A 144,179-nucleotide genomic window follows, 5' to 3' on the forward strand; every position below is an offset into this window, starting at 1 on the left:
CAGCATTTTGTGTATGTACAAATATATGTATATGTATACATATTTTATATGTATGTATTTATTTATTATGTAATGAAAATAGTGCAAGAGATATAAAAGACAGAATGCATTTGGGTGAAATATCTTAGAAGAAAACAGTTGTTTCCAATAGGTTTCAAGATGGAATAGAAGGGAGAGGGTTGAACTGAGTCGTTTTCCCACTGCTTCATGGCACGGACTCATAAAAGGAGTCTGAGGGGCACTGAGGATTAACTTTGACCTTCCCATGGCTTCACAGAGTCCAGGTCAACCTGGAGAAACTGGGAGTGTTACTACACAGGGGAGAGCAATGCGATACAGCCCTGGTGTTCCGTCTGACATAGACAGCCGACAAGAGCCTTCCACAGTCATGTCGCTTCTCTTTCTATGTCAGGGTTAAGGTCATCTTTAGGGCACGGTGAGGAAATGTGGAGGCCAGGGCTGTCTGCACCACAGCTGGGCTGTGAGAAACAGGGGGTTTCAGTGTCTAGCCTCTGGATACCACACAGCCTAACCTTTACCTACCTGTCCTCACCCCAGTACACGACAAATATAAAATAAAATCAGACATTTCAGAGCAGTGGACTAGCTAGATCAAGGGTGGACATTCCTAAAATGCAGTAAGACCTTCAGAAAAAGGTAAGCAATAAAGGCAGAGCTTTGTTATTTAGCTATAGTCATGGTCTCCTATGTTTAGTTATTTTGGGGTGTGAGGGAGAACGGTTGGGGAGCCAATATGTAGAAACTGAATTTTAATTATTATTTTGGTACATGTGGGGCTGAAATATTGACCTATTTATAAACCCGCAAGTTACTGAGGACTGAGTTTGCAAATATAAGTAGTTTCATATCTACTATATCTTATTCATGTTATTTTCTTTAGTAATGGCTCACTCTCCTGGAATACAAGACAAAGCAATGAAGCTGACACTGGAAGGGAAGAAAAGAGAAGCAAATATTTTACTTAGGATTCTGGAGCTAGTGAACTCATCTAAGAGAACAGAAACCTAATTATCAAAATCACAGTTATGAAAATAGCATTAATAAAAGTTAGCATGGACCAAATGGTTATTCTGTGCTTTGTGTTGCCTTTACGCTTTGCATATGGTAGCTTGCCAATCTTTACTGCATACCTATGTGTCACTATGGTTATTATTATTATTATTATTATCATTTTGATACAACGAGAACACTGAGATGGTTTTTCATACTTCATGTGATTTTCCTACACTTACCCACAAAGTGACTGAAGAGTCTTAATGTGTTCATGGGGTTCAATAACAGCAAAGTGCTATGGCCCTTTTTACAATGAGGGGAACATGTTACTCATGGTGCCTGTGAGACCATTGGACTTCTCTGAGATTTTATAAATGTAGGTTCTTAGATTTACCATGCTATGCCAATCCAGAAGTCCTTTCATTGTAAATAATAGAGAAGGACTGATACTCCACATGGAGAAGGCAATGGCACCCCACTCCAGTACTCTTGCCTGGAAAATCCCATGGACGGAGGAGCCTGGAAGGCTGCAGTCCATGGGGTCGCTAAGAGTCGGACACAACTGAGCGACTTCCCTTTCACTTTTCACTTTCCTGCACTGGAGAAGGAAATGGCAACCCACTCCAATGTTCTTGCCTGGAGAATCCCAGGGACGGGGGAGCCTGGTGGGCTTCCATCAATGGGGTCGCACAGAGTCGGACACGACTGAAGCGACTTAGCAGCAGCAGCAGCAGATACTCCACAAACTGGTGCAGAGCCATGCCATGTATAGGACAAGAATACAGCTATCAGTAAGCCATAGTTTCAGGGACACTGGAAGGTTTGCTTATACTCAGAGATTTCCCTCCAGAGAAATGAGCTCAGGCTTTCCAATCAGACAAAGCTAGGATCAAATACTAATTTTATCATAGTTATTATGACCCTGAGCTGAAGTTTCTTACTTCATCCATGAGTTGTCGTGAAGATGAAACAAGGCAGTGAGTTTCAGTGCTTTAAATGTGAAGTCTATTCTGTTTTCCTTTGTCTTCCCCTTCTTTCTCTTTCCTATGATTTAACATGTTAGGGAGGTATTTTCATATTCTGAGTGATAAAAATATATGAAAGTCTTAGAAACTGCCCTCGAGGAACTCGCTATTGAATGTTATCTTTTGTGACCCAGTGAAAAAGGCAGAGGCTTCCTCAGTGGCTCAGATGGAAAAGAATCCACCTTCAATGTGGGAGGTCTGGGTTCTATCCCTGGGTTAGGAAGATCCTCTGGAGGAGAAAATGGCAACCCACTCCTGTATTCTTGCCTGGAAAACTCCTTTGGATAGAGGAGCCTGGAGGGCTACAGTTAATGGGGTCATGAAGAGTCGGACACAACGGAGTCACTAACACACACACACACAGAAAAGGCAATATGAACTCTGAAACACTTCTCAGTCATTTGGAGTATTTTTCCTGGCTAACAGTAGAAATAAAAACCTCAGGAACTGATACTAATATTTAGCCTATACAAAATAGCACTAATTTCACATTGTTTTAGGAAGGAGAAATTGCATTGTCGATGGAATTTATTATCTCTTGGTCTTCTCCTGTTTCTCACCATGTTCCTATAAAGTTTCTGATAGTTAAAGAAAATTGGGAATCTTAGAAACTGACTTTCATTTATAACCTGCTGATTCACCTAGATCAGGTTACTGGGAAGAAATCCAAGTTAGACCTCCTGACCTACCCGAAACAGCATGAAGTATGCCCTGCCACTAAATCCTGATTCCTGTGTACCTCACCCTGTCACTAAATATGATTTAGAGGAACCTTTAGAAAGTCAGGTATAGGATTTAGTGCTTTACATGTAAGTCACAGCTGCTGGACTGGCTTTTATAGTAACGTAAGTAAGTAATTTATTAAATGGTTCAGTCATTAGATATACCAGCCCCTGAAAACATTCTTGTGAGGGAGGCTACCTTGGGCAGTGAGAAGATTAGCATTTCTCAGCAGCAAGCATTTGTGACTTGATTAATGAAGCACAGGGCAGATGGATTTGTTTCCCTCTTTGTGCCTGCTCTCCTGACTTCCTTGCCCTTTCTTTGGTTGTCTTTTCCACCTGCTGTCACTGACATGGAAGAGATGCCAAAACAGCATTCCTTGACTTCAACACTCTTCACACCTTTTTCTCCCCTCTTCTTTCTCCAAGAGAGTTATTTCTTTCTCCTCCTCTGGAATTGGCAAAGGACACTATTCCGGTTTCTACACGACTGACAGGCCTTTTCACATGAAAAGAAATCACAGAATTATGAACAAGATCAGAAACACTCTCAATGACTTCTTTTACATAAGAAAAACAGTTATGTAGGAGATCATTTAAAAATTAATGCATTGCTTCTAATACAGCCTGCATTTTCCTTCAGAATTATCACCATCCCTATTGCTTCCGTTTTGCCTTTTAGGAAGATATAACTTGCTTCATTCACTGGTCATTTGATAAAATGTTTATGTTCCCATTTTCTTTCTAATGTTTTCAGGCACAAGAGACAGACACTGTCTGCTTTGTGAGCTTATTTCTCTTCAAAAAGATTTATATCATGCAGACTAATAACAAGTGTACTTTTCTTTAACAAAGCCTCCAACTTTGCTTCTGTTTGTTCTTCTTCCAGCTCAATTTCCCCTGATGCCTTCCAGTAAGTTGCCATCCTTTTTATCCACAGAAGTCTCCTAAGTGTGTCCTTTACTTTGATAAATCATATTTCTCACATCTTATAAAAAAAACTAATGCAACAGAATTTCCCATTTGTGTTTTTAGTATCTGCCAACAAATTTTTGTGATGACCCCCAAGCACTGGTTATTTTTAGGTCAAAAATAATGGCCAAGATATTTAAAGGCTAAAGACATGGCAAGATCTGTGGCCCTCCCAAGGGCATTCCTGGGCAAAATGAGGGACTGTGAGTGTGGAAAGTTAGGAGATCGGCAAAAAGCATGTAAAATATTGGATTTCAAAGTTAAGGAAGATGTTTCATGTGTATTTTTATAACTTTATAATTTTAAGTTTAAATTTTGGTACTGACTTTATCATTCTTGATTTGACTGTAAATCTTTTAATATATGCAAAACTTATAGGAACCATTAATTCAAAGAAATAAGTTATTTGATTGCAGCAATTATGCCAAAAATTTAGTTTCTTAGAAAATTTCTTATTTATTAGGTACATCTATGTGCCTCAAAGCATCTGCATTCAGGAGGTGTTCAATTGGTACTTGGCCAAAACCACAAATGGGATTTGTTTACATGGCTATAGACTCCAGAACAGGAGGAAAAGAAAATAGACCAAGTAAAGTAAAAGTCAAGTTTTCTCACTTAAAATTACCAATGGCCCACAGTTGTAAAAAGGGAAATGATCTAAAGTTGCAGAATGATCACTACAGTGTGTTGAATAAGAAAACCAGCACTGGAGTCAAAGTTTGTGGCTAAATTGCCAGTACTGTCTGATGTCTTCATCTGTAAATAATAAGACCGATCACTTTGTAAGGCTATTATAAAGGTTGAATCAAATAATGTATCTACATCTCCTGGAACAGTGGTTGATAATAGTAACCTCATTAACTATTATAACTAACTTTAAAAGCACTGATTACTTTCTCAAGGAATATTTTACATGTATAAACCTTAGAAACACAGGAAGAGTAAGTAATCACAGATAAGCAGAAGAGTAAGAAAAGATTAAGCTTTAAGAACAAAGCCTGGAATGAACTGAAAATCAGAAGAATGGAAGCAGCTTAGAGTTGTTGGGGCTCAGGCATTAAGAAGGAGAGGGCAGAACGAATTGAGAAAGTAGCATTGACATAGATACCCTATCATGTGAAAAATAGATAGCTGGTGGGAAGCTAATATGTTACACAGGGCACCCAGCCTGGTGCTCTGCAATGACCTAGAAGAGTGGGATGGGAGAGTGGGATGGGAGGAAGGCTCGAGAGAGAGGGAATATATATATAATGATTTGCACTGTCACATGGCAGAAATCAACACAACGTTTTAAAGCAATTATCCTCCAATCAAAAAAAAAAAAAAACAAAACAGAAGAAGAAGGGATAGACCATTTGATTGAGATAGGAGGATGTGGGGTTTAAGAAATTGTGGGAAAAAAAAAACAACAACAACCAAAAAACAGAATTCTCAACTCCTATTTCACTCGGCCTGCTCTATGAAGTAGAATTATTCTTAAACAAGAAAAGGCAAAATAAACATTTTTGAGAGGAGATGGAAATTCAAGATAGGCTGGAAGATTGGAAAAGAGCCCCTAGCTTGATTTTATGTTAATAAAATGTGCGGGTTCATTCAAGCTTGATATAAAATTTTTTATAATATATGTGATGCTCTCTCCTAGCATAACTTTGTGCTCACACAGCTATTCTTTACACAATATTTTGATTCACCTGGAATGTCTTTCCCTAATTTTTTATTTGGAAAATGCTGTTGTTTAAATAAGAATTTCCCAGCTTCCCTCAGCAGATCTAATCACTCCCTGGCCACCATCCAGTCCATGCCTGTTTCTTCTAGCATCTGTGAGAATGGATTGCAAAGATAAGTTATATGTCCTCCTGTCCCATTGTAATCTTCTTAAGAACACAGACTGTCAAACTTTGTATTCTAAGATCCAACCACAGTGTATGGCTCAGAGTCAGTATTAAGTAATGTTAATTTGACTTGATTTAACTTAAGAAAAGGAATGGCTGCAGGAGCTAAGACTCCATGAGAGAGGCTTTCAGGAACAGGATGGAATAATAACTGTCTTCAATAAATAACAGGTAATACATGCAAGAAGGAGTAACTTCAGAGGACAGAAGTGTGATTAACAGGGTAGAGTTAAAATGAAATAATTTTGACCCTGTATGAGGCTGAACTTCCTGTCAGAGTTTTCAATTGAAAAGGGTTATCTTGTATAGTACCAAATTCTCTACTAGGAAATATGCTTAAGGAAGAAACTGAGTAATCTATTTGAATCATGGTACAGTTATTTCTTGTAGAAGATTAAGACCGGATTTGGAAATCTTTAAGTTTCTTTATGTAATGCTAAGATTCAATGATCAGCTTCATATTCATTAATGTCTCCGTTGGAGAGTCAGATATTGCAATACATTTCTTCTTTCACAAAGACTCTGCTTATCTCAGCTGCCATCTTCTCCCAGATAATAATCTCTTCTACAAGTTTGTGAAACTTGTTCTTCACTGCAGGCCCTGCTTTTATTAACATTTCCCTCTAGGAAAAACAAAACAAAACAAAACATGCCACACCACAGGTACCCACCATGCAGACAAAGAAACTTGGCATCTTTGAAACTCTATTGCAAAGTTTCCCCTGCTTAGTTTTGTAGTTTTTCAGCTTAGCTGAAATTAAAAAAAACTAATATGTTTAGAAGACTATTAGTATAAACCTGAATAATCAAAAAGAGGCTCAGTTCTGTAGACAACAATAATAATAATTAAAGTTGGCTTCTTTAGTGTCTGGAATTCCAACTGGGACAAGCTCAAAGCTTTGGTTTATCATCACAAAAGAGCCACAGAGCCCTCAAGAGCCCTTTCTGGGATTCCAAAGAAAATCTACCAAGGCAGAAACTTTTTCTTCAAGTTTTTTTTATTAAAAACAAATAAAGGCAAACACAAACACATTCCAATACAGAAGCACTTCTGAAGAGCCACAAATCCACAAGGTTCCAAGCCTCTGGCTAGTCCAATCCGTTGCTGTAGAACTCTAGACATAATTTCAGCCAGCGTGGGTCTGCCCCATGCAATAATCAAAGAAGGTAACATCACCACAAAAATCAGGCTCTCGTCTACATTACCACCTACCTTTGTTTATGTCTGCAGAGTTTGTATTTTCTTCTTTTAAAAAAAAATATGTATTGTTTCTTGCATGTGTCTTGTTCGATTTTTGAAGTGAATATTTTCACTGTATCTTCAGCTCTGAACTAATAGCACATATTATACTTTGTTTATCGGTATGGTGGCAAGACAATTTCATGATCTGCCCGCAGCTTACAAACTGATCAGTGGGGTCTGTCTCCATGGTGCCGTGACTAATGAACATCTGGAATTGTTGGTTGTGCCTTTGTGAGGCTGAGCCGTGACTTGAACTAAAGCTACAATGTGAGCAGTCATTTGAACTTCCCTGCCACTTGCTGGATAAAAAGGCAAGGAGGAGAGGCTAATCTGCAGTATGAAGAAAATTTTTCATTCTGTTAGTGTGCACATCCCCTCATCTGATGTAATGATTTTTCCAATTTTACGCATCTAGTAATGTAGGACATTATTATAATTAATTGCTTGAGTTATGTATGTGCTGTATTCCAAGATTTCTTCTGTTTGTTGTAGTCTGGAGAATCCTCAGAGTAAAGTTTAAAGTAAATGGAGTGATACAGCATAATTAATGAGAACAGATTCTCTTTTAAAGCATTATGTGTGTCATTAAAAAAAAATGGTATAATACACTAACTTGAGATAATATTAAGACAAGCAAACATAGCTACATGTGTTTATTTGCGAGAAGTAGTATGAAGGAATTATTAATTACAATCATGATAGCTGACATGTATATTTACCATTTATGGCACTATTATGTACTCATAATTATGCTAACCCATTCAATTTATACATGAAGTAAGTTCCATTACAATCTCCATTTTATATACATAAATAAACTGAAGTCTGGAGAGATTAAGTAATTTGTTCAAAAATAACTGAAATGGACTGGAGGCTGGATGTTTGGGTACTATTTTTATATCCAGAACTTCCTAAAGAATGAGAGTAAGGATTCAGCTTGAGTTATACATATACATCTAGTAACAACTGCTAGGCTTCAGATATACCTGTCAAGCTATGAAACAAGCCTGATGGTAATACGGTTGTAAACCTCATGCATTGTTATAGTTCAGACATCCTAGTGGGTAGTATTGATGGGGTGGCTTTCTCAAAGACCAAATACAAGATCCAGAGTAAGATCCCTGGAAAAGATTCCCCTTGGGAGAAAGTCAGGCATGATGAACTTGACCCAGTGACTCATTTCAGTCACAGAAGAGTAGACATGTGTGTCTACCATGGCTGCTGATGTTGTTATTCAGTTGCTAAGTTGTGTCCAACTCTTTGTGACCTCGTGGGCTGCAGCACGTCAGGTTTCCTTGTCCTCTGCTATCTCCCGAAGTTTGCTTAAGTTTATGCTTATTGAATTGGTGATGTCATCCAGCCATCTCATCCTCTGCTGCCTCCTTCTCCTCCTGCCTTCAATCTTTCCTAGCATCAGGCTCTTTTCCAGTGAGTCAGCTCTTCACATCAGGTGGTCAAAGTATTAGAGCTTCAGCTTTAGCATCAGTCTTTCCAGTGAATATGCACAGTTGATTTCCTTTAGGATAGACTGGTTTCATTTACTTGCTGTCCAAAGGACTTAAGAGTCTTCTCCAGCTCTGCAATTCGAAAGCATCAATTCTTAAGCACACATCTTTTTTTATGATCCAACTCTTATATCTGTACATGACTACAGGAAAAACTGTAACTTTGACTATGTGGATCTTTGTTGGCAAAGTGATGTCTTTGCTTTTTAACATGTTGTCTAGGTTTGACATAGCTTTCCTTCCAAGAAGCAAGCATCTTCTAATTTCATGACTGCAGTCACTGTCTGCAGTGATTTTGGAGCCCAAGAAAAGAAAATCTGTCACTGTTTCTACTTTTTCTATTTCCCATGAAGTGATGAGACCAGATGTTATGATCTTAGTTTTTGAATGTTGAGTTTTAAGCCAGCTTTTTTACTCTCCTGTTTCACCCTCATCAAGAGGCTCTTTAGTTTCTTTAGTTTTGCTTTCTGCCATTAGGATGATATCTGTATATCTGAGGTTGTTGATATTTTTCCTGGCAATATTGATTCCAGCTTGTGACTCATCCAGCCTGGCATTTCACATGATGTATTCTGCATATAAGTTAAAAAACAGGGTGACAATATATAGCCTTATCATAATCCTTTCCCAATTTTGAACCAGTCAGTGGTTACATATAAGGTTCTAATTGTTGATTCTTGATCCACATACAGGTTTGTCAGGAGACAGGTAAGGTGGTCTGGTATTCCAGACTGATATTTCAACCTAAATAAAAGACAGAAAAGGCAGAAGAAGCAGAGACCAAATTGCCAACATTCTCTCAGTTCAGTTCAGTCACTCAGTTGTGTCCGACTCTTTACGGCCCCATGAACTGCAGTATGCCAGACCTCCCTGTCCATCACCAACTCCTGGAGTCCACCCAAACCCATGTCCATTGAGTCGGTGATGCCATCCAACCATCTCATCCTCTGTCATCCCCTTATCTTCCTGCCCTCAATCTTTCCCATCATCAGGGTCTTTTCAAATGAGACAGCCTTTCACATCAGGTGGCCAAAGTATTGGAGCTTCAGCTTCAACATCAGTCTTCCAATGAATATCCAGGACTGATCTCCTTTAGGATGGACTGGTTGGATCTCCTTGCAGTCCAAGGGACTCTCAAGAGTCTTCTCCAACACCACAGTTCAAAAGCATCAATTCTTCAGCACTCAGCTTTATAGTCCAACTCTCACAGCCATGCATGACCACTGGAAAAACCATAGCCTTTACTACACGGACCTTTGTTGACAAAGCAATGTCTCTGCTTTTTAATATGCCATTTAGGTTGGTCATAACTTTCCTTCCAAGGAGTAAGTGTCTTTTAATTTCATGGCTGCAGTCACCATCTGCAGTGATTTTGGAGCCCCCCAAAATAAAGTCAGCCACTGTTTCCACTGTTCCGTTGGATCATTGAAAAAAACAAGAGAGTTTCAGAAAAACATCTATTTCTGCTTTATTCACTATGCCAAAGCCTTTGACTGTGTAGATCACAATAAACTGTGGAAAATTCTGAAAGAGATGGGAATACCAGACCACCTGACCTGCCTCTTGAGAAACCTGTACGCAGGACAGGAAGCAACAGTTAGAACTGGACATGGAACAACAGACTGGTTCCAAATAGGAAAAGGAGTACATTAAGGCTATATATTGTCACCGTGCTTATTTAACTTATATGCAGAGTACATCATGAGAAACGTTGGGCTGGATGAAGCACAAGCTGGAATCAAGATTGCCGGGAGAAATATCAATAACCTCAGATATGCAGATGACACCACCCTTATGGCAGAAAGTGAAGAAGAACTAAAGAGCCTCTTGAAAGTGAAAGGGGAGAGTGAAAAGTTGGCTTAAAGCTCAACATTCAGAAAACTAAGGTCATGGCATCCAGTCCTCATGGCAAATAGATGGGGAAACAGTGGAAACAGTGGCTGACTTTATTTTTCTGGGCTCCAAAATCACTGCAAATGGTGATTGCAGCCATGAAATTAAAAGACGCTTACTCCTTGAAAGGAAAGTTATAACCAACCTAGACAGCATATTAAAAGGCAGAGACATTACTTTGACAACAAAGGTCTGTCTAGTCAAGGCTATGGTTTTTCCAGTGGTCATGCATGGCTGTGAGAGTTGGACTATAAAGAAAGCTGAGTGCTGAAGAATTGATGCTTTTGAACTGTGGTGTTGGAGAACTCTTGAGAGTCCCTTGGACTGCAAGGAGATCCAACCAGTCCATCCTAAAGGAGGTCGGTCCTGGGTGTTCATTGGAAGGACTGATGTTGAAGCTGAAGCTCCAATACTTTGGCCACCTGATGTGAAAAGCTGTCTCATTTGAAAAGACCCTGATGTTGGAAAAGATTGAGGGCAGGAGGAGAAGGGGACAACAGTGGATGAGATGGTTAGATGAAATCACCGACTCAATGGACATGAGTTTGAGTAGGCTCTAGGAGATGGACAGGGAGGACTGGCATGCTGCTGTTCATGGGGTTGCAAAGAGTTAGACATGACTGAGTGACTGAACTGAACTGAAAAGACACAAGTGTCCCAAATAATGCCATTTTGAACAACATTAAGGAGAAACAGAAAGGAGAAAGGACACTTTTCCCCAATTTGGCGCTTACTGCCAGGTGGGCTCTGAAGAAAACTGTAGCATCTGCAAAAGCAGGCAGGAAGAGTCTACCCACTGTAGCAGATGGAGAGCGTACAGTACTTGTTAGGTTCAGTGTTACAACAACTTTGATTTGATAGGGATGGAATTGCTGCAAACACACTCGGTAGTAATCGGCTGGGCTTCCCAGATGGCACTAGCAGTAAAGAACTTGCCTGCCAATGCAGGAGACACACGAGTCGCTGGTTCCATTCCTGGGTTGGGAGGATCCCCTGGAGGAGGGCATGGAAAGCCACTCCAGTATTCTTGCTTGGAGAATCCTATGAATAGAGGAGCCTGGCAGTTTACAGTCCATTGGGTCGCAAAGAGTTGTATGAAGCTGAAGCTACCTAGCACACACGCATGCAGTCATCAGTTAGAAAGAGCCTTGCTAAAAATTTGGAATTTCACATTTTAAGGAAAAAAAAAAAATTTTAATAAAATTAACCTGGAAACAAAATATCTAGTACATATATAACCTAAAGACAAAGGATTTCCTTTAAATTAAAAAATGTGATAAACACATTCCTTATATTCTTATTTTCCTGAGGACTGGTGAACACTTCATCACAGGCTTGTATAAATAGACTGAGAGGTATTTGGAAGCAACCAGTGTGATGGCACTTCTGTTGGATCATCAGGTCTACCACACTGAAGCTTCAAAAACTCATTATTACCACTGCCGGGGATTATCACACATTGAGAGAATGAATCGTGTTAATTTTAACACACATTAGATGGGGGTAGATATCAAAATGATGACATATCATTGCAGAACTCTGAGTCCCTTAAGAGGGGGAAGGCACACTGCCCTTGTACAACTATATAGATGGGGAACCTTTCCTGAAGCCCACCAGCTGACTGCCTTTATCTCTCATAGGCCAGGATTTCTTCTGGTCTAAAGAAGCCACTGTCAAGAGGAATGGGAATCAGTGATCCATGTAGACAAGCAGAATCTATCCTTGTTTTGACTCATGACCACAAGTAAGAAGGTAGATACCTGAATAAATGTGGTCTACTATTAGGGAGGGAGTCAAGCAAAAGTAACTGAAACATAAAACTAAATAATAATCAGATATAATTGTATTGAATTCCCAGGTGCATCCTTTATTACAGGGACAAGAAATGTTTACTGTGAGTGTGATCTCCCTGCACATTTCTATGAGACACTTGCTTGGTGAGCATGGATATAAACAAAAAGAAGTAAACAAATCTATTATTTAATGGCCTTGGATTAAGCTAGGTTGATATGCTGATCTCACAATGAGTACAGTATTGACAGTGTGATCTAAAGTCCATCAGTTACACTTGCCTACATTTATCTGATGTAGAGGTTTTCCTTGTGGCTCAGTCAGTAAAGAATCCGCCTGAAATGCAAGAGACCCGAGTTCTATCCCTGGCTTGGGAAGACTCCCTGGAGAAGGGAATGACAACCCACTCCAGTATTCTTGCCTGGAGAATTCCATGGACGGAGGAACCTGATGGGTTACAGTCCATGAGGTCGCAAAGAGTCAGACATGACTGAGCAACTAACACACACACAGACACATTCATGTGAATCCTAAAAATATCTCTGTCATTAGAAATGGAAATATTCCAGATTGAATAGCCAATTTCCATTTTCTTGGATTATCTTTGGATAGATGTTGCCAGCATATACATCTGACACCTCTTTCCTTTGTGTCCAGGAGTGACAAATTCCTCTTTCTGAAATGGTCACCCTTTTCTTAGGTATATTATCTTATTCTGATAGGTTACCCAAGACTTTTACTTCACCTGACATACTTTTTCTACATTCTGTTCATTTTATAGTTTAAGTTAGACAAATTTTTAAAAATTCAATTCCAAGCTCTTGGAGATCACCTAATTAGATCCCAAAATTTTACTGTAGCCTCTCCTTGATAGTAGACAACAGGAAAATACTTTAAAAACTTACAGAAACTATCATAATTGTGATTACGGCAGGCAGGGATTGATAAGATAGTTGAGAAGAGACAGGCGAGTCAGATAAAAGGCTCTTGTAATTCAAGCCATGAACCAGTGAGAGTTTTGAATAGGGACACAATAAGTCTTGCGTAATAAGAAGTAATTGGAAGTAAAAAGTCAGACACGACTGAGCGACTTCACTTTCACTTTTCACTTTCATGCATTGGAGAAGGAAATGGCAACCCACTCCAGTGTTCTTGCCTGGAGAATCCCAGGGATGGGGGAGCCTGGTGGGCTGCCGTCTATGGGGTCGCACAGAGTTGGACACAACTGAAGCAACTTAGCAGCAGCAGCAGCAGGGAAAAGAGGTTCTATTCTGTCCTTCATGTTAAAATGCCTACTGATCTGGTTCCACTTGTAAGGATTAAACAAAAGACCGAGATGGGTCCATTTCATTGAGGCTAAGAGTGGTTAATTGCTTTTATTCATTCATTACCTCCTTTGACAAATATTTGTTCACATAATATGCTGGGTACATTTCTTGCCTCAACTCACTAAGCTAGTGAATGACTGAATCACATCTACCCCTCTCAAAAACCTATGCTCTTTCCACTCTACCTTAAATTGAAATGGCATCTTAAAAAAAAAAAAAAAAACTAAAGTAGCAGAATAGACAAACAGTAAAATGCCTTACTGTTTAAAAGAATGATATTCTCACTAAACCACATGTAAATAATGTCTCATTTGCCATACGTTTATTTTACTCTCCTGCTGGCCAACACCACACTCCTTCAGATTAGAAAGTTTGGCTACACTACAGAATACACAGTAGAAGTCAAGCAACACCCAAGGCTCCATTAAGGTCATTATTCTTGTAAATTTCTTTTCCTCCCACAGGGACAGGGATATCAATTTTTCTATATGTTTTGAAGAGCTTAGCCACATGATTTTAATCATTTCTCCCAGGTGGCTCTCAGAACTTGCATGGTGGCCCTATATATTATCCAACCAAGGACAGGTTCCAGTGCGGTTTGATGAATGAGCAGGAGACCAAAATCAGAGGTCTGAAATTCTCTTCCCCAAGGAGTCATAGTTTTACCTTCTATTGCTTGGGGATTCTAGGGAACCTGAATAATGGGAAACAATATAACTTAAGGTTTTGAGCTAGACCACAATTTGAGATCATCTAATATCTTTTAGCAACTTTTTTTTTTTTTTTAAGAAATGTTCTGGTTTGGGTAAAATCTAAGCTATGTTTTCTTAAGTATCTTCCCCTTCAATTTTTAGATCTTCATATATTTTAATGGGAATTTAATCCCCTTAGTATTTATTTATAGTTAACTCATAAAATTGTATTTAGAAATGTATTTTCCAATTGGCTTTGTGAAAATTTTTATAAACTTCAGAATGAGTACACACACACACACACACACACACACACACAAGGATGCACACTCACATATTCTCTTGCCAGGAAAGAAAACAAAAAGAGAATACACAGCATCAAAAAGTTCAGGTTGGGTTCAGATCTCAAAAGCCACAGGTTCCGAATAATTCTAAACTTGGATGGTGGTTTCTTCCATCCAAGAATGTGTCCCACATGTTATTGAATGGTGCAACCACATTAACCACAAGTTTAACCTAGCTCTCTTGTACTTTTTAATTGACTTCAGCCCCAAACTTTCAAAGTGTAGACTTAATTGAACTTCTCTAAAATATTGCAATTAAATGACATTTTTTTTCATCAACCACTGGCATGCGAGGTAATGTCAATCATCTTTCCGTGGTACCAAAAAGTCTCTTTCTTTTCCTCTTCATTTCCAAGCAACAGAGCTATGCAATTTTATTCCGGAATAATATTCTCTTATCTTTTCTAATAGATCTTCCTATCAGCACACTTTTCAAATCTTTGATCACTACATATGTTACTCATCAAATATCTATTAAGTCCCTGTTAGAAATAAAATGCTTATTTTAACAAAAGTTAATTCTATAAATACATACAAATTGTCTACTGTCTGCCAGCAAAGATAATTCACTGAATGATATGAAAGCAATTTTAACGTCAGGGTTGAACATTTGTGTGTTCATAATACTGCATTTCCCTCTGTGGCCCTGATAATAGGCACTGTTAATCAATCAAGTACACCTTCCTGCTGATCTTGTGCTTGATCTCCTCAGAGTTCTAGAAAGCCACCACCTAACTACTGAGGTTGATACTGAAAATATAAATCTATCTCGTGTGTGTGTGCTTAGTCGATCAGTCATGTCTGACTCTTTACTACCCTATGAACTGAAGCCCACCAGGCTCCTGTGTCCTTGGGATTCTCCAGGCAAGAATACTGGAGTGGGTTGCCATTTCCTACTCTGGGGGATCTTCCCCAGCCAGGAATCAAACCTGTGTCTCCTGCATCTTTTGCATTGGGAGGCAGGTTCTTTTTACCACTGAGACACCCAAGAAGACCAATCAGTCTCATGCTACATAGAATTATTCTGAGTGATCTTCAACTCTGATCTCTGTGTACATTGCTGTAGTGTAGTGATAATAATCCACTGAGATTATTTGTACTGTCTGGATGTTTCCATCATATGCTTATTCCAGTCCATCTCTTTTGGACATGTCTTCTAAACACAGACCACAGTCGGTCAGTTCAGTTCAATAGCTCAGTTGTGTCTGACTCTTTGCAACAACACGGACTGTAGCACGCCAGGCTTCCCTGTCCATCACCAGCTCCCAGAGCTTACTCAAACTCATGCTCATCGAGTCACTGATGCCATCCAACCATCTCATCCTCTGTTATCCTGTCTCCTCCTGCCTTCAATCTCTCCCACCATCAGGGTCTTTTCAAATGAGTCAGTTCTTCGCATCAGCTAGCTAAAGTATTGGAGCTTCAGCTTCAGCATCAGTCTTTCCAATGAATATTCAGGGCTGATTTCCTTTATAATGGACTTGTTGGATCTCCTTGCAGTCCAAGGGGCTCTCAAATCTCTTCTCTAACACCACAGTTCAAAAGCATCAATTCTTTGGTGCTCAGCTTACTTTATAGTCCAACTCTCACATCCATATATGACTACTGGAAACACCAGAGCTTTGACAAGACGGACCTTTGTCAGCAAAGTAATGCCTCTGATTTTTAATATGCTGTCTAGGTTGGTCAAAGCTTTTCTTCCAAGAAGCAAGAGTCTTTTAATTTCATGGCTGCAGTCACCATCTGTAGTGACTTTGGAGCCTAAGAAAAAAAAGACTGTCACTGTTTCCATTGTTTCCCCATCTATTCCCATCTGATGGGACCAGATGCCATGATGTTAGTTTTCTGAATGTTGAGTTTTAAGCCAGCATTTTTACTTTCCTGTTTCACTTTCAACAAGAGGCTCTCTAGTTCCTCTTCACTTTCTGCCATAAGGGTGGTGTCCTCTGCATATCTGAGGTTATTGATATTTCTCCTGACAATCTTGATTCCAGCTTGTGCTTCATCCAGTCCAATATTTCACATGATGTACTCTGCATACAAGTTAAACAAGCAAGGTGATAATATACAGCCCTGATGCCAGTCTGTTGTTCCATGTCCAGTTCTAACTTTTGCTTTTTGGCATGCATACAAATTTCTCAGGAGGCAGGTAAGGTGGTCTGGTATTCCCATCTCTTTCAGAATTTTCCACAGTTTGTTGTGATCCACACAATCAAAGGCTTTGGCATAGTCAATAAAGCAGAAGTAGATATTTTTCTGGAACTCTCTTGCTTTTTCCATGATCCAATGGATGTTGGCAATTTGATCTCTGGTTCCTCGGTCTCTTTTAAATCCAGCTTGAACATCTGGAGGTTCACAGTTCACATACTCTTGAAGCCTGGCTTGGAGAATTTTGAGCATTACTTTGCTAGAGTGTGAGATGAGTGAAATTGTGTGGTAGTTTGAACATTCTTTGGCATTGCCTTTCTTTGGTATTGGAATGAAAACTGACCTTTTCCAGTCCTGTGGCCACTGCTGAGTTTTCCAAATTTGCTGGCATATTGAGTGCAGCACTTTCATAGCATCATCATTTAGGATTTGAAATAGCTCAGCTGGAATCCCATCACCTCTACTAGCTTTGTTTGTAGTGATGCTTCCTAAGGCCCACTTGACTTAGCATTGCAGGATGTCTGGTTCTAGGTGAGTGATCACATCATCATGTTTATCTGGGTCGTGAAGATCTTTTTTGTACAGTTCTTCTGTGTATTCTTGCCACCTCTTCTTAATGTCTTCTGCTTCTGTTAGGTCCATACCATTTCTGTCCTTTATTGGGCCTGTTGTTGCATGAAATGTTTCCTTGGTATCTCTAATTTTCTTGAAGAGAGGTCTAGACTTTCTCGTTCTGTTGTTTTCCTCTATTTCTTTGCATTGATTGCTGAGGAACTGCTTCATTTTGTACTCCAAGGCCAAATCTGCCTGCTATTCCAGGTATCATCTGACTTCCTACTTTTACATTCCAATCCCCTATAATGAAAAGGACATCTTTTTTGGGTGTTAGTTCTGGAAGGTCTTGTAGGTCTTTGTAGAACTGTTCAATTTACCTTCTTTAGCATTACTGGTCGGGGCATAGACTTGGATTACTGTGATATTGAATGGTTTGCCTTGGAAACGAACAGAGATCATTCTGTTGCTTTTGAAGTTGCACCCAAGTACTGCATTTCGGAGTCTTTTGTTAAGTATGAGGGCTACTCCATTTCTTCTAAGGGATCTTGCCCACAGTAGTAGATATAATGGTCATCTGAATTAAATTTGCCCCTTTCAGTCCATTTTAGTTCACTGATTCCTAAAATGTCTATGTTCACTCTTGCCATCTCCTGTTTGACCACTTCCAATTTACCTTGATTTATGGACCTAACATTCCAGGTTCCTTTGCAATATTCTTCTTTACAGCATCGGACTTTACTTCCATTACCAGTCACATCCACAACTGGGAGTTGTTTTTCCTTTAGCTCTGTCTCTTCATTCTTTCTAGAGTTATTTCTCTCCTCTTCTCCAGCAGTGTACTGGGCACCTACTGACCTGGGGAGTTTACCTTTCAGTGTTCTATCTTTTTGCCTTTTCTTACTGTTCATGGATTTCTCAAGGGAAGGATACTGAAGTGGCTTGCCATTCCCTTTAGCATGATTTGTCAGAACTCTCCACCATGACCCGTCTATCTTTGGTGGCCCTACACATTGCTCATAGTTTCATTGAGTTAGACAAGGCTGTGGTCCATGTGATCAGTTTGATTTGTTTTTTTGTGATTTTGGTTTTCATTCTCTCTGCCCTCTGAAGGATAAGGATAAGAGGCTTGTGGAAGCTTCCTGATGGAAGAGACTGAGGAGGTAACTTGGTCTTTTTTGATGGGTGGGGCCATGCTCAGTAAATCTTTAATCCAATTTTCTGTTGATGGGTGGAGCTGTGTTCCCTCCCTGTTGTTTGACCTGAAACCAAACTATGATGGAGGTAATAAAGATATTGGCGACCTCCTTCCAAAGGTCCCATGCATGCACTGCTGCACTCAGTGTTCCGACCCTGCAGCAGGCCATCACAAACCCACACCTCTGCCAGAGACTCCTGGACACTCACAGGCAAGTCTGGATCAGTTCTTGTAGGGTCACTGCTCCTTTCTCCTGGGCCCTGCTGGGCACAAGGTTTTGTTTGTGCCCTCCAAGAGTCTGTTTCTCCTTTCCTGTGTAAGTTCTGTAATCAAACCTCACTGGCCTCCAAAGTAAAATTCCCTGTGAGTTCTTAGTCCCTTTGCCAGATCCCCAGATTGGAAAATCTATTGTTCGTCCTAGAACTTTCTTAACAGTGTGAGAATTTATTTGGCATATTGTTCTGCAGTTTGTGGTTTGTCTGCTCAGTGGCTGTATGGTAGGGTTAATGGCAACCTCCTCCAAGAGGGCTTATGTCACACCCCCGTCTGTTGCACCCAGAGCCCCTGCCCTGTGGCAGGCCACTGTTGAACCTGCTGCTGATTTTTTTTTCTAAAATTTATTTTTCTCATTGTTAAGATTAGGAAAAGCAGAAACTGAAACAATATCTATCCAACAAAGTGAAAGTTGCTGCTGCTGCTGCTGCTAAGTCACTTCAGTCATGTCTGACTCTGCGCGACCCCAGAGACAGCAGCCCACCAGGTTCCCCCGTCCCTGGGATTCTCCAGGCAAGAACACTGGAGTGGGTTGCCATTTCCTTCTCCAATGCATGAAAGTGAAAAGTGAAAGTGAAGTCACTCAGCCGTGTCAGACTCTTAGTGACCCCATGGACTGCAGCCCACCAGGCTCCTCCATCCATGGGATTTTCCAGGCAAGAGTACTGGAGTGGGGTGCCATTGCCTTCTCCGAGTGAAAGTTGAAATCTGTCACATTTATATAAACAAGGAGAAACAGATGAATATGATATATTAGAGAGACAAAGCCATTAGGAGGCAGGAAATCAGGATCATGTATCCCTAATACTCCACCTAATGCCAACTCTCTACCTTTGCTGAACCACTTTTCTTTCACCCATCCATCAAAATAATATTCAGAAGCAATCTCTATGTGTCAGCCACTCTTCAAGGCCTTGGTTGACTCATCTGAAAATGAGGAACATATATTTCTTTCAGCTTAAGATGTAGACCAGATCAAGATTGTTATTGCAGTTCTGATTCTTGGCTTTTCTGAAGGGTTATTGTTTTGCCCTGATCTAGAACCAGCAATTTAAGTCAGTTAGGAAATTAGCCTTCATTATACTCCCAGGAACGATTTCCAGTGATGAGCTAAGAGAACATTCTGACTATTACAGTACCCAGTTCCTACTTTTTCTTTTTTCCTCTTCTATTTTCACATCTTTTCATGTTTGGATTTATTTCACTTCTCCTGTCTAACTTGGACAAAACTTCAGAAACACCATGTCCTCTCCAGTATTTTTCATCATTTTTTTCCCCCTCATCTCTAAATAATTTATCATCTTCATTGTTCAAATTAACAAATCCTTTCAGCTAAACAGGTTTTCATTGGATTATATTACACCTTCCAGGTACCAGTGATAGAAAAAAATAAAAGTCATAAAAAATCATATGTGCCCACAAGGCAAATTTCAGTGAATTAACAACTCCAAGATGATATCAAAGCTGAGTTACAATAAAATATATAGTTGAAGAATTATGACACTTCAGAATACAAGAGATATCATAGAATAAGTGGTCACTTCTTACAGTAATAAATAAAAAAGAATGAAAATAAATAAATAAAACATTTAGTTCAATAAAAGAGAATAGTAACAAAAAATACTAGTCTAGAAAATTTGAAAGAAAAATACACAGTAGATTGAAAAACATTAATGAATGAATTAGAATAAAGCATATAACATGTCTAAAGTTAAAACCCTAGAACTACTCTGTCCAATAAGGTACTCTAGCCACCATGTGGTTATTTAAATCAGCTAAAATCAAATACAATTAGATACATAACTTACTCAGTCTCACTAGCCACATTTTAAGTACTCAATTGTTGCATGCAACTAGTGGCTACAATATTGTACACTAGAAAATATGGAACATTTCCATTAATGCAGGAAGTTTTATGACAGTGCTGTTCTAAAATAAAAACAGTGTGAAAACTAGCACAAACATTAACTGTGTTCTGATCAATGCAATTAGAAAAAAAGAATAAACATTTTTGTTTCAGAAATGCAATTGTACTGCACTAAGATATAATGTCACAACTGAAAATTTCAAGACATTCACTCAGGAAACTATAAACAACAATAAGAGAATTCAGTAAATTGGCGAAGGATAATATCACTATAACAAAATCAATAGCCTTCTTATAGAAAAACAACTCTCAGTTGCAAAATATAATAAAAAGGAATCCGTTTTAAATGACAACAGAAAAGATGTAACACACTAAGAATAAGTTTGGCAAGAAATGTGTCAGAAGTATAAAAAGAAAGCTTAAAATATTATTAAAGAAGATAAGTAGAAATATATGTTCTATTCTTTGATAGGAAAACTTTAAATGTGTATAAAATGTCTACACATCCTCAAAGAAGTACCAAATGGAATATTCTTTTAACTACATTTTAAAATTTATTTTCAAAAATTAATCTAAATGATTCTACAGTTTTTATGGCAAAATAAATATGCAAAAATTGGCAAGTAATGTAAACTATAATGTAAAATTTTATTAATTAAAGTAGAATTCATACTGAAATGTCAATGCAAACATATCAACGTAATAGAACAGTAAGTATTGATGTAGACAGAAAATTTGCATTCAGATATCTAAAATACATAGATGGTATTCACCATCTGTGGTCAAAAATGAATCTCTGGGGGGAGAGATAGATTGGGAGTTTGAGATCGACACACACACACTGCTATATTTAAAATGGGTAACCAACAAGGCAGACATTACTTTCCCAACAAAGGTCCATCTAGTCAGGCTATGGATTTCCCAGTGGTCATGTATGGATGTGAGAATTGGACTGTGAAGAAAGCTGAGTGCCAAAGAATTGATACTTTTGAACTGTGGTGTTGGAGAAGACTCTTGAGAGTCCCTTGGACTGCAAGGAGATCCAACCAGTCCATTCTAAAGGAGATCAGTCCTGGGTGTTCTTTGTAAGGACTGATGCTGAGGCTGAAACTCCAATACTTTGGCCACTTTATGTGAAGAGTTGACTCATTAGAAAAGACTCTGATGCTGGGAGGGATTGGGGGCAGGAGGAGAAGGGGATGACAGAGGATGAGATGGCTGGATGGCATCACTGACTCGAAGGACATGAGTTTGAGTGAACTCCAGGAGTTGGTGATGGACAGGGAGGTCTGATGTGCTGTGATTCATGAGGCTGCAAAGAGTCAGACACGACTGAGCAACTGAACTGAACTGAACCAACAAGGATATCTGTGCTCAATATTCTGTAATAATCTAAATGGGAAAAAATTTTGAAAAAGAATAGATACATGTAATGTAGTTCAACTTCACTAGCAATACCAAATGTTGTCCACAGTAGTTCTTTCTATGTATTTAAAAAATTGGATAGCTTATACAATTCTTTTAGGACATTTTGTATTTTAGATAATATTCCTCAGTTGGATATGTGTGTTGTAACTTTTAGCATATTGTGCCTTTATAACTTTTAATGATTTTGAGCTAAAGGTCTTGTGTTTACTATGGTCTAATTGTATCCATCTCTTCTTTTGTAGTTAGCACATTTAATACTTTGCTTAGGAAAATTTTCCTTATCGTGATGTCAGAAAGACACTTTCCCTATATTTTCCTTAAAATTAAAAAAAAAAAGATCTGTTTAGTCAATCAGAAATTGATACTTGTGTATAGTTTGGAACAGTGTTCCAGTTTAATTCTTTCCATACATATAATCAGCTGGTATTTTATAGTCTCTCTTCTTCCCTGTGACTTGCAATGATGACTCTGATATATATTCTTTTTCATACATTAATGGGTCTATCTCTGGGCTCTTAATGCTATTTTGTTCATCACTTTTAATCTTATTCCAATTCATGATAATAAATCTTAGTATATGGTTAAACAACACCTCCCCAACATGATTCCTCTGTTTCAGATATGTCCTGACTATTCTTGGGCTCTTGAACTTCTTCATAAGTTTTAAAATCTGTATGTCCTTCACGGCTGAATTCTACCAAAAATTTAGAGAAGAGCTAAACACCTATCCTACTCAAACTCTTCCAGAAAATTGCAGAGGAAGGTAAACTGCCGAACTCATTTTTTGAGGCCACCATCACCCAAATACCAAAACCAGACAAAGATGCCACAAAAAAAGAAAACTACAGGCCAATATCACTGATGAACATAGATGCAAAAATCCTTAACAAAATTCTAGCAAACAGAATCCAACAACATATAAAAAGAGCATACATCATGACCAAGTGGGCTTTATCCCAGGGATGCAAAGATTCTTCAATATTCACAAATCAATCAATGTAATACACCACATTAACAGATTGAAAGATAAAAACCATATGATTATCTCAATAGATGCAGAGAAAGCCTTAACAAAATTCAACATCCATTTATGATTAAAACCCTCCAGAAAGCAGGCATAGAAGGAACATACCTCAATATAATAAAAGCCATATATGATAAACCCACAGCAAACATTATCCCCAATGGTGACAAATTGAAAGCATTTCCCCTAAAGTCAGGAACAAAACAAGGGTGCCCACTCTCACCACTACTATTCAACACAATTTTGGAAATTTTAGCTACAACAATCAGAGAAGAAAAAGAAATAAAAGGAATCCAGATTGGAAAAGAAGAAGTAAAACTCTCACTGTTTGTAGATGACATGTCCTCTACATAGAAAACCCTAAAGACTCTACCAGAAAATTACTAGAGCTAATCAAGAGATCCAACCAGTCCATCCTAAAGATCAGTCCTGAGAGTTCATTGGAGGGACTGATGTTGAAGCTGAAACTCCAATACTTTGGCCACCTGATATGGAGAGCTGACTCATTTGAAAAAGACCCTGATGATGGGAAATATTGAGGGCAGGAGGAGAAGGGGACAACAGAAGATGAGATGGTTGGATGGCATCAGCAACACAATGGACATGGGTTTGGGTGAACTCCAGGGAGGCTGCAGTTCATGGGCTCGCAAAGAGTCAGACACGACTGAGGAACTGAACTGAACTGAATCAATGAATATAGTAAAGTTGCAGGATATAAAATTAATACACAGAAATCCCTTACATTCTTATACACTAACAATGAGAAAACAAAAAGAGAAATTAAGGGAAAAAATCTCATTCACCATTGCAATGAAAAGAATAAAATACTTAGAAATAAATTTACCTAAAGAAACAAAGGAGTTTAGAAAGATGGTAATGATGACCCTATATGCTATGCTAAGTCACTTCAGTCGTGTCCAACTCTGTGCGACCCCATAGACGGCAGCCCACCAGGCTCCCCCATCCCTGGGATTCTCCAGGCAAGAACACTGGAGTGGGTTGCCATTTCCTTCTCCATATGATCCTATATACGAGACAGCAAAAGAAACCCAGATGTAAAGAACAGACTTTTGGACTCTGTGGGAGAAGGCGAGGGTGGAATGATTTGAGAGAACAGCATTGAAACATGTATATTATCATATGTGAAATAGATTGCCAGTCCAGGTTCGACGCATGAGACAGGGTACTCAGGGCTGGTACACTGGGATGACCCTGAGGGATGGGATGGGGAGGAGGTAGGAGGGGGGTTCAGGATGGGGAACACATGTACACCCATGGCTGATTCATGTCAGTGTATGGCAAAAACCACTACAATATTGTAAAGTAACTAGCCTCCAATTAAAATAAATTAATTAATTTTAAAAATTAAAAAAAATATATGTATATCAAATTCTTTAAAAAAATCCCATTTGGATTTTGATCATAACTGTGTTGACCATGTATATCAATTTGGGGAAAAGTTCTGTTTTTCAAGATGTTGAGTCTTTCTATCTATAAACAAGGCATAATTAGCTACTGATTTAAGTCTTCTTTAACACCTTAATTCTCACTTCTCTCTATTCCTTTTGCCCTTGCTAATTTCCACTTTTCAGTGAGAAAATCCATAATTACAAATTACATTTGTTATAATTAGTGCAGTCCCTATTTGCCAATAGGTTGGAAAGAACTTCAGAGTGTCTAGTCTACTGTATTGATTGAATAGAAAGTATAATTCTTATCTGAGATTAACTCAAAAATAACAATCACTTGTTAGTAAATTTTTCTTTTAAAATGAAGGGGGAAAATGTTCCATGGTTGTACCCAGGACTTAATGATTAAAAACAGAAGGGAAAAAAAAAAAACCATATCAGAACCTGAAACAAAAGAACTATAGAGGAGAAGGAAACCTTCTCAGAAAAACAAGTTCTTCAGTTTAATTTCCCAATTGATATAATAATTCTTTTGACAGCATACTGCAAATGACTTTCCAACATCTCCAAAAACATTTAATAATGATATTCAGTTTGAGTTCTAGAACTGTATCTAAGACATTATTTTAAAAAGAATTTGAACCATATTCCTTCCCCTGGTAAATTTATTAATGTAATCCAATTTTCCAAAATAAGTGAAAACACAATTGAACATTTGCCTGAACCTTCAGTATTACAATAATGATGACACCATATAGATACCATGTCAACATAGTATATCATTTAAAAATCAGAGCACAACTGCATCTTATTTAAAAATTGGAAGATGCTTTCACATTTTTAGAAGCTATGTTTCAAATCAATCAACGTATGAACAGTACCCTTGGGACAAGCGATAACTCTGAGACTATCCTTCTTAGAAAACACGACTTAGACCCTGAGAAGTATAAACAGAAATAAATCTCTAATTTGTAAATGACTTGCTACATTTTATATTAGGTGAGAAGAAATGGAAATCCTAATTAGAAGTGGCGTCTGTTTATTTAATACTCTACACGAAAGGGAATTTTGGAAATACATCTGGTGTATCCAGTGACTGTATTATAATCAGTATATCCTGACTCAGAAGAGAAATTTAAAGTACAGACTTGAAAGAATAATATGATCTCTATCCTATCAGCTAAACGTCTCAGGCTTACAAGCCTTCTCAAAGTGGTATGTCTGAGAAGCATTCCAGAATATCCGATGCTCGATTGAATTCCATCTGCCTTCTCATATTTCTGAACCCCTTTTTCAGTTTGGCACTAGCGTGTGACAAATGAAATAGAAAGGTGTATGTGTGTGTGTGTGTATATATATACACCTCAGCTACCAGGTTGAGGGGATTAAAAACCCCACCAAGGACTCTCCTGTATTTCTTCCTCTTTCCCAACAATCAAGGATGCCATGTTTTAGAAGGCACTGATACAAAATAGGGGAGCCTCTGTAAACCTGGGATACCAAGCAAATCTATGCAAACTACATTTCTGTCTGTGTGACATGAGTAAGCATAAGATAAAGCACTGAGATTTCAGATTAATTTGCTATAATAGCAAAATCTAGCTATTTCTGGTTAATATTGAACAGCTATTAGTAGTAGTAATGTTAGTTGCTCAGTTGTGTCTGACTCTTTGCGACCCCACAGACTGTGGCCCACCAGGCTCCTCTGTCCATGGGATTCTTCAGGCAAGAATACTGGAGTGGATTGCCATTCCCTTCTCCAAAGGATCCTTCTGACCCAGGGATTGAACCTGGGTCTTCTTCCCAGAACATCTATTAGATACAACATTATTTTTTAATTTATTTTTAATTGTAGGATAATTGCTTTATAGTATTGTGTTGTCTTCTGTCTTTACAACAACATGAATCAGCCATAAGTATACATATGTCCCCTCCCTCTTGAACCTTCCCCCACCCCCACTCCAACCCCTTCTCAGCACTCTAGGTTGTCACAGAGTACCCCTTTGAGTCCCCTGTGTTATACAGTAACTTTCCATGAACTACCTATTTTACATATGGTAAGTATATATTTCAATACTACTTTCTCAATTCATCCCACCCTCTCTTTTCCCCACTGTGTACAAAGTCTGTTCTCTATGTCTGCATCTCTATTCCTGCCCTGCATACAGGTTCATCAGCACCATTTTCTAGATTGTTAATATACAATACTTGTTTTTCTTTCTGACTTACTTCATCTACCTCACTAGAACTGCCTCAAATGGGTTGCTTTTTGTGGCTGAATTGTGGTGTTGGAGAAGACTCTTGAGAGTCCCTTGAACTGCAAGGAGATCCAACCAGTCCATTCTGAAGGAGATCAGCCCTGGGATTTCTTTGGAAGGAATGATGCTAAAGCTGAAATTCTAGTACTTTGGCCACCTCATGCGAAGAGTTGACTCCTTGGAAAAGACTCTGATGCTGGGAGGGATTGGAAGCAGGAGGAGAAGGGGACAACAGAGGATGAGATGACTGGATGGCATCACTGACTCGATGGACGTGAGTCTCAGTGAATTCCGGGAGTTGGTGATGGACAGGGAGGCCTGGCGTGCTGCGATTCATGGGGTCACAAAGAGTCAGACACGACTGAGCAACTGAACTGAACTGAACTGAATATTCCATTATTTTTACAAATTAAAAAGTTTTCAAAATTTATAGTCAGTCCCCTAATGAGAAAAATACTTGAATATTTTCCTTAATTTTTTCAAGGTGGGTGTAATTCTACATTGACTTCCTTAGTGGTCCAATGGCTAAGAGGCTGAGGTCTCAGTGCAGGGGGCCCAGGTTTGATCTCTGTCAGGGAACTAGATCCCACATGGGCTTCCCAAGTGGTGCTAATGGTAAAGAAGCCGCCTGCCAATGCAGGAGATGTAAGAGATGTGGGTTTAATCCCCAGGCTGGGAAGATTCCCCTGGAGGAGAATATGGCAACCCATTCCAGCATTCTTGCCTGGAGAATCCCATGGAAAGAGGAGCCTGGCAGGCTACAGTCCATAAGCAAGGAGTCGGATACAACTGAAGTGACTTAGCACAAATGCATAATTCTACATTACATAAAAAGGATTGAATATTAATTGATGTGTTTTACTTTAATACTCAGACCCTCCCTTAATCCATTACATCTGAAAAATGGACATGCTAACTATTATTACTTGAGAATTATTAATTCAGTGAGGAGCAAACGACCTACAAATGTAGCATAACGAGAAAGGCAAGATGGAGTCGGGTCCTTGGTTGGAATGGACCTTGGCAGTGCTCAGAGAAATGAAGACAGTTTCTCTGTGCTGCTCTAGACTCTGTCCTAATGGTCTTATCTCTTTCACCTCTGCACCTTCCTCTCTGACCCCTCTGGCTACAGCCCCATGTTCACATTTTCCCAACCACTGTGGAATTTGGCACAGTCGTCTCCTTAAAGACACAAAAGAACAAGGTATACCTGTTATTGTAAGCTACTGCCCGTTCTTGAAAATCTTAGAACCTGGAATAGTTATGGGGCTCAAAAATAGGAGCGAATATAATTTTTTATTACAGAAACCCAAATCAGAATGCAAATAAGTAGAAATTAACAAGTATTATGTACATCCATTCTGTCAATTAATTTTAACTGAACAGCCACAAAATGCTGAATATCATGATAAGCGACTGAATATAAAGCAATAAACAGGACCAAATTGTTTCTCATTCTCTGCTGTCTTGGAGGGGCTCTGAATCTAGTGGACACAAACTGAGATGAAGAGAAAAAAGTTAAGCAATCCATCTTGTCCTTCAGGGTAAATATTTGTATTAATAGAAATGAATCATACCACTCTGATAACTACAGTCTTTCAGTGGTTTTTTTATTGTACCAAAACAAAAGATGAATTATTTACTACTTCCTATATGTCATTTTGTGACTGGGTCTCTACCTATTTAACCTTTCTAAGCATCTGTTTCTTCATCTGCAACATGTTGATAATAATATTTACCAAATAGAATTTTTGTGAGGATCAAGTGTGATAATCTATGCATTTTATCTGGCAATAGAAAGCACACAATAAATGTTAGCCAATAATATTGTTATTATCTCTCCTGCATTATCCCATGACTTCCTTTTCCCTCACTCTACTTCACCCATACTGCCCTCTGAAAACTGACTAGGTCAACTTCCTGTCTTCATATGGATTTGAACCTTCTAATCTCTACTGAGCCCTAGGTCTGACAGGCTTCCTTTCGTTCTTTACATTTCAACTTACACATTGTCACTTTAAGACTCTACCCAAGGTGCCCTCCTGTACCTGTTTGTCTCCATCACAGTACACATACAGGGAAATATACGTATACCTATGGCTGATTCATGTTGAGGTTTGACAGAAAACAGCAAAATTCTGTAAAGCAATTATCCTTCAGCTAAAAAATAAATAAATTTTAAAAAGCATTTAAGGAGTATATACTATTTATACGTAAAATATTCGATGATTAAAATTGAATAATGTGCCAATTTACTGTTCTCATATCAGTTACCTTAAATCACAATATATGTTTAAGATCATCACTTTTTAGGTGGAAAAGCTAAGTCATTTTTCCAGGTCATCAGTAAATTGCAGATTTTTTTAAGAGTGATCTAGAACATCAGACTCTATCTACTTCAGTGCTCTTTTACTATTTCATATCTGTCTCCCAGTTGCAGTTGATTTTTTTTACTCCACTTCAAATACTCTAAGTACCTGTGTGCAGAATTGAACATATCAGTCATAGTATTTGCTTACATGATATAAGTTTATATTTTCCAACCAGTTAAGCAGTTTTTATAGCAGAAACATTGCCCTAAACTTTTACTAAATATATGTATATATATGACTGAAAGTGTTAGTCACTCAGTTGTGTCTGACTCTTTGTGACCCCATGAACTGTAGCCCTCCAGGCTCCTCTGTCCATGGAATTCTCCAGACAAGAATACTGGAGTGGGTCGCCATTCCATTCTCCAGGGGATCTTCCTGACCCAGGGATTGAAACTTTGCAGGCAGAGCCCACCAGGAAAGCCCCTTTTTCTTAACCTAAAAGGAGTATGAGAGAGAAAAAAAAAATATTTAACTTCAGCAGAAATATTTAATCAAAGGTTGAATGCTTGAAATTAAGCCTTTCAGTTTTTACTGATTAAAAAAAGTATAAATGCTAAATGAAAACTGCAGTTAATGAGGATAAGCAACTTAGGACCATCATGTTACAGTGTTAGCCTATAAGCAATTGAGCTGATATCAAAAGTATAGTTATATTAATACAACAGTGTTATGCTATTTAGACTTTATCTTTTTAAAGAACAGCTCAAGAGTTTACAATCACCCAGAACATTTATGCTTTCAATCTTACCAAGCTTTTCACTTGTACCCATCTTAAGGGTCATATTTTGCTAACATCTTACTATTTGACACTTGTGTTATAAGTCAAATCTGATTATCTCCCCTATCTCTCCTATAAAATCAAGCAATTTAAAAACTTTTTAAATAGAGGAAAATATACCAAATCGTAATTTCTTTCAGTCACAATATGAAGAGATAGAATAATTATAAATAGATACTGCTTTAACTGAATAAGGAGTTAATCACAAATATTTGTATTGCTGGTGACATTTATTCCTTAATAGCTTTCTAAAAATTATTACAGCATCCTTTGTCCCCCAAATTTGAAAAACTGAAAAATTGATACATGTAACTTTATTGAATATTATTTTAATGCCAATATGAACATTTTATTTTATGCATAACACTTTTCTTTAGGGTGCATTAAAAAAAAAAAACCTGAAAGATTCTGTATCTGTTTCACTGGTGATGACAAGTATGTTAATTGCTTGCAGATAACATCTGTTCTAGTGAAATCAAGATGCAGAGGCTGGGTTGGATCTGTAGTGCTAGCAGTTTTCTAAAGCTTTGTCTGGGAGACCCACTACATGCATTTCACAGACTCTTCAGGCAGCTGGAGGGCTTTTGAGCTTTTTTGAGAACCTTCCAGCAACTGAAATAAAATCTTCCAGGAATCTTGGGTCATCGAAATGTCTCTCTAAGCAGTGGGCTCACCTTTGAAGCTCCAACACATCCACTGACCATGACGCCTGAGTGCTCTCTGGCTAAAGCAAGTTCAGGGTGAGCTGCCAACCTCCTGCATGCAAGACAGGGCCTCTGACTGCCTTCTCTGTTTACAGAGCAGGGTGAAGGGCCTCTCCAGAGGGAATAGCAAGAGCTTGGTCAATATAATGTCAGATATAAAGGACCCTTATGCACAACAGGCCACGTTTACAATTTTACAGGGTTCATGGACTACAATTGCTTACCAGATGTGCCTATGGGGTTGACTAACCATGGCAATGCAGTGGCTGTGGTCCCAACCTCTTCTGGGCCTTACATGTTTTCTTCTCCTCTAAGCTATATGTAGACTCTGATGCACTATTCCTGGAAAAGCCAGTGCCGCTCACCCGTGGATCAGACAGTCATGCTGCTTGTGCTTTGCAGGCCACACATGGGGTCAGGCCTGGGATGTCTTTTTCACTATGTGAAGACCCAGCAGACTGTATCAGCCAAAGTTATGAGCTTGGGAGTTTCACTGAGTCTACAGGTAGATTTATGGTGATGAAGTTCAAGAAACTGGAAAAAAAAAATCTGTATTTGTTACAGATTATCTCATTGATAAAAAGGGGGTCCAGAGACATGGATGGAAGAAATGAAAGTTAAGCACGGGAGACATCTGAGAAAGAGAACAGAGACAAAATACCAGGAGTAATAAAAATTAAAGCAGTGAGAATAGAGATATTAAATAATATGATGTGCTTACACTGCAGTGGGAAGTTTTATTTTAAAAATTGACCTGTGAAATGGAATTCTTCTTTGCTAGTATGAGTTTTTAAAATACGTTTTCACTGTTTTAAACACAACCTATTTGTACAAAAGCTAATGATGTAATAACTTAAGATAAATACATTCTAACTTTGTAATCTAGGAGAAATAAGCTCTTTCCACCAGTTCATTACATACGGAGCGTTGAGGACCCTCCTCAACGCTCCGTATGTAATAAGCAAATATAATAGCAAATTCATAGTGGAAAGTAGGTTTCCTCACATGTGGAAACATTTCACTCTCACGGGTTTTCCTGACATTACTCTGAACTCCTTCAGTGCATAAATAAAAACAATTATTCTTACAAACTTAGTGACACTGAATAAGATATATTAATCTGTTAAAAGAAAGTGCAGACATATATATTGATACAATTACCAATAGTGTTCTCAGGATTATAGTTCCAGAACACTTACTACAGAAAAAATTAAATACATTGACTGGGAGGTTGCCCAAAGGGCTTTTGTCTCTGCAGATAGAAGTACAGAAATCAGCTTCTGTTGGCTGTTTTTGGTAAGCCTATTTTCTAGACGTCTTCAAAAAATGTAAGCTTTATTCTTTCAAACAAATCCAACATCAAACAGTAAGTTTTCAGCAATCTAACACCATATTCCTAAGAGCTAACAGAAAGTTTGTTTTTTTAATGAGTAGTTTAAAAAAACTTGAGTAGCATTTATTTAAACTTAGAATTTTAAAACACTTCAGAAGCCTGATTATAAATGTATCTATGTTTTTACAAGACTACAGATTATACATGAACAAACACACACATACACATACATGATCAAAGAATTTTATTGTTTGATTCTTGTTAGATGGTGGCAACCTTACATAAAACATAGCTGTTAGTTTCTTAAAGCATATATTTATTTGTATAATTTCTAGATAGAATGCCTTAAAAGGAGAAGGCTCAAAATAGACATCAATGCTGCACCTGACGAGAGAGTGAAACGCTGGGAATTCTTGCCTTTTTCATTCTAGGCTGCTTGTTATCATTTCCCTACTTTACTCATATAACCGAGAGAAACTATTTTCAGGATGCTCATTTTCAATAGCAGAAGAGAAATTATGTTACCTACTTGTGTGACCATTTACCAATCAGTGGTTATATAGATAATGTTATTGCTCTCTTATCAATCACCATTTTTTTTAAATATTTTACTTCCTATTTAGAAATATAGCAAGAGTAATAGGACAAAAATTTTAAGTAGGCTACCTTTATCAAACATTACACACTGAAATAATTGGATAATATAAGGTATTTATTTTCTTTATCTGGACATCATCCTTACTTTTCTCATCAACATAAATGAGTAAAAATTTAGTGTTGATATTTTTGTCAGTTAGAACGTAACTGTAACAAAAGAACAAATTTGGGAACGTTTTAGACCAGCATACTAAACTGAAGTATAAAAATTAAAAAAAAAAGATAAGATAAATACTGACAACTATGATTATCATTGAAATTATCAACAAGGATAAAAAGATTTTCCACTCAACAGAAACAGATTAATTAGAGAAGGTCATGTTACTGAAACCAAAAGTTACAGATATTTACATGTCTTTAAAAATACTAAGAAAGAAATTTTAACATGGGTGAGTATAGATCCAGTTTATGATCTGATTTTTAAAATCCTTTGGATTAGAGGGGGTTTTTTGTGCTTAGATTATTGTTCTCAGCTATTTAAACTGAACCGAAGGAAATTACTTTTAAGTAATCATTTCAGACTTTTAGAATTAAAAATATCATTTTGAATAGGTAAAGTTTCATTTTAAAGATGGTTCACATAAACACAACTCCATAGCTCCTATTTCTCCTTTGCAGGACTTATCCCTCTTCTTAGTAATAAAACTGTCTGCTCACTAAGTGCTTTTCTCACAGGCAGTGAGTAGCATGAGGACAGGGGCCTGAGGTATCTTGTCAGGGGATAACTGACAAGTAGATACTCAACTAAAGTACTATACTATCTGTAAAGGAAAGGCTAGACAGAGAGAGAGGAAGAGAGAGAGAGAGGAAGAGAGAGGCAGAATGGAGGAAAACGGATAGCTTGTAAATATTCTGTGTTAGATCAGTTTGATACCAGGGATACTAGGTCATGCACAAAAGAGAAGAAAAGGGGAGAAGTGCTATTTTATTTGGAAATCTGATGTGAAAGGTAATGTATTGAGAGGGAAGAGAGAGAGAGAGAGAAAATGGTTCGGAGCCTAATACCTCACAAAAGGAAAACTGGGATGAAACACTTTAATGCATGAAACATAAAGATCAAAACAGGTAAGACTCAAGAGGAGGCAGACTGTGCTCTGTCATCAAGGTGAAGATGAATGTAGGAAAGGAATCAAGAGTTGAGTACACCAGTGGTACATAGGCCAGTGCAAGCCCAGTTTTACCCGTCCGTGAGATGAGCACAGAATGTGAGTAAGCATTTAGAGATGTTCATACAATTTGATGGAATAATTTTGTGCTGTTGAATTCAGTGAAGACAGATTTGGGTTTATATCTACATTTTCTATTTGAGTTTAGGGGAACTCATTTTAATTGTATTTTTAGAAACTAAAATGGTAAATTGAAAATGTACAAAATAAATGTTTAAAAATGAAAAAGAATTAAAATATTTAAAATTTAACAGCTAGCCTTCACCAAAGACAGCCTGAGAAGCACTGACACAGACAAAATGTTGCCAGCAGAGCATTGTTTTCTCTGCTTCTTTTTTCGTCTCCTTTGTGGTCGTATTCTTCTATTTTTTTTAGAGCAAGCATACATGAGTGTCCTCTGCAAGCTTTCTCACAATGAAAAAATAACCTTAAACATACTAAATTTGGGAATTATTTTAAAAAGCTTTCTAATTTGTGGCATGTGACAATATATGGAACTTCAAGTTGAATAAATACAGAGGTTTTTGGTTTAGTTTCAGTACACAAAGTTATGACATTGTCACCACGTGGGCTTAAAATTTTTTCCTGCTCAATTGTTTCTATAAATGTTTATATAGAACTATACCACTTTTCAAGCTTTTGCAAAGAGTAGCTTTCTATGTTATAGGTTCATGAAATGTTTCTTTCAGAAAAAAAACTTGTAAGTAGAAATATTGAGCTTTACAGATCTACTTAAAGTCCTCCAATTTTCCTCTTCTATAACAGCAGCTCCATATTACAATTTCAGTTTCACCCTTTATTTCCTTAAAAAAATTATAACGTATTTCAAACAAGCAAAAATATATGAAGAATGGCATAAAAAGCATCAAAATATGTAACACTGAGCTGAATGAATGAAAGTTACTAGTGAAATTGTGAAGGGGCCCGAAAAGCAACATCCTTTTCCCCAGCTGAGTGCGACAAACACACGAGTCAGACAGAACCAGGGGAAAAGATCACCAGCTTTAGATTATTCCCGACTGGAGAATCCCAGGGACGGGGGAGCCTGGTGGGCTGCCGTCTATGGGGTCGTACAGAGTCGGACACGACTGAAGCGACTTAGCAGCAGCAGCAGCAGCAGCCTGACTGGAAATTCTGACAAAAACTTACCCTGGGAGGGAAAGCAAATGGTCATTCTTTCTGAGGCAGATTTGAAGAGAACAGAGAAAGAGACTGAGGAGAGCAAGTACAACTCTTTCTTCTTAGATCACTAATCATATAATTCACTCCTGTTCCCTTTGGGGAAAATGTGTGAGCAGGTAGAGAAAAGCAAGAAGTCAGCGTAACTCTGAAAGGCCCTACACTCGAAACCTTAAAGCCCGAACAGAAATTTCTCTTCAACATAAACTATAGCCCCTCAATTTTCTTCTACCTTTACTTCCTGGTGGCACAGATGGTAAAAGGAACTGCCTGCAATTCAGGAGACACAGTTTTGATTCCTGGGTTGGGAAAATCCCCTGGAGGAGGGCATGGCAACCCACTCCAGCATTCTTGCCTGGAGAATCCCCGTGGATAGAGGAGCCTGGAAGGCTACAGTTCATGGGGTCACAAAGAGTCAACTGGAACGACTGAATGACTAATACTTTCACTTTCTTTCATGGCCCCTCAATTTTCTTCTATTTTTACTCCATATGTAAGTATATCTAAGGAATATTGTGTATTGTCTTTGTACTTTTTATTAATTTTAAACTCTATAAATTGAAATGCACACAATGGATTATGTGTTTTATACAGTGGGGTTCTGATACTGATTTCTTGTGTGTGTGTGTGTGTGTGTTTTCTCACAAAATAACTATGAAAGATTTCTTAGTTCTGGCCAAAATCATACTTGAATTGTGGTTTGTTTGATGATGTCCTCTTTTTTAATTTCCCAATTTTAGCTCATTCATCTGCTGTCATTGTTGTTGTTCAGCAGCCAAGTGGTGTCTGACTCTTCGCAACCCCATGGACTGCAGCATGCCAGGCTTTCCTGTCCCTCCGTAGCTCCTGGAGTTTGCCCAAGTTCATGTCCATTGAGGGGATATTGAGGAATTGCTCATTCCTCAGTAACCTCTAATCTATGTTCTGTCTCTATACATGTCCCTATTCTAGGTATTACATATAAATGGACTTCTACAATGTATGGGCTTTTTTTGTGACTAGCTTCTTTCACTCAGCACGTTTTTAAGTTTCATCCAAATTATATGCAGGCTTCCCTTGTGGTTCAGCTGGTAAAGAATCCACCTGCAGTGCGGGAGACCTGGGTTCGATCCCCGGGCTGGGAAGATCTGCTGGAGAAGGGACAGGCTACCCACTCCAGTATTGTGGCCTGGAGAATATAGTCCACGGGGTCGCAAAGAGTCAGGCACGACTGAGCAACTTTCATTTTCATATTATAGCGCAAATCAGTAGGTCATTCTTTTTCATGCTGAATGAACATAGCACATTTTGTAGATCCATTTGTCCATTGATGGGTATGTATGTCATCCTCACAGGATAGTGGTGTGTTTTTTTTTTTTTTTTTTTTTTCAGAATTCGTTTCTTCTTTTTCCCTGGCCACATTCCCATTGGTTGGGTGGTTGCTGAAGGAGTCTTTGGGCCTAGAAAAGAAAAAACAGTCTCAAAGGCCCTTTGAATCATCTAACTTCAGAGGAAACAAAACTGAACTTTAGGTCCCGCCCTGATGCTCCAGGCCAGTTGTATCTATCTGGGACATGTCACCCCCTGTCCAGAAACCTTCCACCCGCTACATCTGCCAGGGACTTATCACCCCCTGCCCAGAGGACTTATCACCCCCTGCCCAACTACAAATGCCATCTCAACTAAAGAATACCCAAAACATCCTGCCTGACTAACGTTTCCCTGATTGCTTCCACAAACCTCCCTTTAAATATGAAGCTTCCCTGATCCCTCTTGCACTCAGCCTGCTCCTTAGGCCAACTGTCGCCCTTCCTTGCCCAAATAAAGGTAACCTATGCAGATGACACCACCCTTATGGCAGAAAGTGAAGAAGAACTAAAAAGCCTCTTGATGAAGGTGAAAGTGGAGACTGAAAAAGTTGGCTTAAAGCCCAACATTCAGAAAACGAAGATCATGGCATCTGGTCCCACCACTTCATGGGAAATAGATGGGGAAACAGTGGAAACAGTTTTTTCCACAGAAAAATAAAAAACAGTTTATTTTTCTGGGCTCCAAAATCACTGCAGATGGTGACTGCAGCCATGAAATTAAAAGAAACTTACTCCTTGGAAGGAAAGTTATGACCAACCTAGATAGCATATTCAAAAGCAGAGACATTACTTTGCCAACAAAGGTTCGTCTAGTCAAGGCTATGGTTTTTCCTGTGGTCATATATGGATGTGAGAGTTGGACTGTGAAGAAGGCTGAGCGCCAAAGAATTGATGCTTTTGAACTGTGGTTTTGGAGAAGACTCTTGAGAGTCCCTTGGACTGCAAGGAGATCCAACCAGTCCATTCTAAAGGAGATCAGTCCTGGGTGTTCTTTGGAAGGACTGATGCTGAGGCTGAAACTCCAATACTTTGGCCACTTTGTGTGAAGAGTTGACTCATTAGAAAAGACTCTGATGCTGGGAGGGATTGGGGGCAAGAGGAGAAGGGGACAACAGAGGATGAGATGGCTGGATGGCATCACCGACTCGATGGACATGAGTCTGGGTGAACTCCAGGAGTTGGTGATGGACAGGGAGGCCTGGCGTGCTGCGATTCATGGGGTCGCAAAGAGTCGGACACGACTGAGCGACTGATCTGATCTGATCTGATCTGATCTCTGTTGAAGTATCTCTTCTTCTTTTCTGCCTCAGCCCACCATTGCTCTACTGTTTTCAACAATGCCCTTGGGCCTAGATTGCTCTACATACTTTTGCAATCAAATTTATGCTCCTTTGAAGGAGCCCTGTCCAAGGTTAGTCAATGATGAGATTTATTCTGACTCCAAAGGGTTTCCTCTCAGTTATCTCTTTCCCCATTTTCCCCCCCAAAACACTAGCCAGCCTATATAGCTTAGCTTGTATCTTTACTGAATCTTGAATCTCCTCCCAGTTGACTTTCACCACAAATGCCACTGCTTTTCAGAGCACCCTAAGGCTTGAACTTCTCCAGGCGCTATTGCAAATGGAGTGAGTTAAATTGGAAGAGACTAAGGACTGCCTCCTGATTCCTCCTCCTCCCACCAGGCAAAGTCTCTGAGTGGGACCTCTGGAGGAAGGCACAGTAGCACCCTTTTCTCTTAATGACATCTCCCCAAAAACTGAGAACTTGGAGATGGTGGGTGTTATAGCTGCCTGTCTTCTTGGTTAGCCACTCTCAACCTGGAACCACCACCTCATGAGCTAAGGCAAGGATGATTGGGGCTCTAGTTTTCTCAGTGATATTTGGGAAAAAGTCCTCCAGTTGGAAGCTGGTGGGAAAGAGGGCCCTGTGTTCTTGGGTGCCCCACTATGGAGTACAATTTCTACCTCTCTGAGTTGAAATAGGGGAGGGAGCGATCAGTTTCAGTTCAAAAACATTTTCTTACCAAATGTTTGTAGATTGCCTTGAAGAGGTGTTTCTTCATTTGCTGTAAGCAATTAGGACCATTTTCAGAACCTGTAAATGATTGTTTTATGTTCTGATAATTGCTATCTGTGTCACTGGGGAGTGGTCTGCCAAATTCCTCATGCTGCCATGCATGTCACTCCCTCTGTTGTTAAACTTTTCATGATAGTAGTAGACAGTATGTATGCTTTCACAGCCAGATTTGTATCTTAATACTCTGTTTGCTAGATTCAGCCACGTTGATTTTTGTTTCTTCATTTTAGTCATTATGATATTCCATTGAATGTTTATAATACCAGTGATTTATCTATTTTCCCATAGATATTTAGGTCATTTCTATTTTCATTATTGCAAATTAACATTAACCATTCTGCAATTAACATTCTTGAACACATTCCCTTGTATTTATATTAGTCTTATCATGCATATAACTAAGATGGTAGTTCTTCGATTTTAGAGACTATGTATGCAAATATCACCAAACTGCTTTTTAAAACATTTGTATCAATTAGCCCTTCCACCAAGAGTGATATTAGTTTTCATTTCTCCACATTCTTACTATCATTTGGTGTCTTAAGAATTACAATTATCAAGTGAGTGACCCAATAATTCACTGTGGTTTCAGTATTCATTTGCTTGATTGTTAGTAAAGCTGAAGATATTTTTATATTTTCATTGATTATTTGTGTTTCTTTTGGTACTGCATATAATTTTTTATTGCTTAGCATAGTATCTAAATTGGAAACATTTCATCAGCACTTGAAAAAAAATCTGTATTTTAATTTTGTTGAGAGTGTGTCCTATATGTTTTAGGTCAAGTTGATTGATAGTGTTGTTCAAATCTTCTATTACCTTTCTAATTTTCTGTATTAGCACATAAATTACTCAGAACAGAGTATTGAAATACAGGTTTTGCAGCCCTATGAACTACAGCCTGCTAGGCTCCTCTTTCCATGGGATTCTCCAGGCAAGAATACTGGAGTGGGTTGCCATGCCCTCCTCCAGGGGATCTTCCTGACCCAAGGATTGAACCCACGTCTCTTACGTCTCCTGTATTGGCAGACTTTACCACTAGTGCCACCTGGGAAGCCCTCAGTTCAGTTCAGTTCAGTTGCTCAGTTGTGTCCGACTCTTTGTGACCCCATGGACTGCAGCAAGCCAGGCCTCCTTGTCCATCGCCAACTCCCAAAGTGTACTCAGTCTCATGTCTATTGAGTCGGTGATGCCATCCAACGGTCTCATCCTCTGTCGTTCCCTTCGCCTCCTGCCCTCAATCTTCCTCAGCATCAGGGTCTTTTCCAATGAGTCAGTTCTTTGCATTAGGGGGCCAAAGTATTGAAGTTTCAGCTTCAACATCAGTCCTTCCAATGAATATTCAGAACTGATTCCTTTAGGATGGACTGGTTTAATCTCCTGGCAGTCCAAGGGGCTCTCAAGAGTTGGAGAAGTCCAACACCATAGTTCAAAAGCATCAATTCTTCGGAACTCAGCTTTTTTTATAATCTAACTCTCATATCCATACATGACTCCTGGAAAAACCATGACTCCATGGCTTTGACTAGACAGACCTTTGTTGGCAAAGTAATGTCTTCGCTTTTTAATATGCTGTCTAGGTCATAATTCTTCTTCCAAGGAGCAAGCATGTTTTAATTTCATGGCTTCAGTCACCATCTGCAGTGATTTTGGAGCCCAAAAAAATAAAGTCTGACACTGTTTCCATTGTTTACCCATCTATTTGCCATGAAGTGATGAGACCAGATGCCATGATCTTAGTTTTCTTAATGTTGAGTTTTAAGCTAGCAATTTCACTCTCCACTTTCACTTTCAACAAGAGGCTCTTTAGTTCTTCTTTGCTTTCTGCCATAAGGATGGTATCATCTGCGTATCTTAGGTTATTGATATTTCTCCCAGCAATCTTGATTCCAGCTTGTGCTTCCTCCAGCCCAGCGTTTCTCATGATGTACTCTGCGTATAAGTTAAATAAGCAGGGTGACAATATACATTCTTGAAGTACTCCTTTTCCTATTTGTAACCAGGCTGTTGTTCCATGTCCAGTTCTAACTGTTGCTTCCTGACCTGTATACAGATTTCTCAAGAGGCAGGTCAAAGGGTCTTGTATTTCCATCTCTTTAAGAATTTTCCAGAGTTGGTTGTGGTCCACAGTCCAAGGCTTTGGCATAGTCAATAAAGCAGAAGTAGATGTTTTTCTGGAACTCATTTGCTTTTTCCATGATCCAGCAGATGTTGGCAATTTGATCTCTGGTTTCTCTGCCTTTCCTAAATCCAGCTTGAACATCTGGAAGTTCACAGTTTACATACTGTTGAAGCCTGACTTGGAAAATTTTGAGCATTACTTTACTAGCGTGTGAGATGAGTGCAAGTATGCAGTAGTTTGAGCATTCTTTGTCATTGTCTTTCTTTAGAATTGGAATGAAAACTGACCTTTGCTGGTCCTTTGGACACTGCTGAGTTTTCCAAATTTGCAGGCATATTGAGTGCAACACTTTCACAGCATCATCTTTTAGGATTTGAAATAGCTCAACTGGAATTCCATTACCTCCACTAGCTTTGTTCGTAGTGATGCTTCTTAAGACCCACTTGACTTCACATTCCAGGATGTCATCTAGGTTGGTGATCACACCATCGTGATTATCTGGGTTGTGTAGATCTTTTTTGTATAGTTATTCTGTGTATTCTTGCCACCTCTTCTTAATGTCTTCTGCTTCTGTTAGGTACATACCATTTCTGTCCTGTATTGAGCCCATCTTTGCATGAAATGTTCCCTTGGTATCTCTAATTTTCTTAAAGAGATCTCTAGACTTTCCCATTCTATTGTTTTCCTCTATTTCTTTGCATTGATTTCTGAGGAAGACTTTCTTATCTCTCCTAGATATTCTTTGGAATTCTGTATTCAAATGAGTATAGCTCTCCTTTTCTCCTTTGTCTTTTGCTTCTCTTCTATTCACAGCTATTTGTAAGGCCTCCTCAGACAACCATTTTGCCTTTTTGCATTTCTTTTCCTTGGGGATGGTCTTGATCCATGCCTCCTGAATAATGTCACGAATCTCTGTTCATAGTTCTTCAGGCACTCTATCAGATATAATCCCTTGAATCTATTTGTCTCTTCCACTGTATAATTGTAAGGGATTTGATTTAGGTCATACCTGAATGGTCTAGTGATTTTCCCTACTTTCTTCAATTTAAGTCTGTATTTGACAATACAGAGTTCATGGTCTGTATCACAGTCAGCTCCCAGTCTTGTTTTTGCTGACTGTATAGAACTTCTCCATGTTTGACTGCAAAGAATATAATCAATCTGATTGTGGTATTGACCATCTGGTGATGTCCATGTGTAGAGGCTTCTCTTGTGTTGTTGGAAGAGGGTGTTTGCTATGACCAGTGCATTCTCTTGGCAAAATCTTATCTTTAGCTAATTTAGCCCATCTTCTGAGGTAAGACTTTTCTGAGAACTCTAGCTGGTATTTTATGAATCAAGAAGTCTTTTCATTCTGATGAGTGAGAACAGAAACTATTCTTAGCCCTGTATGAGGTTGAGGATTGTTCTACTTCTCTCAAGCCATTCTTTGCATGAGCTGGCTATTTTCCTCATTGTAATAAAACAGTACTCAGCCAAAGACTCAGGGGATCCCTCTGCAATTCCCTGGAGTTCTCTCTCTCTTTCTCTCTGATATTTTACCCTACAATGCTAACCACTGTAACCTGACTATGCGAAACTCTGTCTCCTCAACTTATTGAGATGCTTGAGTTCTCTTTGGGTTCCCACTTCCTGCACAACTCCCTGAAAACGCTACACAGTCAGCTGATTTATCCATCTTATTTGCTTGCCTGTTGTACGGTGTCTGAGAAGCATTGTATCATATCTGTCCCATTTGTTCTCTTTGTTAAGGTGGGAAGATAAATCTGGTCCCAGTTATTCCATTATGGCCAAAAATAGAAATCTCTTAAGTATCTCATTCTTAAATATTCATGGAAAAGTATGATTTGTAGACATCTACAGAAAGTCTATAACATGAAAAAGAAAAGAAAAGAAAAAAACCCAGGAGTAAGCGGAATTAATGCAGGGCAAAAAACTTCAAAAAACAAAAATTATAAATCAATATCCTGAGAATAATAAGTGAGAGTGAAAGTGTTAGTCACTCAGTGGTGTCTGACACTTGCAGCCCCATAGCCCACCAGGCTCCTCTGTCCCTGGGATTTCCCAGTTAAAAATACTGGAGTGTATTGCCATTCCCTTCTTCAGGGGATATAATAAATCTATAAAATATCTGAGAAAAAGGAAAATTAATCAAATTTAAAGTACACTAGATGACTATTTTAAACTCTAGTTTAAAAAATAATATGAATTATATTTTTCAGAAAACAAAGCAAATAGGAAATTGGACTAAAATGATAAAATATTTAGGAAAACCAATCCAGGATGCTCAGTATCAGGGTAGTGGTGTTCCAGAAAGGAAAAAGAGAAAATATAAGGAATAAAATTATCAAACATACATAAAAAGAAATCCATATATAAAGGAAGAAATTATCCAATTTCTAATGGTTTGGCACAATAAATGCAAAAACAGTACCACACTAATGCACACTTGTATGCAATATCATGAAATCAGTGATAAAGGAAAGATCCAATGACTTCTGTGGAGAATAATGTATTTTATATGAAGGACATATCAGAAAGACATTTTTCCACAGCAGTACTTGGTCCTATAGGATAATGAAGGCTCTAAGGGAGTATTTGGAAATATTTCCTGGTGGCTCAGAGGGTAAAGCATCTGCCTGCAATGTGGGAGACCTGGGTTCAATCCCTGGGTCAGGAAGACACCCTGGAGAAGGAAATGGCAACCCACTCCAGTACTCTTGCCTGGAAAATCCCATGGACAGAGAAGCCTGGTGGGCTACAGTCCATGATCGCAAAGAGTTGGACACGACTGAGTGACTTCACTTTCTTTCACTTTCATGAATAAAAGAAAGTTATTTAAGTTAAAAAATGAGACAATTCTTAACTTCAGAAAAAAAGATCTTAAGAGAGAAAATTCAATCATAGTATAGTATAAATTAGGGCTTCCCTGGTAGCTCAGTTGGTAAAGAATCTGCCTGCAGTGCAGGAGACCCAGGTTCAATTCCTGGGTCAGGAAGATCTGCTAGAGAAGGGATAGGCTACCCACTCCAGTATTCTTGGACTTCCCTTGTCACTCAGCTGGTAAAGAATCTGCCTGCAGTGCTGGAGACAGGGTTCGATTCCTGAGTCAGGAAGATCCCCTGAAGAAAAGAATGACTACCCACATCAGTATTCTTGCCTGGAGTATTTCATGAACAGAGGAGCCTGGAGGAGTACAGTCATGGGGTTGCAAAGAGTCAGACTTGTCTGAATGACTAATTTATACTATAAATTTATATATTCATAGTTATACATTATTACCTAATAATTATGATATGCTACATTGGTAGGTAATAATCTGCATGAAAGAAATTTACATTCTTTTTCAAAATAATGAGAAGTTTATTTCAGGTCTTAAAATTGTAAATCAAGGAAAAGAGGTACAATCATGTTATTTGTTATGAAAATTGAAGAAATGAAGGCTAATACCAAAAGTTATAACTAAAGGGATTATTGCTTCTTGTAGGTAGTCTAGGGGAAGGCAATGCAGAGGACACTGATTAAAAAAAAATTCCTTTGGTACTAAATATGTGCATGCGTTATTTTGAGTAAAAATTAAGACGTAATTTCAATAAGATATAAAAAAATATTGACTCTGTTCCCTGTGTCCTTGGGGCAGATTCAATCCTCTCTGGAGATTTTAGCCAAGCTAATTTATGTGCAATTCCCTCTTCATCATTTTTGTTCAGGAATTTATTTTTTGTTTTTAAGCAGAGCTACTAAAAGATGGGGCAACCTGTGTCTCCATATTCATTTTATTTATAGTGGTCTTAAAATACCAACTAAAGAAATTATAGACACATGCTACACCTGAGATATTTTCAAGCATGCATTTTGTTGCTCACTTTTATTCACCACTCCGCTCTCATCACCTCTACTCACTATCCCTTCCAAACTCCCATCTGCTTGCTCCCTTGGGATGATATTAGTTACGCCATTCCTTCACTAGCTGCTGTGCTCTTCAGTGTGAACAGGGCCTTGTGTCCAGCTCAGTCAGGACTTGTAGCTGAAGAGCTCATTTGGACCCTGCTTCACTTGGTCCCCTTCCAACTATGTTCTTGGCTTACTTTACTTTGGTGGTTGAGAAATTACAGACACCATAACATTTATCTTTTCTTATCTTACCTGCATCTTCATATATCTTACTGACTAAGACACATTCTTCTGATTTAATACATCTTATTGCTATTAAAATAACAAAAAAATTCCAAGTATACCTAAGTAAATTATTATAACTTTCTTTTACACAAACCAAACATATTTTATAAAAGCATTGTAAAACAAAATATAATTTACTCTTGGCCTTTATTATTCACCACTAAGTAGAATGATAAAGGAATAGTCATCGTCTTCACAAAGTATTATACATTTTTCATGGTTTAAATGCTTTCTATGGAGCAGTCTCTATGTTAAGTAATTCATAAGTATTCTCACAACAGCCCTGTAATGTAAGTACTGTTATTATCTTAGATAAGAGAATTGAGATTTAGGGATATTAATATTTTCCAAAGATCATAAATTAAGTCAGAGATTTAGCTACAAGGTACAAGTTTCTGTGGAGTCATACAGACTGGAAAGAAAACCGACTCTGCCTGTTAGAAATAAAGGTCTTGAAAATGAGTCCTTAAAAAGACGATGCCTGAACTGAGTCCTGAAAATAAAGATTGAATAAAACAAGAAAATAAAGAGTGAGAAGATAACGTGTGCCAGAAAAAAGAAAACAGTAAGGGCCAACATGTAGAGTATGGCACTTAGGAACACCATAGAGAGATTCCTATGACACAAATATATACCCTGTGTTGGCAAAAGGATGAAGTAGTTTTATTGAAATCCAACCATTCTTATTTCTTATGTGTTGTTTATGGCTGATTTTGTACTGTAAAAGCAAAGTTGAGTAATTGCAACAAAGTCCATTTGGCCCACAGAGCTGAAAAATACTTGCTATCTGATGCTTTACAGGAAAAGTTTGCCAACCCCTGTTTTAGAAAATCAGTTAAGTTTTAGAGCAATTAAAAGTAAGAAAACAATTGTTTTTACCCTCTTTTCTTCTGTCTCCAGCATTCTTTATTTCTTTGTGTAGGTGCAAATTGTGATTGAGTATCATATTCCTACTGTCTGAAGATTTAAAATGTCTTATAATTCAGGTCTAGAAATGTCAACCCACTCCAGTGTTCTTGCCTGAAGAATCCCAGGGACAGAGGAGCCTGGTGGGCTGACATCAGAATGAGCACAGTCTCACTGAAATACCACGACTAAGTCTACCTCTGTTTGCTTTTATTCTTATTTCATACCTCTCCAGAGGTTTTGCATTATTTTTTTAAAACAATTTTTTACTAAAAAATATTAAATCCTGAAAAGAAAGTTCAGGAATATTACAATGCACTCTCGTGTACACTCACCTACAATGACTACTGTTAATATTGTTTTGCCATACCTTCCTCTTGCTACACACAGACATACATGCTAAGTATCAGCTGAAACCCTTGAGTGTCAGGGTTGTCATGACCCTTCACCCCTCAAATACTTCAGTGTACATTTCCTAAGAAATAGGACATAGCCTTATTAAGTTCAGAAAATTAAACATTAATACAAAATTATTTAACCTGTTGTCTCAATGTTGTCCTTTTTAGCATATATATATATATATTTTGATCAAGTATCCTAGTGCAAAATCCTGCCTGTGTTTACTTGTTATGTTCTTTTATCTCCTTTAATCTAGAAGTATTAAGATAAAGAAGAATCCCAAAACGGAAGAAATCCTCAGTCTTTCTTTGTGTAGTGTAAAAGTCTGACATTAAACTTTTGATTGCTGAAGCATCCATTTCAGACATCCATCTTAAATAGACCACTGTCAGCTCTATGGTACAGCTACTAGCCACAGGACTAGGTTGCTCCCATCCGTGAACTTCTCCTTCCATAATGTCCTAGGAAATGTAGATAATTGACAGCTTAAAGTGATCCCACTTTTCCATTTTTGCATTTTAATTTCCCATCTTATGCTTTAAATTCACCAACAAAGAGTGAACCCGTGAAACCCTAGGCACTTCATCTTTGTGAACCTAATACAGACAAAGCCCCAGGTCCGTGCTTCCTCCTTCTCTCTCTGCCTGTGACCTCTCTGTGTGGCCCTCCAGGCATGCCATGTACCCCCCAGGACCTGGGAGTAATAAATCTTTTTCTTTAAAGTTCCCTGGTAGTTTTGCTGAGATGTGTCCTGTGGTCATAATAAGAACCACAAAGGCTAGTCCAGCCACAACATTGGCCTTGGTGGTAGTGGGGGTAGTGTTTGTGGGACTTGCTATAGTAAATATAGGGTCCGGGTGAGAGCTTCAGAATTCCTAGCCAAGAACATCACTATCAACTGACTATGACCAACACAACACTGTGTCATGAAGTGATTTATTTTTTTTAAAGAATACATGCCAGCTATTTGAAGAAAGTTCTCCAGTTTGGATTGTCTGATAATTTTTCATGATTAGATTCAGATTATATACCAGATTAGATTCAGATTTATCCTGGTAGGAATACTATATAGATGATGTTGTGTCCTTCTTAATATTCCATTTCAAGAGGCACACAATATTTGTTTTCCGCTTTGTTGGTGATGTTGATTTTAGTCACTTTGTTAAGATGGAGACTGTCAGATTTTTTCTCTGTATAAATATCCTTTTCCCCTAGTATCTACCAAACAATGTGTGGGAGACTCTTTTTTTGAGGCTGTATAAATACTGTACTCCTTAATATAGTCCTCTAATGATGAACGGCCTGCCAGAAGCCTGGTTTCTCAACTTATTGCCATACTCAGGTTGGTCAGCAAAAAGTGGCTGTAAATCCTCAGAGCAATGCACCATTTGCTGCTGTTCAGTTGCTCAGTCGTGTCCGATTCTTTGCAAACCTATGGACGGCAGCATGTCAGGCTTCCCTGTCCTTCGCTATCTCCCAGAGTTTGCTCAATTTCATATCTGTTGAGTCTGTGATGCTATCTAACCATCTCATCCTCTGTTACCCCGTTCCCCTCCTGCCCTCAATCTTTCCCAGGATCAGGTCTTTTCCAATATACTATACTCTAGGACTTTTGTTTCTTTGCTGTCGTTCAGTCACTCAGTCATGTCCGACTCTCTGCGACCCCATGGACTGCAGCATGCCAGACTTCCCTGTCCTTCACCATCTCCTGGAGCTTGCTCAAACTCATGTCCATTGAGTTAGTGATGCCACCCAACCGTCTCATCCTCTGTCATCCCCTTCTCCTCCTGCCTTCAATCATTCCCAGCATCGGGGTCTTTTCTTTGTTTGTTTCTTGCCTCTTCTATTTTCAAGTGTTTGTTTCCCAAGTCCTGTGAGACTGCAAAAAATTTCACTTTGAATTTAAAAAGATTTTAGTTTAGATTTCAGCCTCTTCCATAGTCTTAGAATATAGCAAATGTCTTTTGTGGAAAATGGTTATGTATCTGTGGACTTCAAACCTTCAATTTTGTCTCTCTATCCCCAAGTGACTTCTAAAGGCTACATTGGTTTCTCCTTCTTTTAAATGTTTCTCTCTGTCTGAGCCAAACCACAAACTTCAGCTCACACCAAGAACTGGCAGATTCCCTCATATAAAAAATCAACTGCGATTTATCTAGTCACCTCTGAATGTTTTTCCTCTCTATATAATTTAGCACCATCTTCTTCTCATAGTTCCCACAGTTCCATGATGCCTTTTCAAAAGTATTTGTTGTAATTGATCTTTTTTCCTTTGTTATGAACTGTGAGACTATAGGCTTGACATAACCTTTTAAATCCTACTTAGAAGTCCAAGAACAATCAGTTCTTACTTGCATCTGATAACTCCAGTATCTGCATCTCCTGTGGTTCTGTTTCTATTGGCTGTTTTTCCTCTTTGTTCTTTTGTCATGTTTTCTGTCTCTGTTTCTGTCTGGTAATATTTTGACTAATGACCAACATTTTAAGTAAAAAAATTGTAGGGATAATTTGAAGTTTGAGATGATGTTATCTTCTCCAAGAGATGATTCATTTTTGTTTTAGCAAATAGGCTGAAGGCAGATAACTAATCCAATCAGGAATTGAATCTTTTCTAAATTCTTTAGGAGGGTTAGTCTAGTCTGTTTCTCCCTTGCTTTCAAAGAGCAGCTCAGTAGAAGTTTCATCTGGCAGCTTGGATTATATGTCAGATCTTTTTCTTCAGAAGGTCCTGAAGTCCAATCTTTGTTTCCAAATTCTGAAAGGACTGCGGGAAACTCCTTAGCTTCTCATTCTCTCAACTGCAGCTCACAAAATGACAAATGTCAAAAGGAAAAGTGATGGTTTTTTGTTTTTTTTTTTTTTCCTGTCTTTACCACTCTTGTCTCTGGTATCTTTGACTCTCCCTGAGATCTTTATGCTTAGCTCCCCAGTGTCTCAAAACAGATTGGGTATGTGTGTGTGCATGTATGTGTACATAATTCTTGCTTTTACATTTATACCAAAATCAAAGATTGTTCTGCCACAAGCTACACTGCCATTTCTGATACCTTTTGTTTCTTTTCATTTGCTTGATATACATTGCCTACTTGTAAATATTTTATTTACTTTTTTTTTTTTAAGATTTTACATGTGTGTCATATACGTAGTACAGAGTTAGGTTTTGCTTCATGAATCAATCTAAAACTCTTATTTTTAAAATAAAAATTGCCTTTTCTTTTAAACCATTTTTATTTTTTCCCCCTACTCTCATAGAGCCTTTCCCCCTGCCAAACTTTAAACTTTTTATTTTGTATGGGGGTACATCCAATTAATAATGTTGTGGTAGTTACAGGTGAATAGCAAAATGACTCAGCCATATATATACTCGCACCCATTCTCCCTCAAATCTCCCTCTCATCCAGGCTGACACACAGCACTGAGAAGAGTTCCATGTGCTGTACAATAGGTCCTTGTTGGTAATCCATTTTGAATATAGCAGTGTGTACTTGACTTTCCTAAACTCTCTTAACTATCCCTTCCCTTTGGCAACCATAAATAAGCATTTGATATTTGATAATGTGAATATGTCTGGTCTTAGTTCTGACTTCACTTTGTGTTATTTTTTCTATTTTTATAGTTTTCAAAAGATCTTTCAGAATGTAATGCTTTTTCTTTATGTGGTGTGTATATTTGTAATTATTAAAATACTGATTTTTTATATTATTATATGGATTACTCTTATAACTTGATATCTTTCCTGGTGGCTCGGTGGTAAAGAATTCACCTTCCAATGCAGGAGACTCAGGAGATGGGTTTGATCCCTGGGTTGGGAAGATCCCCTGGAGGAAGAAATGGGAATCCACTCCAGTATTCTTGCCTGCGAAATCCCACGGACAGAGGAGCCTGGCTGGCTATAGTCCATGGGGTTGCAAAAGAATCAGATATGACTTTGTGATTGAACAACAATATTACTTTCAGCTCTGTATTTTAAAAATACAGGAAGGAAAAAAAAAAAAACTGTGTCCTTTGTTCCTTTATCACATGCGATATAACTTATTCTTTTTCTTAGGGCTTACCAGGTGGCTCAGTGGTGAAGAATCCACCTGCCAATGCAGGAGATGTGGGAGACTCAGGTTTGATCCCTGGGTTGGGAAGATACCCTGGAGTAGGAAATGATAACCTGCTCCAGTATCCTTGCCTGAAAAATCCCATCAACAGAGGAGCATGGTGGACTACACAGGGTCCAGAATCAGGTGTGACCAAGCACACACATTTCTTTTTCTTACCCTCCACTTATTCCATCACTTAAATTTAGTTAATAAACCTACTTTCTTAATGTTTACTTTAATATATTAAATCAATTTATACTTCTGTTCCTTGATTTATTCCAGTTTGAAATGAAGTCATTTGCTCCCCAATATTTACATGAAGTAAACTGCAAGCTTTCTGTAAGCCCCACTTCTAAATTATGAGGTTTATGTGTATATTGTGAAGGCATATCATATTTACATTTTCATCTGTCACCATGATACCAGCAGTTAATATGTCAGAATTAAGAACAGAATCCAAGTACTGTAAAATGTTGTCCTATGTATTTTAGATATAGTTCAACATTTACCAATGTACTCACATGCATTTTTTGCTGTAGTTACCATATTTATCATGTGATGAGATGAACTTCATCTTCTAATAAATTTCTCCAAAAAAGCTCAAAAAATTTTTGCATGCAAATAATTATAATTTTTTTGTTTGTTTTTTACTACTTGATGAATACTTTCACTGGATATGAAATCCTTAAGTAAAGTTATATTGGACTTCCCTGGTGGCTCAGACGGTAAAGCGTCTGTCTGTCTACGATGCGGGAGACCCGGGTTCAGTCCCTGGGTTGGGAAGATCCCTTGGAGAAGGAAATGGCAATCCACTCCAGTACTCTTGCCTGGAAAATCCCATGGACAGAGGGGCCTGGTAGGCTACAGTCCACGGGTCGCAAACAGTCGGACACGACTGAGCGACTTCACGTGGTTCATGTTCAAGTAAATTTTATTCATTGAATGTCCTCGAATGCTGTGTGGGAAATCTGGGACTGTCTGATCCTTCCCATATTACAGATGACTTTTATTTCTTTTACTGTTGCATAAAGGATTTTTTCTTTCTCTTTCAAGTCCAATAATATCTTAATATCTTAGCACTAACCATTCTGGATCTTTTTTTTTTTTTTTTCACATGCATTGTACATTTTAAATATTTAGGTTCAAGTATTCTTTTATTTCTTAAAAAAATTATATTGAATTATAATTTTAATAATGGGTTCTCTTTCTAAATTTTAGTTTTATTTATTGAGGATTTCAGTTCTGAATAAGCTGTATCTCCTTGCTTTCTATGTTTATCATGGTTTCTCTAATTCTTTGTTTTCCTTTTATTTTTGTAACTTTACCTCACTGTTTCTTTTAATTATAAATAAAAATTAAAATCTTTCTTAAGACAACAATGTTGTATAATTTAAAAAATTTTAAACTTTGTAGTCATATTTATGGCCCAAACCACTGTACTTACAAACTGATATATGTGTTGATTTCCACTCAAGTCCTAATGAAATAAACCTATGCAACCTGAGCAAAACACTACATTGGATAAGTATAAATAAATATAAAAGGTGATGACACTCCATTTACATAATTCATGATATGTGAACATAAGAAGTAACACCCAAGGAAGTCTATTAATTTGTCATACCCACTTCATATAGTAATTTTCTGTCTATTTATACAGATTCAGCTAAGTGAAACTAAGAGAAACCACCTATTGTACTTTCCTCATTTCATAGGAAAAATTTCTGATATTCAGAGGTCATGTGACCTTATCAACACTTTATCAAAGAAAAATATGAATTCTCATAGTTTTCTAATGTTGGCCATAAAAAGAAAAAAAACCACCTGATGTTACTTCAACATCCCTACTACGACTTGAAATTTTCTTTAACCTTTTAATTAGCTAAAAGTATTTGTGAAGAGAAATTGATGAATCCTATAAATCATAACATCTCATTGTCTTGGGAGTTTAAAAATCCACTCCATGTACTCATTTTCAATTTCTACTCTGAATAGACTACGAACCATATAAAAGTGAGATATTATTAATAGCAGATTTGATCACTAACACAGGAAGTAACTGCACTTAGATATTCTGCACCAGCTTGCTTCAAGTGCAAACACAAATACCGAAGAGAAACTCGAGCAAATGGTTGAAACTTATTGCCACACAGCTGCCCACTAATGTGTAAAAGAAAAAATAATAACCATCTTTAGCACTATTAATGCCATATACAAAGCAACCTGTTCAGTGCATGGCAAATGATAGATCCATAATATACAATTGTTATTGTGAATTTGCAGATTCAGAAACCAAGACTTAGTGATAAGTGAACTTCTTAAGGTCAGTTGTTAAGAAGCAGAACTAAGATTCAAATACAATTCTGTCCATTTTACCTCTTTCTGAAAATTTTCTCTATAATGGCCTAGAAACATATTTGTGCCAGTGATAACTTTCAAAATAACAAATATCTGTATAATCTTTCTTTAACATCACAGTTTAAAATATTTGAAGGTGGTTATCATATACCACAGGTCTTCCACAGTGGCTCAGCAGTAAAGAATACGCCTGCAATGCAGGAGCTGCAGGAGACGTGGGTCTGAGCCTTGGGTGGGGAAGATCCCCTGGAGAAGGGCATGGCAACCCACTCCCATATTCTTGCCTGGAGAATCCCATGGACAGAGGAGCCTGGCAGGCTACAGTCCATAATATCCCAAACAGTTGGACACGACTGAAGTGATTACACACATGCATGCACCATATACCACAAGAGTCTTCTCTGCTCTAAATGGGTATTCTCTTTCTAGTAGTTCATCTTTAATATGACATGTGGCTGATTTGACAGTCCACTCATAAATCTGACCATTCCTTCTGGACATGTTCCCAGTTGTCCATGCCTCCTTCTAAAATGTAACATCTAGAAATTATCAAAACACTCCAGTTATGTTGTCATTACTGAGTACAAAGTAGACCGTTTAGAGGTCTAACTATTAACTGGGGATAATGAGGAATTGCTGTATCTTGGCTGAACTCAAGTACCAGGAAGAGAAAAAAACCTCTGAAAAAATATCTCCTTTCAGTTGGGTCATAATATTCTGCTTCTGACAGAAAATGGTCCAAAATAACCACCACTTTTACTGAATTCTGAAGATATAAATATGTTGGTTATTCTGCAAGAAGGCACCAATGCTGAACGGAGGAAGTTCATGGGACAGTCACTGTGGACAGCTGCTTTTCTTGAATTTACAAATAATCTGTTAATTCTACCAGGGACAGGGAGATACCTGCTGCATGCCTCCTATAGCTTAAGTTCAAGTTATGCTATTTAATCCTAAACACAGTCATCAGAGTTACCGATGACTGCCCATTTGTATGTATTTTCAACTGAGGGATGATAGAATATCTTAGCATTCATTTATTTATCTTCACAACAGAAACTGGAGCCTTGCCCATGTTCATACAGTTAGGAAGGTGTAGAGCGCAGTGTTCTTGCCTGGAGAATCCCAAGGACAGAGGAGCCTGGTGGGCTGCTGTCTATGGGGTCGCACAGAGTCGGACACGACTGAAGTGACTTAGCAGCAGCAGCAGCAGAGCGCAGATTCTACTTTAAGTCTGAGGACTGTCCCTAGAGTCCATGTGCTTTCTTACATGTCAGGTTAATTCACAAGATGTGGTAGGAATTCTCTAAATGCTCTCCAATGATTTTCTGCCTCCTGATATTTGTATCTGTGTTGAATTCCCTCCTTTTGGGTGTGGGCTGGCCCTTGAAATGAATGGAAAATGGCCAAAGTGATGTAAACTTACTTCCAAAATTAGATAATAAAGAGACAGTGTCTTCCATCTAAGGTACTCCTTCTTTTGCTCAATTACTCACTCTTAAGGAAAGCCAACTGCACTTTGTAAACTGCCATGTGGAAAGACCTATATGGCAAGGAGTTGATGTTTCAATGAAGAGCCAGTAAGGACGTGAGGCCAGTCAACAGCCATGGGAATGAACTTGAAAGCAGAATCTCTCTCAAAAGACCTTTGAAATGACTGTAGTCCCAGCCAACACTTTGACTGGGAGAGATCTCCAGCAAAGTCATGGCTTGATTTCCTGAATCATCGGAATTATAAGATGATTAATGTCTACTGTTTGCAGCTACTAAGTTTGGGGGTAATTTGTTACACATCAATAGGTAAGCAAGATGTCATAGCAAAGCAGAGTCAGCGGGAAAGAGCAGAGCTGCGTGCAGTCACCAACACCTGTCTTTCACCCATAAGGTGTCGAGCATGCTTTAAACACTGTCCCAGCGTTGTGCTTATTTTATAGCTACACTATATACGTTCCTAATGGAATTGAAGCCTACTCTATACATGCATTAAGTTGTGCTGGTCCAAAACTTCTTTTTTCTTAAACATGGTAAAAAGGATAAACTTCTCATACTTTCCCTTGTTTCTGACATTTACAAACACAACTATTAGAATGTAAATGTGTCATCTTAATGATTATGAATTTTTTGATACCTGTTTTATAAAAAATCTAAAGTTGATTTGAAGTTGAATCACAAGTTGAAGTTGAATCACAAGTAGTTTGAGGGCTATTGTCATGGATTTTACCCACCATTTTATTTCCAGTCCAGCTCACATTGTAAACATCCATGAGTATTTCTATAGAACACTGTCTTGCTGCTGCTACTACTGCTGCTAAGTCGCTTCAGTCGTGTCCAACTCTGTGCGACCCCATAGACAGCAGCCCACCAGGCTCCCCTGTCCCTGGAATTCTCCAGGCAAGAACACTGGAGGGGTTGCCATTTCCTTCTCCAATGCATGAAAAGAAAAGTGAAAGTGAAGTCGCTCAGTCGTGTCTGACTCCTAGTGACCCCATGGACTGCAGCCCACCAGGCTCCTCCATCCATGGGATTTTCCAGGCAAGAGTACTGGAGTGGGGTGCCATTGCCTTCTCCGAACACTGTCTTATTGGCAACTTAATAGTGTTTAGGATTAAGATGAGTAAATATGAACCATAGCCCAATTGTACTTTTCCTGTTCTTTCTTATAGAAAGCAGTTCTGCAAGAAGTTGACACATTCAGTTTGGCCAAAAGACTTGTCCGAAGTATTCATGAGTCCTTGACTCCAGCAAATGCAGGTACCCTCCTAACTTCCATGTACTAACTTACAATTTTCACATAGTGCTTATAACTGTTCTTATGGGCCATAAGCAACAAAGGGGCAAACTAAGAATAGGTTACACATGCTAAATCGCTTCAGTCATTTCCAACTCTTTTGCAACCCTATGGACTGTAGCCTGCCAGGCTCCTCTGTCCATGGGATTCTCCAGGCAAGGATATTGGAATGGGTTGCCATGCCCTGCTCCAAGAGATCTTCCTGACCCAGGGATCAAACCTGCATCTCTTACATCTTCTGCATAGGTTCTTTACCACTAGTGCCACATTTGAAGCCCACAAATAGGCTATATTTAAAATTCAATTCTAAACTAGTCAATCTTAAGATAAAACAACCCTGAATACTCATTAGAAGGACTGATGCTGAAGCTGAAACTCTAGTATTTTGATCATGTGAGGCGAACAGGTGACTCATTGGAAAAGTCCCTGATGCTGGGAAAGATTGATGGCAGAAGGAGAAGAGGGCATCAGAGGATGAGATGTCTGGATGGCATCACCGATGCAATGGACATAAACTTGGGCAAACTTTGGGAGATGGTGAGGGACAGGGAGGCTTGGTGTGCTGCAGTCCATGGGGTTGCAGAGTTGAACATGACTGGGCAATGAACAACAACAAAGAATTTAAGTAAAACTTAAGATGTTATAATTATCTACAGAGGTAAATAGTTTGAGTTGGAAAATGTGTGTGCTCACTGAAATGTCATTATTTAGAAAACTTCATTTTATTTTTTGATCAGGCTTTGTGACATGCAGGATCTTAGTTCCCCAAACAGATTCTCAACAAATGGACCATCAGGGAAGTCATTTTAATGTATGAGATAAACTGTTAACAGATTATACATGACTATTAAAAACCCATAAAATTTTGACTGACAGTAACTTCCTCCCAGGGAATATAAAGCTGACCTAATTCCAATACACCAGCAAAATTTAGAAGAGTTATTTTTATTTTTGAAGAACAATGATGAACATTATAAACAAGCATGTTCTTTATTTAAATAAACAGTTCTAGCCTTTTTTTCACTGAGACACATACTGCTATCTGTCCCCCAATACTCAGTCTGTTTTTTTTTTTCAGGGTCCTATCTGGACTTTATTTAAATTGTGTACATAGCTTATTCATCAAGGATTATTTTTTGCATTAATTTTGACTTTTAAAAGCATTGCAGTCAAGTATTATTTATCTGGATTACTGAGTTCTTTGGCATCTCCCTAAATTTAGAGCCTGAGGTGAATGCCTCATTTGCACCCTAGCCCCAGTCTTGGCAGAGCCAAAATTGGAACCCAGGGCTGCTGATTCCAAAATCATGCTCTTAACTATTTTCTGTGCTGATCCCTTACCCATATGTGCATGTGAGCACACATGCACTCATATATGGTAAAATATTCTTTTCTTCAATAAACCTTACTGTGGCAATGGAGAGGGCGGGGGCTTAGAAATCAGACAGTTCTGGGTTTGAACCTTAATACTTAATATTATTCTTTTGGCTGCACTGTGTCTCGTTGCCATGCACCAGAGTTTCTCTCTAGTTTTGGTTCCATAGTCTCTTTATTCGGAGAAGGCGATGGCACTCCACTCCAGTACTCTTGCCTGGAAAATCCCATGGATGGAGGAGCCTGGTGGGCTGCAGTCCATGGGGTCACGAAGGGTCGGACAAGACTGAGCGACTTCCCTTTTACTTTTCACTTTCATGCATTGGAGAAGGAAATGGCAACCCACTCCAGTGTTCTTGCCTGGAGAATCCCAGGGACAGGGGAGCCTGGTGGGCTGCGGTCTGTGGGGTCCCACAGAGTCGGACACGACCAAAGTGACTTAGTAGTAGTAGTAGTCTCTTTATTCCTTAGAATCTCATTTTTTATGTTTTGCTAAACCCATGGCTATTTGGAGAAATGGCAACATTTCTCAACCTTTCTTGCAACATGGTGTGACCCTCAGTTCTGGCCAATGGATTGTAAAGAAAAAGTTCAAACAGTGAGAGAGGGTTCACCTCTCTCTCCTTGCTTCTGATGGATAGAAAGGGTAGAGTTCCAAAAATCATCTTGGAACATGAGTGAAACTTTCTAGTTATAAGGATCTTTGTTACTGACTTGGTAGAACGCTGGAAACGTTAAGTAACATATTCTTCATTGCCTCACTGTCCAATCTAATGTCCCTCCAGGGATCCTAGGGGAAGGTTGCCCACGGGAACACTGTCTCTAATCCCTCATTTCCATCCACTGTGCACAAAATTGCTTTCCCAAAGGCCTAAAGGATAGTTAGTAACCAAACTACCCACCTACTGGTTCGGTCTGAGTTAACAGATACTCATTTCAGATTATCTGGGCAGATGAGGTCAAAATTCGAATCAGAGATGTGAACAGGATAGCTTGGGAAAAGCTCTCTAATATGTGAAAAGAAAATAGAAACTTTAAATATGAAAAACAGAGGGCTTCTTTGGGTAATAATATTTGAACTGAAGTTTAGTCAGACTCTTTAGCACCAAGACGAATTTTTTTTTTTTAAGTGGTATTCAGCTTGGGAAAGATGAGCATAATTTTCCAGGGGCTTTTTAGACTTTTAAACAGTAATAGTTCATGACATAGTGTAAATACCGAGAAAACTAAATATTAGTTTCTGTCTAATTTTGCTGGAAGTTTCTCCCAAATTTTTGAAGTATTCTTAGAAAAACCCACATTATGTTTTCCCTTTTTCAATATCTAAAGATTAAATATACGTTGGTGTGTTGTGTGTGTTAGTTTTTCAGTCGTGTCCGACACTTTGTGACCCCATGGACTGTAGCTATCCAGGCTCCTCTGTCCATGTAATTCTCCAGGCAAGATTATTGGAATGGGTTGTCATTCTCTGCTCCAGAAAATCTTCCTGACTCAGGGATTGAACCCAGGTTTTCCCCCCATTGGAGGCACATTCTTTACCATCTGAGCCACCAGGGAAGCCCCTATATATGTTGATGTTTCTGTTTACTAAACTTTAAATTATCTTTAATATTCTTTCTATAAATCTCTTATTTTATACTTATCCGCCATTTGCACAAAATTAGACCTGGTTTTGTCCTTATTTTTTTCATGTATCTGGAAATTATATAACAGCCGCATCCCAGGCAGCAAATCCATCTGTACTTTGGTAGAGACCGTGGCACTGCTTATGGGACTACTGAGCTAGTCTGTGTGTCTCCTGATATTATTCATCATTGAGTTTTGTGCCAGTTTTTGTCTCCTAGGCCTTTTCAGTTTACATTCCTCATTCAAAGAGATGCCAAAAAACCAGCAAGAAAGCATTTATTAAGTTGGACAGTGAGACATTACAGAAATGAAGGCGCTGGATGGATGAGTATTTATCTTTACGAGGCCCCAGCAGCAAAGCCTGTTAGATACCAGCAATTGCCTGATTTTGTTTGGTGTTCACACCACTGTCTTCCTGCTTCAGTGTGCTACAGTCCTCAGAGAACTTCAGAAAGGACTGTGAATGTATTATACACATGTAAGCACTTCTGGAAATGAATTAGTAGAGACAAAGTCATGCATTTTTTTTTTAATAAAATCATGACAGAAATCTACGGAAGGAAGAAAAGAAAGTGCATTCTTGAATGTTTAGTAAATCAAAATGCATGGCTGACAAAAATGTTTGGGCTTAATTCCTTACCACAAGTTGAGAACTGTATAAAAAATATTTCACATGTCTTCTGTAAGCAGGGATAGAAGCAGAGTGGCAGCGTTACTGCTTCGTGGTTTTGGTGGGCTTCCATGGCTCAGCTTCTTCTGATCCTCATCTGCCTGAAAGGCCAGAAGTCCCTTCTCATTGATCCAGTAAGTTCCAGGTTTCTGACACTGTCAGGAACTTCTTACTAGTTAGCATTAGAAGCAGTCATATTTTTTTTTTTTTAATTAGAAAATGGAAATCTATGTATCTTCAGCTATACTGGAGCTCCTGCACAAGGAAACAAAAGGCTTCTTGGACTTTGAAAAGACTTTTGACATCATTTCTGCTTTTCTAGTCCAAGCACATTGGCTGCCAGGAAAGCTAAGGTGAAGCAGCTCTGACAAGGAAATACGTGGAGACAGGTGAGGAATGCCACTTTTTCATCCTCTGATTTTTGTATATCTACTGGGGCCACTAGGGAAGGATGTTTGACTTTTAAAAATGCTGTGGTTGGTAACTTTGGGCTTTCTTTGTGATGCTGACACAAGATATCATTTCTGGAGTCAGGTAATTTGCAGATGTTGTATACTTTGGCCTCATGGAAATTGAGGGAAAATATCTTTAAATGGTACTAGCAAAAAAAAAATTCTGGCATGAAAAGTAGTGTCAAAACTGAAGTATTTCCCAGGAACTCACAACTAGACTGAAAGTTGATGGACGACAAGGGTTGAGTCCAATCTAGTCTTATGTTACCAAATGTTTAGTATGTGCCTGGGTAAGTTACTCATGAAATATGAGTCATATATGAGGAAATTTATTTATTGATAAAAAATTATAAACAGAACTTTTTTTAAAGGGTAAAAAAAGCTTGCTTATTATTTGACCATTCATACTCAGAACTAGTTAATCATTTATTCATTAAACAAAAATGTACTAATGTCTTCTGATGTCAAAACAAAACAAAATTTTAAAATGAATATTAATTTATAGAAGGACAGTTTAAAGGAGATAAAATATAGCCTCACTCAACAGAGTCTTTAACTCAATTAAAAGGTGATTATTTGAGTAAAATAGAAATTATATAACTATCATAAAATCCTTGGAATCGATCAAAAAATTCTACTGGAAAAGATAAATAGTAGAATAGTAGTCACAAATTTCCAACATCTAAATGATATTGGAACTACAAGTTCATACCAATCACAGGTTATAAAATATTGATTTTTGGAATGAAATTTCCAATTGGAGTTGATTATATCTACTTTTGGCCTAATTTTGATGAGATGATTTCCTTTGTAGCATTAGGGGTAATTTTGAATTACAAATGTAGTGTAACAAAAGCCTAAAGAGAGAAAGAAAACAATTAAAACTGGATATGTACTACCACAAGAGCTAAGAATTTCTTGTAAAAGATATTGAGGCACCAGTTTTCAAGCTCCTTCATTGATCTGAGACTGAGGAGTTACACTGCCCGTCTCTCTGCCTAGACCTGTCAGGAAGGATGACACACACTTACGTGGACTCTCAAAAAGACGGAAGTCAGACCCGAGGAAAGCTAACACATTCTTTTTTTGAGGTTGTGGACCACATGTTTGATGGTTTTGGGGTCAAATAGCTACTGAATATTTTCTGTCCTAGTTACGGAGGGAAATGAGATTAATTATTAAATTAGAACAACTGATTCTTCCTCTGTTCTCCTTTTGTCTTTTCGTGGCCTGTATCTTCTTTCCTAACTTGCAGGCAACTTTCCCAACTTGCAGACATCAGAAAACAGCCTCTCACTGTGGACAGTAACTGCAGCCATGAAATTAAAAGACTCTTGCTCCTTGGAAGGAATGCTCTGACAAACCCAGACAGCATATTAAAAAGTAGAAACATCAGTTTGGTGACAAAAGTCTGTATACTCAAAGCTATGGTTTTTCCAGTAGTCATGTACAGATATGAGAGTTACACCATAAAGAAGACTGAGCACTGAAGAACTGATGTTTTCAAACTGTAGTCCTAGAGAAGACTCTTGAGAGTCCCTTGGACTGCATGGAGATCAAACCAGTCAATCCTAAAGGAAATCAACCCTGAATATTCATTGGAAGGACTGATGCTGAAGATGAAGCTCCAATATTTTAGCCACCTGATGCGAAGATCCGACTCATGGGAAAAGACCATGATGCTGGGAAATATTGAGGGCAGGAAAAGAGGGCGGCGGAGGATGAGATGATTAGATAGCATCACTGACTCAATGGATTTGAGCAAACCTTGGGAGATAGTGGATGACAGAGGAACCTAGTACACTGTAGTCCATGGGGTCACACAGAGTTGGACATGACTTAGCAACTGAACAATAACAACAGCATTAATAGAAAGGTAAAATATGATATATTTACATGCATAGATTCAGATAAAATAAAAGATCAAAGGGGAGAGGCATGTCAATATAGAAACCTCTCTTGATGTGCACAAATCACAAATTCAGTTCAAGAACATGATCAGCTATAGTGAAGATTCCCAGAAGAAATCATTTTTGTTCCCACCAGTCCCAATCCCTTTTCACCTCTCTATGAAAATACCCCTGATCTACATTCCAAGATACAAAATATTAGTACATTCATCAAAATTCCCCTCTTGCTGCATGCCCTCAGACTGAGGATGGGAAAATGAGCTCAGGGAAATGCTTTTGAAATTCTTTGGAATGCAGCTAAATATAGGAAAACATGAGTTACAATTGCCCCATGTAAGCAGTAATTCACTGGGGGGAAAATGGTGTCTGAAACCACAAAGCAGTTGATGATTCTTAAATCTGGCAGCCAAATCATGAGATCCTAGGCTCTGATCTTTTTGGAGGATCACTATTTCTGACATGAAGGTTAAAAGTCATTAATTTCCTCAAGTTACCATGCAAGATTTTTCCCAATTTTATTTAATTGACTATATTATTTTCAGAACCTTGATTTAATGTCTGTCACATAAAGCAAGAAAATAGATAACATACCAGAAGTAGAGGGGCAGAAATAGGTTATTGAAGGATATGTACTTTACCAAGTACAAAATCTCTCTTCTCCTTCTTTGCTTTCTGCTATCCATTATGATATCAGTAGCACAACTGCATGTGTGTGTGTGCGTAACAAAGAAAACAAAAAAGTTCTCCTTATATTTTCACATTGAGATAAAAATCTGCTTTCACGTGGAATTTGTTTCTTCGGAGAATTAAAACATTCATAAAAGCAGGTGCTAAATCAATCCTATTAGATTACATGCATTTCTCCACCCTATCGTGTACCCACATTTGTACACTATAGCGTGGCCATGTGGTAACTAATTGTGTAGTATATAAAGATTCTGGAAGAGAAGCAGCCCATTTTCTTCTCAGATAGTGGGAGATAGAGTAACATGTACACACTAGAGGAGATGCTATGGAAGAAAAGAAGACAGGCTGAGAAGCCTGAAGAGATGCTTGTTAGACACAGCAAAAAAAGAGACATGGGAGAACAGCAGGCAGACAATAAAGCAGAAACAAAGAGCAGGGAATGTTACCTGTAATAAGGGTAGAGGTTGTCCTGGAGTATTTAAGTTTTGATTTGACATACAAGAGGGATTGAATCTTCTAGCTCTAGAATGGATAAAATAAGGCCTGGAGGTGGAAGCAGACTGATAACTGAAAAAGAAGCTACCTGTTGGAGAGTAGGATAGACGAAGGCTGATTAACTAAGAAGATTGTGAAAGCCAGGCTGAGCACATTCAACTCAATATAATAAGAAATTTAAAATCATTAACACAGCATATAGGGATTTTTAAAAAAGATTTTATAGACATACAAATCTAATCTATTTGATTTTAAATAAATTAGCTAATCTTTCTGATACTCAATATTTTTCTTCTGTAAATAATATAATACAGTTGATCCTTGAATAGTCCAGAGGTTGGGGCACTGACCTTCCAAGGGGTGGAAAATCCCAGGATAACTTTATATCCTATCCTCTGTACCCAAGGTTCTGCATTTGCAGATTCAAGCAACTGTGGCTTAGATAGTACTGTAATATGTATTTCATGAAAATAAATCCACATATAAGTGGACCTAGTCAGTTCAAATTTGTGTTGTTCAATGTTACACTGTTATCTACAGTATGTTGTTGTAAAGATTAAATATGCTTACTTATGCAAAGCAGGTGGCTTATTTTAATATGCACAATGATTATTAATTAGTTCATCCTTTCTCCCTTCCTTTAACAGAGTGTTATAGAAAGTAGAATATTAAGACAGTTAGATAGTGAAGAATGTTAGAAATTGAATTTAGTAGCAATAATCAGTAGACAAAGTATATAAAAGGTCAGTATTTTAACATGCCTACTGGTTAATGGACACTATTAATAATTTATCATTGTCTCTAAGATAGATCTTGATTGCAATAAGACAAAATAGTTCCTATTCATTTCAACCTTAACAGATACTTCCTTTATATGAACAGAGCTATCTGATAGGTATCCTTGTCTTTTTAAAAAACATAACAATGTTTGGCTTTAGGAGTATTTTGAGTGCTATAAATTATTCTTGCCAAAAACCAATCCTGTATTCTTTGAGCCTTAACAAATCTAGTAAAGCGAACTGTTCCTGCTTTTAGCACAAAACATTTCACTGTTAAATAGGTGACCTGCTTTTAATAAATACCAAAGTTATTGTTGGCTCTAAATTCTCTCTATGCAACTGAATGAATATTTGTATGTATGCAAGTTCTGAAACCTAATACAGACTGTAAAATTGTACAAATCCGCCAGTAATTCCATTTGTCTGTACAAATGGTGTCAAGAGAACTCAAAATATATTTCAAAACTTTCACGTTGTCTTTGTTACATCCTAACTTTCTATTGCTATACTGCTGTTCAGCTAAGGGTGGAATAATGTCAGAATTTCACTAATAGGAAATTGACTATATTATAGGAAAGAAAGCTGTTGTCAACAACTCTCATATTTTAGAAATTTTAGAGCTACTCTGGGAAAAAAATGAACTGGTAGGTTAGTTTTACTACATTGATATATTCCCTGGTATCTACTTGAGTGAATTTATATTGGTTTTATTGAAAAAACACTTTGGTTTTCAATTTAACTTTTAGTGGTAAAATTAGGCTTTTTAAAAAATAATTGTTTTCTTCTTTTAAAATTTTTTATTATTATTATTTTTACTTTACAATATTGTATTGGTTCTGCCATACATCAACATGCATCCTCCACGGGTGTGCACGTGTTTCCCATCCTGAATTGTTAGCAAGGCTTCCCTGATGGCTTAATGGTATGCCATGACATGGGTTTGATCCCTGATCCAAGAAGACCCTGCATGCTGTGGAGCAACTAAGCTCACCAGCCACAACTATTGAGCCTGAGCTCTAGAACCCAGGAGCCACAATGACTAAGCCCATGTGCCACAGCTGCTGGAGCCTGCAAGCCCTGGAGCCTGTGCTCCACAACAAGAGGAGCCACTGCAGTGAGAAGCCCGTGCACCACAGCTAGAGAGTAGCCCCCGTGCCCCACAACCAGAGAAAGCCCTGCAGCAGCAAAGACCCAGCACAGCCAAAAATAAGTAAAATAAAAAAAAAATTTTTAAGCATTGTTTTCATATTAAAGTAGATGTTAATGTTAAACCTGTCATCGCTTTCTTTTCTACACCTCTTGTTGGAGAGTCTGACAACCTTTCACGAAGTGCATATTGAAACATCCCTATTCTAGGCCGACAGCCCAGTTTCTTGATTAAATCTGAAGTGTGTACATGACACAAGCTGAGCTAATCATATTCTTTCCTTTGAGAATGAAAATGTAGTACACAGAAACCACATAAAGTCAGTGGTAGGTGCCAGTCCACAGAAGGTTATGGAGCCTACAGGCATATTTCTGGGCATCTATAAAGGATCATGGAGAAGGCGATGGCACCCCACTCCAGTACTCTTGCCTGGAAAATCCCATAGATGGAGGAGCCTGGTGGGCTGCAGTCCATGGGGTCTCGAAGAGTCGGACACGACTGAGCAATTTCACTTTCACTTTTCACTTTCATGCATTGGAGAAGGAAATAGCAACCCACTCCAGTGTTCTTGCCTGGAGAATCCCAGGGACAGGGGAGCCTGGTGGGCTGCCGTCTATGGGGTCGCACAGAGTCGCACACGACTGAAGTGAATTAGCAGCAGCAGCAGCATAAAGGATCATGTGAATGCAATAAAACCAGATCTATAAACAGAGAGACATGAAATAGATGCCCACATAGATACAGTCATATGGCCCCAGAAATAAAAAAGTCAAGACATTAGCATCCTTGGTTCTTGAACAACACAACAGTCCTTCATTATAGAATCATTTTTGGCTTAACTCAACTTCCTTCTATTTGGATTCCAGGATGTTTTCTTGATCTTTGACAATATATCTCATTTACCAAATGCAGATTGAAAGACTTTTTTTCTTGCGTCATATGATACTTGAGTAACATAAATACAATGAGTACCTCACAGGTCTTCCATTTTTAATATGTTAGAGTATGGTAGAAAATAATGTTATGAAGGGAAACATTTTATAATTAACATAAAGGTCAAAATTTCATATAAATTTTCCTTCTCTGTCTAATCCCCTCACCAGTCCCTTGACTTCTACACACACACACACACACACACACACACACACCCCTAGATTCTAGGGAGTGCAGAAAAATTGAAACTAAGCGATCTTGTCATCAGACTCATAGAAAAGTCAGTATATAATAGGCCATTGTCATTCTCAACAAGACGAACACTGAGGCCTTGGGTGAAACAGCAGGGTTCATTCATCAATTTATTCTACTCTAGGCAACAGAAGAGTCCAACATGCATTTAAACTCTGGGACATCCCAGAAATCTTATGAGCCAGTCAGTTGCAATCTCTAACCCACACTATAGTAGTTTAAGAAATCAAGCGTGCTACGTAGGAGAAACAAAAAGTGAGTAAAGTTGTGAATTTCATGAAAATGAAATTATAAGTTCCTTTATTCCCTAAAATTAGTAAACTAAAGAAAAAAATGATTGAGAGAGACTCCACAAAGTAAGAAAGAAGGCATAGCATCACACACTGCATGTCATGGAGCATTCATAGGTGAAACATTTTTATATCCTTTGTTATAACTGCTCCAAAATCTTCCAAAACTAGGAGTTCCTAGCCCTCATGTTTTATCTCCAAACATGACTTCAGCTATTACAAAAATTTGTACCTTTCACCCATTTGGGAATGAAGGATATGTTACTACATTAAAGTCATAGAATCGCAAGAGGTCTAGTGGTTACTGAAAATTATTGTGATTGCCTTGTAATAGGAAAATTTCCAAAGTTCTCCCTTAATGTGGTTGCAATTTTGAATAGTTGATGTGAGAGAGTCAGTGTGGTAAGGATACAAAATACTTAGATTTCTTTACTAGAATAAAGACCTGGAGAAAAAGTCGTGAGTTGTGCAAACCATTCGTCTTGGTTGGTGCTTAGAGGCTTTATGCAAATGTAGAAACAATAAGAAGAGATCATTTTCCTCATCTTTTGAGTGTAAAATATTGGAAGGGGATTTTGTTTGGCTGCATCTTCAAAAACCAAGTATCATTGTGTGTAAACAATACCAATCCAACAGAGGGAGCTAAATGCACACGGGGATTGAGGAGATGGCAAAGACAATTAGGAAATTATAGTCAGCAGCATGTTTTAATACCTAAGTCTCAGCCTAATCTTCCCTCAGAACAACCTTCTGATGTGCACAGGAATGGACAATTGATTTGGAAGCCAACTTCCTTGTCTTCCCTTATTATTAAATCTTTATTTTCATTTTTATCCTACTCTTCCATTTGCTTTTCCTGCTTTCTTGATGCAGTCTCTCTCTCTCTCTTTTCCTTCCTTTTCCTTAACACGCTAGGTTTGACAAAAGCTTCCATAGCTATTATTTATTGCCACTGTTAGTGCTTAGGCTGTAGTATAATTCTCCACTAACTGTCTATATTCCTGTCAACTCCAATTTTTGTTATCAGTTTGCATTCTATACTGCAGACATATAGAAGATGTATTGTGTAATGCATCAAATGCATACATATGCGTCAAAAGCAATGCATACGAGTTAAGAATGCACGGATGAGAAAAGTACTCTTGAGTTATTGGCAGCTTCAGACTACTCAAACAAATCCAAAAGGACTGCTAATCAATTGTTGTGGTTTAGTTGCTAAGTCATGTCCGACTCTCTTGCGATCCCATGGACTGCAGCTCACCCGGTTCCTGTGTCTGTGGAATTTCCCAGCCAAGAATACTGGAGTGGGTTGCCATTTGCTTCTCCAAGGGATCTTCCCAACCAAGGGATCAGAGTAGCCTTGTTTAAATAATAGGCTGCAGGTCAAAGATTCCAAAGTAAATAAAAATGTATCTGATAAAAAACAAGCTTTTGAGCATCATGCTATATTCAGATTTCACCTATTTGTATCATTTCCATTTTGCTACTATTGAAATTGGGAATATGACCATCAAAGGAGAAAGTATGACACCCACTCTCAAACACTGTACAATCTATATGAATATAGGCATGTATTTCTAAGACTTTCTAATAGAAGCTTACATATAAACATATGTATATGCATAAGAGTATAGTTTTGGCATTGAGACATGTCCTGGATAATTATAAAGAAGAGAGTTATATGATTTATGTATTAACTAGTAGTTTATCATCATACTACTTTAAAGCATTTTAAAAGTTTACTCTCATTCCCAGGGAATTTTGTCATTACAAAGGCACTACAAAATCCATAATGAGGGAAGCCCAGTCATTACTACAAGCATTTTATTTGCTACACTTTAATGGATAAAGACTGAGAATAAAACTGTTTCAGATGAAATTTAAGTAGGTTTTAATTGAGGTAAGGGGATTCGAGAGTGGCAAATACCAAGAAGCAGCTTGTAAGCACCAAAGATAAGGTAAATGTGGGGTTATCATAATAATCTTATGAGTAATCAGAAAGATATTATCTATAGGGATCTGTGGCAATAGCTAATCGATTGTTTGGTCTCTAGGAATAAATGCAAACCTGTCTTCAGTCCCCAAAATGAAAAGTTACATCCTCTTAACCTTGTTTCATGATTTAATCCAGTTTGTAAACCCAGAATTATTTAATTGATAGACCACATATTCTTGATGAAAAACCCACACTGTACATCATTCTCTTCTTTTTCCCCCAACTTTATTGAGGAATAATTGGTAAGTATAATTTTATATATCTAAAGTTTACCACATGATCGTAATCCACCTACAATGCCGGAGACACATGAGACACAGGTTCAATCCCTGGGTCAAGAAGATCCTCTGGAGAAGGAAACGGCTACCCACTCCAGTATTCTTGCCTGGAGAATTCCATGGATAGAGGAGCATGGTGAGCTACAGTTCCAAGCGTCATAAAGAGTCAGATATGACCGAGCAACTAAGCATGAATGCATGCTTTCCATCCCCTTTCCATACACACACACACACACACACACACACACACACATATATAGTGGAATAATTACCAAAGTCAAGATAATGAACACATCCATCACCTCATATAGTTGATGCTTGTCTGTGTTTGGGATGGGAGGGTTGAGAACATTTCGGATCTACTCTCCGAGGGCAGAAGAACAACAGAAAATACAATGGACATATTGCAGACTGTGACCATTATGTGATATTTAAAGACAAACCTGGGGCTTTGAGGAGATTTCATCCTACTTAATGGCCACTTCTGCCCACGTTCCCTGAGGATGTCTATTCTGCTTCCCTTTGCCATTTGTAAAAGTTCAACAAAAATTTGTTGAATGCTCAGGTTCTTTTACTCTCTTGTTCTTGTCTTCAGAAAGTTTGCTTTCCATTCTTTTTCCAACAGGACTCTGAAACCCTAGAATCTCTACAGGATTGTAGAATGCTAATATAAGAGAGACAAAAATAACTATATTGGTAAACTTTTAGCCAGACTCATTAAGAAAGAGAACTCAAATCAATAAAATCAGAAATGAAAAAGGAGAACTTACAACTGACACCAGAGAAATACAAAGGATCACAAGAGACTACTACAGGCCACTATATGCCAACCTCTACATTGCATTATATGAGAAAAAGGTAGCAAGTGACTACTACTGAACACTCATTAAAAGTCAGGCCAAGTTAGATATTCCATATTATGCTGAAACATGTGAAAATGTTATATTTGTAGATCAAAATGGCAAATTATCAGCAGATAAATTATATACCTCAATCCAAAGGTTTTCTTTCTTTCTTTTTTCATAATTAATGCCTAAAGTCTAACAGAAATTTTACTAGAAGAAAGGTAATTGCATCAAATCTATGACTCTCTCTCACATATTCTTCCCTATTTCTCTACTTTTTTTCAACATTTAAAAATGTCCAGTTTCATCAATTAAGCATCGAGGCAGCACTAATGGTGGGGTTTCACTTTCCATTTGAATATACTAATGTGCAGTCTACCAATGCTGCTGCTGCTGCTTAGTCACTTCAGTCGTGTCTGACTCTGTGACACTGTGAACTGCAGCCCTCCAGGCTCCTCTGTACTCAAGGATTCTCTAGGCAAGAGTACTAGAGTAGGTTGCCATGCCCTCCTCCAGGGGATTGTCTGGACCCAGGGATTGGACCCCAGTCTCCTGCATTGCAGGCAGATTCTCTACCACAAGGCCATCAGGGAAGCCCACAGTCTACCACAGTGGAACTCAAAATCTCTGTCTTCTGCTGGATCAGCACTTCAGCTCACCCTTAGCTTAGTGTCGATGGCACCACGTTTTTTCCTGAACCAAATCAAATTTTGATATTCAGTCCTCTAGGATAACACGGTGAATATTATCCTTTCTGTACAATTAATGCAAAACAGTTGTTTATTAATATTATTTACATACTGAGGCAAGGCAAGGAATTATGCTGTGACCCATTTTAAATCTCTTTATCGTAAGTTAGTGGACTACTTTCCTACACATTTAATTTTAAAATAGAGAATATCCTCTCAGTCCATTCCACCAGCCATAAAAAAAAATAGCTTAAATTTGCTGACAGGCATTTTTGCAAGGCATTTACCACTTCCAAGTCCAAGTGAAATATTTCTCCATAGTGTTTTTTCAACATTTACAGTACATTTGAGAGAATCTATCTCAGATAAAGTCTATATTTCTTTTCCAGTGCAACTCTCACAAATTTTAAAATAAATAATATCATGACATGCTAAATTATTACACTACAATTATTTTCAGACTTTTAAAAATCAAAGTAATAATAGGCGTTAAAATTATCATAGATTAAAACTTCCTATTATGTAAGTTTTTATTAAGGTTTTAAAAGAAATCATAACCTTAAATTAAAGAAATTAGGGAGCAAATTTAGGATGTCTAAGTGTGGGTCAGTGTTCTAGGAGATGCCTCAAATTCTGTTATTTATTTATTCAATAGTATACCAACATTTTTAGGTAAGAAAAAACAGATTATTTTGTACATTTTATGTTATGCAAGTGTAAATTATTATTTATTTTAACAGATCTATATGCAATAAATTAATTTATATAATTATTATTTAAAGAAGCAATATACAACCAAATTTGGGATGTCAAATTTTACCCAGAGGTTTTTTCTTTAATTTATTTTGTCACTCCCTTTAATAGCCCAATGTTAGCAAAATTAATATACCTTTGAACATTTATCATATGCAGGATTTATAAGAAGATCCATTTTTCATGATTTCCTGGAAAATCATTTGCTGAATTTTAGAAACTGTGTGCATTTTACACATTTAGAAACTTGATTATTTTTATGTATAACCAACTCAAACATTCTTTTAAGAACTGACTATATCTAAATCAAACTATCTATTTTATCTTATGAAAATGTGAAGGCTGATTATAACTGACAGTTTACCAGGAAGAAACTAGATTTCCATTTATTTTCTCAAAACCCTCCATGACTTTTCAATGATCTTAAGTGACCAAAAGATCTAGGAAAATTTAGTTCATGAAAAAATAAGTCAGTTTGACATGATAGGAAAACTTTTGTGTTGGAAGTATTAACAGTGGGAAGGAGACTGATTTAAATTAAGTCAAATCCTGAGAGAGAACAGTCAGGGACAGAGGAAGATTGAGAAGACTCAGCATACACTAGTGAAGAGAGAAATGCTTGTTTTTTAAGTAAGTAATACTTAAAGTAGCTTCTTTAAATAATTAAATTAACTATTAAGCTTGAACATAAAATGAAAACTAGTTTAACTTAATGATGAATAATCTCAGAATACTAAATGTGTCTTTATTTTGTCTTTGATTTTATTTTAGAGAGCTTTGTTGCATGAGTCATAGAATCTTCACACTACTTTTAAAATCTTTATAAGAATTAAAGTGAGTATTTTAAAGTAGTTAATTGTCCATATATAAAAAAGAATACAAAGAAAGACAGGTACCATTCCAGCTTTTAATAAATTTCACAAAATGAAATCTAGCTCTTGACAAGAATACATACATGTTCATATTTGAGAAAGTTGTGAGAATGAATATTGTAAAATTTGCTGTTATTCATCTATATTGATTTATTTTCTTATGTATCAGGTCACTTAATTGAAGTAAAGTGATGGCTTCTATTACAGTATCTTAGAATAGTACCTTTGACTGCATTTCAATTTCTTGAGCTGTCAGTTTTTGTTCACTATAAACTGATTTATTAGAGACATATTTTGTACACATGTGTATTTGGCTTAAATTTTCTCTCCAGACTTTATCTATACATAGAAATAAAAAATTATCAACAAAGAGGTTAACTTTTTAAAAGAAGAGAAACTGAAAAAATTCCATCCATGAAAAGATACTTCAAAGATAGCACCTATTACTTTTATTTTTTTAAAGGATAAGACTAGCTAGTTAATTTAACAGTTTCCTGATCTTTCTCTTTTTTTTAAGCTCTTTTTATTTTGCCTTTATTCATTAACTGTATTTCTTAGTAACAAGTCTTTGCTGTATAATAATTTTCAAGTTTGCTACAAACTCTGCTTTAATTTTCTAGTAATCTGAGAAGACAACCACAGCTGCAATTTTGAGGCAGACAGTGATCCCTGATACTGACAGTTTTCCACAAACAGAAAAAAAAGGAAAAATAACTATTCCCACAAGTTTACCACAAATAATAAGCCTGTGGCAAATTCTAAAATTTGCATACAATTATCATTAAGTTTAACAAAAACATAATTATCCCTAACAATAAATGTCTTAAAGTGCTAAAATAAGAAAATTTAGCCACATCCAGTTGTATAACATTTTATGAAATATCTTGAGAAGCCTCTAATGGAAATCAAGGGGCTTCCCTGGTGGCTCAGATGGTGAAGAATCAACCTTCAATGCAGGACACCTGGGTTCGATCCCTGGATTGGGAAGATCCCCAGAGAAGGGAATGGTAACCCGCTCCAGTATTCTTGCCTGGAGAAGTCCATGGATGGAGGAGGCTGGTGGGCTACAGTCCATGGAGTTTCAAAGAGTCGGATGTGACTGAGCAACTAACACTTTCACTTTCTCAAACTGAAGCCGGTAAATTCTTCAGGGAAATACAATTACATTCTCAGTATTTATGAGTCTTCAAGTTTGAGAATGACTAATTTAAATCAGTGAGTGAACAGATCTGATATTTATGAGATTTCTTAAAGTTGCATTCTTTAAAGAATAATTCACATTTAATCTTCCACAATAATGCCAACAATATACTTAGCCAGTATTTAAATCCTAGTAATTAAAATGAGAGGAACCAGAGATCAAATTGCCAACATCCACTGGATCATGGAAAAAGCAAGAAAGTTCCAGAAAAACATCTATTTTTGCTTTATTGACTATGCCAAAGCCTTTGACTGTGTGGATCACAATAAACTGTGGAAAATTCTGAAAGAGATGGGAATACCAGACCACCTGACCTGCCTCTTGAGAAACCTATATACGGGTCAGGAAGCAACAGTTAGAACTGGACATGGAACAACAGACTGGTTCCAAATAGGAAAAGGAATACATCAAGGCTGTATATTGTCACCCTGCTTATTTAACTTCTATGCAGAGTACATCATGAGAAACGCTGGGCTGGAAGAAGCACAAGCTGGAATCAAGATTGCCAGGAGAAATATCAATAACCTCAGATATGCAGATGACACCACCCTTATGGCAGAAAGTGAAGAGGAACTCAAAAGCCTCTTGATGAAAGTGAAAGAGGAGAGTGAAAAAGTTGGCTTAAAGCTCAACATTCAGAAAACTAAGATCATGGCATCCAGTCCCATCACTTCATGGGAAATAGATGGGGAAACAGTGGAAACAGTGTCAGACTTTATTTTGGGGGGCTCTAAAATCACTGCAGATGGTGATTGCAGCCATGAAATGAAAAGACGCTTACTCCTTGGAAGGAAAGTTATGACCAACCTAGATAGCATATTCAAAAGCAGAGACATTACTTTGCCAACAAAGGTCCGTCCAGTCAAGGCTATGGTTTTTCCAGTGGTCATGAATGGATGTGAGAGTTGGACTGTGAAGAAGGCTGAGCACCGAAGAATTGATGCTTTTGAACTGTGGTGTTGGAGAAGACTCTTGAGAGTCCCTTGGACTGCAAGGAGATCCAACCAGTCCATTCTAAAGGAAATCTGTCCTGGGTGTTCATTGGAAGGACTGATGCTGAAGCTGAAACTCTAATACTTTGGCCATCTCATGTGAAGAGTTGACTCATTGGAAAAGACCCTGATGCTGGGAGGGACTGGGGGCAGGAGAAGGGGATGACAGAGGATGAGATGGATGGATGGCATCACCGACTAGATGGACATGTGTTTGAGTAAACTCCTGGAGTTGGTGATGGACAGGGAGGCCTCTTGTGCTGTGATTCATGGAGTCACAAGAGTCGGACATGACTGAGCAACTGAACTGAACTGAACCATATATTTAGCATTTTAAGGGACTGCTTAAAGTATAGTTTTAAGATGTAAGTAATTTTTACCAAAATAAAGCAACTAAGTAAAACTAGGTAATTAAATCAATGTTTATCATGAAAAATTACTGATTCTATGAAAAATTGCCTGGATAAAGACCAGATTCACAGGTTTAGAAAGTCTCACCAAGAGGAATGTGAGAGATGACATCAACAAAATGGTTAAATAAGATGTCCCAGCCTATCTATACACAGAAACACTGATTTAACAACACTATATGGATCAAATACCCTTATCAGAGAAACAGATTCCAGTTAAGAATTTGCCATTCTGCAGATGAATACAGAACTAAGAACAGCTGAATTGAAATGGGTAAAAAAGTAATTTTACCTGTTTTACCTGTGCCATCCCCTCTCACAAGTCAGTACAGTTCAGTACCAAGAGAGATCAATTTGGCCCACAGTTTTGTCTTGGAGGGAAAGAAAGAGTGAAGTGTGTTTTCAATATCCTATGCTTTTTAGTCAACTGGCTAAGGACTGGTCTCTGTCTTACTTCACACAGAGCACTGACGGAACTGGCAAAGTCCAGATATCTGGAGAAGCTAAGAACAACAACAACAAAAAAAGGAGGAGGACCACTTACTCCTGCCAGCGAGGCTCTGTGAGATTGCAAGAAGATGCACAACTCTGAATATTCCCTTCGTGAGTGAGAGAGGCTTGAAGTGTGAGCATCCATAAATAAGCTTTGAGAAGTTCCTAGAATCTCTTGCTAGGCTGACTGTGAAGCTCTAAATCTACTAAAGCCAGCCCTTAAAAATAAGGAAAAGGTGGTTCTTTCTTTATATGTGCAGAGTCCAACACAAAGCTAGAAGGAACATGAAGAAGCTGGAAAATATGATGCAACTGAAAAACATAATGAAGCAAATCTCCAGTAACTAACTCCAGAGCAATGGGTATCTGTGAATGACCTAACATAGAATTTAAAATAATTGTCTTAAAGTTCAGTAAGATACATGAGAACATAGGTAGATAACTAAATGAAATCAGGAAATGATAATCTGAACAAATGAGAATATCAACAAAGAAACAAACAACAAAAAAAAAAAGAAAGAAAGAAAAAGAACCAAACAGACATTCTGGAACTAAAGAATGCAATAACTGAGTTGAAAAATTCAATAGTTTCAACAGTAGGCTAGGTTAAGCAGAAGAAAGAAAAAAAAAAAAAATCATCTCCCTCAAAGACAGTTCATTTGAAACTTATTCAGAGAACAAAAAGAAAACAGAATGCAAAAGAGGGACGATCCTGTGGAACTTATGGGAAGCCATAGACTCATGGGAGTTCCCCAAGAAGAAGAAATGGCAACCCACTCCAGTGTTCTTGCCTGGAGAATCCCTTGGACAGAGGAGCCTGGCAGGCTACAGTCCATGGGGTTGCAAGAATTGGACACGACTTAGTGACTAAACCACCACCACCAACACCACCACCACCACCACCACAAGGAGAAGAGTGAGAGAGGAAGAGAGAGATTGAGACAGAAAGATTACTTAAATAAATAATGTCTGAAAACTTTTCAAATCTAAGGAGTTACAAATAGACATCAAGGATTCATAAATCTCAAAAAGAAATTGACATTGAGGACACACCATCAAATTGTTAAAAAGGCAAAGAGAAAATTTTGAAAACAGCAAGGGAAAAGTGACTTCATGTATAAGACAGCCCCCATGAGATCTTCAGTGGACTTTAAAAAAGAAAGTTCACAGAAGAAAATGGGATGATATATTCAAAGTGCTGAATGACAGAAAAAAGAAAAAAACCTGCCAACCAAAAATATTATATCTGATAAAACTGTCCATCAAAATGGAGAGATAAATACTTCTCCAGACAAGCAAAAGCTTAGGGAGCTCATTACCACTAAACTACTAGACTTGGCTTACAAGAAACACTAAAGTTAGTTCTCCACATTGAAATTAAAGGACACCAATGAGCAATATGAAAAACAATGAAAATATAAAATACATATATGAGTAAATGGACAAAGATTACTATAACCCTGTAATGGTGGTATGTAAATCAATTTAATTTTAGTGTAGAAATCAAAACCATAATATTTAGATAACTATAACTACAAATATCTGTTAATGATATGAACATGCAAATTGTGATATTAATAATATAAAGTGTATAGGGTCTATAAAAGTCAATAATTTTTGTATGCATGTTGAATAGTTATCTTTTTAAAATAGACTGCTGTAACTATAACATGTTTTATGTAAATCTCATGATAATCACAATGAAAATACCTTCAGAAAATACACATAAGAAAAAGGAATCAGAGCATATCACTACAAAAAAATAAAAATAAAAAAAAGACCATAAGAAAAGGGGAACGAAAGAATCATAAAAAAGAAAAAAATTAAGTAAGTACTCGTCTATCAATTACTTTAAACATGAGTGGATTAAACTTCCCTTAAAATATAAAACCTAGAGTGGCTGTATGGACAAAAGGACAAAACTCAGCATATACTGTCTATAAGGGACTCACTTTAGATTAAAAGACACAAAAAAAGCTGGAAGTGAGAGGATAGGAAAGAGTATTCCGTTAAAATGGTAACCAATAGAGAGCAAGGCCAGCTATATTTACATTAAAAAAAAATGCTTTAAGTAAAAAACTGTGACTAGAGACACTGATCAATTTATCAGAAAGATATAACAATTATAAATAAATATGTACCCAACATAAAAGCACCTAAAATAGAAAGAAAACATTGACAAAACTAAAGGGAGAAACAAACAGCAATACAATAACAGTAGGAGATTTTTAATACTCTTCTTTCAGTAGTGGATAGAACACATAAACAGAAAAGAAGGAAACTGAGGACTTGAACACTATGTCAAATGTACCTAATACACATACATAGACCAGTCCACCAATAGAATAAACCTTCTTCTCAAGCACCCATGGAATATTTTCCAGAATAGATCACATATTAGGTCACAAAGAAGTCTTAACAAATTTTAAAAGATTGATATCAAATATCTTTTCCAAGCACAATAGAATAAAATGAAAAATCAACAATAGGAGACAAGTTAGAAAATTCACAAACATATGGAAATTAGCACATTAATGAAAAGTCAACAAATTTTAAATTTCAGTTTTAGAAAGAGAGGTTTGAGAGGAGAGGAAGGCAATAATCAAAGCGTTAGAGACAGAATTTTTCAAAATTTCAACATAATTCCTCAGAATAAATAATTAATAAATAAAGTGACTCTCAAACATAATAAATAAAAATAAACCCAAACTGTATCAGTCATCTTAAGCTAAACTGTACTGCACTAACAAATTACTTTAAAAATATAGTATCTTAAAACAACAAAGATATATTTCTTGTTCACGTCACATATCCATTATAGATTTACTGTACTTCGGGTCCATGTGTACACTCCGAAATCTAAACTGATGGGCATTTCTTCCTTGGGGCGTTGTTAGTATTGTCACAGAGGGAAAAGAAAATCGTGTAAAACTGTGTAACGACTCTTCAAGTTTCCACTAAGCTATTGTACATGTCAGTTCTGCTTTCATTTCACTGGTTGAAGCAAGTCACATGACTAATACTGATTACAATGGGACAGGGACGTATGATCTTCCCATATTAATATAATCTTACTATGTTCCTATCTGGGCTTCCCTGGTGGCTCAGAGGTTAAAGCGTCTCCCGGGTTCCATCCCTGGGTCGGGAAGATCCCGGAGAAGGAAATGGCAACCCACTCCAGTACTCTAGCCTGGAGTGGCTACATGGAGGGAGGAGCCTGGTAGGCTACAGTCCATGGGGTCGCAAAGAGTCGGACACAACTGAGCGACTTCACTTACTCACTCATGTTCCTATCTAGAGTGTATTAATTAGTATCTGCTGCTACTGCTAAGTTACTTCAGTCGTGTCCAACTCTGTGCGACCCCATAGACGGCAACTCACCAGGCTCTCCTGCCCCTGGGATTCTCCAGGCAAGAACATTGGAGTGGGTTGCCATTTCCTTCGCCAATGCATAAAAGTGAAAAAGTGAAAGTGAAGTCGCTCAGTCACGTCCGACTCTTAGCGACCCCATGGACTGAAGCCTACCAGGCTCCTCCATCCATGGGATTTTCCAGGCAAGAATACTGGAGTGGGGTGCCATTGCCCTCTCCAATTCGTATCTGGGAAAACAAAAATAAAACTGAGTATTTCAAACAAAAGTATATAATACAGAGAATTGTTTACAGTGTGTTTGAAAGCTAGGGGAGCCAAAGGGAAGGTAGTGTTATCCAGGTGTTACTGTTTCTGTTGGAAGCACTAAGATACAACCATATTGTAGGAATCCAACAACCCATCCTCTTAAGGACACACGCTGAAATATCTGGGAGTGCACATCCCTACTGTTGGGGCTGCCATATCGATACTATAATTGTTGTCTGCTACTCTTACTAGAGATTGGCTGCTGAGGCTCCTAGACAGCAGAAGCTTCCACTGAGGTGCTGAGTTCATCCAGTGCTGCTGCTAAGACTGCTAGGACAAGAAACAGAAGAATGAACATCGAAAGAAAAGAAGCATAAAAGCAGTTGCAGAGAAAAGCCACACAAAGGAACACATAGGTGAGAGTAGATTGCTGGGGACGGCAATGGAATCCAGAGACAGTGCAATAACGTTTTTTAAGTGCTGAGGAAATGTAAATATTAGCTTAGAATTCTACATAAAGTTAAACTCATTCAAATGTGAAATTTAAATAAATATATTATCAGGAACACAAAGGCTAAAGCTTTAAATTTTGTAGACCTCACTGTACTGCAGGATGAATTCTAGTAAGAAGAAAGTAAAACCAGAAGAAAGACTACAAAAAGACATTAGTAAAAATATTGGCAAATCTAATCATGGTTTGACCAATAAATGCAGTGATAATAGTCACTGTAAATGGATTAAAAACAAGACGGAACTAAAATAAGACTATGTGTTTGTATGATGGGAAAGATTAATGATAGTAATAGAGAGCGAAGCACCATAAGTTTATTATAAACATAGAAAAGTGGAGATAGCAATATTTTTAACCTACAGTTAAGTCAATTATTTCCTAAAAATTTAAGAATAACAAGTGAAGAGTCTAAAATAAGTGTATAGTTTCAAAATCAATAGAGGGAGAAAAGTAGATCGGATTATCACCTAATAGAATAGGAGGAAAAAAGATATCAATTTCATTGTATTTGACTCCGTTTATAATCCATGCATAGCAACTTAACATAGAAAATTATTTTTCTCACATAACAAGAAGACAAGAAGTAGCCAAATACTAAGTTACTGTTCATTGTCTCTATTATTCTTTAGGTTATAAGATAGTTGCTGTAGCTACAGCTAGTACTGCTGCATTCCAGTGAAAAATTAAAATTCTTTGGAGCTACATATTTTTCATTTAACAGGTAAAAAATGTTAAAAAAAAAAAAAAGAACACTACAAATGAAAACTTTTGGGTGCAGCTAATGCAGTGCTTAGGACAAATATATAGCCTTGTTTGTTTTAGAAAAGAATGGGGCTGAAAATTAGGTAAGCATTCAAATATGGACATTTAAAATTGAAAAAGCAAAGTAGTAGTAGGAAATAATAAAGATAGAGCAGAAATTAATAAAATATTTTAAAATACCATAAATTTTTATAGCAAAATTAATAAAATTCTGGGAAAACTGATTTAAAATGTAAAAAAATTTAAAAAGCTACATACACATAATATTGAATATAAAAAGTAAGAAGTAAGAACTACAGCTGAGAAACAGGTAGTAGAATACTACAAATTATGGCAGTAAATTTAAAAAGTTTTAAAGCTGGATAAAAGGGTAAAGTTCCTACAAAAATATAATTTATCAAATTGACTCAAGTGGAAATAGAACATATAAAGTATTGCTAACTATTAAAGTAACTGAAACTAGAAATGCTTCCCCTGGGACTTCATTCCCACAAAATGTCCTGATAGATTTTAATAGCTAAGAATATTTTCTGCACAGAGATGATATGTAAAATAGAATTATGAAAGCTTTACATCACAGAAATATGAGAATTATTTTTAAAAGCAAAAAGTTGAAAACAGCCCAAATGCTCAACAACAGGCATATAATTAATAAATTCTGGATTCTTTTTTCATCAGTATAGTATTAAGTAGCCTTTTAAATTGGAAAACTCAGCAGTGGCCACAGGACTGGAAATGATCAGTTTTCATTCCAATCCCAAAGAAAGGCAACGCCAAAGAATGCTCAAACTACCACACAATTGCACTCATCTCACACGCTAGCAAAGAAATGCTCAAAATTCTCCAAGCCAGGCTTCAGCAATACATGAACTGTGAACTTCCAGATTTTCAAGCTGGTTTTAGAAAAGACCGAGGAACCAGAGATCAAATTGCCAACATCCACTGGATCATGGAAAAAGCAAGAAAGTTCCAGAAAAACATCTATTTTTGCTTTATTGACTATGCCAAAGCCTTTGACTGTGTGGATCACAATAAACTGTGGAAAATTCTGAAAGAGATGGGAATACCAGACCACCTGACCTGCCTCTTGAGAAACCTATATGCAGGTCAGGAAGCAACAGTTAGAACTGGACATGGAACAACAGACTGGTTCCAAATAGGAAAAGGAGTACGTACAAAGCTGTATATTGTCACCCTGCTTATTTAACTTCTATGCAGAGTACATCATGAGAAACGCTGGGCTGGAAGAAGCACAAGCTGGAATCAAGATTGCCTGGAGAAATATCAATAACTTCAGATATGCAGATGACACCACCCTTATGGCAGAAAGTGAAGAGGAACTCAAAAGCCTCTTGATGAAAGTGAAAGAGGAGAGTGAAAAAGTTGGCTTAAAGCTCAACATTCAGAAAACTAAAATCATGGCATCTGGCCCCATCACTTCATGGGAAATAGATGGGGAAAAAGTAGAAACAGTGTCAGACTTTATTTTTCTGGGCTCCAAAATCACTGCAGATGGTGATTGCAGCCATGAAATTAAAAGACACTTATTCCTTGGAAGGAAAGTTATGACCAACCTAGATAGCATATTCAAAAGCAGAGATGTTACTTTGCCAACAAAGGTCCGTCTAGTCAAGGCTATGGTTTTTCCAGTGGTCATGTATGGATGTGAGAGTTGGACTGTGAAGAAAGCTGAGCACCGAAGAATTGATGCTTTTAAACTGTGGTGTTGGAGAAGACTCTTGAGAGTCCCTTGGACTGCAAGGAGATCCAACCAGTCCATTCTAAAGGAGATCAGTCCTGGGTGTTCATTAGAAGGACTGATGCTAAAGCTGAAACTCCAATACTTTGGCCACCTCATGTGAAGAGTTGACTTATTGGAAAAGACCCTGATGCTTGGAGGGATTGGGGGCAGGAGGAGAAGGGGACGAGAGAGGATGAGATGGCTAGGTAGTATCACCGGCTCGATGGATATGAGTTTGGGTAAACTCTGGGAGTTGGTGATGGACAGGGAGGCCTGGCATGCTGCGATTCATGGGGTCGCAAAGAGTCGGACATGACTGAGCGACTGAACTGAACTGAGCCTTTTAAATATTTTAAAAATTTCTTTCCTTTTTACATTGCATTTTCTGATAAACCTAAAATTCTAACAAATTTTTATTACTTGTTAATTGCCTGGTATTAATTCTTAATTTGGAAATTTAGCATGTGTTCATTCTTGAGGTGTGGCAGGTGGACAACATTAAGGCAGGCTGGAAATGCTGAGTACAAGGTGATAAGAGAAAGCAATAATGGGTAGTGGCCTAAAGTGGATAGAGCATTAAGGTGACATTCGATGACCAGGATGCATGAGAGAACATATGAGCATTTTTCCTGGACCCCAGAACTACCTGGAGAATGGAGCTTGCTCAAAGACTTCCTACTAATTGAAAAATGTCAGATTCTGAGCTATTAATATTTGAGTATTAATATTAGAATCTGAAAGCACCTCCTTTACAAATGAAAAATGCTTGTAACTTAGTGCTAAATGAAAAATTAATCTGGTACCAGACTAATTAATGATGTAGCAATCTGATATCATCATGATCATATGTTTTTAAAGCCTATATACAAAAGAACTTTATTGGACGGAGGTACATCAACATGGTAAGAATAATTGCATGTATATGATTAGATTTTTACTTTCCTTCCTTCTTTTATTTTCCTTATTATTTCAGGTTTTTTAAATGAGTTCATAAAGCAATACTCATTAGAAAAATTTCAAAATGATCCCATTTCCCAAAGTGGGCAAAAGAGAGAAATAGCTTTTACAGAATAGTGCCTGTCCAGGCACCCTTCCCCACAATGAATGCTCTACATTATGCAGCCTTTTACCTTTGACCTAAAGACATAAACAAAAACTCAGTTTGTGCTGAACCAGTTTTACTTTTAGCTTAGTCTTAAGCATGATCCATGCTGCTGGCTGTTTGCCTCTTGTAATGCATTTTCTGAAATAGCCACAGAAATATGTAACACAAACATTATTTTTCAGAACCCATCATTCATAAGATAACCATAATAAACTCCTCTGTAACAGACTTTCAAGGAATATTACATTTTCACTCTGAAGTAAAATAGAAGCCTGCATTACAGCAACCTGGCAAACTTTCTGACTTGCGTTCTGGTGATTGCCAACAACTTTCTTCTCTTGGGCCCTGAATTTAGGACCAAACGCAAACCACAGAGAACTACAGAGACACCACGTTGCACTGCTCCTGGTAGCAAAGAAAAACTTGACTCTGTTGGCAATCGAACAAACAGAAGGATGTCACATTCTCACCACTCCCACATCGTGACCAAGCAATGTGACTCTGCCTGTAGAGTATTGGCTAGAACTGTAACAATGGCAAATATTGACATGGCTTAGCATTTCCCACAGAAGTATCTGGCACAGTTAAGATATTGGTTATTGTCTATTTAGGCCACCAAGCCTTTGATATTTCAAGCTAATGTTGTTCAGTAGAGAGGAACTGGTGTACATGATACTTAATCAAAAACAGCAGCTACTGAAATACTGACCTTAAAACACCCCTAGTAATAGCATCTCTCTTGCTCTACTTCTGTGCGTAGGTGTCTGTTAAGAACTCTAAAGTTTCTGTTCAACTGGTCAGAGGAAAAACATTGATAGATATATATGACCTTGAATCATGCTTCAGTTCAGTTCAGTTCAGTCGCTCAGTCGTGTCTGACTCTTTGCGACCTCATGAATCGCAGCACGCCAGGCCTCTCTGTCCATCACACACTCCCAGAGTTCACTCAGACTCATGTCCATCTAGTCAGTGATGCCATCAGCCATCTCATCCTCTGTCGTCCCCTTCTCCTCCTGCCCCCAATCCCTCCCACCATCAGAGTCTTTTCCAATGAGTCAACTCTTCGCATGAGGTGGCCAAAGTACTAGAGTTTCAGCTTTAGCATCATTCCCTCCAAAGAAATCCCAGGGCTGATCTCCTTCAGAATGGACTGGGTGGATCTCCTTGCAGTCCAAGGGGCTCTCAAGAGTCTTCTCCAACACCACATGGCACTTGCTCTCCATCTGAGGAACAGGTCCATAGATTTCCTTATCACTATATACCCTAGGATCTCCCTGGTAGTCAAGTGGTTAAGACTTGGCAGTTCTGCTCTAGAGGGCCCAGGTTTGATACCTGGTTGGGAAATGAGACTCCACAAGCCGCAGGGTAAGCCCAAAAATTAAAAAAAAAATTAATTACATATCTTATCCTTCAATGCAGGAGACCCACGTTTGATTCCTGGGTCTGGAAGATCCCCTGGAGAAGGAAATGGCAATCCACTTCAGTATTCTGGCCTGGAAAATCCCATGGACAGAGAAGTCTGATGGGCTACAGTCCATGGGGTCTCAAGAGGCAGACATGACTTAGAGACTAAACCACCACCACCACCACCACTATCCCATCAATGTAGAGCAGGTATGTTTTAAAACAACTAACTTAATCCCTGAACAACCTTTAAAAAACACAGAACTATATTTAATATTTATACTTGTGGAGCAAAGAATTCTTAAAATTGAAATATATAACTTAGATGTTTTAAAATTAATAAAGATTTGAAATAAACTATCAAAGGGTTATTACAGGGAACACATTCACATTAATGGGTGTTTTTGTTCAGTTGCTTAGTCAGGTCCAACTTGTTGTGACCCCATGGACTGCAGCATATCAGGCTTCCCTGTCCTTCACCATCTCTTGGGAGTTTGCTCAAACTCATGTCCATTGAGTCAGTGATACCATCAAACCATCTCATCTTTTGTCTTTCCCTTCTCCTCCTGCCTTCAATCTTTCCCAGCATCAGGGTCTTTTCCAATGAGTTGGCTCTTCTTATCAGGTGGCCAAAGTACTGGAGCATCCCATTAATAGGTAGATAAGACTGTATATCAAGCTCTGCATTTTAATTTATTTTATTGAACTATAGTTGATTTCCAATGTTGTGTTAGTTTCTGCTGTACAGCAAAGTGGTTGTTTTATATATAGATAAATATACTTTTTCTCTTCTGTGGAGTCTTCTCCACTAGGGTTTATTGCAGAAATATAGTTCTCTATACTATACAGTAGGGCCTTGTTTTATCCATTCTATATATTATGGTTTGCATCTTATCAAGCTCTATATTTAAATGGATGCTTCTGAATTGTTTTAAGAGCTCTTTCTGAAAATATTGTATTTTACCTAGCAAAATCTTTTTCTTTTCACTGATAATATAAAACTAATTATTTTGCCATCTAAACTACAGGTATTTCAAAATTGCAACAGTTTTCTATGCAGAGTTTTTCATGTTGTATAACCCTACAACCACAATGAATTATTTCCGTGTGACCTTTTACTGCTATCACAGATGATCACCAAAAATTAGTCAAACAATAGTTGTAATGCTCCAGTCACTTGTTTCTGTGTTGACTTCTAATTTCGGTGAATTTATGCTGTACTTGTGGGCTTCCTAGGAGGCACTAGTGGTAAAGAACCCACCTGCCAATGCAGGAAACATGAGAGATGTGGGTTCAATCCCTGGGTTGGGAAAATCCCCTGGAGGAAGGTGTGACAACCCACTCCAGGATCTTACCTAAAGAATCCCACAGACAGAGGAGCCTGGCAGACTACAGTCCATAGGGTGCAAAGAGTTGGACACAACTGAAGGGACTTAGCATGTGCACTGCTGGACTTCTGAGTTTAGGAACTGTAATTTAGTAAAGTATAAAACTCATGGCTTTAGAATGAACATTTCCCTAGCTCTCCCCAACCCCATGAATGTTATTGTTTAAACAGAGGTGAGAAAACATTTTCTTTCTGAGTGCTCTGTTGCCTGAAAGTACCTAAAGAGCAAAAGCTCTAAGAGCCTCGTGTCTACTTCTGAGCAGAAACATTCTCAGTATAGTCTGTTTCATAGCCAGGCTTAATACTTAACAAATTGCCTGGTAGTGCAATCACCTTTCTGCTTGCAGAAAACCAAAGGTCTCCCATGACATGAATGACACTGTAAATCTACATGGCTATTCATTTCCACTGACTTTCAGTGCTCTTAACCTTATCAGAGAGCCTGATAATCCCCAAATAATTTTGTTGCCTTTTTGCACTGTTGCCTGGTAATGAAAACAGAACCCTCCTTCCAGCCATCAACTTTCACATCACCCTTTGGGAACAGTCACACACACACACGTATTCATACGTATATTAGATATGTTAATATGATTCAGTGTTTATTTGGAGGCCTTGACGAACTTATTCAGATCAAATCGGATCATCTCTGTGGATCCTTTCCCTTTGAGCACAATAACCTAATTTAACAAATCACATATTTGCTTAAGTCTTCTTTCTAATGGAAAGAAAACGACATGGAAAAAGTTGAATTTTTAATATCATTAATCTATAGCTAACTCAGCTTGCTGTCTTATGCAATACTACGAGAAACAGCTGGGCCCCACTAACCAGAAAGCACTTTTATGGTTTCTCTTAAGGGCCATTAAATCAATGTGATGAGAGCACAGCTGGACTGGATCCTGAAAAATTTATCAGATCCCACACAATACATAAAGGAAGCATGCGGTGCTATTGCAGACTCGGCACCGACCCTCTTGCTTAGACTGCAGGTGGAGCTTAACAGAAAAAGCAAACTCCCCTATTGAGCCCTTGAAAATCTGATTTTCCCTTCTACCTCTCCCCTCTGTGTGGGTGTCTTCTTAAAATACCAGTTACTCATGCAACTATTAAAAAGAATTTTCTGGCTGGATTTATTGGCATGGCTAGGACGTACAAGGACCTGCTTGGCTGTCCCAATATAGCTTTCAACACCAAGAGTCATGTTTTTTGCTTAATAAATTTCACCACATGGTGGGTCCAAAACTACAGCCCTTATGAAAATTTAGAGAGCACAGTAACTCAATAAAGGCTTTCAGTTAAGGGCCAATGCACAAGTAACAACTTCTACCTTATCATACTGGAGCAAATAGGACAACTGCCAAATACATGCATCAGTTTTTTTTTTTTTTTTTTTTTCTTTTCTAATTTCAACTCAGCTTTCCCCAATGCTTTATGTATACTGAATGAAATTTTAAAAATCAATGTTATCTAAAGGGCATGGAAAGATTTTATAATGAACCAACAAGCACATATTAGGTAAGACAGTGATAGAACTTAGAAACTAGACCACCCAGATCTGTGGGCAATTAGGCATAACTGCCTTAGGGGTCTAACACCACGGTCTCTGTTCTCTTAATCATGATATCATAATGAGAAAGATAGAGGTATTATATAGCATGAATTTAAATCTAAGTTATGAAATTATATCACTAATTTTGTAATCCTAAGCAAAATATTTACTCTTTGAAATCTGTTTCCTCACCTGTAAAAAAGAAAATGATGAGAGAGTCTTCCTCATCTCAGTATTAGAAGGAAAAAAAATGAAATAATGCAAGTGAAGAATTTAGTTTGGTGGTTGGTATATAGTAAGTGTCTGCTATATCTTCTCTATCTTTTCCTTCTTACTCCTCCTTTTCATTATTATCCCTCCATCATCAGTTTTCACTATAGCACTCATCATGCCCACAGTATTGTGAACGTCTCGGCTGTAGATAAAGTATCTTACTTATTTCTACATCTCTCATAACATATTTAATATTTAATGCAGGGAAGCATTACTTAATCAAGCCTTGAATAATAAATCACTTGTGGTTCTCTGCTAGATGAAAATTGCTCATCCCTAAACATATGGCTTGAGAATTTTCCATGCCTTAGAACTGACAAGTTCCTTTTAAAATCCACACGTGTCAAAATATAAACTCATATGCCATACTTAGTAGTGATTATCATATATCATAGATGCCCATAAGGACATATTTTTAGCAAAAGATCAGATAGTAATAAATGCTACATCAGTTCAGCTCTGCTGCTCAGTCGTGTCTGACTCTTTGCGACCCCATGAACCACAGCACGCCAGGCCTCCCTGTCCATCACCAACTCCCAAGTCCACCGAAACCCATGTCCATCGAGTCGGTGATGCCATCCAACTATGTCATCCTCTGTCGTCACCTTCTCCTCCCGCCCTTAATCTTTCCCAGCATCAGGGTCTTTTCAAAGGAGTCAGCTCTCCGCATCAGGTGGCCAAAGTATTGGAGTTTCAGCTTCAACATCAGTCCTACCAAAGAATACCCAGGACTGATCTCCTTTAGGATGGACTGGTTGGATCTCCTTGCTGTCCAAGGGACTCTCAAGAGTCTTCTCCAACACCACAGTTCAAAAGCATCAGTTCTTCGGCACTCAGCTTTCTTTATAGTGCAACTCTCACATCCATACATGACTACTGGAAAAACATAGCCTTGACTAGACGGACATCATGTCATGACTAAATCAACTGTTCTTATGTAACATAGCCATACTAATAGTGGCCACACTCATATCTGCATGGTTGAGGGATCTGCTCTAGAGTAATTTATTGTCAAAATGGAGGTATCACGTGAAATATAAATTAAAACATAGCAGCTAAAAATCAATCAGAAAAAAATCAGGCAGACAACTTAATAAGATCATCTTTCAGAAAACACTAATGATATTTTGCCTATTATGGACAGTTTAGGAACACGGATTTTTTTCCTTATTTTTTTCCTTCTTACATTAAGATCAAAAGTGCACTCTTACTTCCTTTCCTCTCATAGTTATTTTAAGCATAGCCAGATATAATAAGGACACCCTCAAGCAATAACAATGAACAAACTTAAATTTCAGAGGTTTATATTTTTATTCAAGTTGAACTTTTTCAGCAGTTTCCAGAAAGCTCAAGTTAAAATTACTTACATTGAACCTTTCATGCCTTCTTTTATAACACTCTCCCCTCAACCCCATACTCCACTACACACAAACATAAGGCAGCTAGAAAACTAGAGGTAAGATACCTATCTTATGATCTTATAACATCTCCAAATGAGGGTCCGGCAAGCACAATAGTCTTGCGTATAACATGAAGATCCCTTTTATTTATAGTATAGCTTTGAATCATACAAACTCTGGTTTTAACCAGCTGAGTACTCATCATTCATGTATGATTTATGTTTATAACATAGTTTACCCTATTTAAGTTTGGCACAAAATGAAGGTTAAAATCAAGGCCTGTTTCCAATTCCAGTCTAGTTAGTGTGTCAGTATTCTGATTTTGGATCTTCCTATAATTTTCTCATTTCATGCTACAGCATTTTATGTGAATTCTATATTCTCTGCCATCATAGCTCAACAGCTACAAAATAGTTGAGGAAAAGAAAGAAGTAGTTGAGTTATAGTATGGGCTTAGAGAAGGAAATGGCAGCCCACTCCAGTATTCTTGCCTGGAGAATCCCATGGACAGAGGAGCCTGGCAGGTTACAGTCCATGGGGTCGCAAGAGTAGGACACGACTTCGTGACTACACCACCATATAGTATGGGAATTAAAATTATTTAAAAGTTAGCTGAATTTTCTCAGATTTACCACCTACCACCAAAGGGCTCTGTCGATATTTTGATGGGGTAATAATTTAGCACCTGATCCAGATAAAAATAATATTATGAATAGTCAGTATCGTTCTCTTCTTTTTCACTTGAATTAATCAACCAAGGTCCTCATCAAACCCCAGCCTGGACAATTTTATCGATTTGCTGTTTTAACAAAGATTCATGTTCATGTTTAGAACATTAGAAAAAAGTAGTGGGAAGTGCCATTTGTCTCTTTCTGTCAGGCAAGGATGCTGTAGGAGAAGGGTGCCTCTCAATTAAGGGATGTGGAACTAAAGAAGGAAAAAAGTCATGTATCTGAATAGGCAGCAGCTGACACAGCCAAGGGTTCTTACTTCCACCTCCTTCCTGTTTCAACAGAGAATTTTTGAGACTAACATAGAGGAATAATTAGAGGCAATAGTGAGCCTCCAAATGGACTCCCTATAGAACTACGTAAGCATCCAGAACCCTTGTCTAAGCTCTGAAGGCGTCACCTCATTTCTAGCAAGCCACTTCTAGTAAGCGGCAGCAGGCTCTGCAAGGTGTCTCAGCTCTTTGCTCTCCAGTTTGTTCAGGCTCAGCATTGCTTCTCCCTGGATACCTCTTCACTGAAGTAGTCTCCAACAAGGCAGCTGTACCAATGGCTCTGTGTCTTCATTTATCTTCATTTGAGATTCCTAATTGGGGAATCTCTGCCAACAAGCTGGGAGACGGCCAAGACACCTTCTGGCCTGCAAGACCACCCACTGACTCACAGAGGACCTACCTCCAGGCAGATGCAGACCCTCCTCAGAGCTACTGCTAAAGGAAGACAGACTGCGTTCAGCTCCCATTGTTCATCCTCAGCCTGTTGCCCTTGGGTGGAGAACAAACTCCACAAGGGAGGCAGAGGCCCTGCTGCCCAGAGGTAATTTTAATCCTATCCATTAGAAAACAATGCCATAGGACTTCAGAGGGGCCATGCTTTCTCAGAGGAACATTACAATCACAGTCAGTGCACCATGCAGCAAAATGCAGTGAATTTAGCCGAGGTTACTAACTCGAGCATCACATGGAGTGCACTCCTGAAATAAGCACCCCTTTTTGTTCCCCAGTATATCAAGTGGATGTAGCTCCCACTGAGAGCAGAAAATAAGTCTGTAATGATAGAAGATAGACTGAGAAAAGCTGTAAAGGAAGCACCAAAAAAAATTGCTTTCATTACGGGTCACACAGAGTCGGACACGACAGAGCAGTTGAGCACACACGCAAGCATTTTGTAATATTTGGAGACAAGCATCTCCAACTGTTGAGAATTTGCTTTTTGACTGCAGCCACTAATAATGGAACACGATGGCACTAAAAAATCCCTTATCTTAGCCTGGAATTGCTTAGGAGCTGAGAAAAATAATTACCAAAAGCTCTCTTCTTTTCAGCCTCTGGAAATGAGAGTTGAAGAAACTCAGCATGAACAGCTATGTCTCTAGAATTCTCTGTCTCTTTCTAAACAATGTTGATGAAATAGATATGGTAAAAACATCCAAAAAGAATCACATCTCTTGGAAGATCTGCTTCCCAAACTATCCTGAAGCTCATCCTAGGACAAATATGGATATTAGCACACTGAAAGAAGGTTACATGAATATAGAAGGGGAGAAATGTAAATTCTGCAAGAACTTTGTCTTCTGTCCCCAAACTAGACTACATTCTAAGTCAGCAAAGAATCTAAGAAGTTACATTATCAGTACCTGAGTCCTTTTTTCCCCCATATGCCACATACATAATACTAATACCATACATAATACCAATATCTGTTGTGGAGATAAGTATAAATGGCTTCCAATTTTGTCACATTCTTTTCTGCTCAAACATGAAGTAATTAAAATCTTTTATGCTGGGAGGAGAGTATGATTCTTAGGAAAGAAACTGGAAGAAATCTAACTTCCCCTCTCTTTTTGTCCATTCAATCAAAGAGTTTTGTTTGCTTTTAGTCACCAAGTGAGGACCAGTTTAGCGAACACTTATAGCTTCCTCTACCATTTCATCCACTAGAGTACTTGAATTTTTGGACAAGGTAATGGGTGACATCTGTCTGAGGATAAAGGGATGGAGGGATGGAGGGAGACAGGGAGGGATGAAGTGAAAGAGAGAGGGTGATGGGGGAGTGTGAAGACAGAAAATCTCGGCAGGCTGTTCAGATTTAAATTTTGGTCTCTTTTGATGTTGTTACTGTTGCGGCTAATATATTACTGACCTCTTTCATATTTGCTACAAATGAACAAAAAAATAACTAATTAACCTTAACCTTTTTGTTTTGCTGTTAAAACTACTGTTCCTTTAGGCGGCTTACAAAGAGAGGACATTTGGGTAATAACTGCCTTTTATTTTGCCCTTTGTGTCCATGTAACATCTTAATGAAATGTTTAGATTTGAAATATTTTAAGTGTAATTAAGGTAGCATAGTTGGCTTAAAACTCAACATTCAAAAAATGAAAATCTTGTCATCCAGCCCCATCAATTTATGGCAAATAGGGTAAAAGTGGAAACAGGGACAGATTTTATTTGGGGGGTTCCATAATCACTGTGAACAGTGATAGCAGCCCATGAAATTAAAAGACACTTGCTCTTTCGAAGGAAAGCTATGACAAACCTAAACAGCATATTTAAAGGCAGAGACATCACTTTGCTGACAAAGGTCCATCTAGTCAAAGCTATGGTTTTTCCAGGAGTCATGTACAGATGTGAGAGATGGACTATAAAGAAAGCTGAGAGCCAAAGAATTGATGCTTTTGAACTGTGGTGCTGGAGAAGACTCTTGAGAATTCCTTCAACAGTAAGGAGATCAAACCAGTCAATTCTAAAGGAAATCAGCCCTGAATATTCATTGGAAAAACTGATGCTAAAGCTGAAGCTCCAGTCCTTTGGCCACCTGATGTGAAGAGCCAACTCATTGGAAAAGAGCCTGATGCTGGGAAATATTGAGGGCAAGAGGAGAAGGGGACGACAGAGGATGAGATGGTTGGAAGGCATCACTGACTCAATGGACATGAGTTTGAGCAGACACCGGGAGATAGTGAAGGACAGGGAAGGCTGACATGCTGCAGTTCATGGGGTTGCAAAGAGTTGGATATGAGAGTGGCTGAGCAACACAAAAGAAGCATACAGACAAAATCCAAGCATCTAGACTACCTGAGTGTGATAATACTTTTGGTATTCATAACATAATGAAGCTGGAAGAAAACTTAGAGGTCAAGTATGTTTTGAAATATTATAGTCTTCCCATTTAAGTTGAATATGCCTTAAGTCTCTCAAAATCTGTTGGCAGCTTCCCAGTATGGGCCACCGTTGCTCTCACAGGGACTATTATCTCTGGCCATTCTTCAACTCAATTTCTTCCTCCTCTCAGCACCTTTCCACTATTGTGCTCTCCCCTTGATACCTCAGTCATCTTTCAGGATTCAGTTTAAACGTCATTTCCTTTAAGTTTTCCTGATCCTCCCTTTCACTCCTATGCTCTAAAGCACTTGTCCTCGATTTGCCTTTCATTGGTGTGTTGGAACCAAATCACTGGAGTTCGCCAGACTCAATTGTGAACATTTATTCTCAATTTCATGTTCAGTAACCACATATTGGCAGCTTGAAACTGGCCAATGTGGAAGTATTTAAATCACATAAATTGGAAAATGCTACAAATTAAAGCTTCTTCCTTGCCTCCCTCCTTTTCCATTGGTCTTGTTGCTCCTATTACATATTCACCAAAGACCTTTTGACTATTTGTTATTACACATTTTACTGTGTGATCTTTGCTGAATATTTTTCCTGTCTTCTGTTTAGATGGTAAATTTCATGATACCACAGACCTTATCCCTTTACTGCTAATTCCAAGTCAGTGCCTAGAAAACAGTATATGGTCAATAAGTGCTTAATAAAAAAACTAGTCATTAATTTACATAAAATACTTGGTTAAAAAAATATTTACTTCAAAGTTAATGTTATTACTGTAAAAATGTTGAAAAATATCACACACAGTAAATAAAGTAAATAATATGCTGCTGCTGCTAAGTCACTTCAGTCGTGTCCAACTCTGTGCGACCCCAGAGACAGCAGCTCACCAGGCTCCCCCGTCCCTGGGATTCTCCAGGCAAGAACACTGGAGTGGGTTGCCATTTCCTTCTCCAATGTATGAAAAGTGAAAAGTGAAAGTGAAATCGCTCAGTAGTGTCTGACTTTTAGCGACCCCATGGACTGCAGCCCACCAGGCTCTTCTGTCCATGGGATTTTCCAGGCAAGAGTACTGGAGTGGGGTGCCATTGCCTTCTCTGAAATAATATGCAGAGCCTACCATAGAAGCAATCATTGTTTACATTTTGGTGAATGTCATTTATGATTTTCTCCTAGTTATAAACATATAATGTAGATATAAATGTGCATTTTGTGGTTTTTACACAAACTACTATGTTTTAAAATACATTATGAATGAATCTATGTATTGTGAACATCTTTCTATATTTATCTATCATATATTTATCTATGTACACATATATATACTTACATTACCAATTTATTGTCTTTTTGAATGTACCATATTTTACCAATAATCTGGGGAGAATTTGAATTTTTTGACATAATAAATTTGTAATCAATATTCATATCTGTATTTCCTTTTATAATTCTATGATCATTTCCTTAATGTGGAGTACAGTAATTACTTGTTTAAATGGGTTTTTAAATATGAATTTCCAAATTACCTTCTAGCAATTGAATTATTAATTTCATTACATATAAGGGTTTTTTCCCTCCAAACCCTCTCAATCACTAGATATTACCTGCATGTCTCCCAAAGAGAGGAACCAAAAATAAATCTAGCCTTAATTTGAAGTAAGGTTGAGTACATTTTTCAAAATGAAAAGTAATAACCCCAAATAATAGAAAACCCTAGAAGATAAACCATCCCATTATTTGGAGAATACATTCTTTCTCTCTCCAAATAAATCTGCTAAATTCTTTGGAGGCAGGACATTCTGTTAAGATCATCTCTGACGATCTGGCCCTGCAAATTTGATGAGAAAAAAAAAAACAGGTGAAATGGGAATGATCATTTATACCTTAGAGACTAAATAGAGTAAGTGCAGAGAATTTCCTCAACTAGGAGAAGCCAATAGTGACCTTAGTTCAGTGGCTCAGTCGTGTCCAACTCTTTGTGACACCATGGACTACAGCACGCCAGACTTCCCTGTCCATGACCAACTCCCGTAGCTTGCTCAAACTCACATCCATTGAGTCGTTGATGCCATTCAACCATCTCATCCTCTGTCATGCCCTTCTCCTCCTGCCTTCAATCTTTCCCAGCAATAGGGTCTTTTCCAATGAGTCAGTTCTTCACATCAGGTGGTCAAAATTTTGGAGCTTCAGCTTCAGCATCAGTCTTTCCAATGAATATTCAAGACTGATTTCCTTTAGAATTGACTGGTTTGATCTCCTTGCAGTCCAAGAGACTCCCAGAAGTCTTTTCCAACATCACAGTTCAGCTTTCTTTAGAGTGTCCAGCTTTCTGTACAGTCCAGCTTTTTTATAGTTCAACTCTCACTACTTGAAAGACCATAGCTTTGACAAGATGGACCCTTGTCAGCAAAGAAATGACTCTGCTTTTTAATATGCTGTCTGGGCTGGTCATAGCTTCTGTCCCAAGGAGCAAGTGTCTTTTAATTTCATAGCTGCAGTCACCATCTGCAGTGATTTTGGAGCCCAAGAAAATAAAGTCTATCACTGTTTCCATTGTTTCCCCATCTATTTGCCATGAAGTGATGGGACCAGATGCCATGATCTTAGTTTTTTTAATGTTGAATTTTAAGCCAGCTTTTTCACTTTCCTCTTTCACTTTCATCAAGAGGCTTAGTTCCTCTTAACTTTCTGCCATAAGGGTGGTATCATCTGCATATCTGTGGTTATTGATATTTCTGATATGCAGCAATATCAATAACCTCAGACCTCCATAAGACCTCAGATTTTAGGGATACTACCATCCCTGGGAGCTATCCAGGGTACTAGATTGAAGCTCTGTCTGACCCAAAGGACCAGAGCTCTGGGTCTCTGTGATTATAACTTTTGTTGTAGTTCTACCTTGACTCCCCAAATTCCCACTTCCAGTCCAAAACCAAAGCTATTCTGTACAAAACTAGTTAAAAAAATGAACCAACTGATTTTCTCAAATGTGTTTAAAGAAGTTTTGCCTAATCCTTTTGCTTTCTTGCCTACTACTTGTTCCTGTAACCTGTCATTTATGCCCCCAAATATACAGCCTGATTCTCTAGCTGAGTATCTGAAACAAGCCCTTCAGTACTGACTGTCATGTACAGTAGAAACCATTGCTTATTTATTTGTACATCTACTTGTCAGGAAAACTTGAGAAGTCTGAGCAAGTTTGCAAAGACCAGAAAAACTCCCACTGTCACATGGATCTTCTTGTTTCCTATTTTACCATGACCAAAAATTTTCCCCATGAATTCAATTATTGATATTATGTTCCCTTCCTTTTTATCCAATATATTTTCTTACTACTTTCAAGCTTGTCTTCTCTGTCTCTTTTAAGAAATATTCATTGTATTATACCAGCATTTCAAAAGTCTTCTTAAATATTAGTATTCTTCTGAAAACTGGATAGAAAGAAAATGTCAAGTCCAGGGAACCCAAGGGTTAAAACAGTTGTGAATGTGTTTCGTGTGTTAAGTAGCTAAGAAGACTTATGGCATCTCCAGAAATTTGAGCCTTGCATTTAACTATGATAGTGAATTTGGTCCCCAAAGAGGCTTGAAGCCATTGCTTTGGGTACCAAGATTTTTTTTTTTTTTTAAACTAACTATAGCATGCCTGCTTGGCTGTTTTTAGGGACAACTCCCAAAACAGGAGAGGAAAATGAGGAATACACTCATTGCCCACACTTTTAGATGAAGACCATAGCAGCTATAATTTTATTTCTAGCAAATAACCTAAGACTACAGATCTCTTTACTAGGTTATGCAGGAATCTCCCACAAAGTCAGCACACCTTTCACTCCTGTCAAAGCAAAGCCCACCAACAAAGATGTCTAACAGCATGTATGGAACCTATAATTAGCTTTTAAAATCTTACTCTTATAGAAAGGAGAAGATATAAAGTGTAATCAAAAATTAGAAAAAAATCTACAATAAAAAGCACAAAAGAAGACCAAATTCCTCTAATTAGCATAAAATTACATTCAGAGAAAGGAATGACATAAACAGCAAGATATGAAAAAAAGGTTAAGAAGGACTTTAAAAAATTGGAAGCATTTACAAAAATAAAAAATTTCTAAAAGTAAATAAGTACATAAATAAAAGCTTTTTAAAAAATCATGGCATCTCAGAATATTAAAGATGTGAAAATCTTGCAGGAATGTTTAATGACGAATTTTTAAAAAGATACCAGCCAATTAATAAGTTACTGTAAAGGCTTTTGGGAAGATCAGAAAATTTACTATTATGTTTAACAAGGTGCTTGAAGTTACATGCCATCAAAATGAGAGAGTTGACCAAAAAATGTGAATGACGAAAGATTCACAAGACAATGAATTCAGCCTAGAAAGGCCATCCAAAGAAATCACAGGATGACAACTACATCAGTCCTTGATAGTAACTGATGGTTCAGACTGGAGCAAGTCAATGGATATATCTGGAAAGAGGTCTTAGAATACAAAGCCATCAATATATTATTCAATATAGTTAAGTTTTAAAATTAAAGTAAGGTTGAAATCTGACTCAAAGGCATGTATATTCTAAAGCTATCTATACACATTTCCACAGTTGTTCTAATTTACAGCTTAAATTATAGCATAGATGAGTTCCAATTTATTACACATATACCTATATCCTGGGTGTTACTACTTTAAAATACACATTTAAAAGCCTGAAATTTTAAAAATAGCCACAAACTAAAAAAAATTAAAATTAAAAAGGAAGTGCAAGATCACTTACAAATCAAGAAAATAAATACAATTAAATTGGAGATGAGGCTAGAAGGAGATAATTCTTCATGACCAGATAATTTTTTGTTGTAGGGGGCTGTCCTGTATATCATGTTAGTAGCACCTTCCTTGAGTTGTGAGAATCAAAAATGCCCCCTGACATCGCCCCTGCCTTCTGGGGGGGCAAAATCATTCCTGGTTAAGAATCATTGTATCCTTATCATCTCTCCATCTAAGATGAAATTATAATTTGTGACACATTTATTTGGAAGAATTTAATTAGTAGGGTTATACATCTATTTGACAATATGAAAAAGCTTTAATATTTTTTTAGCCACATTGCATACTCCTACTAATCCAACTGATCTTATACTCAATTTGTTTTAATGAATGACTTTGCCTGTGTTTATAGAGGCTCGTCCTTCAGTTCACTGAGACAATGATGAGAAGATGAGCACAGCTCTACTAAAGAATATTTTTCAGGTACCTCAACTAGTTCCTAGTTGTGATATTCAGATAGACATGAATTTCAAAATATGTTTAGAGGTTATAAAATATTTAGCTATTAATTTTACTGTCACATTAAACGATTAGATCAGAAAATAAATTCACAGTCATGGTCTCAGGTGCTGGGATGGCTTAAAAAATCTTCTTTTAACGTCAGAAGTAGGACGTGCCACTGTCAAAGAGAGGTGCATGCATGTGTGTATATGTGTGTGTGTACACATATTTCCTTTCTCCCTTTTCCAAACTCCTCCTTTCTTTGGAGAATCACTGTTAATCATTTGGTATGATCATTTCCAAACAATAGTCCATACACAAAGACATAGGTGTCTTATGATTTCAAATTTTAATAGTTTCTATGCTTTCCTTGTGCACAAGTTTCTCTATTCACACAAACATATAGATTCCAAAAATAAATGTATTCTTCTCTTGCCACTCCAAATTTTTCCTCATTAGTAAAAAAAGAATGGAAAGAAATTCAAGAAAATGTTAACAGAGTCATGTTTGAAAGCCATGACTGTGTTTGATTGTTTTTTTTTTAATTCCTGTTTTTCAAAAGTTTCACACTACATTTCAAATGAAAACTGAAACATTTTTAATATAAAAACATTACAAATCCTTTCTAAAAGAATTGTCATAGTAAAAAAAAAAATAACGAAAGAAAGAAACCTGTCCACATATTCTAAAGTAAATTTTTTAGTGTTTTACTTGATGAAATATATTTGTAACCAATTAAAAACACTTACTTTAAACCTATCCCTGACATTTTTTGACCTGAGTTGTATATGCCAGAAATCTGAGGCCAAGAGCGAGGGAGCCAGTCCAAAGACTGACATTCACAGACAGCTCTTGTCAACACAGTGTTTCGTTTTGTTTTCCCCACACACATGCACCTCTAATAAGCATTGCAAACACATGCTGATTCCCCTGTGCAGAATTAAAGCACCGATCACATTCCCAGATCTTAGGAAAAGGAAAGTTTTTTTCTAGTACTGCTACCCAGTGGTGGATCATAAAGCATCTAAGAAAACAGGGATTTAAATCTCTTATCTTCCTCTCCACTCTCCTGCATGTTCTTTCCCCTATTCTCAATCAACTTTATAACCATGGGCCTTCTGTGGAACTGTCCATCCAAAAAAGATTTCCCCTCCTCTGCATTCCTGAAAAACTATGATTTTTATAATACTAATCCAGAATTAAATTCTATTATGATATTTGTTATTATTTTCATATTAGATTTCCATCTTCAGTGGAAATGAAAAAGAGGTTCTGTAAGTGCGACTCTACTAGGTTCTTCAAGGTTTCCTCCCACCACGTAAAACTCAGCTAAACATCCAGGTTCTGCTAAGAAAAGTCAATGTGGAAACTTCCATTTTTTTCCCCCCAAAATAACTTTCTTGTCTCTTTCTGGACTCTCAGTACCTTTCCTCTCTTTGCAAATATTGACCCCCAGCTTCTTCTTGGCAGTTGCTTTGCTATCTGCTTTCATCTGATTACATAGAAAGGCTGTAAGAGTCAGTCGGCAGGATGGGGTGGATAGAAATTCTCAGATGTCTGCACTTTACTTTCTATGAATGTGGGTCCATTTTTCAAGAGGATCTCTTACAGAGAGTTCACTAGAAGAGCTATGCAAGAACATGCCACATTGATTAACCTCTCTAATATTCAATTTCCTATACTTTGAAATAATAATGATACCTATCTTCCTTAGATGTCAGGAAGATTAATGCAATAACAATAGCTAAAAGAATTCTGCAGAATGAATGGCCCAGAGTTAGCATTATTACCACCAACACTATCATCATTTTTATTGCCATCACAAAACCATATGGCAGTAACCGCTCTGTCTTTTGTGAGATGCTTGGTAAAACAATATTCTCGATACTTAGTGTCTTTTATGTTTCTCTTGTATTATAACGTTTTCTAAAAATGGACTCCAAGTGTAATTTTCCCAGATATCTCTCCAAAACAATTGCAGGAAGGTCTTAGTTATATGTATCAAAGTCCAGAAAAAAATGTCAAGTCACTTACCCAGAAGATCTAATGTTTACCTGGGATCGCACTGAGCACTCAGTTCAGTCGCTCAGTCGTGTCCAACTCTTTGAGACCCCATGAATTGCACCATGTCAGGCCTCCCTGTCCATCACCAACTCCCGGAGTTCACTCAGACTCACATCCATCGAGTCAGTGATCCCATCCAGCCATCTCATCCTCTGTCATCCCCTTTTCCTCCTGCCCCCAATCCCTCCCAGCATCAGAGGCTTTTCCATGAGGTGGCCAAAGTACTGGAGTTTCAGCTTTAGCATCATTCCTTCCAAAGAAATCCCAGGACTGATCTCCTTTAGAATGGACTGGTTGGATCTCCTTGCAGTCCAAGGGACTCTCAAGAGTCTTCTCCAACACCACAGTTCAAAAGCATCAATTCTGTGCTCAGCTTTCTTCACAGTCCAACTCTCACATCCATACATGACCACAGGAAAAACCATAGCCTTGACTAGACGGACCTTTGCTGGCAAAGTAATGTCTCTGCTTTTGAATATGCTATCTCGGTTGGTCATAACTTTCCTTCCAAGGAGTAAGTGTCTTTTAATTTCATGCCTGCAGTTACCATCTGCAGTGATTTTGGAGCCCCAAAAAATAAAGTCTGACACTGTTTCCACTGTTTTCCCATCTATTTGCCATGAAGTGATGGGACCAGATGCCATGATCTTCATTCTCTGAACGTTGAGCTTTAAGCCAACTTTTTCACTCTTCTTTTTCACCTTCATCAAGAGGCTTTTGAGTTCCTCTTCACTTTCTGCCATAAGGGTGGTGTCATCTGCATATCTGAGGTTATTGATATTTCTCCCAGCAATCTTGATTCCAGCTTGTGCTTCTCCCAGCCCAGCGTTCCTCATGATGTACTCTGCATAGAAGTTAAATAAGCAGGGTGACAATATACAGCCTTGATGTACTCCTTTTCCTATTTGGAACCAGTCTGTTGTTCCATGTCCAGTTCTAACTATTGCTTCCTGACCTGCATATAGGTTTCTCAAGAGGCAGGTCAGGTGGTCTGGTATTCCCATCTCTTTCAGAACTTTCCACAGGTTATTGTGATCCACACAGTCAAAGGCTTTGACATAGTCAATAAAGCAGAAAAGGTTTTCTGGAACTCTCTTGCTTTTTTGAGGATCCTGTGGACGTTGGCAATTTGATCTCTGATTCCTCTGCCTTTTCTAAAACCAGCTTGAACATCTGGAAGTTCATGGTTCACGTATTGCTGAAGCCTGGCTTGGAGAATTTTGAGCATTACTTTACTAGCATATGAAATGACTGCAATTGTGCGGTAGTTTGAGCATTCTTTGGCATTGCCTTTATTTGGGATTGGAATGAAAATGGACCTTTTCCAGTCCTGTGGCCACTGCTGAGTTTTCCAAATCTGCTGGCATACTGAGTGCAACACTTTCACAGCATCATCTTTCAGGATTTAAAATAGTTCAGTTGGAATTCCATCACCTCCACTAGCTTTGTTTATAGTGACGCTTTCTAAGGCCCACTTGACTTCACGTTCCAGGATGTCTGGCTCTAGGTGAGTGATCACACCATCGTGATTATCTGGGTCGTGAAGATCTTTTTCGTACAGTTCTTCTGTGTATTCTTGCCACCTCTTCTTATCTTCTGCTTCTGTTAGGTCCATACCATTTCTGTCCTTTATCCAGCCCATCTTTGCATGAAATGTTCCCTTGGTATCTCTAATTTTCTTGAAGAGATCTCTAGTCTTTCCCATTCTGTTGTTCTCCTCTATTTCTTTGCATTGATCACTGAGGAAGGCTTTCTTATCTCTCCTTGCTATTCTTTGGAACTTTGCATTCAGATGCTTATATCTTTCCTTTTCTCCTTTGCTTTTCACTTCTCTTCTTTTCATAGCTATTTGTAAGGCCTCCTCAGACAGCCATTTTTCTTTTTTGCATTTCTTTTCCATGGGGATGGTCTTGATCCCTGTCTCCTGTACAAAGTCACGAGCCTCAGTCCATAGTTCATCAGGCACTCTATCAGATCTAGTCTCTTAAATCTATTTCTCACTTCCATTGTATAATCATTAGGGATTTGATTTAGGTCATACCTGAAGGCACTGAACACTAGGTTGCCTAATCCACAAAACACATTTTCTATGTGAGGGAGGTTGAAGGAATAGGAGTGAATTTAAAACTCTGCCAAAACAGCAAAAGATGCTTGTCCAAAAAGTGAGAGGTAGAAAAAAGTACTTGGAAAAGCAAAGTGTTATATTTAGAATATCTATTAAGTTACACATACAATTACATTAGTTAAATAAAAATAATTTAAGAAAATAAATTACATTAAATACATCAAATAAAATCAGGAATTAGTGAAAAATACCACATCCAATAAATTGTTTTAAATTCAAATAAATAGCAGAAATTCAAGAAAACTTTCTAACGTCTTGAAAATAACTAAAGCAATTAAAAAGACATAGCATCAATACTCAGCTGATTCTTTCACAAATCAGTATTACAGTTATACTAAGAAATGTTTCACCTTTTAATGGGCTAAAATTACCAGAGTGGAATGTGTATATCTTAGGTGTACAATTCAATAAGTTTGAACAAATGTATACATCTGTGGAACCAATCAACACATGGAATAGTTCCATCTTCTGGCCCCTTGCACTTAATCTGCATTCCTCATAAAGAACAACTTGTGATTTTCATTACCATATATCAGAAATGCTGATTCTTGAACTTAACATGAATGAGACCATACAAGATAAAAAAAAGAATTTTTATATGTGACCTCGAAAGAAACCAAACTAGTTCAAGTAGCTCTATTGTGACAGTGGTATGATACATAAAATGTAATGTTTGACTGATCACAAATATGTTTCACTAATATTTATTTGTATATTGTCCCAGACTGTATCATACCATTTTCTTAATTGTTATTTGCATTAGAATAGGACTGGCTAAAACAAATAAAGGTTAATATAGAACGTTCAATGGAAAATACTCCTCACCACTGCACAAAATGTGAATCATGGTGTGTTCATGCATATTGAGTCGCTTCAGTTGTCCAACTCTCTGCAACCCCATGGACTGTAGCCCACCAAGTTCTGTCCATGGGATTCTCCAGGCAAGAATACTGGAGTGGGTTGCCATGCCCTCCTCCAAGGGATCTTCCCAGCCCAAGAATGAAACCCATGTCTCCTGGGTCTTCTGCACTGCAGGCAGATTCTGTACCACTGAGCCACCAGGGAAGCCCCATGGATCATGGTAGTCACTTACAAAACTACCTAAATTTGCATAATTCCATAAGTTGTCATTTCCTTCTCCAAAGCTAGAAAGGGTACTTGCTAAACAAATAACTTGAGGAACCTCATTCTTGTAATGACTATACAAGTTTCAACAAAAGACAGTAAATGTGTATGAAGCTTAATGTACAACATGCAAATTCAAGTAAAGTGTGAATGGCTTAGCGCTTGGGAATGGAGCCCAGTACGGAACAAGGGTGGGGCACTAGGCAGAACCACCACAAAGAGGAGTAAAAATTGATGCCAAAAGTCCTCAAAGAACCCAAGTCACTCTTCTTGACCTGTCACCATATTCTTCCCTAAAATGAAGGCACACAGAAATTTTTTCAGAGGAAGAAGGAAAAATAGCAGAGACTCCTAGGATTGAAGTGGTGTTCTTGGTAGAAAAACTGTTGTAACCAGAAAATATGTCAGTAATTGTTAGATAGCTAACACAGGGCTTGGGTTTCCCAGGTGGTAAAGAACCCACATGCCAACGCAGGAGACATAAGAGACTCAGGTGTGATCCCTGGGTCAGGAAGATCCCCTAGAAGAGGGCATAGCAACCCACTCCAGTATTTTTGCCTGGAGAATCCATGGACAGCAGAGGCTGGTGGGCTACAGTCCATAGGGTCACAAACAGTTGGACAGGACAGAAGCGATTTAGCATGCACACATGCATGCATGCATAGAGCTTAGCCCCTGGAAGTGGGCGTTGGTCATGAAGCAGAGAATAACCCCCTAATCAAGAATACAACAGTTTCCCTTATCCTAGGGATATATGTTTCAAGATCCCCAGTGGGTCTTGAAAGACCCCCCAGAGAGTCACACCTGAAACTGTGGATAGCACCAAGCCCTATGTATATTGTGTTTTTTTCCTATACATACATACCTATGATAAAGTATAATTTTATAAATTAAACTTCAGGCACAGTAAGAGATTAACAACAATAAATGATAATAAAATAGAATGATCATAACAACATACTGTAATAAAAGTTAAGTGAATGTGCTCGCTCTTGTTCTTTTTCTCAAAATATCTTAGTGTACAAATTTAAAATCTTTTCATCTTAACTAAGCATTTTTCACACACTGTGGTTCTATCTTTTGTAGTTCTATGGTGTGACAGAAAAACTAGCTTAAATTTCTTTTTCCTTCCTCATGATTTCATGGGTAGAAGATTTGCTCTATAGAGCCAACTTTCCAGCTTCCAGGATAGCCAACTCCACCCTCCACTCCTCTCACATCCCCATTCAGTTTGGTTTTCTTGTCAATGTCAATGAATTTTATGTACATGCTTGGTATACAACCAGTAAGAAATGAACTTTTTAGCAGAATTTTAGTATAATCAGATTTAATGTTCATTCTATCCCTGATAGCTCAGTTGGTAAAGACTCCACCTGCAATGTTGAAGACCCTAGTTTGATTCCTGGGCCAGGAAGATCCGCTGGAGAAAGGATTGGCTACCCGCTCCAGTATTCTTGGGCTTCCTTTGTGGCTCAGCTGGTAAAGAATCCGCTTGCAATGAGGGAGACCTGGGTTCAATCTCTGAGTTGTGAAGACCCCATGGAGAAGGGAAATGCTACCCACTCCAGTATTCTGGCCTGGAGAATTCCAGTATTCTGGATTGCAAAGAGTCAGATACGACTGAGCGACTTTCATTTTCACTGAATATTACAGTATATACTTTTTCAAGAAATTAAACTTGATTACCGAAATAGCTACCAGTGCTAGTTAGCAATGCTAGTAAGCTGCATTTTGCAGCAGCAATTTCTAGGAGTGTTTGGGTGATGGTAGTGAGGGTGGGACAAGTAGAAGCAGCAGGGGGTAGGGAGTGGATTAGGCTAAAAGGGTTATTGCTAAACAAGTAACCTGGGAGCCTCATAGGAAGATTATGACTGTCAAATATGGTACATAAATTTGGTTCAGTTATACTCTAGGACATCTTAGAATTACAAAAGCTTTACTAGCCTAAACTTCTCTAAGGTAAAAGTAAACACCAACAGTCCTTGTTTCTAATTCATCATTAATTATAGCTAGTTCAAAAAATATAAGCACCTGTAAGTGTAATTTAAGACTTGAAGTCTTCCCCTCTTTCACTTTCTAATTTACCCAAGCAAAGATTCAATTTAAACGTGAAAAATAATCTCAACATAACTTCATAACAGCATGGGGATCAAAGACATTTACAAAATCATCAATATTGCAAATATAAAAAATTGCATTATACTTACAGTTAATACAACTTTGGAAACATTTTAAATGTTGTTACACTGCTCTTCTCTTTACTAGATAGGAGCCATTTGGTGCTACACTTTTGAAATCAAAAGACAAATATTCTATATTCAAGAGGAAAATCAGAATGATTTTTTGCTTAAACAGCCTTTGATCCTTTCTTTAGAAAACCTGAGAGTACAAAATAAAAATCCCATTACCAAACACCTCAGAGATTGCTCTGTATCCTCCTGCCAAACTACCACATAGGAGATACAGAATTTGAAATTTTTTTGTCCCTTTCTTTCTCAGATATAGATCACAAGGGCCCTTAGAAGACAGCAAGCAAAAACATTTGGAAATTAAATTATTTGTTTCATTAAAGCAAATTTTACTGTGAATTGACAGATATCTTTAGCCACAAGCTCTCACATAACACCTCACTGTCTATTTGTTTGAGAAGGAAAGTAGAGGTTTCACCTTCCTGGAAGCTAAACAGTACACAGCAGGAAAGTTGCTTTCTTTAGAACAACCATGACACAAAGTTTATAAGAAAGAATATTTTTATAACGTTTAGTCCATGGTAGCAGAATTTATTCCAGGGTGGAATTGTGTTTACTTATTTTTAATGGTGTGTACTGCAGTGCATCTGACTTCTCCTCCACTGGAACGGTTTCTTTCTGTTCCTCACAGAGACACCACTTTCAAAAGTGTAGCTGCTAGCCTGAAGCAGCTCAGAAGATAGTATGCAGGGTGGTGCTGCCCTGAATGAGGCTTCCAGAAGTCCATGTGCATGGGCCACTTTAATCCCAGAAGCTGGACTGTTTTAAGAATTTCGCTTAACATAGGCATTACCCAAAAGGACTTATTAAAAGATAAAAAAATTGTCCAGAAGTTTTGGACAATCTAAACAGAAATCTCATGTGATTAATAGTACTCTTGCTGCTTGCTGCTCCAAATTTGTCTTTAGCATTAGATATGGTCACAAAATCGAAAATAATGATAAAGGTGATGATAGTGATGGGATCTATATTATGAATTAAGACGGTCCTGAGTGAATTTAATGGTAACCTGCTTGGATAGAAGCCAATGTCCGTGCGTGTGTGTGCACATAAATGAGATCCACAAATATATATTGCTTAAAGACAAATTCTCATCTGGGTTTGTCCAATTTGTATCCCAACCACCTGACTGAAATGAACAGGTAGAATGTACTTAGACCAGATTTCTAGAAATGATGGTGACTCTTACTGTAAGACTATGAATAAGATCAAAGAAATCATTGAAAATGACAAATCCAAATTACAAAATCAAGAAAGTATAGTCTTACTGTATGATTTAAGAGTAAATATACCAAACAATTGCCTGAAAGCTATATAGTAGACTTCTAACATAAAGTTTCTTCTCACAACAAATCTGATGAAAAAAATTTTACAGAATGTGGCTAAGTGAATAATATCTCTTCTGGTCCAAGTTGTATTACTATTTTCCAAGATTTGGCTAATCCTCATCTATGTACTCCATGAAATTGTAGCAAGACAGTCCCTGCTTTATATCAAGACTTCAGTTTCATTTCTGCCTTATGAACTTGTTCAAAGTTCACCTTAAGTACAGCTTTATCACTTGATTTTCAAGCTGTATCTAGCTTTCTCCTTTGGGCTCTGAAAAATACCAGTTTTTCTCTCCATGACCAGGGGCATTAACCCTCTTCTGTTCTCTGCCAGGATGTAGAAATGGGGGCGGGGGCGGTGGGGGTTGCATTGTACTTCTTTTGTCAGATTTCTGGGAAGGCCGTACAGAAATGTTAATCTTCTATTTTGATCTTTCGAATTACTATTACCCAAACACATCACATTGGGCCAAATAATAAATCCAAGAGAAATAGTGCTTTTGCCTGGAAGATTATGTGTGCTAAGTTGCTTGTAAGACTCTTTGCAACCCTATGAACTGTAGCCTGCCATGCTTCTATGTCCATGGGATTCTCCAGGCAAAAATACTGAAGTAGGTTGTCATGCCATCCTCCAGGGGATCTTCCCGACTCAGGGATTGAACCTGGGTCTCTTATGCTCCCTACATTGGCAGGTGGGTTCTTTAACACTAGTACCACCTGGAAAGCCCCAGAAGATTATGTCACAGTGGCCATTTTTCATTTACCAAAACTTAGTTACTTAAATGAGCTCAGCATTTATATGTTAATGCAATATAGGCAAGCAGCAAAATGAAAGCTGGATTTGAAATGGCACATCTAAACTATTTTCCTCTGGTAGCTCCAGATATGATTTTACAAAGAGCCATTAATTAAGATTCATAGTTAAAACCATTGGTGGCATTTGTACAATTAAAATAACAAAATGATGCTCAACCAAACTCTCCTGAGAGCACTTTTGATGTACAGGGTAGTATAAAAGAACATATATTTGATTTTTTTTGTTAAGTGAAGCTTATTTTTATTACAGCTATAGTCACATCAATATGAAGAGAGCATAGTAAGGTATGTAACTCCAAGGTCTTTTGCCCGCACAGCAACTGTTAGCCCATCAACTTCATCTATGAGTCACAGCAGGTCTATACCACCATATTGTTAAACTAATATTTCACCTTATGAAGCAGGTCTAAACTTATTATTTTAAATATCTAAAAACAACTGGCCCTTACAAATCAATTTAATTTCCTGATCCAATTATAAATTTGTCATCAATAAACATACTTTCACTTCCAACAAAAACAAGTTTCTTGATAATACAAAAGAAAAATACTTATAAATATATCTTTGCTGTAGTAATAACATTTTGGAGAGATGATAATTTTAAATGTATATAAACTTTAAAATGTAATAATAATAAATTAAATGATACAATCAATTTAATAAATTTTAAACTGTGAAAATTTTAAAATTGTATATATGTCGGCTAAAAACAGAAAGGTTGATGTGCAAGTTTGAAATAAGTAAAAATACACATAAGATAAAACTTTAAAAAAAATTTAAACCCTTGATTTGTTCTGTGGAAAACACTTATTATTGACACTCCTGACAAGAAACAATATAGTAAATATGACATCAACTCCCTACCTCAATCAGGGATTCTTTAGTAAGCAGCTATTCTGAGGAGAATAATAAATATATGCTTATTTAAAATATAAACTAATTTTAACTAAAGTTGAATAAGTTCAGTCAGTTCAGTCGCTCAGTTGTGTCCAACTCTTTGTAACTCCATGCACTTCAGCACGCCAGGCTTCCTTGTCCATCACCAGCACTCGGAGCTTACTCAAACTCATGTCCATCAAGTCGGTGGTGCAAACCAACCACCACATCCTCTGTCATCCCCTTCTCCTCACACCTTCAATCTTTACCAGCATCAGGGTCTTTTCAAATGAGTCAGTTCTTCATATCAGGTGGCCAAATTATTGGAACTTTAGCTTCATCATCAGTCCTTCCAAAGAATATTCAGGACTGATTTCCTGTAGGATAGACTGGTTGATCTTGCAGTCCAAGGGACTCTCAAGAGTCTTCTCCAACACCACAGTTTGAAAGAATCAATTCTTCGGTGCTCAGCTTTCTTTATAGTCCAACTCTCACATCCATACATGACTACTGGAAAAACCATAGCTTTGACCTTTGTTGGTAAAGTAATGTCTCTGCTTTTTAATATGCTGTCTAGGTTGGTCACAGCATCTATTAATTTCATGGCTGTAGTCACCATTTGCAGTGATTTTGGAGCCCCAAAAAATAAACTCTGTCATTGTTTCCGTTGTTTCCCCATCTATTTGCCATGAAGTAATGGGACCGGATGCCATGATCTTAGTTTTTTGAATATTGAGTTTGAAGCCAACTTTTTCACACTGCTCTTTCACTATCATCAAGAGGCTCTCTAGTTCCTCTTCACTTTCTGCCATAAGGGTGGTGTCATCTGCATATATGAGGTTATTGATATTTCTCTTGGTAATCTTGATTCCAAGCATTTGACATGATGTACTCTGCATAGAAGTTAAATAAGTAGGGTGACAATATACAACCTTGATGTACTCCTTTTCCAATTTGGAACCAGTCTGTTGTTACAAGTCCAGTTCTAACAGCTGCTTCTTGACCTGCATACAGATTTCTCAGGAAACAGATAAGGTGGTCTGGTATTCCCATCTCTTGAAGAATTGTCTGCAGTTTGTTGTGATCCACACAGTCAAGGTTTTGTCATAGCCAATGAAGCAGAAATAGATGTTTTTCTGGAACTCCCTTGCTTTTTCAATGACCAACAGATGTTGGCAATTTGAACTCTAGTTTCCTCTGCCTTTTCTAAATCCAGCTTGAACATCTGAAAGTTCATGGTTCCCATACTGTTGAAGCCTGGCTTGGAGAACTTTGAGCATTACTTTGCTAGCGTGTGAAAGTGAATGTTACTCAGTTGTGTCCAACTCTTTGCGACCCCATGGACTATACAGCCCATGGAATTCTCCAGGCCAGAATACTGGAGTGGGTAGCCTTTCCCTTCTCCAGGGTTCTTCCCAACCCAGGGATTGAACCCAGGTCTCCCACATTGCAGGCTGATTCTTTACCAGCTCAACCACAAGGGAAATCTAAGAATACTGGAGTGGGTAGCCTAGCCCTTCTCCAGCAGATCTTCCCAATCTAGGAATAGAACCGGGGTCTCCTGCATTGCAGGTAGATTCTTTACAAATTGAGCTATGAGGGAGCCTGTGAGATGACTATAATTGCATGGTAGTTTGAACATTCTTTGGCATTGCCTTTCTTTGGGATTGCAATGAAGACACTTTTTCCAGACCTGTGGCCACTGCTGAGTTTTTCAGGCATATTGAGTGCAGCACTTTCACAGCATCATCTTTTAGGATTTGAAATAGTTCAGCTGGAATTCCATCACCTCCACTAGCTTTGTTCATAGTGATGCTTCCTAAGGCCTGCTTGACTTCTCATCCCAGGATGTCTGGCTCTAGGTGAGTGAACACACCATTGTGGTTATCTGGGTCATGTGACCTTTTTTGTATAGTTTTTCTGTGTATTGTTGCCACCTCTTTTTAGTATCTTTTGCTTCTGTTAGGTCCATAACATTTCTGTCCTTAATTGTGCCCATCTTTGCATGATATATTCCCTTGGTATCTCTCATTTTCTTGAAGGGATCTCTAGACTTTCCCATTCTATTGTTTTCCTCTATTTCTTTGCACCTATCACTGAGGAAGGCTTTCTTATCTCTCCTTGCTATTCTTTGGAAGTTTGAATTCAAATGGATATATCTTTCCTTTTCTCCTTTGCCTTTGCTTCTCTTTTTTCTCAGCTATTTGTAAGGTAGCTAAAACCTCCTCAGACAACCATTTTTCCTTTTTGAATTTCTTTTTCTTGGGGATGGTCTTGATCACTGCCTCCTGTACAATGTCACAAACCTCCATCCATAGTTCTTCATGTACTTTATCAATCAGATCTAATCCCTTGAATCTATTTTTCACTTCCACTGTATAATCAAAGGGGTTAGATTTAGGTCATGCTTAAATGGTATAATACTTTCCCCTACTTTCTCAATTTAAGTCTGAATTTGGCAATAAGGAGTTCATGATCTGAGACACAGTTAGCTCCCAGTCTTGTTTTTACTGACTATATAGAGCTTCTCCATCTTTGGCTTTAAAGAATCATATCAATCTGATTTTGGTGCTGGCCATCTGGTGATGTCCATGTGTAGAGTCTTCTCTTGTGTTGTTGGAAGAGGTGCTTGCTATGACCAGTGCATTCTTTTGGTAAAACTTCGTTAGCCTTTGACCTGCTTTGCTTGTATTCCAAGGCCAAATTTGCCTGTTACTCCAAGTATGTGACTTCCTACTTTTGCATTCCAGTCCCCTATGAGGAAAAGGACATCATTTTTTGAGTGTTAGTTCTAGAAGGTCTTGTAGGTCTTCACAGAACCATTCAACTTCAGTTTATTCAGCATTACTAGTCGGGGCATAGACTTGGATTTTTGTGATATTGAATGCTTTGCCTTGTAAACGAACAGAGATCATTCTGTCATTTTTGAGACTGTATTCAAGTACTGCATTTTGGACTCTTTTGTTGACTATGAGGGGTACTCCATTTCTTCTAAGGGATTCTTGCCCTCAGTAGATATAATGGTCATCTGGGTTAAATTCACCCATTCCAGTCCATTTTAGTTTACTGATTCCTCCAAGCCAGGCTTCAGCAATACGTGAACCGTGAAATTCCAGATGTTCAAGCTGGTTTTAGAAAAGGCAAAGGAATGAGAGATCAAATTTCCATTATGGATTATGGAAAAAGGAAGAGAGTTCCAGAAAAACATCTATTTCTGCTTTACTGACTATGACAAAGCCTCTGACTGTGTGGATCACAATAAACTGTGGAAAATTCTGAAAGAGATGGGAATACCAGACCACCTGACCTGCCTCTTGAGAAACCTATATGCAGGTCAGGAAACAACAGTTAGAACTGGACATGGAACAACAGACTGGTTCCAAATAGGAAAAGGAGTATGTCAGGCTGTATATTTTCACCCTGCTTATTTAACTTCTATGCAGAGTACATCATGAGAAACGCTGGGCTGGAGGAAGCACAAGCTGGAGTCAAGATTGCCAGGAGAAATATCAATAACCTCAGATACGCAGAGGACATCATCCTTATGGCAGAAAGTGATGAGGAACTAAAAAGCCTCTTGATAAAAGTGAAAGAGGAGAGTGAAAAAGTTGGCTTAAAGCTCAACTTTCAGAAAACTGAGATCATGGCATCTGGTCCCATCACTTCATGGGAAATAGATGGGGAAACAGTGGAAACAGTGTCAGACTTTATTTTGGGGGGCTCTAAAATCACTGCAGATGGTGATTGCAGCCATGAAATTAAAAGACGCTTACTCCTTGGAAGGAAAGTTATGACCAACCTATATAGCATATTCAAAAGCAGAGACATTACTTTGCCAACAAAGGTCTGTCTAGTCAAGGCTATGGTTTTTCCTGTGGTCATGTATGGATGTGAGAGTTGGACTGTGAAGAAAGCTGAGCACCAAAGAATTGATGCTTTTGAACTGTGGTGTTGGAGAAGACTCTTGAGAGTCCCTTGGACAGCAAGGAGATCCAACCAGTCCATCCTAAAGGAGATCAGTCCTGGGTGTTCATTGGAAGAACTGATGCTAAAGCTGAAACTCCAGTATTTTGGCCACCTCATGGGAAGTGTTGACTCATTGGAAAAGACCCTGATGCTGGGAGGGATTGGGGGCAGGAGGAGAAGGGAGCGACAGAGGATGAGAGGGCTGGATGGCATCACTGACTCGATGGACGTTGAGTCTGGGTGAACTCCGGGAGTTGGTGATGGACAGGGAGGCCTGGCGTGCTGTGATTCATGGGGTTGCGAAGAGTCGGACACAACTGAGCAATTGAACTGAACTGAACTGAACTGAACTGAAAATGTTGATGTTCGCTCCTGCCATCTCCTGTTTTACCACTTCCAATTTGCCTTGATTCTTGGCCCTACATTCCAGGTTCCTGTGCAATGTTGGTCTTTGCAGCATCAGACTTTACTTTCATCACCAGTCACATGCATAACTAGGTATTGTTTTGGCTTTGGCTCTGTCTTTTCATTCTTTCAGCAGTTATTTCTCCACTTTTCTCCAGTAGCATATTGGGCCCCTACTGACCAAGAGTTCTTCTTTCAGTGTCCTCTCTTTTTGCCTTTTCATACTGTTCATGGGGTTCTCAAGGCAAAAATACTGAAATGGTTTGCCATTCTCTTCTCCAGTGGACTACGTTTTGTCAGAGCTGTCCACCATGACCCAGCTTTCTTGGGTGGCCCTACATGGCATGGCTCATAGTTTCATTGAGTTAAACAGAGCTGTGGTCCATGTGATCAGTTTGATTAGATTTCTGTGATTGTGGTTTTCATTCTGTCTGCCCTCTGATGAATAAGGCAAACAGGTTATGGAAATTTCCTGATGGGAGGGACTGACTGAGAGGGAAACTGGGTCTTGGTCTGATGGGTGGGGCCTTGCTTAGTAAATCTTTAATCAAATTTTCTGCTTTGGGTGGGGCTGTGTTTCTTTCTTGTTGTTTGACCTGAAGCCAAACTATGGTGGAGGTAATGAAGATAATGGTGACCTCCTTCAAAAGGTCTTCCTGTGCACACACTATCACACTCAGTGCTCCTGACCCTGCAGCAGGCCACCACTGACCCACGCCTCTGCCAGAGACTCCTGTACACTCATGGGAAAGATTGGGTCAGTCTGTTTTAGGGTCACTGCTCCTTTCTCCTGGATCCTGGTGCACACAAGGTTTTGTTTGTGCCTTCCAAGAGTCTGTTTCCCCAGTCCTGTGGAAGTTCTGGTGGCTCAATGGTGGGGTTAATGGCGACCTCCTCCAAGAGGGCTTATGCCGTACCCAGGTCTGCTGCACCCAGAGCCTTTGTCCCTGCAGCAGTCCACTGCTGACCTGTACCTCCATTGGAGACACTCAAAAACTCAAAGGAAGGTCTGGCTCAGTCTCTGTAGGGTGTCCTGGTGCACACAAGTTGAATAAATCTTTTAAGAAATCATCACTCTGACAACCACATTTAAAATCCAGTCATGGGCATCTTAAATTAGTTTTTACAACTGAAGAGAAAAGTCTTTGTTAAAGGTAACTCAATAAAAAAGGATACTCAAACCAGTATCTGTTTTCCAATTGCTTGATGCTTCCATAAAAATCATTTTCAAAGCAGGAAAGCAAAATTTCCACAATAGGATAAATATTGATGACCCAGAGGATGGAATCAGCTTTTAGTCTAAAACAAACCCTCTTGCTTTAAAAGGTACACTTATTGGTTGTGTAAAACATTTTAATATACTAATATACTGTTACTTTACCTGGTTCTTTTAGAGTTAGAGAAAAGTTTGGAGAACTGATAATTTGGACACTTAATTGATCTTTGATTAAAGAAGATTAAATTCCTTTTCACATCAATAATTAATAAACACTTATATGGTTGGCTTATTTAGCACATATTTCATTGAGACAAAAAATTAAAAATATGTGATTAAGTTTTAAATGTTTTGCTTTTCTCCTTACAACATACATTAAATGAAATGGAATCTCAGCACTGAATGATAAAAGTTGATTATGACAATAAGTGGTTTGACATTTATTTTACATCATATGAGAAGAAAGTCACTGGATTATGGGTAAAATAATGATTATTACTAACCATCAGCAAATTGTTCTTTCCCTGAGACCCTGTCAATCTACAATATCATGCAACCATTGAACCTCTCAGGAATAAGACAACATTATAAATACTTCATCAGTACTCCAATACTTTGGGTCAATACTCCATCCAAATAGGTGGAAAATCTTCTACAACACATTGTCAGTACTAGTTTCTGTGAGTTGCTTTACTGATTGTCTCTTCACGGTATGAAGAAGAGAAAAATTAAGTTAACATCTGAATCTACATATTTATATAAGAGACTAAATTCTCACAAATTATGACACCTAGACGAAAAAGCAAGTAGAAGTTGTTCAATGCTGAAACTGAAATGAGTGTCAGTCCAGTTCAGCCCAAACTTCTGAAGCTGACAAATCCAGTGAAGAAGGAATTGTATTCATTAGTCAAGAAGTATAGTTTGAAAATAAAAAAAAATTCCTAATGGTAACTTTTTAAAAATACCGCTTTCTCTTAAAACAGCCACACATACAAACACACTATGGAATATGATGGAAATTTTATATTAATTCACAAAAATTTCTTGTGATATGTCAGGATTCTTTAGAGAAATGGAACCAATAGGAAATATGGAAGAGAGAGATTTATTATAAGGAAATGAGTGATGCAATTATTGATGTGGGTAAATTCCATGACCTGCAGGATGAATCAGAAATTTGGAAACCCAGGAAGGATTAAAGGACAACAATTCAATAGATGATTCTAAGGCACAAAGGAGAGACTTAGACTTCAGATTTTAAAAAATCGAATGAATATATGGAAATTATTTGAAGGTATAGAAAAGAATGAGGTTACATAGGCAGAGAAGGTACAGGACAGAACTTACCCATTCTCCAACATCTAGAGCAGAGATAGAGGAGGAACCAGTAAAGGTTTCTGATCAGTGGTAGAGAGTGAGGGAAGCCAAGAACATCAGAAACCTGGAGAGGTATCTATTTTATTAAAGAGGCAGTGTCAGCCTTTTCAAAGTGCTTCTGGAAAGTGAAGGAAATTAAGGACAAAAAAAAAAATGCTGACTTTGGCAAAATAGATGGGGCTTCCCAGGTGTCGCTAGTCATAAAGAACCTGGCTTCCAGTGCAGGAGAGGTAAGAGATATGGGTTCGATCCCTGGGGTGGGAAGATCCCCTGGAGAATGGCATGGCAATCCACTCTAGTATTCTTGCCTGGAGCATCCCATGGACAGTGGAGCCTGGCACACTACAGTCCATAGTGTTGCAAAGAGTCGGACATGACTGAAGCAATTTAGCAGACACGGACAGTCACCTTGATAAGAGCTATTTGAGGGAAGCAGAGAGAACAAAAGCTTTATTGATGCTCTGCCATTTTGGTTTTGGGGTTCCTACTCCAGTTCTATACCAGTGATCCTGCTGTCCAGGACCATTGCATTCTTGCCTCATTGCCTTCTTCTTCCCAGAGCAAGTCTGCACTGCCATCCTCCAAAGACAAATTGATCAGATTGAGGCCCTTGTCTTCCTATTTCAGGAGCTTGGCAACCCCAGCACCCTGAGCTGATTCGGCTTCAGCCAGAGCACAGTGACCAGGTTCTACTGCACTTATAGCCTGGCCAGCACACCATGACTCAGCACCAGCCGCAGCCTCTATGCCTTGTCCCTGGAGCCACATGTACACCACACCCTCCTTGGTCCTGACCTCTACATGGAGTTCAAGAATACATGCACCAAGGAGAAGGTGGAGCCACAAAGGATGAGTGATTGCATTACCTAACCTAGGTCACCAAGGTGCACTTCCCAGCTCAACAGATTGTGAGCCTGCAGTCCCAGCTCAAGTGCTAGGGAAGCTATGCCTGGGGACCTCCAGGAAAGAAGATATAGGAGCGGTGACAGAGGTGGACATGTTTACCAATGACGGGTAGGCACAGCAGGACAACCTGGCCAAGGAGGTCATGTATCTCCAGAAGAAGTTGCAAGAGGAGATGCTTCAGAGAGGAGCTGCGAAGGAGGAAACTCAGAGTACTCTGGAAACTTTCAGACAGGGTGTTGATAATATTTCTTTGGTGTGCTTTGACCTTGAACATAAAGTAGATTCCTTGCAAGAAGAGGTTGATTTTCTGGGAAAACTGTGCAGTGATGAAAGCTGTGAGCTGCAGGCCCAGCCTTAGGGTAGCACAGGCAAACTGGGGTGCATAGTTCCAAGCCCGAATTCACAGCTCTTTGTGGGAGATGGAGAATGAAAGAACCTTTGGGAGATTGAGGAATGGTACAAGTCCCATTGTGCTATCTCTGTGAGACTACTGATTGAACTAAAGCAGTGATGCCCTGAGCCAGGGGCAGCAGGAGCCAAAACGGTGGCAGAGCCAGGTTCAGTTCCTTACTTGTGAAGTGCATGACTTATACTACCCAGAGCAATCTACAGATTTGATGTAATCCATATCAACACCCCAAGAATATTTTTCACAGAACTAGAACAAATAATCATAATAGTTATATGAAACCATAAGAGACTGAAAATTGTCACAGCAATTCTGAAGGAAAAAAGCAGAGCAGGAGGCATAACCCTCTCAGACTTCAGACAATACTACAGAGCTATGGTAATCAAAACAGTATGGTGTTGGCACAAAAACAGACATATACATCAATGGAACAGACTAGAGAGCCCAGAAATAAACCTATACACCTGCAGTCAATTAATTTTTGATGAAGGAGGCAAGAATATAAAATGGGGAAAAGACAGTCTTTTTACCAAGTGGTGTTGAGAAAGTTAGACAGCCACATGTAAATCAATGAACTCTCACCATACACAAAAATAAACTTGAAATGGCTTAAAGACTTAAACATAAGATTTGACACCATAAAACTCCTAGAAGAAATCATAGGCAAAACATTCTCTAACACAAAATTATACCAATGTGTCTTAGGTCAGTTTCCAAGGCAAACTAAAAACAAAACTAAACAAATGAGACCTAATCACACTTACAAGCTTTTGCACAGCAAAGGAAATCATAAAGAAAAAAAAAATGAAAAGACAACCTACAGAATGGGAGAAAATATTTGCAAGTGATGCGACTGATAAGACTTAATTTCCAAAATATACAAAGAGTTCATACAACTCAACAACAAGAAAACAAACAACTCAATTGAAAAATTATCATAAAACCTAAGAAGACATTTCTTCATAGATGAAATACAGTTGGCCAAGAGGCACATGAAAAGGTGCTCAACATAGCTAATTATTAGAGAAATACAACTCAAAACTAAAGTGAGTTACTACCTCACACTGGTCAGAATGGCCATCATTAAACAGTCCTCAAGTAACAAATGCTAGAGAACATGTGGAGAAAAGGGAACCCTCCTACACTGTTGGTGGGAATGTAAGTTGGTACAGCCACGATGGAAAACAGTATGGTGGTTCCCCAGAAAACTAAAAGTAGAATTACCATATGGGCCCAGTAATCCTACTCTGGGCATATATACAGACAGCTGAGCTACCCACGAAGCCCATACAGACAAACCTATAATTCAAAAAGATATTAATACATACACCTCTATGTAAATAGCAGCACTATTCACTATACTTTGTTTAAAATGTATATATACACACACATATACACATACATATATACATATGTGTGTGTATATACACATACACATACATATATACATATGTGTGTGTATTTATACATATGTACATATATACATATCTATATACATATATAAGTATCTAACTGACTCACTTTGCTGTACAGCAGAAATTAACACAACATTGTAAATTAACTGTATTTTAATTTTAAAAAGTGCAAGGCTTGAAAGAACTAAGAACTCTCTGGAGTTCCACAATCATGAAATAGAAGAGAGATTTGCTGTGGAAAGTGCTAACTACCAAGATACTCTTGACCTCCTGCAGAATAAGATTCAGAACAGAAAGGAAGATATTCCTTGCCGCCTCTGAGAATATTAGGACCTGCAGAATGTTAACATGACTTTGATTTTTAGTCAAGAAAACAAGAAAACACTGGAAGGCAAGAAGAGCAGAGTTTCTCTGCCTCTCCCCAACTTTTCTTCTCTGAACCTAAGAGAAACCATTCTGGATTCACACTTTCTGGCTGATAGCCACTCAAAATGAATACTTCTAATTAAGAAAGTAAAACCTAAAGATAAACAGGTTTTTAGTGAAACTTCAAGCATCATGTTGATACTGATAAAATTGTACATACTCAGGTCAGCAATAAATTTCCAGCAAGAATAAAGAAGAAATTCATATCTTACAGAAAGAGCTTTCTAATGTCTTTATGCTGTCTTTCAGCAGCACATGATAGAGTTGAAAGGAAAATAAGCCCTAGTTCTTAAGAATCAACACTCCCAAAGAATTTAGAAGAAACATTTACAACATAATCTAGTTTACAAAGAAGTCTGGTACTACATTATCTCTTTAGAAAATACTTTGAATACCATTGAAACCTCTCCCCCCCTCTCCGCCCCCAATCAGGTATTCAACCATCTTGCTTCTGCTTCACTACACCAACAAATAAGCAGAAAAAAAAAAAAGTTTTATTAGAATGGGTTGAAGAGACAATGGAAAGTAAGACAGTGGAGAGAGTAAGAATAAGTTCTTTTGAGGAGTTTTGCTGTTAAGAAGAGATTCCCAGAGCAGTGGCTGGGAAGGATGTGGGGTCCAGAGATGAACTTGGTTTTTGCTTTGTAAAGATGAATCTAATCAAGATGTGTGTGGGTTTATCCTGTAGCGGGAGAGAAATTGGCAATGCAGGTGAAACGGGTGTGGGTGATATAGTTTCAAGAGCAAAGCCCTTGAGGAGAAAGGTGATGAGGTCCAGGGCCTCAGGAAAGAGCTGGCGTGAGGAGCAGAGACACTTTCTCTTTCATAACAGGATAGAGAACAGAGTAAATAGTTGCAGGCAAACGCACATTTGGAGAACTGATGATGGAAACAAGATACTCTTCTCATCAGATCACATTTATTTTCTCTGTGCATGTTCTGAGCAGTCATCATATGAATGTCAAAAGGGAAGAGGTTATTAAAGACTTGAAGAGAAAAAAAGTTGAAAGGTGAATTTACTGGGATAGTACAGTGGTATTCTGGAAGTGTTGAAGTGCTTCTTCAATATTTAAGTTAAATCCAGTTTGAACACTTATGTGCTTTTCTTTAGCCAAGTTTTTCTGTCCAGGTGTGCTTAGAAAGTAAACAGAAAATGTGTTTCATCAGCCCCAGCTGTTTTGTCACATGGGTACCATGACCGTGGAATCTCAGAGAAGGAGGGTAAAGGTGAGATCATAAAGAAGCAGAGAGTCAAGACCTGAATATTTGGTAAGACTTTATTTTCTCTCTTCTGTCATACATGTATTTTCTAAAAATACTAGAAAGCTGGCTCAGATATAAAAGTAAGCAATTTAGTACTCATGGTCTTGAATCTTATTCCAATTCAAATGTTGAGTTATTATTCAAGTTATGTAAGCACAGACTTTGAATATTGAGATAAGCAGCCTATATACTGTGTGCTAAACCACTTAGAACACAGATCATACAGATCAATTGAAGAATGCATTTATAAATGGAACTGTTTAAACAATCAAAAGTGGAAGGAAGAAACTAGAAGAATGCCAAAAAAGATAATACAAAAGCAATTAGAACAGACTCAATAAAAGGAGAAAAAAAAGGAGACAAAGGCTATGTCTAAATAATGCCAAAACAAATAGTTGGTAAGGGAAACATCTAGTCAATCAGCTGGATGTTTTGTCTACAGGGAACCTAGCAACGGACTTGACTGATTTCTTTTTTCACTGAATTGACTGAATGAAGTGGTTGTTTTGGAAGCATGTTGACATACACATAATGACAGAGGCAGAGAAGAAAAATAAAGCCTGTATTTGGAAAAGAAGAAACCCTTGGGACTTCTAAGTGATGGGTGATTAGATGAAAATTGAAAAAAGAGTGGATTTAGGGGTGAAATGAATTTAGTTTCATTTAGTTTCACAAATTTGAATTTGAAATATAACAAACAGTAATTCATTTTCCAAAATTATGGGAGACTTATTTGTGAAACAATAGAAATAAAGTTAGAGGTGTTCAAGCCTCCTCTTTTTGTCTCTAGCACTGCATCCTTCTACATTTATTACTTTTATTTCCCTAAAGTGTAATTTATCCTCACTGAGTTATAATTTAATTTACTGTTACAAAAGTGTTCATTTTCCCACCCTTCCTACTTTTAAATTGCAAAGGTTTGAGCAGTTCTCCCTAACCCTGCACAACTATATTAACACAGCCATCAGAGCCAGTATATATAGTTTCTATTTTGTCATATGGATATACAGGAAGTCATCTTACAAACTAGCATGAAATATTAAAATATCAACTCAAGTTTTCCAATGACAAGATTACCCCTGAGAAGCAATTTCTGTTTAGGAAGTGATATGTCATACTATGCATTATTTTTAATGTATTCTATTTGGAAGTGGTAAATTACTAACGGAGATGTACCATCATCTTGTGTCACATGAATAGTAAGGAGAACAGAGAAGGATACTCAACTCAGTCAAATATTTTAAAAGAAACACTCATTGACATATAAGTGAGGTTTAGATACACACAAACACGATAATTTTTTTCCTTCTTTAAATCTATATAACCTGAGACCAGAAACTTTTTTTGTATATTAGGTGAAGATTTACAGAAACTATAGAAAATAATATATCACTCTACAGTAAAGTGAGGCCAACATTATGTTGAGCTTTTGCTGCTGTTTCTGGCTTATCTTCCTGAATATTTTATTCTAAATTCCCTAAAAATGGCTAATTTCCAATCACTTTTTTAAACTTTATCAAAGAATTATAAGGAAATAACTTGGCAATGGGCATCAAACACATAAACCCTGAACTGTTTATCCAGGGATCATTCCTTGGCCTCTGCCTCCTCAGGACCTGTTTTTTTGTGAGGTTCTGAGGCACGGTCTGTATGGCACCCAGAGAAGGTTCTATATTCTCTTACTTCCCAGGAGGCCATGTGGCCTGTTGGGAAAAGCACTGCCTTGAAAGATACAAAGATTCTGAATTTAATCCTGGTCTTTCCACTTTATGATTTTGGACTGGTTCTTCCACTTATGATTTTGGACAAGTAATGAAGCAGTCTGCACTCTCATTTCTTTGGGTGGCAGTAAATATGTCCTTAGTAATCAAATGGGCAATATGGACAGTAACTAAAATTTGCTGTGGTATTTCACCGAGATTTTAGGGATAAGTAGCCAGAGGTGAGATGATCTAAGAAATGGTACAGAAAGAGATCAAAGTAGAAAATAATCTTCCTTATCTCTGAATGGTGAAATAAAGAGTTTCCCAAAGATACCTCCAAAGAACCAACTCATGAGACCATTAAAATACCACCATTTAAGTGCCTGCCAATTTTTAGCAGAGGAATGGCATTATATGACTTCAGTTTTAAAAGATTCACTTGTTTAAAACTTCTGTATGAGGAAGCCCAGTCTGGTGCTCTGTAAACACCTGGAGGGGTAGGATTTGAGGGGGTAGGGAGGCTCAAAAGGGAGATGATATATATGTATAATTATGACTGATTTGCATTGTTGTATGGCAGAAACCAACACAACATTGTAAAGCAATTATCCTTCAATTTAAAAGTTAAAAAAAAAAGAAAAAGAAACAACTCTGGTGTTGATGATGGATAGTAGAAGGACGAGAGTATAAGCAGGGAGACCTGCTTAGAGGTTATGGCAGTGATCCAAGAAAGAGGTGATTTGAACTGGGAAGGGCATGGTAAACATGATGAGAAATCACTAGGTTGAAATTCAGAAAGCAGAGCTTAAGGTGTTTGTTAGCATGAAGTCTGAGAGTGAGGAAGCAAGAATGAATACCAAGGAACACGCCTGCACCTGGAGGGACTGAGTCATCACTTCCTAAGGAAGGAAAGACTGAGCGGAGCAGGTTTGGAGAGAGATCAGAAGGCTCAGTGCTGGGCTTGGAATGTCTGTTAAAATCCAGTGGAGATTATAAATGGGGAGTTGGACATGAGCCAGTTTGGGACAGAGACCATATTGGAGATAAAGTATTGGAATTTGTCAGCATATAGTTGGTTTTTAAAATTGAGGGACTAGATGAGCTTATAAAGATAATGAAAGAAGACAGAGAAGTCAAAAGAACTAAGACTAGGACACTGCCAAATGAAAGGTCAGAAAGAAGAAGAATCACCAAAGAACAATGAGAAAGGAAGAAGGGATGAATCTTAAGTCACAGGTCCTTCGCCACACACTTGGGAAAGCAGTAAAATTTATAATGAGTTAAATCCCCAAACACTATATTTAAAAGCAATAAATATGAAACAAAAAAATTATGAGGAAAAAAATAGCATTCCTCTTTTAGCTATTACTCTAAGATAAATAAAATGTATTTTACCAGCTCAGTAAAGTAGTTTTTCCAGTTTAAATCCAAACATAGCATGTGCCTGTTCCGAGTGATTTTACCTATCACTGTTAACAATAGCCTGAATAATCGGGGAAATTTCTAGGGAATTAAAATGTTTAGGCTTCATTATAAAAGTTAGCAGGGCAAACACAATACATGCATTCAAGAAAGAAAAATAAATTTTTCAAGCATCTGTGACTAAAAACCACGAATCAGATGGGAATAAAGTAATAGAACTGTAAACTTGGATTGAAAAACCCAATGAGCCAAAAAAGAAGAGGGAAAAAAAAGTCAAAGTCAAGTCAAAAGGATGGTTTAAACTCAAGAAATCTGAAACACCATTTATTAACTATGTGTAATGTCTGTTAAATGTTAATTAATTATGTGTTAAAGTGTCAAGTAAATGTTAAATGTTAATTAAGTATGTGCCATACCTGTTAAATGTACTAGGCAAAAATAAAAAATAAGTATTGGGCAGCCAAATTTTAATTAATCAACACAGCTTTATGAAATTTGTCAATATTCCATATTTTACAAATTATTTGAAAAATAGACACTAAATAACTTTTGAAGGATCCACAGTTTAAATGGCACATTCAGTATTTAAACCCAAAGCACCCAAAGCTGTCTGATTCTCAGGCCCATGTTTTTAATTGCTTTGCTAATCTGCCTCAGTTTAGTCTTAAAAAAAAAAAATCTTTAAAAAGTACTTGTTAATAGCCAATATTAAGAGTTAAGAAAACCCTGCTTTCTCAATGTGTGTGTACGTAACTCTAGAGCACTACAGAAATATGTCAAGTACCTCATATGAATCAAAATAAAATATTCAGATCAGATTAGATCAGTCGCTCAGTCGTGTCCGACTCTTTGCGACCCCATGAATCGCAGCACGCCAGGCCTCCCTGTCCATCACCAACTCCCGGAGTTCACTCAGACTCATGTCCATCGAGTCAGTGATGCCATCCAGCCATCTCATCCTCTGTAGTCCCCTTCTCCTCTTGCCCCCAATCTCTCCCAGCATCAGAGACTTTTCCAATGAGTCAACTCTTCGCATGAGGTGGCGAAAATACTGGAGTTTCAGCTTTAGCATCATTACTTCCAAAGAAATCCCAGGGCTGATCTCCTTCAGAATGGACTGGTTGGATCTCCTTGCAGTCCAAGGGACCCTCAAGAGTCTTCTCCAACACCACAGTTCAAAAGCATCAATTCTTCGGTGCTCAGCCTTCTTCACAGTCCAACTCTCACATCCATACATGACCACAGGAAAAACCATAGCCTGGACTAGACGAACCTTTGTTGGCAAAGTAATGTCTCTGCTTTTGAACATGCTATCTAGGTTGGTCATAACTTTCCTTCCAAGGAGTAAGCGTCTTTTCATTTCATGGCTGCAGTCACCATCTGCAGTGATTTTGGAGCCCACAAAAATAAAGTCTGACACTGTTTCCACTGTTTCCCCATCTATTTCCCATGAAGTGATGGGACCAGATGCCATGATCTTCGTTTTCTGAATGTTGAGCTTTAAGCCAGCTTTTTCACTCTCCATTTTCACTTTCATCAAGAGGCTTTTGAGTTCCTCTTCACTTTCTGCCATAAGGGTGATGTCATCTGCATATCTGAGGTTATTGATATTTCTCCCAGCAATCTTGATTCCAGCTTGTGCTTCTTCCAGCCCAGCATTTCTCATGATGTACTCTGCATACAAGTTAAATAAGCAGGGTGACAATACACAGCCTTGACATACTCCTTTTCCCATTTGGAACCAGTCTGTTGTTCCATGTCCAGTTCTAACTGTTGCTTCCTGACATGCATACAGATTTCTCAAGAGGCAGGTCAGGTGGTCTGGTATTCCCATCTCTTTCAGAATTTTCCACAGTTTATTGTGATCCACACAGTCAAAGGCTTTGGCATAGTCAATAAAGCAGAAATAGATGTTTTTCTGGAACTCTTTTGCTTTTTCCATGATCCAGCGGATGTTGGCAATTTGATCTCTGGTTCCTCTGCCTTTTCTAAAACCAGCTTGAACATCAGGAAGTTTACGGTTCACATATTGCTGAAGCCTGGCTTGGAGAATTTTGAATATTGGGTTAGCCAAAAAGTTTATTCGGGTTTTTCCATAAGACGGAACGAAAAACTCAAATGAGCTTTTTGTCCAACCCAGTAGAAATATGGTGCATCTTTACTGACGTCCAATTTTTAGCAAAGGGGCAGAAGAACTGAATCTTTAAGCACTTTGTAGATTTTGCCACAGACAGGTCAATGCAAAGACAACAGTTTTCTATTTTCTGTGCTGTTCAATTTTGTGATTCCATAATGAAAGACCATAGAAATTCCTGTGAAGAGTATAATTGGAGTACTTGGTACATTGAGTTATAAATCAACCTAGGACTCTTAGAGCCCAATGAATAGGAATAGCAGTTACTCCTTGAACAAAATCAGATTAAACCAACATCTCACTAGGCTACAGAATATATACATTATGGTTTCTCTCTGTTATCAGAGTGCTACACAGTTAAAAGAGACGGGGGTGGTTGGGGGATGAGGTGAAGAGGGAAGGAAGGAGGAGAATGCATTTTAAGGAATGAGTGGACACAATTTATTTTTTAAATTTTTCATTAGAGGAAAAAATTGGCTCCCACAGATTACCACAACTTCCTGCTTTCCATGTTTTATTTACAAGTATGATAATGAACTCAATTTTCCTGATACAGTAAATTCCAGAATAACCCCAAATAGCAAATCTTTTTTTCATGCTCTTACACTCTCCAGTTTTATGTATAGATATATATTATGTGTATATATACATATTTATATACATGTATATATGTGTATATATTTTTATATGGCATTTATACTTATATAACTTTATATATGGCATATATACTTATATAACTTTATATAACTTATATAACTTTTTTATATAACAAAAGAACATGAATTTGTGGTTAAAAACAGAAAGCCTGAAGCACAAGCTCAAAATGAGGAAAAGTAAACATGATAATGAGGGTAATTCAGAACAATCTGAGATCCCCAAGCATCGTGACAAAAACACAGTTGGTTCTGAGGCTACCCATCGTATACTGACTGCAGGAAGGATGACATCACTATCCCAGCCACAGCTAGGAATTCAAGACAGCAGCAGCCTTTAGTCTTGAAATATACTGTCTGTAAGACACTAGCGTAAAATGTGGGCATTATTATTGAGGAGAGGCAAATGAGTACTAACTCTGCTCAAGACGACCCTGAATAGCAAAGTTTCAGTCATACAAGATGACTAAGTTCTAGGGATCTGTTATACAGCATCGTATCTATAGTTAATGACACTATATCCTATGCTTACATGCATGTCAAATCTCTTCAGTTGTGTCCGACTTTTTATGACCCCATGGACTGTAGCCCGTCAGGCTTCTTTGTCTGTGGGAATTCTCCAGGCAAGAATACTGGAGTGGGTAGCCATTTCATTCTCCAGGGAATCTTCCCAACCTGGGGATCAAACCCAGATCTCCTGCACTGAAGGCAAATTCTTTACTGTCTGAGGCACCAGGAAAACCCTTTAAAAGGGTAGAGGTCATGTTAAATCTTATTATAATAAAGAAATACATTTACAATCATATTTTAATTCCTATCATGTACATATACAGAAGAAAAATAGCCAGAATTTCCAAGACTCTTATTTATTTATTTATTTATTTTTTGCAGCTTACTTTCCTCCTTACTTCATAATATTGGAGTAGTCAGGATTTATTCTGATGGCTCAGATGATAAAGATTCTTCATGAAATGCAGGAGACCCAGGTTTGATCCCTGGGTCAGGAAGATCCCCTGGAGAAGGAAATGACAACACACTCCAGTATTCTTGACTGGAGAATCCCATGGACAGGGGAACCTGGCAGGCTACAGTCCATGGGGTTGCAAAGAGTCAGACATGACTGAGCAACTAACACTCACTTTCAGGATTTATTCTTCAGACTTCATTACTTTTCTCTCCTTTGGTCATTTCATCCATGCATAACTTTAAATACACATAGTATTTCAATTTTAAATGTATCTTCTATATCTAAATATTTCTCATGAAATATGTGTTTTGCAAAGTATTATACTAAAGCTTATTTATAATAAGGCTTCCCAGGTGGCTCAGTGGTAAAGAATTTGCCTGCTAACGCAGGAGACACAAGGGACTCGGGTTTGATCCTTGGATCAGGAAGATCCTCTGGATTACGAAATGGCAACCCGCTCTAGTAGTCTTCCCTGGAGAATTCCATGGACAGAGGAGCCCGGCAGACTGCAGTCCATGGGGTCACAAAGAGTCGGATAGGACAGAGAACATACACACACACAGAAACACACACACTAGTAACTAAAGGTTTAGATTCAAATTTCTTGATATCATCTATTCAGTTCAGATCAGATCAGTCGCTCAGTCATGTCTGACTCTTTGCCACCCCATGAATCGCAGCACACCAGGCCTCCCTGTCCATCACCGACTCCCAGAGTTCACTCAAACTCGTGTCCATCGAGTCAGTGATGCCATCCAGCCATCTCATCCTCTGTCGTCCCCTTCTCCTCCTGCCCCCAATCCCTCCCAGCATCAGAGTCTTTTCCAGTGAGTCAACTCTTCGCATGAGGTGGCCAAAGTACTGGAGTTTCAGCTTTAGCATCAGTCCTTAGTTTCTTTTAAAATCTAATCCATGTCTACTTTTCTAATCCTGTCTACCAATATATGCAACAAGTATCCATCACACTGTTCTTCACAATGCACTTACAGTTTTTTAACATTATTACACTCTTTCCTTCCTGCTTACCTCTGTGCGTACTATGTCCCCTCCTTAAAATTCCCTTTCCCAGTTGGTTTTCGATTTTTAAGAATCAGTGCAGAAGTTGTTACTATACAGTCGTTAAGTCAGATCCAACCCTGTGCGTGTGCGACCCCATTGACTGTGGCCCGCCAGTCTTCCCTGTCTTCCACTATCTCCCAGAGATTGTTCAAATTCATGTCCATTGAGGCAGTGATGCTATCTAACCATCTCATTCTCTGCCACCCTCTTCTCCTTTTGCCTTCAGTCTTTCCCAGCACCAGGATCTTTTCCAGTGAGTTGGCTCGTCACATCAGGTGGCCAAAGTATTGCTTCAGCAACAGACCCTCCAAGGAATATTTAGGGTTGGTTTTCTTCAGGATTAACTGGTTTGATCTCCCTGAAGACCAGGGGACTCTCAAGAGTCTTCTCCAGCACCACAGTTCAAAAGCATCAATTCTTTGGCACTCGGCCTTCTTTATGGTCCTACTCACATCTGTGGGCTTCCCTTGTGGCTCAGCTGGTAAAGAATCTACCTGCAATGCAGAAGACCTGGGTTCAATCCCTGGTTGGGAAGATCCCCTGGAGAAGGGAAAGTCTACCCACTCCAGTATTCTGGCCTAGAGAATTCCATGGACTGTATAGTCCATGAGGTCACAAAGCGTCAGACACAACTGAGCAACTTTCACACACACACACACACACACACATTCACATATGTACACGACTATTGGAAAAAACCATAGCTTTGACTACATGGATCTTTGTCAGGAAAAAAATGTCTCTGTTTTTTATGACACTGTCTAGGTTTGTCATAGCTTTCTTTCCAAGGAGCATCTTTTAATTTCATAACTACATTCACTGTCCACAGTGATTTTGGAGTCCAAGAAAATAAAATATGTCATTGCTTCTACCTTTTCTCCTTTTATTTGCCATGAAGTGATGGGACCGGATGCCATCATCTTTGTTTGTTTGATAATGAGTTTCAAGCCAGCTCTTTCACTCTTCTCTTTCAACTTCATCAAGTGCAAGAGTAGTAGAAGTGAAAATTATTAAAACTTTCTTCCTCATAATTTTTTATCCAAATTTTGTATTGTGGATCATATTAATTTTATCATTTATAAAAATATTTTGTAGGCTCAGATAACTTAGCCTATGTCTCCCTTTATTATAATACTTAGCACTTTTCTATGATTGTTTCCTTATCTATGCTTTAAATAGACTGAATATTCTCAAGTTAAGGGAACTTATTTCATTTTTACTTTCTGTTCAGTGTGATTTCTGGTTGCCATTCTATACCAATCTTCTTAACTAGGTTTTGTTTAAAAATTTATCAACTATAGATTGAAAATTGTTATCTTAAAGATGTCCTCTAGTATCTTGAATTTTGTCTCAAATTTTGATTAGTGGGAAGAAAAAGTACTTTGAGTAACTTTTTTTTCATTTTTGTCATATCCCTTACATTCTATACTTTAACTGGAAAGAAGATAATTTATTATGAATATTATTATACTTGATTTTGAGTTATTCTTTTTAATGAAATTTTGATGCAGAAATGTTGACATTCAGTTTTTAATGCATCTTCACATGATACAAAGCAATCTCAAAACTTTTTTTGGCTGACTCATAGCCAAAAAGGAATTAAAACTACTTCTTAATAATAACAATTAAATATAGGACTACACAAATAACTTTATAGTAATAGCATTATACCATAAAGTTGAAAGTTGAAAGTGAAGTCACACAGTCGTGTCCGACTCTTTGTGACCCCATGGACTATAGCCTACCAGGCTTCTCCATCTGTGGGATTTTCCAGGCAAGAGTACTGGAGTGGATTGCCATTTCCTTCTCCAATTATACCACAATTCAATATCTATTATTTTATCTCACATTGTAATTTAAATTTTAATACTTTTGGTGCAAATATGGTATTATGTTTTTTTATTAAACTATAGAGCTAATACTCTCTGTTTATCATTTGTCCTATCAACTGATTTTCATATTTATTTAACTTTTTATCAGTTTTTAATAATTGACTTTATACATATATTTAACAGCTTTAACAGTCATCAGTAACTATCTGTACCAGTTTTTCTTTGCACTAATAAATAATATTTACACTTTTATCAAATGGTAAAATTTCAACATATACAGCACATAGAGTAATTTACAAAACGAAATGATGGAATAGGAAGTCCTGGGCTCTCCTTTTCCCAATGGATACACCAATTCAATGACAACATATAGACAAATTCTCTTCATAAGAAATCTAGAAACTATTGATAGGCTCATACAGCCTAAATGACAACAAAACGAAAGTAAGACAGCAAAAGAGAAAAAAAGTGGGAGAAAAGAATTACTAGACAGGCAGAAAACATTCAACAAGATGGCAGAGATAAGTTCTTCCTTATCAATAATTACCTTAAGTGTAAATGGATTAGATTTTCCAATCAAAAGTTATACAGTGGCTAAATGGATTAAAAATTACAATCCAACCATATGCTGCCTACAAGGCAATCACATCATATTTAACTATACACACAAACTGACAGTGAAGAGAGGGAAAAAGATATTCCACATAAATGGTAACCAAAAGAGATAGAGGTGGCTCCACTAGTATTAAACGAAATACACATTAAGTCAAAAAACATACACTTTAAGGCAAAGAGAACATTCAGTTCAGTTCAGTCGCTCAGTCATGTCTGACTATTTGCGACCCCATAGACTGCAGCAAGCCAGGCTTCCCTGTCCATCACCAACTCCTGGAGCTTGCTCAAACTCATGTCCATCAAGTAATGTCATCCAACCATCTCATCCTGTGTCATCCCCTTCTCCTCCTGCCTTCAATCTTTCCCAGCATCAGGCTCTTTTCCAATGAGTCAGTTCTTTGCATCAGGTGATTATTGATAAAATTATCAATTCAACAGGAACAAATACCAATTAATTATATATACCTACCCAACTTCCTGGTGGCTCAGATGGTAAGGCGTCTGTCTACAATGCAGGAGACCTGGGTTCAATCCCTGGGTCGGGAATATCCCCTGGAAAAGGAAATGGCAATCCAGTCCAGTACTATTGCCTGGAAAATCCCATGGACAGAGAAGCCTGGTAGGCTACAGTCCATGGGGTTGCAAAGAGTCGGACACGACTGAGCGACTTCACTTTTTCACCCAACTTCAGAACATCTAAATATATAAACAAACATTGACAGAACTGAAGGGATAAAAAGATAGTAATACAATAATGGTAGGAGACTTCAACATTGCATTTTAAATATTGGATAGACCATCCAAGCTGAAAATCAGTAAGGAAACAGTGTATCTGAGCAACATTATAGAGCAAGACTGAAAAACATACAAAACGTTTCACCCAACAGCAACAGAATAAACATTGTTCTCAAGCACATATGGCACATTCTCCAAGACAGATAACATATTAGGTCATAAGATAAGTGTTAATAAATTTCAGCAAATTCAAATCATACCAAATATCTTTTCCAGTGAAAACAGAATGAAACTGAAATCAATAGCAGAAAAATTTTGAAAAGTTCACAAATATGTTTAAATTAAAGCACAGTCTTGAACTAACGGTCCAAAGAAGAAATCAAAAGGGAGATCAAAAAATATCTTGGTACAAATGAAAATGAAAACATGCACACCAAAACATATGGGATGTAACAAAAACAATACTAACAGGGAAGTTCATGGTAATAAAATGCCAACATTAAAAAAGAAGAAAGATCTCAAATAAACAACCTAAGTCCACACCTTGAGGAAATAGAAAAAGAACAAACTAAGCCTAAATTTAGAAGATGAATTATTAGTATGCTAAAACCCACAAAACATTTTGAAAGAAATTTAAAAAGAGGCAAATAAGTGAAAATGTATTTGGTGTTAATATATAGGAAGAATTAAAATTGTTAAAATGTTCATACTATCCAAAGTGATCTACAAATTAAACATAATCTTGTCGCAGAGTCGGACGTGACTGAAGCGACTTAGCAGCAGCAGCAGCAGCAGCAAAGGCATTCATTTTTACAGAAATAGAAAAACAATCCCAAAGTTCAAGAACCACAAATGACTGAATAACCTCCCCACACTGCTCTACCCTAACAGTTACTTTCCCTCTCCCCACTTTCCACTGTCTTCCCTGCTACTGGGGTCCATAATGGAAACTGTGATGCTTCCCAGCCAACTCCAGCTCTTGGTCCTTCTTCATCTTATGGTTTGCTTGGTATAGGTTGGCAATTGCAAAATAGATGGAGGCAAGGGAGAAAGGAAAAGAAAGGCAAATGCAAGCAGCATTTCTTTTTTCTTTTCTTAGTCTCTGGCCCAAATCCATTGAACTCCCCTCTCTTTCCTCTGTACCCCCACTATTTTCCACACACATGCCACACAGAACATCCTCCCTAACTTCTACCTAACCCCACAAATAGATCCCCTCAGTTTGCAAGGCATCATTTTGTCTTCCCTGAGATCCTCATCCTCTTTCCTCCTTGGAACAAATGTCATAATCTATACTCACCAGAATTGTACAGCAAAATATCTTTTAAACCTTTATTGATATAATGTGGCTAATCATGCCAATTATTTAATTCAACGGCAAGTAACAATACATATTTCAGCTCTTACAAAGATGTTGTGAGGAAGTTATTATTACATTTATTTTACAGATGATAAATAGGTTAAATAACTTGCTCTAATTGAAGAGTTGGAGAGTTGAGGAGTCAAATTTGAACCTGGGCATGTATCATTCTTATATGCTTATTTTTCCTCAGTGCTTCTCAATATTTTTCTTCTTGGTACATTGTAAGTTAAACAGATCTCTGCAGACTGCCTGGAAGTCTACCCATTGAGTATAACACTGTTTCTATGAGAAAATACATTCAACATTTCAAATCACCAATTTACAAATGATCATTTAGACCACAATCAGTTCTTAAACTGAGGATTGTCCGTGCTACGAGAGTATGCAGAAATATGCTCTTAATTCAAATGATGAATCATGTGGCTGAGAATTGAGCTGGGACGTAAGCACAAATTTTCCCTGACCTTTGGGTCCCTGCCTTCTTCTGCTCTGCTGGTGAACCCTTGTTTTTCTACAAAATAAAAGCTCATTACTCCCTAAGGTCTCATTTCCCTTTTGAAATAGGGCAAGCTGAAAAAAAGTAAATAAGTTGTACAAACTCTCCAAATTTTGCCACAAACTAAGTTGTAAGGAAGATTTGAGAGTTGAGTAGGAAGCTTGAATATCTCCTCCAATGCAAATGAATTTGAAAGCCCTGCTTTATAAAGTTTAGTGCATACAGATCAACTAGGGATCCTGTTAAAATATAAATTCTGGTTCAATAGATCTGGGATAATGTGTGTGTGTGTGTGTCTCTCTCTCTCTCTCTTTTTTTTTTTGCATTTCTAATAAGTTCCCAAATGATTCATGTGAAGATTTTCCTGACTTAAACATCAATATAGTAGATGTTAATTAATATTTGTTGGTTTTCATTAAGTAAAAATACTGCACCTAACATAAAAAGTCTTATGTAATTGATACATACCATTGCAGCTGACTTGCTCTAGTCTTTTAATGAGTACTATGACCCTGGATAACCATGTAGTGATATTTCCCAGCCCACTCAACTTGATGATATATATGCATTTCTAAGTTGCTTAGAATTTTTTTCTCCTTAAAGAAAGAAAAGAAACCTGTGTTTTGATACTTTCTAGGTTATACATAAGTTATCAAATGAAAGCTTTTTCTTGGAGAAGAAGGCATGAGAAACATGCTGGGAAAGAAAACTGCTGACTCTAATATCTTAGTGCCTATGTGAAGCATAAATGCTTACTCTACATACATGTCAACTCAAAAACCCACAGTTCTTATATGGCCCCATAGGGCTTTATTGATGCCTAGTCAGTTTTTTATTGCTACTGAATAAAGTCTTTCTGACATAAGTATTTGACCTCTGACACTATCATGACTCTCTCCTGGTGGTCATCAGAACATAAATTCTCTTACATTCAGTAGATGATGTAGAATTTATTATTTGGCAGAAACACAGCAAAAGTAGTTGGTGGAGATGAATATTGTATGGACTTAGAGGGTGACTTGATTAAAGTTCATAGAATTGAGTTTCTTTTATAATTTGAGTAAGTTATGCAAGTGAAGAAAGACTGTCCTGAATCTCTTTAGCAATAATTACAATTTTGCTCTACGTTTTATGACGACTTCTAGTTCTTGAATACAAATTAACGCCAACTGATTATGAATACTTTTATTGACATAAGCATATATTTATTCTTGGTTCTGTTAAATTTGGGGGGAGACTTATTTTTCTCATTTTTGTGACCAGATTAACAATGTCTTCTTTAAAATGTAACCAAATAGGCCACATAGAAACTGAAGTATTTACTTTGAAAGTTTACACCATTGTGTCTATAATAATAATCCATAATTTAAGCCTTGAAATAACAATAATAATACCTGAAATTTGTGTTTACAGGTCCTCATGTCAGTTTTTCATCCATTACTTTATCTATCCTAAACATTTTGTAGATATACAAAAGCTAGGAAACTTGTTATTGCTCTTCTCACACTAATGGCATTTCATCCACCCAGTGACACATTAGGCAAATCAGTTTGTAAAAGGAATCTCCTATTGTCTGAACCTATCCTCTGTTACCAAAATACCAAAGATCCTATTTCTCTCCAGCTTTATTTACACGTTAAATGCAGGAACCAAAGGTTAAAAGAAGGTCAGTTACTATGATCTATTCTCACGTTATGAACATTGATATCCATCTGCTTTTGTTTCTTCAAGGGAAAATCACTGTCATATACCAATAGTAAATAAAATGATAATTAGTAAATATCAGGAAAAGATAAAAGCACTGCCTAATGTCCTAGACAGTCAGTGGTTTCACCTGTTACCTACTTGTCTCTGGCTGTTGTTTTAATGGGAACCTTTTATTTCTGAATAAGAATAATAATATTCTGAATAATAATACATGAAAAGGTATTTCGTGCTGATTGCTAATTTTCTTAATTATTACTTAAAAGAAATTGCAATAGATAATAGTTTATTAGGTCCTATTTTTCAATTTGTCATATTAACTGCTTTCACCTATTTGAAAATGTTATTTACTGACATTTCATCTGTTTTATTTCCCTAAAACATTCCTTGCCTCTGGAGAGTAAATTTTTCCTTAATTGGTCTTATTTTTAAATCCTGTTTCATTCTCTATTCTCTATTCTCCAGATTCAGGATTAGATTAAAAAACAGAAGAACCATCTAATGTCTTTATCTATCTTGATATAAAACAAGATAGAAAACCCATACATAAGTCTCCTACATTCTTATTGAAGGAACAGATCTCAGACTGGTCTTGCTGGTAAGTTTGTTATCTGGGAAGGTGAAATTCAACTCATGCAGTCACATCATGCAGTCACACAGGTTTTGCTTTTATTCTTAACTACGTGATTCCTTTTGTGAGAAAACAAGCAGAATCCAGAGTTATAAAGTAGGGAGGTTAAAGTTATGAAAAAATAAAACTAATAAAATAGACCTTTATAAGAGTAAAGAGGAAAAATCTTGTGATTATCTCAATAGATCATTGTCACTGTTCAGTCACTAAGTTGTGTCCGACTTTTTTGCTACCCCATGGACTGTTGCCTACCAAGCTTCTCAGTCCATAGGATTTCCCAGGCAAGAATACAGGAGGGTGTTGCCGTTTCCTTCTCAAGCCTGCATTTCCTGTATTAGCAGGTGAATTCTTTACCACTGAGCCACCTGGGAAGCCCATCTCAATAATTACAAACATATATATTCATGACTTTAAAATGCTCTCAGCAAACTATGAATAAAAGGCCTGAATCTGAAAATCCTGTAGCTATCATGATACCTAGTGGTGATATGGCAAAATATTTACTCTAAAATTGGGGACAATGCAAAAGAAAGCACTCACATCATTTCTATTCCGTGTTGCATGTGAAGGTCTACTCAAGGAAGTAAGGCAAGAAAAAGAAACAAAAGATACGAATATCAGAAAGAAGAAGTAAAACTATATTTATAGATGTTATAATTGTATGTATCCAAATCCAAAAGGAATCTTCATAACAAATGAACTTCCCTCAGACGCAGTAAGTGAATTCATCAAGGTCTCAGTGTACGTAATCAAATCTGAGTATTTCTATAGACAAGTAACAAAAGATGAAACATAATTAAAAAATAAATTCCATCTGGAATAGAATTAAAACAAATAAAATATTTGGTGACAGACTTTAGCAAAACATATAAAAGAATTGTTGATAAGATTCAATATTGTTGGAAAATTCAATAATAAAGATTTCAATTCTTCCTAAACTATTCACAGCATAACTCTGATCAAAATATCATCAGGCTTATTTGTAGATACTGAGAAGATTATCTTAAAATTTATATGAAAATATAATGATCTCAAGCAGTCAAAACAGTTTGGAAAAGAAAAACAAAGTTGAAAAACTTTTACTACCTGATTTCAAGATGTTATAAAGTTACAGCAATCAGTATAATGAGTCACAAGGATATATAGATTAATGTATCAAACCATAAATGAAAAAAAATTATAAACTAGACTTCATCAAAATAAAAAGTACTGTTCAACCAAAGACACATTGAAGAAAGTGAAAAGAAAGTATGAGGCTGGAAGAAAATATTCATGATATATTCTGAAAAGTGATGCATATCTTGATTATATAAAGAACTCACAAAAAATAAAAAAAGATAATCTACCAAATACCAAGATGGGAAAAAGTTTTGGACAGGTACTTCTCACACACACACACACACACACACACACACAATATACAAACAGCCAATAGACACACTTAAAAATGGGCAACCTTGTTAGTCATCAGGGAACTCAAAGTCATAGCTAGTTGTCACCACATGCTCAAGAGAATGGCTAAAATTAAAAAAATTGCAGTGACAAATATTGGAGAAGATATAGAACAGCTGGATCCCTCATTCACTGCTGGCAGGAGTATAAAATGGTACAACCACAATGAAAAATTAGTACTTTCTTCAAGTTAAATGTACAACTACTCCATGACTCAACAGTTTCACTCTTAGCTATAAAGAGTGAAAATAAAGCACAATTACACAGACACTTGTACTAGAATGTTATTGGAGGTTTATTCATGTTCACAAAACTTGGAGAAAAACCAAGTTAACAGGAGAATGGATACACAAGTGTGGGTTAGATAGTACATCCATAAAATGGACTATCACTCAGCAATAAAGAGAAGCAAACAATTGAGGCATAGCTGAGGGAAACAAGTCAGAACAAAATGGTGCATACTGTTTGATTCCATTTTTATGAAGTCCAAGAATGGTCTAAACTATGGAACGGAAATGAAGACACTTCTTGTCTACAGCGGAGAAGGGCAAAGAATGAGAAGGGACACTAGGAAGACTAATTCAATGGCAATGTTCTATATTCAACTGGTATGTGGGTTACATGCGTATATACTTTGTCAAAATTCACTGAACTCTACATTTAAGGTATGCGAATTTACTGTATAGTTATACTTAAACTTTTTAAAAATAAAGTTAAAACTTTAAGATGGCAAAGAAGAGCTTCTTGCACCTGGTGATTTTTTTTTCTCCAAAGTGATAAAACTGGCAGCTGTGGTTCCTCATGGGGAATTTTGGAAAGCCTTGGAAGCCTGTAACTCAGTGGTTCCTAAATTGGCTGCACACTGGAATCACCTGGGGAGTTTTAAAGAGCAGCGGTGTCTGGGTCTCACCCTCAGAGATTCTTATTTAATTGGCTTTGGGGGTGGCCTAGGCATCAGGATTTTTAAAGTCTCCCCAAGCAATTCTAACGTGCAGCCAAGATTGAGAATCACTACTAAAACCATTACTGGCAGCCCACTGCCTCTTGCTTCGCGTAAACAATTCCAAACAGATGATGATATTTGTTGTCATTACAGAGTCTCATATAAACCATGTCGATTGGCATATTCCTGTTCAGCATATTACTATGTCACTATAATTGCCATGTACCTATAAAACCAGAAAAACACAAACAATAACAAAAAAACGTAGCATTTCATTTCATAACACCAATAAGCTAGAATCCCCTAGACTGTGTTTTACCCCTTGACATCTACTCCCATAGCATCCTAATTTTTTCCACTTATAGTATTGATACTTGCTAGACTTGTAATATGTTTCTTCCATCATCTTGAAACTTTAAAAAAAAGCAATGGCCACACGTATCTTTCTAACCACAGTGCCTGAAGAATTATGGAGGTTCAACACATATACACTGAGTGATGGGATAACCTCTACTCACTTGACACTAAGTTGCTCAAGGAAAGATGAGTGTTTCTCTCTTCTCCTGCTCACAGTATAGTAAAAAAAAAAAAAGACATGCCAAGCTTTTCTCCTTGTCACTCACGTCCATGGTGAAGAAGTAAGAATGTTGTAGGTGAAATCTGTTTCTACATCTGTGCAAGACTCTATGTTGTCTTAGGGATATATCAACCAACAAGACAGTAAGTCATGGCCAGTGGAATGGAAAAGACTGTGGGGTCTGTGAAAGGGCCAAGGGGGGAAGGTGGGTTGTTTGAACTGCTGTTTACCATGATTTACTATGCTGCGGCTATTGACAGGGCTGCAGGCAGCTCCCTTCCCAGAAAGATAGGCATGCAGGCCATTCGTAGATTTCATAAATTGCCCAAGAACAACACAGCACATCAACATCTCATGGGGAGAGCTCTTGGAACAGACAACATAATTTAGTGCCAGCAAATAGAAATGTCTAGCACAGTTTAACACTCCTTAACCTTCACCTCATTAGACAGCTGTCCTGTCATTTATTGGTCATTCTATTTTATTGCTGTTGTATTACTAGTAGTAACTAAAGAGTGGGTGCTGATGCTGCATCATGGACCTACCTCTGATCACGCAGACTGGGAAAAAAGCCACTGTAGCATCGTAAGGAGAATGCTCCAGGGGTCAATGCTGGAACACATTTTCTGGGGTGAGAGATGTAAACATCTGCAGCTTCTCAGCTCTTCATCTTTTCCCATACTGCTCATTGTGGATGCTTTGGTGCCAGTAATCATGACGGTACAATGAAATACCTGATGTGGCCTAATCCATCTCTCCTGTACCCTTCTCGGCCACAATGGCAAAGAGTGCAAATAAATTGAAATTTTTATTTTAGAACACATTATATATTTCCGTTAATTCAAACAAGTGGTCTTCATTATTATTATTAAAAGTAACTCCTTGAAAGAAATGTCAGAATGCTCCCATGTTATTTATTATGGGTAAGTAGTTTCAGTCAGTTCATTGGCATTTTCTGGGGTTAACATATGCCTTCTTCAAAACAGCAATAGAGTCAAGAGTTGATTATTTCTAAAAATCTATGCTGTGGTGATATATATGGGTTTTTTGTTGTTGTTGTTGTTTTTTAGTGTGTGCTTTGTTATGTCCTTAGAACAATTCTAAAGTAATGAGCCATTTCAGAAGCATTACATATGTTCTACTGGATATAGTACAAAGCAAAGCATCCCCATATTTCTAATATATAGTACATACTGTGGTCTGGGTCTATCCCAAGAAAAAGAAAGGTGAAATAATTTATAAGTCAAGAAGGACTCATAAGAGTGAAGAAGGCATTCAGTATCTGTTTATAAGACTTGTATTGAAATATCCATGATATAATGGCTAGAATAACATGAAAACTGGGACCACATTTTTCTAAGCATAAGAGTAGGACTTTTGCTTTAAATCCATCATCACATAAAACATAATGAAATTTTAAGCAATAATAACACCTTAGTAAGTGGCATGATTATTGTTATTGAGAAACAGATTGAAGCAGTTAGGAGACTGTTGGCTGACCTGGAACATTTTCTATGTAAAATGTAAACTTGGAGGCTGTGACCAAATTTAATTTAATATGACTAAACCATTTTAATTGAAAATGAACACTTCTATGCCAGGTTCTAACCTGAATAGTTAGGCCAGTTGTATTAGTTATTTATTGCTGCATAACAAATTACCAGAAGGCTCAATGGGTAAAGAATCAGCCTGCAGTGTAGGAGACACAGGAGATGCGGATTCAACCCCTGGGTCAGAAAGAGCCCCTGGAGGAGGGCGCAGAAACCCACTCCAGTATTCTTGCCTGGGAAATCCCACAGACAGAGGAGCCTGGCGGGCTACAGTCCATGTGGTTTGAAGAGTCAGACACGACTGAGCAACTAAGCACATGACAAATTACCCTAAAACTTAGCAGCTTAAAAATAAGAAACACTTAGCTCAGTTTCTGTGCATCAGATATCTGGGAGTAGATGACCTGGGTGTTCCTCTGGCTTGGAGTCTTTTATTCTCATGAGCTTGCAGGGACTACAGCCATCTGAAGGTTTTACGGAAGCAAAGAAATCCTCTTCCAAGGTAGTCACTCACATGCCTGGCAAGTTAGTGCTGGTTTTGATAGGAGGCCTTAGTTTATGAGGCTTCAGAATATAAATGTCTTCACAGGCCTCCTTAAGTGTCCTTATGACACAGCATTTGGCTTTTCCCAAAGCAAATGACCCCAAAGGAGCAAAGCATTAGCCACAGCGTCTTTCACGCTCAGCCGCAGAAATCACAACTCCCTCATTTCCTCAATATCCTTTTGGTTAAGTAGGTCAGCCATATATCATGTGGGAAGAGATAACACAAGAGTGTGAATACCAGGAAGCATTTGAATCACTGGGGACAATTTGCTGATGCGTAGTAGGGTTCCTATCCTCTACGGACTAGCTCCTAATAGTAACTTCTCCCTGGCATCTCAGTTTTGACAACCAAAAACATCTCTGCTGCTGCTGCTAAGTCGCTTTGGTCGTGTCCGACTCTGTGCGACCCCATAGATGGCAGCCCACCAGGCTCCCCCGTCCCTGGGATTCTCCAGGCAAGAACACTGGAGTGGGTTGCCATTCCCTTCTCCAATGCATGAAAGTGAAAAGTGAAAGTGAAGTCGCTCAGTTGTGTCCGACTCTTAGCGACCCCATGGACTGCAGCCTACCAGGCTCTTCCATCCATGGGATTTTCCAGGCAAGAGTACTGGAGTGGGGTGCCATTGCCTTCTCCAAAAACATCTCGACATTGCCAAATGTCCCCTGGGAAAGAAGCTGTGCTGAATTGAGTACTACTGAGCTGGAATAATGAAGTGAGTCTAATAAATACAACATCTAGTATAACTACTTTATGAGGTAAAGAAAGCACTGTCTTTCTGGCTTAACTTTTTATATCCTGTGCTTTTGAATGAAAGAATAAATGAGTGAGTAAATTATTAAAAATCCAGTTCTGAACTTAAATTTTTAAAATAGAATAACAGCTCTTTAGGATGAAGAAAATCCAACTGAACAAATAAATGTTATATGTAAAAGACAATATTCAGTTCAACATCAGTCAAGAAAAATATCATCCCTAAAAACCAAAGCAAACAAACAAAATGAATGCAATGTTGGAATACATTAATAGAACTGGAAGATTCAGAACAAGGGACATGATATTACCCGGACTGAAGCATGGCATTCAATTCTATTGAAATATATCTCAAGACAATAACAGACTAGAATGATTCTAGGAGTAACTATAGATACAGTGCCTGAAAAATATAATCATAAGATGAATGGTTGAAATAAATAAGCTAGTTTAGTTCTGAAAAAAATAAGTGATGCTGGGGAACACAAAAATTTCAAATTCTGAAAAATAATCATATTGTTAGTAAATTCTGTATATACCAGAAGACTGAATTAAAATAGATGTATCAACTTAAAGAGAGGTTTGGATTCAAAGGAAATAAGTACCTTCTAAAGATAAAGCTTTTCAAAAATGCCATGGGTTATTTTGAAACCTTGTGACTGGTTTCTATTTCTGAGATTTGATTTAATGATTGCATTAAGAATATCCTCAAATTACACTGATATTCAAATCATGATGATATGTACATAGCTATACTAGCTGTCCTATGATCAAAATTAAGTATTCAACAGATACTGAGATTCAAAATTCATTTCCCATATTTTTCTTTAGAACAGATTTGAAATACAATCATCAGTACAATGAGAAAATGAGCAACCATTTTTTTATTTCTATAAACTGAGAGATGCTGCAGTCTGCCTTCACTGACTGAACATTAATTGTGCAAGAAATATCAGTAGTAAGTAACCAGAAATACCCAGAAGTGGTGAGCTTAGCTAATGAAGGACCTGATGTGCAGATGCTGGAAACAAAGCAAATCCTGGAGGTACAAATGGAAAGCAGAAGGGAGCAAGAAAGCCATCCTGAAACACCCATTCAAAAGCACAGGGCCTGGCCTCGATCATCAGCGTTAGTTCCCAGAGAGGAGAGCCACGTACCAGACCTTCCTGTCTAGTTGTGTTATAGCAGCTTAGCTCAGCCCACGTAGCCTCATCTAGTTGTAAAGAAAGTTGGCCTATTAAAGACAGAAGGAATGTTTTGTATGGACCAGGAATTCCTCAAGTCTCCCCAAAGAAGAAAATTTACCTCCTCACAATAAACTAGGAATTTCCTTGAAGACAAGTGGGAATTATTACTCTGAGTTCCTTAAGATTATTTCTATATTTGGTTTCCAGCAATAGACTTCACCAGTCACCCAAGTCATTGATAGATTTACTTAAAAGAAATATCAGAACCACAGGAGGCCTACAGCAGAAGAATTGTTATTTTTTGTTGTTGTTTAATGTCATTATCTGAAAATTTTTAGCTATCATCATTGCTACAGTATCTTCAAACATCCCTACCACTGTCTGCTCAAACCCCACTATATTTTTATCATTTTTCTCATTGGCCTTGATTGTCACTGCTTCACTGCTACCATCAGTTGAATCTGTACTGCTGTCCTGTATCAGCTACTCTAACATCTGCCAAAAGTTGCTTACTGATGCCAGAGAGCAGCATTTCTTCTCTTCATGCTGATCTTTGAATTTCCCCCAAACCTAGACATATACATAGATGGCCTGACTACCATCACACAGTTAAAAAAATTTTTTTTTCAGTACAGATATTTTGCCAAAAGAGAGCAGACTGGTCCTCCTATACATGTTGTGGAAACCAAGAAATTGGGTTCAATAAAACACAATTCTTTAGTATTCCATTATTTTAATTTTGTTTCAAGAAAAAAAAAAATAACCAAAAAGAAATGAATACAGATTAGCTGTTTTAAAAAGAACACAGATCTTTTTTCTGCTGAAAGAAACAAGATACAGAAGGCATACAAAGACATAAAAAAAAAAAGTCGCATATGTTGAGAAACTCAGGAGTGTCATGCCTCATAGATGAATTCTGTCCCTACTGTTATTTAAATCTTACTGATTCTTAGCAAGGACAGAATTGACAAGAAAACTACAATGACGCCTCCATTGCAGGAAACTTTAATACTTCATGGAATTAGGAAGAAGCAGAAATTACTGCTTCAGACATATCTTCAAAAGATTAGATCTGTGTTAAGATACAGAGTGCTAAATCTGGGGAGTTGTTTTCCAAGCTTAACCTCTGAATCTGTTGATGTTTGTTTATTAACAGGACAAACTAGTTACTAACCAGACTTAGGAATGCATCCCAAAGAATTAAAGGCTCCTTTCAGTTGACAAAGTTTATTGTGAATTCAGTATCATCTATGCTCAATCCCAAAGGATTTCTAGCACCTGGGCAATCACCCAAGTGTTATTTAAATTCATGTCTCAATTTAACTAAGCTATATTATATGTAATGAAAACTAGCAGCCCACCAAATAATTTTACTTCATAAACACATCTAACAAATGGAGGAAGGAATTTTCATTTTTTATGACCCAAAGTTTCCACTCAATGTCTCAGACAAGGCTACTTCAACACATACAAAGATGACTTGGAAGAATGAGACTCATAAAAGCAGTATATCAGAGTAAGTTTTTCCTTCTCAAATAACGATATTCAGGTCATGTGCCTGCCAAAACCCATTCATTGTGGAAACATTTTTCTCCTGCTGTTCTCTCAAAATGCACCTAACAAAATACAAGTTTGTTAAAAAAACAGCATAACTCCAGTGGTATAATATATAACAATGACAAAGAAAAGAATTCCCTCCCACATTACATCATTGTATCCATGGTCTTAAACCAAACTCAGTCCAGACCAGCCTCATTTTTTTAAAACCATATTTAATAGGACATTAGGAAGGTTTCCAAGGACAAAGACAGTAGATTTCCTAGGACAGTCAGTAGTTCTGTAATCAGTGATAGGACAATCTCAGAACACATATGTGGTGTTGATCCTGTGAAACACGACACTTCTAATAAATGTTGAGAAAAGAAGGGGAAACCCTATGTGATCACCCTGCTAAAGTTTCCATTGTGATGGCTACTTCAAGTCAAAATAAGAAGAAGAATTCTTAAATGGTTAATAAAGAAATAAACCTAGATTCTCAGGAAAAGTAGACAGTGTGAGCCAGTTTCAGCTGCTGAAACTTTTATGGAAATAATTTTTTTCTCACAAACACCACGCAAGAAGGGAGAACTTTGCACACAGTAGGCAAGTCCTGGGAAAGTTGAAAGGATCTTTCTACTCAGCAGAAAAAAGCAAAGGATTTTTTAAAAGTACCATTTTCTGTAAGGCATTGTTAAGGATTAACTCATATTATATGTATAAAATATACAGCTATATATGTCAAGAATTTATATATTAGGAATTAAATAAATGTTAGAATTGGAGCAAACTCTAGGAGATGGTGGAGGACAGAGGAGCCTGGAGTGCTACAGGCTACGGGTTGCAAAGAGTCGGACATGATTTAGTGACTGAACAACAAGTGTTATTCTCCTTAATATACTATTTTAAGTGACATATATTTAAGCTGAATCTTTTTCTTAGTTTTAAAAGAAAAATCAAGGATCCTTTAATTTTAGATAACACATATAACACAAAAATCCTTACTTGTTGTTCCCAGCAAAGAAAATCATAACCCGGTACAGTGTCTATGGTAACTTTGTGCCAACGTGTAACTTAATTTTAGCACATTGATATGAGTTTGTAAACTCTTATGTCTAACAGAATAATTGGTTTTATTCCCAGAGTCCCCACATATATAAAACAACTTGAGGGCTTCACAAAAGTGTTTAGAGTGAAAACAATAAAGCAAGAAAAAGCATACTGTCTCAGGTTCACTGCTAATATTAAAATCTACATCTAACTTTAGGGTCTCTCATCAACTCAAAATGTAAGTCTCAGGGAAAATTCAATGGCATTCTGGAGGGACAACCATT

The sequence above is a fragment of the Bos indicus x Bos taurus genome, chromosome 9, assembly GCF_003369695.1.
Source record: "Bos indicus x Bos taurus breed Angus x Brahman F1 hybrid chromosome 9, Bos_hybrid_MaternalHap_v2.0, whole genome shotgun sequence".
In the NCBI taxonomy this organism is placed as follows: domain Eukaryota; kingdom Metazoa; phylum Chordata; class Mammalia; order Artiodactyla; family Bovidae; genus Bos; species Bos indicus x Bos taurus.